Here is a 121918-nt window from a genome sequence, read left to right on the forward strand (position 1 = left end):
CTTATTTACACGAAATATAATAGATTTACTTAAATCCGCCTAGGCGCCCACCTAGCCCGCCTAGGAGTTAGGTCACAGTCCGCTGTATTTATTATTTTTTCCCTTAATGTATTTATTATTATTTTTTAATAATCGTGCATTTGTTGGGACGACGAAGGGAACAGTATTCAGGAGTTCATGAAGCACAATTAATAGTTCTTCCCTGAACAGTTGAGAATCTAACTTTTTATTAATTATTTTTATGTAATTGTAAAGTTATCGCTCTAACCTTTTCTAAAGTCAACTTGGCTTGTGAAATGTAAGGTGGAATTTATGTCGTTGGACTTGTTATTGAATCCTTTAACTGTTTATTGTTCCAGCCTGTAATGTAAGAAAAATAATGAGATGGAGAGTAATTGACATTCTTCTATGATTAATCCTTTGATTAAGGCGTGGGCTCAGCTGGTAAGAAAGTTAAATCCAAACCACTTGTCCCTTTTTTTTTTTTTTTTTTTTTTTTTTTGGGTTTTCACGGGTTTTAATTGAAGAAAGTTGAGGTTCCATCATAAAACCAATTGACAATATAGGAAGTAGCCCCACTTACTATCAATGTGAGACTCATTCTCAACACGTCATTTCACGTGTGATGAATTTTCAAGCCTAACACATGAACAACACAACGGGATGACGTGAAACATGTGTGGCCATTGGGTTTCACAAGTGGGATAACCTGATCTGATACTATGAAGAAAGTTGAGGTTCCACCATAAAACCAATTAGCAATATAGAAAGTAAACCAACTTACTTATAAGTCTATGCAAAGTTCATCCTCCCATCAATGTAAGGTTCATTCTCAACATTATTTGCGTTTTAAAACTATTTGTACACACTTTATTATATATGGGTGAGAATTTTGGATCCTCGCTAACGAAAATTGGGTGTTCACGACGTATTTCCCTAGGCTCTCACAAGAATGTATGTGATTCAGGTATGATAGGTCGTCTCACACGAAAGATGACATGCAAGACTCAATTGACGCTTTAAAACTACATTGTCCGGCTGTAGTTATACGTCATTGTTAAGTGTTGGAAATCCCTGATTTTGAAACTCCTAACATGTGAAACTACTTGTATTGATTAATTATGTTTCTAGAAGTTAAAATCAGTAGTACCTTAGCACAAACCCAAAACGAAGCAAGCATGTCAGGATGTTTTAGGTATAGAAATGTTTGGTGTGCTTTCGTATAATCCCCATCCTTATCTATGAAGTTAGCCACCTTACATGCTTCAATGCAATGTAATATCATTACGTGCATGCCTAATCCAACAACATGTCGCTCTTGTTGCAAGTAAAATTGGCTTTCGTTTTCTTTGTAACCTTTCTGTGGGTTCGATGGGGCACATCGACAGCCAGATGATGACATGTGACCTAATGACCCCCAAATTTGCCAAAAATAGATCTAGTGCTTCAGGGCTGGTGAGACAATATATTGAAGAGCTCAAGAACTAAGCAATATATCATCTGGGCTAACTGATTTACAAAAACTAATGATTGCTTATGGAGTTGGTGATAATAAATGGTAAATATTGTTGAGAGAAACCACAACTAATTGCTTTTTAATTAAAGAAACATTCGATTTCATTGAAAAAAAATTAGTTACAATCGGCAAACAGAGTATTCTCAAAGGCTCAAACCATCACTCGACATTACGACATGAGATTCAAATACAGTGTAAACTTGGCCAGATGGTAAAAATGTTAGAAAACGGGTTGAAGTGATAACTTAGTTTGAGACCTTTTTAATTTGAATTTAGGGGTGACAATTTCTAACACGACACGTTAATATGACTCCAAATTGTATAAGTATAGAAATTGATAGGTTCATGATTAACGCTAGTAACTTTCCTCCTTTATGTATGAATAGTATGAATTATCATATTATTATTTTTATATCGACTTGCATATATTGATTAATCCGTGAGTTGAGAATGTTCAACACAAATGTGAATTGGTAATCCGAACACGATCCATTACCACCCCTATGGACCGTGTTGCATGTGGTGGCAACAAGATGTTGATGGTTTTCTTTTTTGTCAACAAGGTAGCTAGGGTCGTTCATACCACCCCAATTCGTTCTTATCTCTTTGATTCTTATACTCATTTTCGTTCAAACTATGTAAACATGCCCTTAATGCTTACTGCTTGTTAGATGATAACATAAAATTCAGTGAAAATATATCATGCAGGACGCATCAAAAGATAATTGAACGCCAAGTGTCAAATCTTATGAATATTCATTTTCCTTCCTCCTCCTCTCACTTTCTCAGCAACCAAACATGCATGCATGCATGCAACTCCCACCTCCGGGGATTAAATGAGTGGTCTGAAGCCTGAATGGGGACCCATTCATGAACCACCTCCTTCTTCAAGACTCCAACCCTTTCCAGTGGGTCCGCAAATGTGGTCGGAGTGGGGACCAACGATGGGAGCCACCCATGAACCAACCGACTACAGCGGCACATGCGGTGCCCACTCACATGCCTAGCTACCATTTAGGAACTTTCTCATTTTTTTTCTCCCCTTTTCCCTTTTTCATTATTAATTATTTCCTTATTGGAAATTTGTTTTGCTTGCGGAGTGATTGGCGGGAGAGACTTCCTTTTTGACACGTCAGCAGAGAGTCCACGTGGATTGTACGTACGGTCAGAGGCAGCAGCTGGTTTGGTTGGTGGTGCAAATGCAAAAATTATGCAAGGCAACCATCCTAACTGAAAGCATCTTGTCTATCTAAAGCTCTATCTAAAGCTTCTTATCCACAGAGAAAAAGAGAGAGACAATGACTAACAGGGTAAAGAAGGTTTTGATCATTTTTATTTTTATTTTTAATTAGAGTGCATTTTTGCTTATCACCATAGTTATGGTGTATGCTCATCAGACGCCTAATTATTTGTCATGTGTTTTTTCACCTAACTCTAATTAACTTTCACATTTAATGTTACTTTTTCAATTTTAAAGAAAATTAACTGAAGTTAAGTGAAATGACACATGATAGATGATTAGGCACCAAAGTTTAGAGTGACAAGCAAAAATGCTTCCTTTTAATTTGGCCAGTTACAAAGGGTTTTGTACTCTCATATTTGAAAATTTAACCAAAATAATAAGCCGTCTACATTCAAGTTTGAATTTCTCTCTAAATATCAAATTAAAATAGAACATTACTCCTCTAAATAAATAAATAAAATTCAGTCACCACCATGTACTAAAATTTATATAAGCGTTAATTTTTCAACAAATTAAATTGAAACGGTGTAAGAAAAGTGTCAGAAGATACGCTGTTTTAAAACTTAACTAAACTCGGATAACATATATGCTAGATCAAATTGTTGAGATTGAAAGGCGCAAATCACTCTCCATGAGTTGTTAATCACTATATAATTTTAGAATAAGAGTCTCTTCATGACAAGAGTAACCTTCTAAACTATGATGTACGAACGCACATGTTAAAAGGACTATAGTCTTCAATCAATATATGGTATAGCTTTCCTTAGACTCCTAATTAAATGCTAATCATGGCTTTCTTACTGAATAAAAATAATGAATTCATATGCCCTATATTGTACATGGACTAGCCTTAGGCTCGCAATGTACTAACAATAATGTGGTTCAAATTTGTCTTTAGCGAGATTTGGACCTAAAATCTTTTACTTATAAGTAAAGAGGAATATCACTAGACTGTTTTAAATGGCAAAACTATAATTAGTTCTTTCTACATGCATTTCGAATAACAAGATTTTTTAATTAATCATGTGGAATTCAAATAACAATGAAATTATAGTCAGAGGGTATTAAAATGGGGCTGATTTTCAACTTGTTTTTTGTGGTGCTTTCATCGTATACAACTTATGTTTAAAATCTAAGTCATTTGTTGTTGGTTACGGCTTTCCTCTTCAACCTAGTGCTACGTCATCTTCCCTCCCCCTTAATATAGAAACACAAGTAGAGGAGCTTGTTGTATAAAAATTATTGATGAAAAACCCCAAACCCTAGCTACTGGAGCATGGAGTATTTAGGAAGGATTTAGCTTAAGATGTTTATAACAAGTCTTGCTGAAAGCGATACTCAAATCTCGAACCCGTCCACGTTTCGATATCATATTTTCTATTCTGTTTGGGATTCCGGATCAAGAAGTCATAAAATTCAACCTCCATCGCTAGGTTATCTTCCAACACTCCTAAACTTAATTGCCATGAAGCTGTAACGCAGACCTAGCTAGCTAGGTTACAATTGTAACTTAACATCAACTCCCTATATACTTGATGGTAGGGAAAAATCAGAAACTAAAACGTTCGAGAAAAAGTTTTACATATTGTTGCGCTTCATGCAGCTTGTTAATTTCCTGACATTTTTGTTTGCTTGCCTAACAAGATTAAAATGTAATCAAATTGGCTTAGGCAAGATGATGCATTATATATGTTAATTAACCCCACACTCACGTGGGTTAAATCATGCTTTGTACAATAATCAAGATTTAACCAGAAGACTAAAGGTAAATATTGGAAACATATTACTGGAAAATGTTAATTATGATCTGTAGAAACTCATTCTTTATGATATTTTGCAGCTGTAATGAGATTATGAGATTAAAAGCTTTACGTACAATATTAAAAGGTGGAATAAAAAAAAAAAGTCAACTTTATAAAGTCACCTTTTAATTAAAGATGCTTTCGCAAAGAAGTCAATATATCATCACTTTGTTCAAGCTACCTGAATATATAAAGCCTGACCTATATATCGTTTTCACCTTTCAATCTATAATTTGATTCCAGCTATTTAATTACGCGGCTAGAGCTTTATATGATTGGAAATCTTTGCTTATATTTTACTTCTTTGTTTTTATGTTTTGATTGATTGTTTAAGTTCAGTACCAGATATTGCATGCTCTTCCCAAAAGGAACGACTCGTCACATCCAATCCCCTTGAGTTATATGTCTCAACGTAAGAGATGTTTGACGTTCGAATCCTTCTCTATCGGTGTATTTGCTTAAATCAGAGTTTAAGCAAACGATAACATTTGAATCTAGAATCCGTCATTGTTCCATCCCACCTTAATGTTACGTACGTACTTGATCTAAAGTTTATGGATGGATTGAATGTGTGGCGTCCTTAGGGGGCCGGATGATCAAACCTGCATTTTTTTTTCCTCTATAAAAACAGATTAAGAACAATACGTTCTCTTTTGGTTGGAAGGTATAGTACTTCATGGACCCAACTTAACCTTTGAATTTGATAGCTATAAACAAGCATTGCTGCGTAGAATGAATGACTATCAGCTGCAGAGTGCTGTATCCCCAGCATATGCAAGATCTCAATGGGGATTTGAGTGGCATCTGTTTAATTAGTACATCTGAAATCCAGCTTCTTATTTAAGCATACCAAATTTGGAGGTGACCTCAATATTACGTATCATTCGATAATATGAGTGTTTTGACAATTAATTAATTTTCACAACTGTTTAGATTTACTATTTTCAATTCAGTCGTTTATTCTCATGTTATGTAGTGTTTAAGTAAACGTAGTAGACATGCACATTAACATCCTTTTGTATCTATGTGTCGGTGTATGAGTTAAATTGTCCTTTCTTTTTTTTTTTTATCGTTTCTAGTGTGGGGTGGTGCTAACTATTTTAGGACCCAAGGGCATTGGAAAACAAGAAAGTACTCTGGATTATGGACAACTACAATATCCATGGTCATGTATGCTCCACATGTACATAAAGTGTTGTTCACATAGGAAACATAAATTGTATATGTACCATTGAGATTAAAGCTATATGCATGTATATGCACGTATAGTTTCTATCTTGTTCCTTTCAATCCAGCTTATGCTTTATCAATAAATAACTTCTTGGTCAATTTCTAATAGTGTGTGTGGATAAGAGATTTTAAAGTTTCTTAGAATTGAGATTCAATTTGTAATAAAAATTATACACCCACTTGAAAAGTAATACGATTCAATACATTTGAGAGAACTTTTAAATGACTTTGAGAGCTTTCATGTAAAAATTCTTTGTATTTTCTTTGTAGTAGTGTATTTGTAGTGTTTTAATTAATAGTAACTCTGTAGTGTTTGAGTTTATTTGTAGTGGTATTTTCGTATAGTTTTAACAATTAAATATAAAATTCCTTAGTATTTTAAATTCTCTCCTCCAAACCTGGCATAAAAGTTGTTTAGCTAGAGACTTATTGCTCAAGAACTTAAATTGAGTTTCTTTTTTTTATTGTCAATTAATTCAAATTTGGATGTACATGCTCTGATATAGTATCTATATCAAAAAATCTCAACGTCCACACATGTTCGTCTACGTGTTGTAATAAGTGGATTTATTTTTCTAAGATGCATAAGGGTAGTGCTAGGGAGACTAAATTTTGTAAACTAAATGACATGAAAATTGATGATTTGATTATTACTTAATTATTGATTAACGTGTTTATTTTTCTTTGGTGTCATATCATTTAATTTGCAAATTTAGTCTACCTAACATTATACGATGTATAATCTGCATTCAATTAAGTTAGGGAATCGACCTAATCGAAATCCCTTGGCCTTCTTCTGATGCATGTTATAATCCCAAGTTTCTCAAAGTCTCCCAAGCCAAGGAATGAGTGCAAGTTTTTCATGTAAGGCGGCGTGCACGCATGTAGCCATTGTGGGGCTCACAAAGGGTCCGAGCCACATGATTTCACGTGCCCTCTCCCTACAATTAGGGAAAAAAAAACACCCCAATTCCATTTTCCTTTGATTGTTTTGGTTGACAATTGGTACGTGCAATATAAAAGGAAAGTGCTATTGACATATTTATTTTTAAATTCTAAACATTCTTATTAATATTTTGTTATAAATCTTTAATTCACTCGATTCAATGGTCAAATATGAAAAATGTGTGTAAGAAGTAAAAATAAGTGTGTGGATAACATTATCCTACCCTACCAAAAAGTGCCCTTCCTCCTTCTGCAAACTTCCACTTTACTACCTTAAGTTTTGTAGAACTTGTAATTACTTGTTCTCATGGAGTATGGGATAATTCATATGTTTTTCACTGATAGATCTTTATGCTCAAAAATATAGAAATTAATTAAAATCTAATGATTATAAAGTCTGAAGTATTCTATATTTCGAAGCACCACATAATTTTTATGCTATAATACCAAATCGGCATGCAATATATTTCATTCCATACGCATGCACTACAAAATTCAAGCTCTCAACATATATAATTTAGATTCCTGCCTAGCTCACTCATTCTCGCACCTCATCAATAATTTGTTCATCAATTCGGAGAAACCTTTCCTAATCTTCAACATATTCCTTCTCTCTCTCTCTCTCTCCCCCCTCACCCCCCCCCCAAAAAAACCCCACCCCACACTTTTTTTTGTTCATTTTCATAAAAACTAGAAACTTGTTCATTCTCATAATTTATGTGAATAGGATTTTTGTTGTGTTTTTAGAATTTTAAAACCTTTTTTTATTTGAGTAAGAAAAAAATTTCTTTTTGAAACAAATTATTATAAGATAAGTTTGATCTACTAGATTTTAAGGGTTTTGTGATATTAATTACTCTTTGAATTTATTGATAAATTAAATATAATGAAAAATCATAATTTTTAAAATAAACTACATATTAATAGAAATCTCTTTGTCAACAAAAAAAAAATGGTAAAAAGACTATTTAGTCTTCTATTTCAACAAAAAAGTTGAGGACAGTAACGTAATTTCACAAAACAAAATTTTGATGTTTTTTGTTTAAACCTTACTTACTGGTAATTTAACATCTCTAATTTTAAAAAACTAAAAGGTAAAAAAATAAAAATTAAAAAAAAAACCTCTCTCCCCCTCTTCCCTCTCTCCTTCGATTCTAAAAACAAAAATAAAATATTTCACACACACTTTGTGTTTGAACATAAACTAGTTAAAATTAATTAAAGAATATTTGATCAAAAATCTTAAGTTAATTTAAAAATTCTAAACTAAGGAATCTAGAAACGCCCCTTATAAAAACCCTATATTGGTCGGGCTTTAAATTTTAGTTTTTTATATTTAACTTGGTCAGGCTTTCAAATTCTACCAAGTTTCGCAACGCGAAATCAAATATTTGGGCTTTTCTGCACAAATAAGTTGTCAATCACCAATCATATTAGTATATAACAATATTGACAATAATCCACACACGTCTTTTACATCTCACACACGTTTATAAAATTTTGATCATTAATCTTCAACTAATACTATCCAACAGTCGAAAATTGAAAAAGATATATAAGAAGTAAAAATGAGTGTGTGGATAGGACCACCCTAATGCTTAAGAAAAACAAATATGGGATCATGTCCTTAAATTTTTCTATAGAGTTTTGAAACAAAGCAATATATAATTCATTTGTTTATGAACCAGCAACAGTCAGTATGATCAAATGACAAGTTATTTTCAAAAAAATTGTTGAATAATACACTTACGAATTCTTCAAGACTCTAACCCTTATGATTAAATGGGTGGTCTGAAGCCTGAATGGGGACCCATTCATGAACCACCTCCTTCTTCAAGACTCTAACCCTTTCCAGTGGGTCCGCAAATGTGGTCGGAGTGGGGACCAACGATGGGAGCCACCTATGAACCAACCCACTACAGCGGCACATGCGGTGCCCACTCACATGCCCACCATTCAGGAACTTTCTCATTTTTTTTCTCCCCTTTTCCCTTTTTCATTATTAATTATTTTCTATTTTTTTTAATTTAATTGAAATATTGGAAATTTGTTTTGATTGGCGGGAGAGACTTCCTTTTTGACACGTCAGCAGAGAGTCCACGTGGATTGCACGTACGGTCAGAGGCAGCAGCTGGTTTGGTGGTGGTGCAAATGCAAAAATTATGCAATGCAACCATCCTAACTGAAAGAATCTTGTCTATCTAAAGCTCTGTCTAAAGCTTCTTATCCACAGAGAAAAAGAGAGAGACAAGACAATGACTGACAAAGTAAAGAGGGTTTTGAGATTTTTATTTTTATTTTTAATTAGAGTGCATTTTTGCTTATCACCATAGTTATGGTGTATGCTTTCATCATACGCCTAATTATTTGTCATGTGTTTTTTCACCTAACTCTAGTTAACTTTCACATTAAATGTTACTTTTTCAATTTTGAAGAAAATTAACCAAAATTAAGTGAAATGACACATGACAGATAATTAGGCACCAAAGTTTAGAGTGGTGAGCAAAAATGCTTCCTTTTAATTTGGCCAGTTGCAAAGGGTTTTGTACTCTCATATTTGGAAATTTAACCAGAATAATAAGTCATCTGCATTCAAGTTTGAATTTCTCTCTAAATATCAAATTAAAATAGAACATTACTCCTCTAAATAAATAAATAAAATTCAGTCACCACCATGTACTAAAATTTATATAAGCGTTAATTTTTCAACAAATTAAATTGAAGCAGTGTAAGAAAAGTGCCAGAAGAGACGCTGTTTTAAAACTTAACTAAACTCGGATAACATATATGCTAGATCAAATTGTTGAGATTGAAAGGCGCAAATCACTCTCCATGAGTTGTTAATCACTATATAATTTTAGAATAAGAGTCTCTTCATGACAAGAGTAACCTTCTAAACTATGATGTACGAACGCACATGTTAAAAGGACTATAGTCTTCAATCAATATATGGTATAGCTTTCCTTAGACTCCTAATTAAATGCTAATCATGGCTTTCTTACTGAATAAAAATAATGAATTCATATGCCCTATATTGTACATGGACTAGCCTTAGGCTCGCAATGTACTAACAATAATGTGGTTCAAATTTGTTTTTGGCGAGATTTGGACCTAAAACCTTTCACTTACAAGTAAAGAGGAATATCACTAGACTGTTTTAAATGACAAAACTATAATTAGTTCTTTCTACATGCATTTCGAATAACAAGATTTTTTAATTAATCATGTGGAATTCAAATAACAATGAAATTATAGTCAGAGGGTATTAAAATGGGTCTGATTTTCAACTTGTTTTTTGTGGTGCTTTCATCGTATGCAACTTATGTTTAAAATCTAAGTCATTTTGTTGGTGGTTACGGCTTTCCTCTTCAACCTAGTGCTGCGTTATCTCCCCTCCCCCTTAGTATAGAAACATAAGTAGAGGAGCTTGTTGTATAAAAATTATTGATGGACCAGCCTAAATTTCAAAGAGCTGGTTAAAAATAAAATGAAAAACCCAAAACCCTAGCTACTGGAGCATGGAGTATTTAGGAAGGATTTAGCTTAAGATGTTTATAACAAGTCTTGCTGAAAGCGATACTCAAATCTCGAACCCGCCCACGTTTCGATATCATATTTTCTATTCTGTTTGGGATTCCGGATCAAGAAGTCATAAAATTCAACCTCCATCGCTAGGTTATCTTCCAACACTACTAAACTTAATTACTATGAAGTTGTAACGCAGACCTAGCTAGCTAGGTTACAATTGTAACTTAACATCAACTCCCTATATACTTGATGTGTAGGGAAAAGATCAGAAACTAAAACGTCCGAGAAAAAGTTTTACATATTGTTGCGCTTCATGCAGCTTGTTAATTTCCTGACATTTTTGTTTGCTTGCCTAACAAGATTAAAATGTAATCAAATTGGCTTAGGCAAGATGATGCATTATATATGTTAATTAACCCCACACTCACGTGGGTTAAATCATGCTTTATGATATTTTGCAGCTGTAATGAGATTATGAGATTAAAAGCTTTACGTACAATATTAAAAGGTGGAATAAAAAAAAAAAAGTCAACTTTATAGAGTCACCTTTTAATTAAAGATGCTTTCGCAAAGAAGTCAATATATCATCACTTTGTTCAAGCTACCTGAATATATAAAGCCTCACCTATATATCGTTTCACCTTTCAATCTATAATTTGATTCCAGCTATTTAATTACGCGGCAAGAGCTTTATATGATTGGAAATCTTTGCTTATATTTTACTTCTTTGTTTTTATGTTTTGATTGATTGTTTAAGTTCAGTACCAGATATTGCATGCTCTTCCCAAAAGGAACGACTTGTCACATCCAATCCCCTTGAGTTATATGTCTCAACGTAAGAGATGTTTGACGTTCGAATCCTTCTCTATCGGTGTATTTGCTTAAATCAGAGTTTAAAAATACGATAACATTTGAATCTAGAATCCGTCATTGTTCCATCCCACCTAATGTTATGTACGTACTTGATCTAAAGTTTATGGATGGATTGAATGTGTGCCGTCCTTAGGGGGCCGGATGATCAAACCTGCATTTTTTTCCTCTATAAAAACAGATTAAGAACAATACGTTCTCTTTTGGTTGGAAGGTATAGTACTTCATGGACCCAAATTAACCTTTGAATTTGATAGCTATAAACAAGCATTGCTGCGTAGAATGAATGACTATCAGCTGCAGAGTGCTGTATCCCCAGCATATGCAAGATCTCAATGGGGATTTGAGTGGCATCTATTTAATTGGTACATCTGAAATCCAGCTTCTTATTTAAGCATACCAAATTTGGAGGTGACCTCAATATTACGTATCATTCGATAATACGAGTGTTTTGACAATTAATTGATTTTCACAACTGTTTATATTTACTATTTTCAATTCAGTCGTTTATTCTCATGTTATGTGGTGTTTAAGTAAACGTAGTAGACATGCACATTAACATCCTTTTGTATCTTTGTGTCGGTGTATGAGTTAAATTGTCCTTTTTTTTTTCTTCTTTTTTTTTTTTATCGTTTCTAGTGTGGGGTGCTAACTATTTTAGGACCCAAGGGCATTGGAAAACAAGAAAATACTCTGGATTATGGACAACTACAATATCCATGGTCATGTATGCTCCACATGTACATAAAGTGTTGTTCGCATAGGAGACATAAATTGTATACGTACCATTGAGATTAAAGCTATATGCATGTACGTGCACATATAGTTTCTATCTTGTTCCTTTCAATCCAGCTTATGCTTTATCAATAAATAACTTCTTGTTCAATTTCTAATAGTGTGTGTGGATGAGAGATTTTAAAGTTTCTTAGAATTGAGATTCAATTTGTTATAAAAATTATACACCCACTTGAAAAGTAATACGATTTAGTACATTTGAGAGAACTTTTAAATGACTTTGAGAGCTTTCATTTAAATATTCTTTGTATTTTCTTTGTAGTAGTGTATTTGTAGTGTTTTAATTAATAGTAACTCTGTAGTGTTTGAGTTTATTTGTAGTGGTATTTTCGTATAGTTTTAACAATTAAATATAAAATTCCTTAGTATTTTAAATTCTCTCCTCCAAACCTGGCATAAAAGTTGTTTAGCTAGAGACTTATTGCTCAAGAACTTAAATTGAGTTTCTTTTTTTATTGTCAATTAATTCAAATTTGGATGTACATGCTCTGATATAGTATCTATATCAAAGCATCTCAACGTCCACACATGTTCGTCTACGTGTTGTAATAAGTGGATTTATTTTTCTAAGATGCATAAGGGTAGTGCTAGGAAGACTAAATTTTGTAAACTAAATGACATGAAAATTGATGATTTGATTATTACTTAATTATTGATTAACGTATTTATTTTTCTTTGGTGTTATATCATTTAGTTTGTAAATTTAGTTTACCTAACATTATTCGATGTATAATCTGCATTCAATTAAGTTAGGGAATCGACCTAATCGAAATCCCTTGGCCTTCTTCTGTTGCATGTCATAATCCCAAGTTTCTCAAAGTCTCTCAAGCCAAGGAATGAGTGCAAGTTTTTCATGTAAGGCGGCGTGCACGCATGTCGCCATTGGGGGGCTCACAAAGGGTCCGAGCCACATGATTTCACGTGCACTCTCCCTACAATTAGGAAAAAAAAACACCCCAATTCCATTTTCCTTTGATTGTTTTGGTTGACAATTGGTACGTGCAATATCAAAAGGAAAGTGCTATTGACATACTTATTTTTACATTCTAAACATCTTATTAATATTTTGTCATAAATCTTTAATTCACTCCATCCGATGGTTTTAAATGAAAAACGTGTATGACAAGTAAAAATAAGTGTGTGGATAACACTACCCTACCCTACCAAAAAGTGCCCTTCCTCCTACTTCCACTTTACTACCTTAAGTTTTGTAGAACTTGTAATTACTTGTTCTCATGGAGTATGGGATAATTCATATGTTTTTCACTGATAGATCTTTATGCTCAAAAATATAAAAATTAATTAAAATCTAATGATTATAAAGTCTAAAGTATTCTATATTTCGAAGCACCACATAATTTTTATGCTATTATACCAAATCGGCATGCAATATATTTCATTCCATACGCATGCACTACAAAATTCAAGCTCGCAACATATATAATTTAGATTCCTGCCTGGCTCACTCATTCTCGCACCTCATTAATAATTTGTTCATCAATTCGGAGAAACCTTTCCTAATCTTCAACATATTCCTTCTCTCTCTCTCTCTCTCTCTCTCTCTCTCTCTCTCTTCCCCCACCCCACAGTTTTTTTTGTTCATTTTCATAAAAACTAGAAACTTGTTCCCTAATTAGGACAAACATTTTTAAATTAAAATTCAAAACTTAAATCCTTCCAATTTCCGAGAAAAATTAGGTTGTACCGTACTATCACGTCATCCGCTAATACTCCCATTTAAAATGACATGTGGACCATTTATTTACAACTGGATTCATAATTTGTTTCTCATCCTGTTAAAGGATTATGTAACGTAACAAAAGTAGTATTTTATAACGTACTAAAATATAAATATGTATCCAAATTAAGATTAATAACGTACCAATGATGTACTAAATTATTGATACATTATATATATATATATGTGTGTGTGTCACATCTTAGCCCAGGACGGATCACTTCCCGGGCCTGCTTCACCACCGTAGCACGATATTGTCCGTTTTGGGCTTACCATTCCATCACAGTTTTGTTTTTGGGAACTCACGAGCAACTTCACAATGGGTCACCCATCATGAGATTGCTCTTGCGCGCTACTCGATTAACTTTGGAGTTCCAATGGAACCCGAAGCCAGTGAGTTCCCAAAAGGATTCATGCTAGGTAAGGATGAGAATATACATATAAGGCTTACAGGATCCACTCCCCTGGGCGATGTGGGATGTTACAATGTGTGTGTGATGACTATATCATTTCTCATAATTTATGTGAATAGGATTTTGTTTTGTTTTTAGAATTTTAAAAACCTTTTTTTATTTGAGTAAGAAAAAAATTTCTTTTTGAAACAAATTATTATAAGATAAGTTTGATGTTTTTTGTTTAAACCTCACCTACAGGTAATTTAACATCTCTAATTTTAAAAAACTGAAAGGTAAAAAAATAAAAAAATAATAATAAAAAGAAAAACCTCTCTCCTTCGATTCTAAAAACAAAAATAAAATATTTCACACACTTTATGTGTGAACATATACTAGTTAAAATTAATTAAAGAATATTCGATAAAAAATCTTAAGTTAATTTAAAAAATTCTAAACTAAGGCATCTAGAAACGCCCCTTATAAAAACCCTATATTGGTCGGGCTTTAAATTTTAGGTTTTTATATTTAACTTGGTAAGGCTTTCAAATTCTACCAGTTTTGCAACGGGAAATCAAATATTTGGGCCTAAAAAATATGACGACTTCAAAAAATAAATCATGCTTGAACTTTTTGGGTACTTGGTCCCAAGTCCAAAGTGTATGATTGGGCTTTTCTAGACAAATAAGTTGTCAATCCCCAATCATATTAGTATATAATTGATAATAATCCACACATGTCTTTTACATCTCACACACGCTTATAAAATTTTGATCAGTAATCTTCAACTAATACGATCCAACAGTCGAAAATTGAAAAAATGCATGAGAAGTAAAAATGAGTATGTGGATAGGACCACCCTAATGCTTAAGAAAAAGAAATATGGGATCATGTCCTTAAATTTTTCTATAGAGTTTTGAAACAAAGCAATATATAATTCATTTGTTTATGAACCAGAAACACTTAGTATGATCAAATGACAAGTTATTTTCAAAAAAATTGTTGAATAATACACTTACGAATTCTTCCTGTACTATACCTTTTCATATATATATATATATATATATATATATTTTTTTTTTTTTCTTTTAAATGAGGAATTTGCATAAATACCACCTAGATTTTTACGATGAGGTGAATGAATTTATTTTGGCAACTTACCACCTAAACTTCACATTTAGTTCTAATGTACCACCCCTGTCTAATTCTGTTAGTTTTATCGTTAAATCAGATTATATGCAGCACATACACTCTTTATCAAGGTTAATTGTCAAGTAACATTTATATTAACCAAAATATATTACAAATTCACATAATCTCCACTTCACCTTCCTCCTCCTGCCCCACTGAGGTCAAGGGTCCATTCCTCCACCGCAGTAACCCCAGTTCACCTCCATATCTTTTTCTCTATGTCCCACCAACTTAAGTCACAAAGGAGCATAGTGCAAAATGGATCATATTTTTGTGCTACAGACCGATCAGAGTTCCGGCGACATTCTTCTCAAAATTCCCAAGCTCTCATCATCGTTCGAGTCATCGCTGGGTTGGTAGACTAGGAACCATGGCGTCGTATATACCCAACGAGGAAGATATATGTTTAGAAGAAAAGAGATATGAAGGGGGTGTTGGAGGAGTTTCATTTTAACTTCTTGTTTTCTAATTTTTGGTGGTTAAGGAATGTTTGTTGAGGTTGCTTCCAAACCCTATCTCAACTTGCAAGTAGCGCTAGCAACAATGGAGTATGGCTGAAGGAAGGAGAAGGTAGAGAGAGATGTATTTTTGTAATATTGTATTTTGTTGATGTTATGACTATTGCCCAACAGGTCACCACATTGGCCTTTATACAACGCCACAAAAAAAACTACTTGGCAGGTGGCAATTCCAATCACTTAAAATAAAGGTAATAAAACTATTTAATTCCTTTAACCACTTGTGATTAATACAATCACCAAGTTCATACTAATTAATCAGTTCATAACATTTTCTTCCCCTTGAAGAAATAACTTTGTCCTCAAGGTTAAAAACTGAAATATGGAAATTATGCAATGAAATCCTCGTAATCTTCCCAAGTTGCATACTGTAAGCTACCTCCCTTCCATTGAACGAGCAATTGGTCACCTGTAGCATTGCCTTTTGTATACTCTCTTATGCAATAACTTTATGGGTTCCTGACGAAGCAACCCTTCATCTATGACCATTGGTAAAACAAGCATGAGGCTTACATTTGGTGCCAAGAATTTCTTCAAACAACTCACATGAAAATATGATGGATTTTTTGTAGTATCAGGCAATTTCAATTTATATTCCCAACTCTCTCCAAAACCTCAAATGGGCCATATAATTTTGGATGCAATTTATGATATTTATGTAAGGCTAGTGACTGCATTTGATAAGAATCAACTTCAAGTACACTAGGTCTCCTATTGCAAATTCTCTTTCACTTTTGTGTTCCTTAGCCCGTACTTTCATCGATTTTGTGCCACTGCTAAATTGGTTTTTAGCATAGAAAGTAACTCATCTCTGGCAATGCGACTTTGCTCCACCACTTCTAGCTTAGCTGTGGCAAGTTCATATGCCAATATATGTGGAGGGGGGGTAGCCATAAACAATTTCAAAGAGACTAAGCTAGACAAAGGTGTGATAAGATGTGTTGTAGCTTCATTCAGCCCATGCCAACCATTCAAGCCATTTTTTAGGTTCTCTCAAGTAAGTCTTTAAACACCTATTTACCACCTCAGTTTGGCCATCATTCTGGGGTAATATCTTAAGCTCACGCAAAGTTTACAACCTTGAATTTAAAAAATTTCTTCCAAAAGGCACTAAGGAATACATTGTCCGTATCACTCATAACGGTTGTTGGCATGCCATGTAACGTGAACATCTTATCAATAAACTCCTAAGCAACAAGCATAGCAGCATAAGGATGGCCTAGAGGAATGAAATGGCCATATTTGGATAACTTGTTAATCACCACTATGATTACAAAATGCCCATTTACACAAGGGTAATCGAATCACAAAATTCATGCTAATATCTGTCCACATCTTAGAAGGTATTGGAAATGGCTGCAGGAGGCTGGATGAAAAATGGTTTCATACTTGTTTTATTAACAAACTCCACACTCAGTGACCCAAGTTTTAATGGCTTTTTTCATACATACCCAATACAAACACATTTTTAACTATGTGATAAGTTTTTTAAGACCGCTTTATGGCTCCCTATAGAAGTGTAATGATGCTCTTCAAATATGGTTCTTCTCCAAGCTAAATAAGGGTTAACAACAATCCTTGATTTGTACTTGAGAAAACCATTGTCCAAGTGATACTTGGACATGGCAGCATTCACACTTGAATCTTGAGCTTACAAATCTTCTTGCATTTCACTTGCCTTCTATAAAATCCATGGATCTTTTTCATACCTACCCAATGAAAACTCCTTTTTAACTATGTGATAAGTTTTTTAAGACCGCTTCATGGCTCCCTATAGAAGTGTAATGATGCTCTTCAAATATGGTTCTTCTCCAAGCTAAATTAGGGCAAACAACAATCCTTGATTTGTACTTGAGAAAACCATTGTTCAAATGATACTTGGATATAGCAGCATTCACACTTGAATCTTGAACTTGCAAATCTTCTTTCATTTCACTTGCCTTCTGTAAAATTCATGGATCATTTTCTAGACTTCTCGTAAGCTCATCCAACCATTCAAAGTAGGGGTATGATATGGTTTTGCACTCTGTGCTTTGATTTTAATCTTTCAAAGGAGTTTCAGGTAATATAGAAGATCTTGGCACCCTAAACAATGTATCAACCACGGTATTATCAACTTCATGCTTATAATGGATCTCATAATCAAACCCTAGTAGCTTTGCTACCCATTTCTATTGGAAGGACATGTTTGTTCTCTGATTTAGGAAGTATTTCAAACTATTATGGTCATTTTTTATCACAAAATGGCGACTTTGGAGATAGTTTTGCCATTTCTTGATGGCATGGACTATGACAATTAATTCTCTTATATGTAGAGTGCTTGGTTTCTAAGACCCAGGATTTGACTTGTAAAAGCAATTGGTTTGCCCTTTTGTTGTACAACACCAATGCCAATTCCTGAAACATCACACTCAAGTTCAAAATGAGGGGAGAAATCAGGTAAGGTTAGGACCTGTGGAAAGGTTACGTAAGGCTAGGACCTGTGGAAAGGTCATGACATACTTGAGGTGTTGAAAAGCCTGCTGAGCTGCTTGGTTCCACTAAAACTCATCATTCTCTTATCAATGATAAAGGGGCTGACATATTGTACCATATTAGGCACAAACTTTTTGTAATAACCTGTGAGTCCTAAAAATCCCTTAAGCTCTTTTACATTTGTAGGCACTACCCAATCCACTACAACTTGTATTTTTGTAGGGTCAGTTGCCACACCATTCCTGGATACAATGTGTCCCAGATATTCCACCCTACTCTGCCCAAAAGAACATTTTTGTTTCTTAAAATACAAATGATGCTTTCTCAATAGCTTAAATGTCAACTACAAGTGAAACAAGTGTTCTTCCCAATTTTTGCTGTATACCAGGATAACATCAAAGAACACTAATACAAGTTGTCTAAGGAATGGCTTGAAAGGTCACTAAAGCATTCTACATATAAGAGAAATATTGTGCACCAAACAACTCATCTAGCAAGTCATCAATCAAAGGAATTGGGTACTTGTCCTTGATTGTGATTGCATTTAACTCAAGGTAGTCCATATATAATCTCCATGTACCTTATTTTTGCTTCACAAACAACACTGAAAAGAAGAAGGGGTTGTGGCTATGCCTAATAAACCTTGGGTGCAAGAGTTCTTATACTGCCATTTCAATCTTAGATTTCTAGAATGGACTATAATGATAAGGCTTGTACTAGGTAGTTTAGAACATAATATCAAAGGGATTTGTGACCATGGTCTCTAGGTGGTGGAAATGTTGAGGGAATGACAAATTGTTTCTCAAAATTCCCCAATGAATTTTTTAACTCAAATAGCTGTTGTGCTATAAGTTCCGAGGCCTCAAGTTTTCCAGCATCCATAGAATACAATAAAATTCCTAGATTGGAGTAGTAGAACTCTGTCTAGTTGTTGAAGAGAAATTTCCAGCATTGTGGGCTATGGAAGTGCACTTTCTCCAATTTGTACTTTTTCCTTCTCACTTCAAATTCCATAATAAGGAGTTGAAAGTCCCAAAGCACTAGACTTACTGAAAACAACCATTGTACCTCTAGTATTATGTCACACCCTCCTAGGGATCTAGAATAAAGGTCAGTACCACAATGGTAATCTCCCACTTCCATTGGCACCTACTTGTAATACCTCTGGCTTCTCATCTCACCTCCCATTAACATTCATTACTTCAAATGGTTTAGTACTTTGAATCTACCACCCCATTTTCTTAGCTAGCCTAGCATCCACAAAGTCATGGGTACTACCAGAATCTAGGAGAATCTTACTAATTGACCATTCACTACACCATTTACTTTCATTGTTTGTAAAGCTTAGGTGGATGAGGTGTCATAAAAAGAACACTCACTCAAGTCCATGTGCTACAGCTCAGGCTTTTCAATATGCAGTGCTTCCTTCATAATCTCGACTTCTATCTCATCATCCAATACATCCAGCATTAAGAGTTGCTTATGTGCACACTTGTGCCCCAACTAATTTTTCTTTACAGAACTAGCATTCTTCCTATCTGTGACATCCCACATCACCCAGGGGAGTGATCCTTATATGTATATTCTCATCCCTACCTAGCACGAGGCCTTTTGGGAGCTCACTGGCTTCGGGTTCCGTAGGAACTATGAAGTTAAGCGAGAAGGGGGCTAGAGCAATCCTATGATGGGTGACCCACTGGGAAGTTGCTCGTGAGTTCCCAAAAACAAAACCGTGAGGGAATAGTAAGCCCAAAGCGGACAATATCGTGCTACGGTGGTGGAGCGGGCCCGGGAAGTGATCCGCCCCGGGCCGGGATGTGACATTTGGTATCAGAGCCTAGCCCTGGCCGTGGTGTGCCGACGAGGATGTCGGGCCCCTAAAGGGGGTGGATTGTGACATCCCACATCACCCAGGGGAGTGATCCTTATATGTATATTCTCATCCCTACCTAGCACGAGGCATTTTGGGAGCTCACTGGCTTCGGGTTCCGTAGGAACTCCGAAGTTAAGCGAGAAGGGGGCTAGAGCAATCCCATGATGGGTGACCCACTGGGAAGTTGCTCGTGAGTTCCCAAAAACAAAACCGTGAGGGAATGGTAAGCCCAAAGCGGACAATATTGTGCTACGGTGGTGGAGCGGGCCCGGGAAGTGATCGGCCCCGGGCCGGGATGTGACACTATCCTTATTCATTTGTACTTATTTTGGGGTAAGTTTGATAAATGACAAGGCATAAGTAGTATGCATCAGTGTTTGGATAGGAAAAGACATAGGAGCTAGTGGTCTTAACGTAGTCAATTTGGCATCAACTTGTAAAGCAATAGCAATTGCATCGTGCATAATGGAGGGTTTTTAACAATTTAACATCCAATTTCAGCTCACGTTTCAACCCCCCCTAAAATACAATTTTTTTTTTCTACAAAACAGATCCTACATTAGTTGTACGATTAGCCAATCTACTCAGTGATATAATCCCTAAGATTACGTATTTGCCTGAGTTTAAACAAGCCTACATGCCGTCTACAAATTCTGATGACCCCATTCCTAACAAAGAGCCTTTGTGAATTCTCCCCAAGTCGGTGTGGTGTTCAAACAATCTTTCCAACGAAACCCTTGCAGTGCCTTATTCTCCAAATGAAAGGAGATAGTGATCACTTTATGAGCTTCAGGTACATTTTAGAAGGTGAAATACTGCTCGGTTTTATAGATCCAAGCTAAGAAATCATGACCATCGATGAACCAGGAAAAATCAATGCATTGATGTTACTAAGGCCTGGGAGTACAGCCTCTGCCATCAAAATGCTCTCGTGAGTTGTGATGCTGCAAAAATCAACGTCATCAGTCAGTATTGGTGGTGAAGCACCGAGATTTGGTGCTAGAGTCACTGGATCTAAAGAGGAAGCAGCACCGCCACCATGCTTATGGCGGAATTATTCAAATTCAACTGGGAGTGTAGTATGGACGTTGTGAGAGGGAGCAAACAGAGTGGCAGAAATGGAGTATGGCTGAACAAGTGTCTATGGCAGCATTGCGGGAGGTTTTGGATTGGCTGGGCGTATAAGTGGGACACCAGAAAATAGGCTTATACTAATGATAGGATCAACTTCTAGACCCTATCTCAACCTGCATGTAACACTAGCAACAATAGAGTATGGATGAAGGAACGAGAAGATAGAAAGAGATGTATTTTTGTAATATTGTGTTTTATTGGGATTATGACTGTTGCCCAACGGATCACCACATTAGTGTTTATAAAGTGGCAGTTGCAATTTTTTTATTGTATTTTTTATTTTTTTTTATTTTTTAATTTTGTCAAAAAGTGGCAGTTACAATCACTTAAAATAAAACTAATAAAACTATTTAATTCCTTTAACAACCTGTGGTTAAGACAATCGTCAAGTTCATACTAATTAATCAGTTGACAACAGATTGGGTGGGAGGTTGCGGTAGGGATGGGGATATGTTGCCTTTTTATTTTTTTTTTAACTTTTTATGAACAACGTAAGAAACAGCATATTCCCATGAGAATATGCGAATCGATTCGCAGCTCAAGTCACTCAACAAACGAACCCAACACGATATGATCAAACTTACTCACATTCCTCATCATCCCCAGCTAGAATTTTCAACCTCCATCTTCAATGCCATGCCGAACTGCATACCATGGATCACTCTGATCATTTTCTTGACTGTAACAGAAATGGCGGTGGCACTGACTCAGTTTCCCATTCCCACCACTCTAGAAGGCCCGTTCGTGCCTGCAACTCGGCGCTTCGATCCATCGCTTCGCAGAGGCAGTGATGACTTGCCAATGGACCATCCCAGGCTCAAGAAGAACGTGACATCAAATTTCCCAGAACAGATTGCCCTTGCTATTTCTTCACCCACTGCAATGTGGGTTTCTTGGGTTACTGGTACAAAATTCAAATTCTCAATCTTTGTGTTGTTTTGTTGATTTTTTTCAACTTTTTGGCATGAAAGTTGAATAGAATTGATGAACTGGGGTGGTTTTTGTTTGGTCAGGGGATGCCCAGATTGGTAAAACTGTGAGACCACTTGATCCTTCAACAGTTGGGAGTGAGGTGAGGTATGGGGAAGAAAGTGGCAAGTATACGAGTGTGAAGAAAGGGGTTTCAGTTGTTTATAGTCAATTGTACCCTTTTGCTGGCCTCTTGAATTACACCTCTGCCATCATTCATCATGTCAGGATTGATGGTATGGAAATCAATTTTGATTCTTTTAGTTGTAATGACTTGTTGATTGTTTGTTACTATAATGCACATAATGTTTTGCATCAGAAAATGGCAATCCGTTTCGGCGGAATTGCTAGTGTTATTCTTAATTTGATCCAATCGTTTGCTTGGAGGACAAGTTCCGATTTTAGTAAACGTAGCTTAATTGTTTGTACAATATCCATAATCGTTTGCTCTGTGCCAAATAGTACTCCGAACAGCCTCTTCCTTCAGTTCGAGCATATACCCGAAAGAGAAAAAAACCCTTAATTGAGTGAATTTGATATTGTCGAGCATAGAAAAATTCTGATATTGGTGGGTGAATCAAAATTTATTGTCAATTGATAATGGTGTTGACGGTTGCTCGATGTACCACATAATTCACTAACTACAGACATGGATTTGTAATCCCATTAATGAAACCTATAAGTCCTATATTTGATGTTTCAATTTGAGGAAGCTCTCATCCCTTGGGGGTTGGCATATTTAAACATTCTGTCAATTTACATCCTGAAAGAATTCTGATATATTTGATTAAACTACTGAACTTGTAGTAAGTTAAAATAAACTAAAACATAAAAGGCTAAGCTGTTAAATGGTAAATTTTGATATCAATGTCACAGGATGGTCGTTTAGTTACATAATTGAACACCTAGTAGACGACAAGCGAAGAAACTAGATCGAGTGTATCTTTTCTGCTAAGATCAAGAGTTCCCCTTTGCTGTAGGTCTTAAACCAGGTACGAAATATTATTACAAGTGTGGGGATAGTTCTATCCCTGCTATGAGTCAAGAGCAAGCCCTTGAAACTTTACCAGAGCCTGGCGAAAACACATATCCTCGTCGAATAGCTGTCGTTGGAGATTTGGGCCTCACTAGCAATACCAGTACAACCATTGATCATTTAATCCAGAATGATCCTTCAATGATTTTAATGGTTGGGGACTTATGTTATGCAAACCAGTACCGTACGACTGGTGGGAAAGGAGCTTCATGCTTTTCATGTGCATTCCCAGATGCACCTATCAGAGAAACATATCAGCCCCGCTGGGATGGGTGGGGAAGGTAAACTTTATGAATTAGTATCTGAATGCCTTTACATCCTACCTCACCGTATGAGTTAGCATTTGTTTCAGTTTATGTTGAACATTTGTCACAGAAATTACAATTTGTCAATGTCAATCCATAATGTTAGTTAGCTAATCTGTTGGAGCTAAGTAGAAGAAATATGTAATAAATGCTGATATCTTAATTCTGACCAGTTTGTGATGCTGCATTTTCCTGAATTAGTTGGTTTTGATTAACATGGTTGAAGTGGAAACTTAGGTTCATGGAACCTTTAACCTCGAGAGTTCCTATGATGGTTATTGAGGGCAACCATGAGATTGAGCCCCAAGTTTCTGGAATCACTTTCGAATCCTATTTGACAAGATTTGCAGTGCCATCAGATGAATCCGGCTCTAAAAGTAACTTCTACTATTCTTTTGATGCTGGAGGAGTACATTTTATCATGTTGGGAGCATATATTGACTACAATGCTACTGGTAATTGATGCCATAACGCTTCTTACTTATAAATTCGCTACTAATAATAACAAACGATAAATTTAAAACATTCTGATTTGGCTCTGCAATGCTGAATTATGAAAGCGTAAGCACTTTCGCAACCGGTGTACTTTTTTGCAACTGTTGGTTTTTAATTCTTTGTTATGTCCTATCTATGTTCATTCTAGGTGCTCAATATGCTTGGCTTAAAGATGATCTACATCGAGTAGACCGTACAGTGACTCCCTGGCTCGTGGCAGCATGGCACCCTCCTTGGTATAACAGCTATTCTTCTCACTATCAGGAATTTGAATGCATGAGACAAGAAATGGAAGCACTTCTTTATCAATACGGTGTTGATATTGTTTTTTCTGGTCATGTAAGTTTAAGATGATTCTGTCTATAGTCTCGTAAACATTTGTATGCATATTTATTTGGCAAAATTTGCCAGTTTCATGTTATGTCGCAATATGCTTCTGTAATAGCAATACATATAACAGAAGTTACATCTGATTGATAACTACAGAGGTTTTTCTATACATGACGTTATATTGGAGCTAGATACAAGAATCCATGGCAGACAATTCGAAGAGGCCATAAAAATAAAAGTGGAAAACACCTTGTGATCTCACCATTGAAACTAATTTCTTTGCAGATGTTGAAAGTGTAATATGCTGTCTGCTGTGCAGGTGCATGCCTACGAACGGATGAATAGAGTATATAACTATACGTTGGATCCGTGCGGGCCTCTTTACATAACAGTTGGAGATGGTGGAAATATTGAAGAAGTTGATGTTGATTTCGCTGATGACCCTGGAAAGTGTCCTTCAGCTGGAGACAACACACCGGAGTTTGGAGGGGTATGCCATTTGAACTTTTCTTCAGGGCCTGCTAAAGGCAACTTTTGTTGGAGCAAACAGCCGGAGTGGAGTGCTTTTAGAGAAAGCAGCTTTGGGCATGGAATTCTTGAGGTACAACTTAGTAACATTGTTTTTACTTCTCTAGTTAAACAAACTTATCTCACACAATGTTTGACTTTAATTATTAGTTTAACCATGATTAGCAAATGCAAATAGTACCTGTGCTTGAAACTTGCTTCTGAGGTGCAAATCATGCAAGTAGAAAAGATCTAAGCCCAATCTTTCGTGATGTCTTCAGTGTTTCCTAGTTACACATTCATAGCCGTCTTCCATGACCTTTATATATTGAAATGCAGGTTGTGAATTCTACTTATGCTCTATGGACTTGGCATCGGAATCAAGATACGTATAAGGAAGATAGCCATGGTGATCAAGTATACATTGTGCGACAACCTGAACTGTGCTCACGGTCTGCAAAGGTGATTTCTTAATTCAATACAATAAACGGATTTTAATTGACTTGTGCTTTCATTCTGTTGCTACGAAAATAGTTTTTCGATTCATTAATCCTACTATTTCACACTGGCACTCACTTTCATTGTCCTTGTCCAATTGCCAGCCCTTGGTTTCCCCCTCTGCGCCCTCCCTCTCTGCTGCATTGCACTCTCTGGTGCTCTCTCTATCCTTGCCACTCTTTGTAATGTTTTCTCTCCTCTCCTCTTCCTAGTAGTCTCTTTCGTGCTCCGGCTGTGCATGCGTTTTTTTTTGTTTCTCTTAAATTCTTCGGTAAGCTCAATCTTCAAAACTTACAATTCAGTGGTGTTTTCTTTTTAATTTTATTTTTTGTTGTTGTTGTTGTTGTTGTTCTTCTTCTTCTTCTTCTTCTTCTTTATTTCCCGAGATTAACTTGGCAATAGCTGCTTTATCATCTGCCAGAGTGCCACCTAACTTTTACGATTACAGTCGCATCACTTGACTAGGCTTAAATTCTTGTATCTAAATTCCTTGTCAGTAACTACAGGAAAAACTTGACATTTGAATATGTAAATATGTGTATCCATTTTCTTGTTATTAAAACCTAGATTACAGAAATTTCGATCTTAGCCTCTTCAACCTTGTCGGATAATTGATTTTGTTCGAGAATTTAAGAGCCAGATTGTTTCGAGGATTGGCACGTCCTCTCCATGCTTTAAAGATGGTTTCCGACTCTCCGGAACCCTCATGTATATTGCAGAAGCACGATATAAACCAAAACATTCATGCAACTCTTCCTGGAAAATGGTCATATGTACACCACCATCTTATCTTGGGGTGTAAAACATGTCACACACTGGACAAAGCATCACTTAGTGAATCCATTGTTGTAAACAAAAGCTACAAAAAGTTCTCTCTTGGAGATGATGTTAGTCTTAGCAGGGTAATTGTTCAATTAAATTTTAACTAGATTTGGAACTGCAAGCTCTTCCCCTGTCTACTCAAATGGGGGTTTAGTTGGGTTAGGTTTGGACTTGGTTTTTGGGACGATGCAATTGTTTGCTCCTTCAATTAAGTAGTTTGTCGTTTGAAGCCCAAACTCAAACTTTCTTCCTTTGTGCAAGTGATACTGCTGCTGGAGGAGGGAGGGGGTTGGTATTGAAGACAATTAAAAATTGGCTGCGGAAATCAAACACAAGACTAGACCTCAAATGCAAAGAAGAAGGCTCTTGAACTAATCGAGGTACAAGCCCCATGCCACTTTTTCTTTTCCTCAGACCATCTCCATCCAAAAAGACCAAATATAACCCTGTTTAAAATTATATCTCTGCAAAAAATTATTTTTAAATAAACAATGTCAGGTCATACTTATATATCATCTTCAACTAAAAGGGCTAAACATAGCCCTCAATAATTTATTAGTTTTAAGTTTATGGCCCTGCCTAGGCGCTAGGTGGCTAGCCACCGTCCCGATTAATACCTAGGCGTTTGAAAATTAAGGAAAGGCGCTTAAACCTACTGAGGCGCCTGCCTAGACTGCCTAGGTACCCACCTAACCCGTCCAAACCTGCATAGGCACTCGCCTAGGTTGTGACTCACTTAGACAGAAAATAGATAACTCTCATTTGCATTTTTATTTTTTCCAATAAATTGTAAGAGACTTGTTGAATACTTAAATGTACATACATTATATGCTTGTTCCCCATGTTTTTATTATGTTCCAATAGCTCATAATATACATATCATTCTATTTTGTAGTTTATGATGAAATTATACGTATTTTAAGTATAAACAGACATTTATTTACATGAAATATAGTAGATTTAATTAAATCCGTCTAGGCGTCTGCCTAGACCTCACCTAGCTGCCTAGGTGATAGGCCCCAACTCGTCGTCAGACTAGCGTCTAACGTCTTTTAGAACCTTGATTAAGCTACATTTGGATGTTTTCAAATCTAACCAGTGAATTTGGATCAATTATTGCAACTGAGGAGTTTAGCCGGAGAAAATGTCAAAGAGGGGGGGGGGCTACATTTTCCCAAATAATAGCTTAGTAGGCTCCATAGAATTATAATCTAGCCAATGAATTTTTGAACAAACCAGACCATTTTTTTTTGCTTTTAGACCTTTAGTCATCTCCATTGGAGACGACCTTAGGTTTTTTGGGTACAATGGGATAGGCTAAAGCCCAACAAGAAAGACCTTTTTCCTTTTGCCAAACAAATTTGGTAAAGCTCATTTTTAACCATTGTCCTCTTGCCCAATTGTACACAAAAAGAAAACTAGAAGAAAATAAAGTTTTTGTTGCGGCCTATTTTATCTGACAAAGGGAAGAGAGCCGGTGGCAATGAGAGAAAAGAGAGAGAGATGTATTTGTAGAATTGTAGGGGAATGTGTGTGTTATTCCTCCTTACGTAGTGCCTTTATTTATAATAATAAGAGGGAAAAGAAATCATTCATCCCCAAGGAATACAAGTCCATATAGAAAATAATAACTAGAATCAAATATAATCTAAGATTTACACAATCACACTTAAACTAGGAAAATTTACAACACTCCCCATTGAGTGTGTAAATACTCAAGGTAGATTCAGCATCATGTAGAAGTTAAGGAAGTTGACTCGTTGGCACTGATTCTGGGAACAACGCTATTCTCAATAAGGTAGGAACTTGCATAAAGAAGAAAGTTTCACTAAAAAACCCTAAGGTTATGGCAAAAATCCGAGTAGGGACAAAACCCATAGTCTAAGGAAAAATGCATGAGTAATGAAAAATCAAATGAAACGTTTATGGGACGTCATCAGGGATATGATCAACTAAAGGTGGGTGCCTCATTGAAACCTAGTTGGGTAGCAAAAACCTAGTGGAAAAAATGCTCCTAATCATAGGGAAAAAGAGTACATTAAGATCAAGCAAGTATATTTCAGGATACTCCACCTGATTTTGACATACATCTAAAGAGAACTAGCAATGTTACAACTTAGAAAGTTTACGTATACCAATTCCATGAACAAGCTTCTGAGACATCGCATTTGGTAGTGATTTGGTGAAGAGGTCGGCCAGATTGTCTTGTGAACGTATTTGCGTGACTTCAATCTTCTGATGCTCTTGTTGTTGATATGAGAAGAAGAACTTCGGCGCAATGTGCTCAATGTTCTCTCCTTTGATATAACCCTTGTGCGGATCAGATAAGTATCCTGCTTCGACATAACCAATAACGCGAGAATCGACTCGAGAAGCGAGGGGTGCAGCATCACTCGAGGATCCGTAGGGATAGAACAAGCCAAATTCGTAATACCCTTAAGGTAACAGGAGATGTCTTTAACACCACTCTAGTGTCTGCATGTTGGTGCATTACTCTTGCCAAAAGATTAACAGCGAATGATATGTCGAGTCTAGTGCATTGAGCTAAGTACAATAAAGCGCCTATCGCACTTAGATAACGAACTTCAGGCTCCAAAATCTCTTCATCATCCTCCTTCGGACGAAAGGGATCTCATTTTGTATCTAGCGTTCGAACGACCATAAGAGTACTCGAAGGCTTCGCTTTATCCTCGTTAAAGCAGTGCAACACTTTTTGGATGTACTTCGATTAATGTACTAAAATTCTATCCGAACAGTGCTTTATCTCAAGACCGTGACAATATCAAGTATTTCCTATATCTTTTATCTCAAATTCCGACTTCAGGTGTGCGGTAGTTATCGCGAGCTTTTCAAGAATTCCGATAAGGTTCATGTCATCGACATATGCTGCAACTATTGCAAAACCGGAATATGACTTCTTAATGAACACACAAGGGCATAGTTCATTGTTCACATACCCTTGACTGGTCAAATACTCACTCAGACAATTATACCACATTTTTCCAGATTGCTTCAAACCTTAAAGTGAACACATCAGCTGAATTGAGAGTGTGTTCGGGGTTTGGAATATTTGATCCAGTCAATGTAAGTCATTTGGGAACTTTCATATAAATTTCCATATCAAGAGCCCCATAAAGATACGCAGTTACTACGTTTATCAGCTGTATACTTAGTTTTTTAGAAACTACCAAACTGATAAGGTAGTGAAAAGTAATCACATCTATGATGGGTGAATAAGTTTTGTCATAGTCAATCCCTGGCGTTGTGAGAAGCCTTGCACAACAAGACAAGCTTTATAATGCACAATTTCGTTCTTCTCATTACGCTTTCGAACGAAAACCCACTTGTAGCTGACGAGCTTCACATGTGGAGGAGTAGGAGCTACAGGTCCAAACACCTTATGTTTCGCAAGCGAATCGATTTCAACTTGCTTGTTTTCGGTTTGACCAATTGGTTCTACGTCGATAATCATCAACGGAACAGGGTTCAATGTCATCGCTCAACATGATCTCATTAGTTATTGCATATGCTAATTCATTGTCGATGATCATCTCATTTCTACACCACACATCATCTAAGTTAGCATAATAAACCGAAATCTCATGATTCTCAGAAGGTGGATTTGTCTCTTCAAGTACACTTCTGTAATATAGAATTTCCTCATAAGTTGGATAGAATGAGTAAGCGACAGTTGGATTCACGGTAGGCTCTTCAGGTGTCTGTGCCGTGGGTTTCCTCTTCTGGGGGTGTGAATCCTTCGAACCAAGAGGTCTGCCATGCTTTTGTGTAAGGGCAGATGATTGGCTAGCCGCTAATGTACGTGGATCACCAAAGTTGGTGTCCTAGGCTTCTAGAGTGATCTTGTCACTCGCGCTAGATCGGTGAAAGCATCTGGCATACTCTGAGCTATGATCTGGAAATCTAATATGCACTGCACTTCAGTTTCAGACTAAGCAGTGCAGAGATCTAAATAAGAAAAAGTGGGAGTCGTCCACGATAATTCGTGTCGTTCTTCAGGAACGTTGACGTTCTTATCTCTCCTTAATGACGGGAAGACTGTCTTATAGAAGTGACAATCTACAAAACGAGCGGTAAGCAAATCGTCTGCCAAAAGGTTCTAAGTAACGAATAATCGAAGGAGATCATATCCGACATAGATTCCCATCCTTCGCTGTGGCCCCATTTTTGTACTTGAGGATGGCGAAATCGGCACATAGACCGCACACCAAAAATGCGCAGATGTGATATGTTGGGTTCATATTCGGTAACCAACTAAAGGGTGCTATATGGTTGGGTCGTCGCAGGCCTTATGCGAACTAGCATGGCTACGTGCAATATTGCATGGCCCCAAACAGCGATCGGGAGTTTGGTACGTATGACCAATGAGTGAGCAATCATTTTTAAGTGCTTAATGAATGCCTCTGCCAGGCCGTTTTGGGTGTGAACATGGGGTACTAGATGTTCATCTTCAACCCTAACCGACATGCAATAGTCAAAAAAAATTTTAGATGTGAATTCATTAGCATTATCCAATCGAATAGATTTGATCGGATAATCAGGATGGTGACCCTGAGCTTGATAACCTGAGCCAACAGTTTGGAGAATGCAGCATTCCTAGTGGACAACAAGCACATGTGTGACCAAAATGTGTAAGAGTCAACCAAAACCATAAAATATCTAAATGGTTCGCATGGAGTGTGAATCGGTCGACAAATGTCTCCTTGAATCCTTTGTAGAAAAATGGAAGGATTTGAGCAAACCCGTATGAAGATTTGAGGATACGGCGTATCGCTATTTGTTCAGGTTTTCCCAAATGATCATGCCAAAATGTAATTTTGTGCGTTGTCCCAGAGGTAGGGTTGGCCACATAGTGACTCTCTATGGGGCGTATGGTCGTAGTATACAGACCACTCGGGATACGCTCCATCTTGTCTAGAATACACTTCTGGCCATGATTGTAGGAAGTTATGCACAGAAATTCAACTCCGTTTTCTACTTAGGTTTCAGCGTGGTAATTATTATCTCTAATGTCCTTAAAACTCAACAACGTTCTTCCAGAACGTGGAGAATAAAGTGCCTCGTCAATGGTCAAGATTGTACCATTGGACAATATTATACGTGCCTTACCATGTCATTTGATGAGGTTGAATGGGCATGAGAAGGTTGTCAAAGGTGCATTCTTAGGTATGAAGTTAGTGAAATAAATATGTTCACACAAAACGGTGTATGTGATTGCACTATTTGCCTGACAACTAACTTTCCCACTAGTCATACCTAGAATGAAAAATTAATTTGAATCAGTCACATGCAAAAAAGTTCTTATAAACAAATATCCATTCAAAATAATTTTAAGTATTCAAGGACGAAAATTAATTAAAAACTTAATATCCAAAAACAAATCCCCAACAAATAATCCAAACATAAAGGAAAATTGTTCAAAATTAACCAAAAAACAAGGGGGGTTCGGCTACTAGGTGGAATTCGGCCCCATTGTCTTATTTCAACTAAAAAAAAAAAAAGTTTATGTTTAAGATTCTAATCTTCCATAGGTGTGGTATCCTCTTGAAAGTTAAAAACCTCCATTTTGGTACTCTCCGATTCGTCCACTTAAACAAAGTTTGATTAAAACTTTTTACGACGAGAATGATATTCAGCTACAACCTTTTGGGGAGCTCAGCAAACATGGGACCCATGGCCCTTTGAACCACAATGATAACACATATCCACATCAATGGTTTCAGGTGCTTTGCCCTTATTCTTGAAGTTTAGAGCCTTGAGACCGAGGTTAGGGCGCTTCTGGGCGTTGTTTCCTTATTTAGATGGGCCTTGGCTTTGTTGACCTTGACGGGGTGGCTTCTAGCTGCCCCTACCACACCTCTTTTGGCGTTTTGGGCATTGGTTTATGCTATAGTGTGCTTCAGGCACAACAGTCGCTCTAGTAGGTCAAGCTTGATAATTCTTCATCAACAGCTGATTCTGCTTTTCATCGAGAAGTAAAACAGAAATCAAATCTAAAAACTTAGTGAACTTCTTAGCTCTATATTGTTGCTACATGACAATATTAGTAGCAGAGAAGGTCAAATAGGTTTTTTCCAAGAGATCATTTTCGATCAAAGTTTCGTTACAAAACTTGATAAGTGATCAGATTCGACAAACTTCATAATTGAATTCATTCACAGAGTTAAAGTCTTGGAAGCGCAAATGTTGCCAGTCATGTCTTGTTTCAGGCAAGAAGATGTCATTTTGGTGATCAAAGCGATCAGCCAAAGCGATCCATAGTGCTCGTGGATCCTCCTCAGCAAGGTACTCAGTTTGCAGTGCATCATGAATATGTCTTCGAATGAAGATCATAACAGTGGCTTTCTCAGCTTTGCCAACTGGGTTGTCTGTCACATCTTCAATGACGGGATGCAAATTCTTTACAGTGAGGTGGAGCTTCACATCTTGAACCTACTTGAGGTAGTTCATTCCAGAGACCTCCAAAGCGATGAATTCGAGTTTGTTCAAATTCGACATGTTCCTATCACAAAATAAAGGACAAGATGTGATTAGTGTAATGGAGAAAGAAAAATCAATCCATTCACATAGGAGTAGAACATTCTGGTTCTAATAGATATGTATTGGTTAAAATTTGCATGAAAAAGCTTAGAGTTTTCATGGGTGATGTTTTTAAGGAAAACTTTAAGTTTTCAAACAAGGCATGTTTATAGAAACTTCAGGTTCATATGTTCCTACAAACAAATGCAAATATATACAGAAATATGCAACAAGAAAATCTGCAAATAGAACTTCAGGTCTATAATTATAATTGAATTAATTATTTGAAAATTGGGCCAAACTTAAAGTGTGGGTGAAAAAATATAAAACCCAAATTGTATAAAAATAATAAACAATTAAACTCGGGGCCCAAAATAAGGCCAAAGCCCACGGATGAGCTGAGCAAATTTGGACCAGGTGGCCCAGGCTTAAGCAATGGGCTGGAATGGTCTGATCAAGCCAATGGAACTTCAGGCCCAATGTACCAAAGGCCCAAGATGGGCATGGATTAGATGGGATGTGGTGCAGTGCATCGATTCTCCAGCTGCAGGCTAGGATTTGGTACGGTGTGGACACAGGGACATCAAAGCCATATGGGCTGGTGTCGTGAGTTAGACTAAGCCAAGGTAGTTTTTTTTTTCCTTCAGGTTAAGTCGAGTGTGGGGTTGGGTTGGGCTTGCAATAGCGAGCCCAAAAATAGGGTCGAGTTTAGACCAAGAAATCCTAGCAAAGCGAGGGGTGTTGCCAAGGAAGAAGACCGGCGCTGCCACTATGCGTGGCCAAATCTTGGACGGGGAGACTTGGAGGTACCATTTTTGGATGTTTTCGACCATGATTACGAACGGAGATTATGAAATCTCAACGATTCAACAAAAAAACCCTAGAAATTGAAATCGGGATTGCGAGAAATCCAATAAGATTCAAAGGAATCTCAGCCAAGTGACATCGGTGGACGATCTTCAGGTCGTCGGTGATGTAGCCAAGGTGGCTGGGCGATGCTTTCTGGGCGTCGGTTCTAGTTTTTGGGCCTAGAGCAGTAGCTCCAGGACGGGTTCTTGGTTTGGGGGCTCATCGACATGGATGGGTTTCGATGAAACCCTAAACAAATTTTTTGTTTGTTTTAATTCCAGATTAATTCAATGCATATTTATATAATTTAATGCATAAGCAGTTATTGATGCAATTCATAGCAATATCAAATTCACATAATTCAACAATTATAAATATAATGCTACACAATTTATGTATAATCTAAAATTCGAAAAATGTAAAGTTTGGTCATGCATTATGGTGAATGTTCATGTTATCGGGATTACAAAAATATCAAGATAAAAACAATTGTTTTGGAAGAAGCTGATTACGTGATGATATGGATAAACTGGTTTGATGCAGAAAGCTTTCACGTCAGATTCCTAAGCGCAGCGGTAGGAGTGTGCTGCCTATTTTATTTGACAAAAGGAAGGGGGCTGGGGCAAGGAGAGAAAAGAGAAAGAGATGTGTTTGTAGAATTGTAGGGGAGTGTGTGTGTTATTCCTCCTTACGTAGTGCCTTTATTTATAGTAATAAGAGGGAGAAGAAATCCTTCATCCCCATAGGAAAGAATAACTAGAATCAAATCTAATCTTGGATTTACACAATCACACTTAAACTAAAAAAGTTTACAACAGGTTTTTATTTTTCTTTTTCAATGTATTATTTTTCTTTTTATGGATATAATGGGGCAAGAAAATAACAAACCATGATCAAGGGTGAATATTTATACTCTTAACGCTTGCTTGCTAGATTGAAATGAATAACCTACTAAATTTGAAAGCGTAAAAATTATTTCTAAATAAATTCAACCTCAATTTTTATTAGCACCATTTGATTAAAAAAAAAAATCAACTTTAGCACTACAGAAATATCATATTTATCAGTTTGACTAAGAAAGGAAATAAAGCTGTCAAACTAGGCATAATTTGAAATAGGTTTTTATCACAATGGTCTTTGAAATAGACCAAACTCTTCATTTGGTCTCAGAACTTGAAAATTATATCATTTTTGAAATTTGACGCTGTAAATTAATGTAGTTTTTGTTAGAATTTTGTTAAAGCTTTTGTTAGTGTGCCCACATGGCACACATGTAGGATCTATTACTACTGACACGCTTGACCTTGATATTCTCCAAACATCAGGGTAGGCATGTGCTGGCCGACACTCGAAGGTGACGAAGCCATGTTAGAATGTATGAGAACTAAAAATAATTAACCGACATAAATAAAACTTGTAAATTTAATTATAATGAATATGCAATTGTGGATCATGTTCAGAGCATACAACTAATCCAAGGCACTAAAAATGAATAATATAAAATTGAATGAACGAAGGATGGGTCCTACATCGAGAGGACTCGAAGATGCCGATGTGGGAGTGCCTTGATGCCGGGATTGTATGCCTCGATTCTAAGTCCTAGGGGGTGCAAAACAAAACATGAGTGGACCAAGTTAATATATGTAATAGTAAAATAGTTATTCATCAATGTACCCCAAAGTTCATGAAAACTCATATAACATAATAAGTTATAGGTTTTCCGAAAACCCTAGCATGCCGTAAAACCTTTAATAAAACATAAAGGTTGGCGGGTTGCGTTACCCGAGAGCCTGGTTTTGGGTTCTAGGTTTATTAGGTTGGGCTGGCCAATTTGGCCGGATTCCATGGCCCAACAAGTTGGGCCGGCTCAGGTTTTGTGGATTGGGTTTGACCCATTTTCAGACTGGTATTCACATAGATGAAAGTCGAAGCTTCCTAAGCTCCGATCAACATCGATTCTCGACCCTAACATACGATCAACTCACCAAATTGAAGACAACTAAGTGTGGATTAGGATTATATATTTGGTTTCCCCATTAGGGCACGTTTGTTTAGCTTCACTAACCTGGACTAGACTGGACTGGACTGGACTAATTTTCAGTGTAATCCTCTGTTTGTTGGCTACTAGGACTAAGTTTAATGGTATTAAGTGGGACTTGCTTTCACTAACTCCTTCGTTAGGTGGTCCTAGTGAAACCCCCCAAATACGAGCGGACTAGCTAAGACCGTCTTCATCCTCCTGCTCGCTCGCCTCTTTGTGTTCATCATGTTCGTCCTACTTGTCATGCTCGTTTTGATCGTCCTGATCAATCTCATCCTGATTGCTGGACTAACAATATCGGCCACGCTCGCTCGCTTGAGCAGGCCAAGAAATCGTCAGTCTCTCTCTCACTCATCATTTACAGATTCCTTTTGTTGTTTTGATTATGTGAAATCTGGATTGCTTTGATTCTGTGAAATCTGGGTTGGTCTTATGCTACCAAATTGCTTGTTCTTCAATGATTTCTACTTCTGGGTATTTTATGATGTAGTTGTACATATTTGATTTCTGCTTCTGTGAAATTGCAAATTCCATTTGCTGCCATTGTAAGTTAATTCATCTGTCTCTCTTGATTCAGTCTTTGACTCCTGATACATTGTTTAGGTGGCTTTTAACCTCCTGCATGGAGCTATCTTGTATCTGTCAATCTATGCGAGGTCCAAAGTTTATCTTTCTATTTACTAATTTATCTTTTGGGGGAATTTTGTCATAATGAGTTAGATAAGGGCGTTCTTGGGCTTATTTAGCATTATAATCAATTAATAAATGGATCATATGGATCATTATTGTTGCATAAAGTAGTTAATTAGTTATCAATATCATATGTAAGAAGTGATGTCTGGATTAAGCTTGCAGCTCTATTCCTTTGTTTGGTAGTTTTGTATGGGTTGGATGTAAGCATGAATCTTGGATAGTAAGATTATGGTGCCCTTTAACTGAAGCTTGTCATGTATTTGATTGAAATAATATGAAATAAGCACAACTGGTTGCTGATGGTGATCCAATGTATTTTTTGGGACCTAATGAGACAATGCTCTGGATACCTGAAACATCAGTACTGAAAATGAAACATGATTGAGAAAGTCTTAGAAAAACATCCTACCTTTATATATCGGTACGTCAATTAGGCATACTCTTTCTTTTGCTTTATTCTTACAACCAATTCTATGTTTCTCTCTTATAGAATTGATGATATCGGAGCATTGATCTCCTTAACCTCCTTTCCTTCAATGATTGGCTATACTTTCTTATGATATCATAATATGTTTTGCAGAAGAAGTATGGATGGTGGGCGTGATTGATGAGATTAAAATGCCTATTACGGAAACCAACCGAAACCCAATATTAGTTGACACAAAGACTCGTGTAAAAGATACACTTCCTGCTGAACCGCAACGAAGAAATGGAAGGTATGCACCTTTATTAGCTTCTGTTTAGGCTGATGTTTTGTTGCCATTGATGAGGAAATGCACCAGAATGAAGTGCGGAGTCTGCGGACTATACTAATACACCAAGTTAGAGAAAAGCAGTAGCATTGGTGATGTTTCAATCAACATCGTCAGTAAGTGTACAAAGAAGCACAATTCTTGGAGTTACTTCTTTGGGGTAATTGCTGTGTTGGTTGTGCCATGAATGTATCGTTCATGTTGTATCATAGCCATTGTTTGAATCAATTGTTGTAAGTTATTCTTTAGACGAAATCGTTAAACAGGAGTTGTAAAATTCAATTGTTTTGTATGGAAAGCTACGCTCAAAGTGCAAAGGATGTCTCTCTATCAAATTTAGCAAAGTCATATTGTGATGTTACATATGTATGTTAAAATTGGGATGAATGAATATGGTATTATTCATGAATTTTGGGAGGCTGTGAAGAAGAAATCGAAATTTTCTTCCTCTAAATTTGTGGTCTGATGAGTTAGAATTTTTAACAATTTTGGGACATTTGGATTGCTGAATGTTTATAGATTTCTCAATTTTAGAGGCTTAGAGGGATTTTAGACCAAAAAGTGAGAAAGTTTGATGTACTGATTATGAATTCCTATGTTGTAGGAAAGCGCTGTTTGTTTTTGCAAATTGCAATGCTACAATGCACAAAACTCAATATTTTCTTTTGTTTCCAAGCAATTGTCGTTGAGTTTAATGTAATTATCATTTGATTTGACTGTGGGTATTTTGCAGTTGAGTTGGATGTAATTATATCGTTAAAATTTGTAATTTCACTATTTTTCATTATCCTAATTTTTAGTCCGACACTGCACCAAACGCTTCACTAAATCAGTTAAGCTTAGTTTATTCTATGCCAGTCCAGCTTAGTCCCTGAAGCTAGTCCAATCCGAGATAGTCCGGTGCAACAAACACACCCTTAGTGGCCAGAGTTGGCTGGAAATCGGCTCGAAGGCTGTTGGACCTCACCGTGAGAAGAGAAAGCGTGCGAGAGACGTTCAAGGGTTAGTTCCAGTTTAGGTTTCGTGGTGAGAGGCAGGACGAACTGGTGTGATGGTGGTGTGGCTTGCCGATGAGGTGGGCGGTGGTGGTGGTGCAATGGTGCACCAAGAAGGGTGAGAGCTAAGAGAGAGAGCTCGGGGGAGTTAAGAGAAAGAGAGAAAGTGAGGGAGAAAAGGAGAGAGAGAGATGAAGTGTTTGAGCCGGATGAACAAAACCAAGGGTGGGCCTCACTTGGGCACACCAAACAAGACCAAAAAACAACAATTTAAAATATCTATCAACCCCATCGAAATTACCAAACTACCCTTTTGTTCCAAAATCCGTAAATAAAAATTGGAACTGGTTGTTACAACTACAATAATATGGTGCTATGTGAAAAATACAAAAAATTAAATTCTTTTTCTTAAAAAGTGGTTTGAAATTTAAAAAATAATTAAAATCAATTAAAAAAAAATTAAATTAAATTAAATTAACAAAGAAAAGAATAATATTATCCTCCTCCTTCATCGTCATCATTGATTGAACCCAATACCAACTCACGCCGGCCACTCATCGTCATCATTGATTGAACCCAATACCAACTCACGCCGGCCACCCCTTATTCCATATTCGAGCGGCCACAGCGCCATTGGCCCGTCGATCCATCCGTCCCCGTCGAACAGTCAACTCCTATCGAAAAATCCGATTCAATGCATCACCCATTCTCGAAAAAGACACTCAAATACTAGCTCGCATGATAAATCCAGTCAGGTCCACAAGAACGTTACAATGCCTACATTCCCACGCTATATATATATATATTTCGAAATGGAAAACCAAATAAATCCACGTGTGCTTCAACCCCTTCCTTCCTTCCTTCCTTCCGTATAGATTCCCATCAGCTCAAACCTTTTGACTCCTCAGTCTCTCTCAGTCTCTCCAATGGCGTCGAACAATATGCAGTACAAGAACCTCGGCCGCTCGGGCCTCAAAGTAAGCCAGCTCTCCTATGGCGCATGGGTCAGCTTCGGCAACCAGCTCGACGTCAAGGAGGCCAAATCCATCCTCCAGACCTGCCGCGACCACGGCGTCAACTTCTTCGACAACGCTGAGGTCTACGCCTCCGGCCGCGCCGAGGAGATCATGGGCCAGGCCATCCGCGAGCTCGGCTGGAAGCGCTCCGACGTCGTCATTTCCACCAAGATCTTCTGGGGCGGGCCAGGCCCCAACGACAAGGGCCTGTCGCGCAAGCACATCGTCGAGGGCACCAAGGCGTCGCTGAAGCGCCTGGACATGGAGTACGTGGATCTCATCTACTGCCACCGCCCGGACGCCACGACGCCGATCGAGGAGACGGTGAGGGCGATGAACTACGTGATGGATAAAGGGTGGGCGTTTTATTGGGGGACGAGTGAGTGGTCGGCGCAGCAGATCACGGATGCGTGGGGGATCGCCGAGAGGTTGGATTTGGTGGGGCCCATTGTTGAGCAGCCTGAGTACAATTTGCTCTCCAGGCACAAGGTCTGTGTTTTCTTTGTTTTTGTTGTGCCCACATGGGGATTGTTTGATGTTTTCTTCGAGGAATTTTCAACTTGGGTTTTGTTGTTAAATACGTCAGTTAAAGAAGATTAGTGTTTATTAATTTTTGCCACTGCTATAAAGCGTTATGATACAATTGTTAATGGATGACTTGGTAGGGCCGGTTTAGATTGGTTGACTAGATGTTTACAAATGATGGAAGTCTCCTTCTATATCCTGATGAAAATAATGGGCAGTTGACCAAATTGATAATGACTAATGAGCATGAGCTTCGTCATGTAATATTCGGTTAAGAGTCGCGTATTTGGCTATTTAATATGTTTCTTTTATTAATTTGTGTACACACAACTTCATCTTTGCAGTATTTGTAACCTCGTTTTTGCCAGATTTCATTCGTTGCTGTTAATATTTTTTCCTGTTAATGTATATAGTACTACCATAATCTCAATACATATGTGTGTGTGTATATTGTTTACCTATATATAGAGTACTACTGTGCGTAGAAATATAAATGCACAGTATTACATATATTTTTTTTTTGTCGAAAGCGGTACTACATATATGATCAAACATATTATACTCCTATGTGAATTTATGATGAGCAAAAACATAGGTACATTAATATTGAATCAAATAACACTAGGTAGTTTATTTTCCATGCATTATTACGTATATTTGGCACATTTTATTATTATATGTACTAATATAGGTAACCTAGTATTGAAAAAAATATCATTTTTTTTATGTAGGTACATGATTTTGCATATATTATGGGTTTGCTTTATTATGTAGGTAAATTATTTTGCATGTATTTTACATATATTGGGGAAACTATTTTTCTTTTTTTCTATGCAGTCTAATATTTTAAAATTTAAATAGTAGGTGCATTGAATCAAATAATATTTTTTTGTATGTAAATTATTTTGCATGAATGTTTACGTATATCATGCATTTTTTTTGTTATATATGTGTGTGTGAAATAATTTAAATACAATTTTATTGACTTAACTAAGCATGAATTATCAAATATATTAGATATGTTTTATTGTTATTATAATATTAGGCCATGAATTTTTTATTTGTTTTTTTGGTAAAACCATTAATTCTCCCTTACTATTCGTATGGAATTAATTGTATACATCAAACATTCAAATAGGATATTTTAGGTATTAGAAAATTTTAATTGTGTAAAGTTAAATATAATTAATGAATTTGTTGATGTGGAATCTAGTCATGAGTTTTATTCAAGTAAAAAACTTATGTCGGGTTTTATGTGGAGAAAATTAAGTTTTAAGAGCTAAAGTCATATTTTCAGTAAAAAGAATTTAATTTCTATCAGTATGCTAGCTGAATGATTACCATAAATTGCCTGAACTTATCCCATCCACATCTACATTCGTAGTCTATGGATTAGTGTATTACAGTCTTTACGGGAAAGGGTCCAGTTTTGGACTTTGATATGGACATTAGTGTCTTCAAAGTTTAAAGGCTTTCCTCTGGAATATTCCGATATGAGAGCTTCTGTATCTTAGGGTTTTGATGTTTTTTTATTTGTCTTTCTGTTTTCTGTTTGTAATTTTTGTAATGGCTGTTATGCCTTTTACTCATTGTTTTGTAGGATAAAAAACATGTAAATTGGTCGACACGTTGTCCTCTGTTGTAATTTAATAGATGTTTTGTTTCTAACTAAAAAAGGTTACTAAATTGAAGTCCATGTGCATGACTATAATTCGGTCTTATATTGTATATACCTTGTGTATCCTGATATATGTCCCTGACGAGGGGAACAAGAATACTGCTGTTATAGCTTGTGAAGAAAGGATTACTCTCCCCATCTCATCCGTGATTTCCTTCAACTCGTCTGTGAGTGCAGGTCGAGACTGAGTTCCTCCCACTGTATACCAACTATGGCCTGGGTCTTACCACTTTTAGTCCACTTGCTTCTGGTGTTCTTACTGGAAAATATACCAAGGGAAATATACCTCCTGATAGCCGATTTGCGTTGGACAATTACAAAGTAAGGCTTGGATTTAATGACAAAGTTAACTCTATGCTTTTATGTACATGCAATTATTAATTTGTCTAGATTGATGACCCTAAACTGCCATAGTCTCTATATTGTGTCTCTTTAAACCAACTATTACCTTCATGTGTACTAAAAATTTAAACTCATTGGTTCGTCTCTTATCGACATGCCAACATATTCTAAGCAGCACCCGCCATATAATTTTCTTTTGTTGGGATGCAATGTAATGACATGCGTTGGTTGGTTTCTGGATTAGAATCATTGGTGTTTCCCCTTAATAGACATTGCAGCCGTTATCATATTTCTGGTGTCAAGGCTCCATACTGCTTTAAAATTTTTCCTCCCTTATAGGTAGGATGCTAACGTTTTGATTTATGCCTTGCAGAATCTTGCTAGTCGAAAACTGGTTGATGACGTGCTGCAAAAAGTTAATGGTCTTAAGCCAATTGCAGATGAATTAGGTGTACCATTAGCTCAACTAGCAATTGCATGGTGTGCTGCCAATCCGAATGTCTCGTCAGTTATTACTGGTGCTACAAAGGAGTCCCAGGTTAGTTTTAAGATATTCATCTTTGTGACATAATTGTAAGGTGGTCATTCTTGGCTTCTATGCATTGCTTGATCTACTACACTACTACTGTGAAGTTAATTCAAATTTGGGGAAAAGAATTCATCCCTGTCTATGTTATATTTCCGGCGGGTCTGAGCTTTACTTTTCAGTTCGGTGTTCAAGTATCACCATTTGAGACAGGATGGGCAGTATTGCTTTTTTATAGTTTCTTTTCGTGTCATATCCTGTTATCTGAATAGCTGCCAACCAAGGGAACAGCATAAGAGAAATGCTAGCAACCTTCTCACTTACCTTCTCATTTTAAGCTTTACACGTCTCCTCATGCCACTTGGTACTCCACTAGTACTCAAAACTAAAATTCTAATTATATTAAACTCCTGCTATTTTTCTTCCTTAGTTGTTAAAATTTTAATTTTTTAGTTTTGCGTGCTAGTGGAATACGTCATAAGTAGAAATGAGAAGGTTGAAATGAGAAGGTAAGTGAGAAGATTGCTAGCATTCCCCATATTATTATGTTATGGTAAACCATAATCTTGGTCATTACCATATGAAGGGTAATATTGTTACAATCGTCCAGTTTCATGTCATTAATTTGTAATTTTGTAGTGTAGCTCATCCTATGCTTATTGAAAAACTCCAAACTTGTTCTAATTTCTTAAAATAGTGGTCGTTTACTTAGAGTTTGGTCTTCAATGTCGGTTTCCCAGATTTTAAACCCAGGGGAGGGGAGAAGAAAATAACCCGTAAAATGTCTAACAACCCAGATAAGGAGAATGGAGGCTGTAAAGCTTTCAGTCAGCATGGTGACTGTTAGTTTATCCTAGATTGCATTCCTTCCAGTTTAAACTTGGGCCACATTTGGTGCCTAGGATTGTATTGATTGCATAACTCACTAGATCCAAGGTATGCTGAAGGAAGAAATGGAGGCTAACATTCAAAATTGTCCATGTTAAAGGTAGAAGATGGATTCATCATGAAGGAAACGCCTTCCCATCCCCACAAAATGGTAGGATATCAACACCTTATTGCTAATCCATCTAATTCCTTTCAAGTTGGACAAAACTTGGAAGTTGGCCTTCATTTCTTACTTCAACATACCTTGAATGTAGTGAGTTATCCAATCCAATCTCATCCTAGGCAGGCACCAAACGTGACCTTAAGGAACAAAAATGACTTTTTAGTGATATGTTAGCTTTTACATGCCTCACTTTGATGTCAAATTGTTTGCTAGTCTCCATTCCAATGGAGATGGTTTTACATGGAAACAATATGGCCAATTCAACCAATGACCAATTCCTTTGGGAGAAAGAGTATACGGAGAGGGAAGAGCCCTTAACAACTGTACAGTGACATGATTGTTGAATAGACGTGTAGTTATTCCATTGTGAAGGGAGAACTCTGGTTTGTTTTAAATGGTGATGATCTGGAAAAGCAAAGAGAGGTTTAATGTCCTCTAATTTCCACTAAAATAGAAATTGTTATGTCATGTTTCTACAGTTACGAAAAAGCTGTTTTCATCTGTGTGTAGATTCAAGAGAACATGAAAGCTGTAGATGTAATCCCTCTATTAACTCCCGCTGTCATGGAAAAGATTGAGGCTGTTGTTCAAAGCAAGCAAAAGCGTCCAGAATGCGTAAGGTAGACATGGTATATTTACAGGCTCCACATATTTCTACTCATTGCATAGCAGACTAGGTTGTTCCAACACAATGGAATAGAAACTTATGCCTTGTGGTGCTTTTGGTTAGCTTGTCGGATCTTTTTTCATTTTCACGCTCGGAGGTGGTTGTTCGCATTGATGTTTCCTTCCTTCCCCCTCCCCCTCGTTTGTAGTAAGAGGGGGAGTCGTGGATGTTCTCAGAACTATTTGATGACTTGTGGATTTACCGGTATTACTGTCCAAAAATAAAAAGATGTATTCTGGATTTGGTTTTAAAGAGATTTTAACATTGCTATAAGATGGTCTTTGTTGTGGTGGCTTTTCATATAAGCTGAAGTTTGATTTCATCTAGTCATTCGTACTTCTATGACCACCTTGGTTTGGTGTGCAAGAACCAAAAGGGTGATGTGAGTGTTTTAAGTAGGAAAGTCTATGGATGTGTCTCATTAAACTTTGGAAGGTGATTTCCATACGCGACTTTTCTCCCATGCATACCCTTTATCAAAGGAGAATATAGAGATGAAAATAAACGACAATGCAATAAAAATAATGTATGCGGAAATTATTTTTCTGACCCAAAGTATCATCGGGTTTTTACAAAACAATGGAAGGGGTGACCCACAACGAATATGTTAAGTTAATTTTATTTTTAAAATATTTATTAAAATATTTTTCTTTTTCTGATCCAAGTACCATGATTTTTACTTTTCCTCGAATCTTTTATTAAAATGTTTTATAAATTTTTTATTGATTTAACGTATTGGTATTTAAGTCATTCCACATGAGGGCATAATTGGGTACTAAAAAAAAAAAGAAAAGAAAATTTATTGGTTTGGGATAAATATTGGGTGTAAATCATTGTAGGCCTAATTTATTTTTAAAATGTTTTATAAATTTTTGATTGATTTAACGTATTGGTATTTAAGTCATTCCACATGAGGGCATAATTGGGTACTAAAAAAAAAAAAAAAAGAAAATTTATTGGTTTGAGATAAATATTGGGTGTAAATCATTATAGGCCTAATTTACTGAACTGGATTTAGGACTAGAAAAGGAGAGGGCTGGTGGCAAGAGAGAGATGAGAGAGATATGTATTTATGATATGTGTGTTGTATTACTCCATTGTGCTTTTATTTATAATAGTAGGATAGGTTAAATCCTTACCCTAATAGGATTACAGCTCTAATAAGATAATATCTAACTTAGGGAATATTCCAAGATATCTCTAGATACACCAGGATTTACACAATCACATTCCAATCTAAGAGGACTGCAACACTCCCCTTGAGTGTGTAAATATTCAAACAAAACATCCGCATCAGGTCTTCAGCAGTTGAGGTAGAACAGTTGATGAAGTCGTCGGCACAACGGGCGAATGCGAGTCTCAAATTAAAGAAAGTATGCATTGGTAGTAAAACTTACAAAACCTCGCTATGGTAAAACCTAAGGTAGGTAAAAACCCATAGACTATGGAGAAAAGTGAGAAGCATGCATAATATCTAAGACAAACGTCATACGGGACGAAATTAGTGAACCCAACGGAGTATGATCATCCCAGGATGGGTGCCTCATCAAAACCTCGTTACGTAACAAAAACTCAGTGGGAAAAATGCTCCTAATCATAGGAAAAGAGTACATTAAGATCAAGTAAGTATGCTTCAGGATACTCCCCTTGAGTTAGACATAACTTCCAAATAAGAGAACTACAAGCAATTCAACTCAAATAATTTACACATACCGATTCCTTGGATGAGATTCTAAAAAGTAGACTTGGGTAATGACTTAGTAAAGAGATCTGCCAGGTTGTCATGGGAACGGATTTGCTTGACTTTAATGTTCTGATGTTGTTGTTGTTGCTGGTGAGAATAAAAGAACATCGGTGTTATATGCTTGATGTTGTCTCCTTTGATGTATCCCTTATTTAACTGCTCGATACATACTGCATTGTCTTCAAAGATCGTTGTAGGAAGGTCAACGACAGTAGTAAGACCATTAGTGCTTCAATTATGTTCCATGACTGCTCTTAGCCAAAAGCACTCACGCGATGCTTCATGCAAGGCGAAAATCTCAGCATGGTTCGAAGAAGTCGCAACTAGCGTTTGCCTGGTAGACCTCCAAGATATTGCAGTGTCACCAACAATATGTGGGTTAGACAGATAACCAGCATCTGCATAACCAATGAGGCGAGAATCAACCCGAGGATCCAGGGGGCGGCAGCTCATCTTAATGATTCATGGTTGTAGAACAACCCCAAATCCATTGTACCTTTGAGGTAGCAGGAAATATCTTTAACACCATTCCAGTGTTTGCGTGTAGGCGCATTGCTATATCTAGCCAAAAGATTAACATCGAAGGAGATGTTAGGTTTAGTGTATTGAGCCAAGTACAATAAAGCACCAATTGCACTTAGGTATGGAACTTTAGGCTCCAAAATCTCTTCCTCATCTTCCTTGGGACAGAAGGGATCTCGTTTAGCATCTAGACTCCGAACGACTATAGGAGAACTCAAGGGCTTCGCTTTGTCCTTATTAAAACGTCGCAATACTTTTTGGGTGTAGGTCAATTGATGTACTAGGATTCCATCCGAACAATGCTCAATCTCCAGGTCGAAACAATATCGAGTTTTCCTAAGATCCTTCATCTCATATTTCGATTTCAAGTGAATGACAATTTCCTCAAGCTCTGTGGGAGTTCCGATAAGGTTTATGTCGACATAAACTGCACAAATGGGCATAGTTTGTTGTTCACATAATCCTAACTTGTCAAATATTCACTCAGACGGTTATACCCCATCATTCAAATTGTTTAAATCCGTATAGTGATCTCCTCAATCTAATTAAAGAGTATTCCATGGTCTATAACTATTTAAACCAGTTAATGAAAGTCTTTCTGAACTTTCACGTAGATTTCCATTATCTAGATCCCAATAAAGAGACGTGATTACCATGTCCATAAGCTGCATATTCAGTTTTTCAAAAGCTACCAAACTAATAAGACGTTATGACGTCCATTATAGGGGAATACGTCTCTTCGTAATCAATCCCAGGGCGTTGAGAAAAGCCTTGTGCTACAAGGCGTGCTTTGTATCGCACTATTTCATTATTCTTATTACGCTTCCTTATGAAAACGCATTTGTAGCCCATGGGTTTCACATGTGGTGGAGTAGAACTTACGGGCCCAAACACATTATGTTTCGCAATCGAATTGAGTTCGACCTGGATTGCTTGTTTCCAGTTTGACCAATCCATTCTATGTTGACATTCATTAACGGAATGTGGTTCAATGTCATCAATAAGTATGATGTCAGTAGCTATTATGTACGCAAATGCATCATTGACGATCATCTCATTCCGATTCTAAACCTCATCTAATACTACGTAGTTGATCGAAATCTCACGATTCTCGGGAGGCCGGTTTGTCTCATGTAATCTAGAATAACCTCATGCATTGGAACAGATGAGTAAACAATGGTCGGATTCAGACTAGGGTCACTAGTTTATGCCGTTTTCTTCTTCTAGGGTTATGAATCCTTTGAACCAAAGAGTCTGCCACACTTCAAAGTAGAAGCAAATGATTGGTTAGCCACCAGTGTACCGAACCGCGTGGAAGGTGCGGCCACCCCACCCTCATGGATGGTTCAGCTTTTCAAGGTGGTATTACGACATACGTTAAATACATCGATCCTTACATGTGCATTTGCAACGGGTATATGTGATCTCGTCATTTTTGCTAGATCAGTAAAAGCATTCGGCTTGCTTTGAGCAATGCTTTGAAGATCTAGAATACGTCACACTCTAGTTTTAGATTGAGGAGTGCAGGGATCTAAATGAGACATAGTGGGAGTACTCCATGACAATTCGTGGCATTTTATAGGAACATTAGTGATCTTATCTCCCTCTAACAAGGAGAAGACTGTCTCATTGAAACAATAATTTGCAAAGCGTGCGGTAAAGAGATCTTCTGTCAAGGGCTCTAAATAGCGAATAATTGATGGTGAATCATAACCGACATATATTCCCATCTTCTCTAGGGACCCATTTTGGTATGCAGTGGCAGCGCCATTAGCACATAAACTACACACCTAAGTACACATAAATGCGAGACATCAGGCTCGTATCCAGTAACCAAATGTAATTGTGCATGAGGTTGGGTAGCGATGGGCCTCAAGCGGACTAGCATAGCTACGTGCAATATTACATGGCCCTAGGTAGATACTGGCAATTTGGTTGGCATAACCAAAGTCCAAGCTATCATTTAAAGGCGCTTTATGAAAGCTTCTGCCAAGCCATTTTGGGTGTGAACATGGGGTACAGGATATTCAACTTTAATCCCAACTGACATGCAATAATAGTCAAAAGTCTGTGACGTAAACTCTCCAGCATAGTCAAGGTGGTGAGCCATAAGGTTAATGATTTGTGCTAGGAGTTTCACAAATGCAGCATTGTGTGTGGACAATAAGCAGATATGTGACCAATGAGTCGATGCATCAACCAACACGATGAAATATCTAAATGGCCTGCATATTGGTTGGATAGGTCCACAAATATCCCTTTGAATCCTCTGAAGAAACTTAGGGGGGTCGTGAATAATCTTTATAATTGAGGGTTGAATGTTCAAGTTCCTTAGTGAGCATGCTTTGCAAAGCAGATGGCCAGGATAAGACATAAGGTGATGCCCATGTAATACTTTGAGGTTCGGTTATGCCAAAGCGAGAGACTGCTCTAGAACCCAGGCATAGGGTTAGCCACATGGTGGTTTCCACGGATCGAATAGTTGTTATGTAGAACCCACTCGGGAGACGTTCCAGCTTCTCATGAATACGCTTCTGGCCATATTCGTAAGAAGTGATACAAAGAAATTTAGAACCATTCTCTTCAGTGGTTTCAACATGATATTGATTATCTCAAATATCTCTAAAACTTAGCAACATTCGACTTGATTGGATAATTAGGGTGGTGAGCCCTAAGCTTAATGATTTGTGCAAAAAGTTTCACAAATGCAGCATTGTGTGTGGACAATAAGTAAATATGTGACCAACGCGTTGATGCATTAACCAACACATGAAATATTTAGATGGTCCGAATGTTGGTTGGATAGGTCCACAAATATCCCTTTGAATCCTCTGAAGAAACTTAGAGGGGTCGTGAATAATCTTTGTAATTAAGGGTTGAATGTTCAAGTTCCCCAACGAGCATCCTTTGCAAAGCAGATGGCTGGGATAAGACGTAAGGTGAAGCCCATGTGATACTTTGAGGATACGACGTATCATATCTCGTTCAGGGTGTCCAATTTGGTCATACCAAAGCAAGAGAGTCTTTAGAACCCAGGCATAGGGTTGGCCACGTGGTGGGTCTCCATGGATTGAATAGTTGTTTTGTAGAACCTACTCGGGAGATGTTCTAGCTTCTCATGAATATGCTTTTGGTCATATTCGTAAAAAGTGATACAAAGAAATTCATAACCATTCTCTTCAGTGGTTTCAACATGATATTAATTATCTCGAATATCCATAAAAAGAATTATCCATAATTCAAAACAAACCAAACCAAACCAAACAAATAACTCCAAAAACTTAGAAAAATTGTCCAATAATTAAACCATAAACCTAGAAAATAAGGGGGGAAGAGGGGGTTCGGCCACTAGGGGTGTAAAACACCCTAACATGTTTTAGAAAAATAAAAACTTTATTCTTCCATGGGAGCAGGTACCTCTTGAAAATCTGAAACCTCTATAGTTGTAGTAGCATCTTCGGGATGTTCCACATGCACAAAGTTGGTCTCATGACGGGAATGATACTTAGCAATAGCCTCGGGGGTAGCTTGGCATACGCGTGACCAATGATCATTTAATCCATAATGGTAGCACATGTTCAATTTAGTGGAAGCCGATTGAGCGGTACAGTTTCCCTTGTTTTTGAAGTTTGTGGCCTTAGGGGCAAGGGGTTGGCACTTCTGGGTCAAATTTCCTTGGGTGGGCCTCTACTTTGTTGACCTTGGGCCAGTGGGTGGGCTTTTCGCCCATTTGCATGGCGATGACGGGGTTTCCGTCCGTTATGGCTGCTAAAATTAGTCGCATGCGCTTCAGGCTGAACGTTCGAGCTAGTAGGTCGAGCTTGATGATTCTTCATCAAAAGCTGGTTCTGCTTCTTAGCAAGAAGTAAAACAAAGATCAAATCTAAAAATTTGGTGAACTTCTCTACCCTATATTGTTATTGCAAGATAATATTGGTAGCATCCTCGTTGGTTAAGTCCACTTTACAGAACTTAAGCAGTGATCGGATTCTACAAACTTCAAAGTTGTATTCATTCACAGACTTAAAGTCTTGGAAGCATAAATGCTGCTAGTCATGTTTTGTTTTAGGTAAGTAAATATCTTTCTGGTGATCAAAAAGATTGGCCAAAGCAAGCCAAAGGGTGTGTGGGTACTCCCCAACGAGGCACTTAGTCTGTAGTGTATCATGGATGTGTCTTCAAATGAAGATCATTGCAGTATTTTTCTGAGCTTCATTGACGGGGTTGTTGTGAAACCCCACTCCAAAGTTAATTGTAAATTCACATTTTTAAATTTATGAAATTACCTTTTTGTCCCCTATCTTTTACACTATCTAGATTCCATCTTGGATTTTCTCCTAACACACTCTTTTTCTCTTTGATTGCCACGTGGCATCTCCCCCACCCCTCTTTCTTTCTCTTCTTCTCTCTTATCCCCCAAGTTACTTTCTTACTCTCGTAAACCTCTTTCCCTCAGATCTCGCTCTCTCTCTTTCCCCGAGGACACACTCACCACCACCCACACTCCATGCTCTTTTCCTCCTCTCCTCCGTGAAACACAAAGCACATCCATCGGAGCTCAGTGCACCTAACTCTCTCCGTGAGTCCGAAAACTCAAGCCCACTTCCCGGCCACGGCAAGGGACCACGAAGGTATTGAATCTTTCCCTCTCATCTCAACCTTCATTTTAATAAGTATATCGTAGGGTAAGGTGGTGAATTGGCATTGACCGAAGCTCAGGAGGCTCTTACCTTCTTCCTCAATGAAAAACGGGTCAGCTGACCCAAACCTGGAAGCCCAAGTTCCTTAGCCCAGAGTTTTGGATCGAGCTACCAAGCTCAACCCATTTATTAGCCCAAACCCAAATCCTATTTAACCCAGGCCCTTGGGTCGTCCAACTCAGGCCTTAGGCCCGTTAAACCCTCAGCCCAAAACCCAAATGAATCCCAGGCTTTTGGGCCGTGCAAGCTTGGGCCTACGACCCAAGGAACCCAAGCCCAAGCCCAAACCCAGTCCAACCTAAAACCCAGGTCGTGCGTGAGTTTGCGCGTGGGCGCGCATGAAGGGCTACCGGTGTCAGCGCGTGGGGCACACATGCTGCCGTGGACTGCTACGTTGGTGACTTTTCCAAATTTGTTTATGACGGTCATTTTTTGAAATTCAATCGTTATGGTAGAGTTTTATTAATTGGAACCTTTATGTGCTTAGGTGTGATTATTAGCGGCAATTCCGTTCTTCCTAATTCGCACAGCTTTTCGACGATGGAGTATCTGTGAGTGGACCCCTTCTGAAATGCATATTTTACTATTAGAAATGCATACATGAAAAGCATGATTTAATGGTTGCGTTTTATGAGTAAATTATATTTACACTTTATGATTATCATGCTTAACTGAGAATATTTTGGAATACCATACTTTATCAAATTTATGTTCTTGGTAGTATATATGATGGATGACTATATACTATTTATGAACATGTTTTTACATTCTTTGTAATATATATGATGGATGACTATATACTATGAAGATGTTTTTGAGATATATGTAATTATGTTGGAAAGATTATATTCAATGCTTTTGTATGTATCTAGTGGTCATTGTTCTGCCTACGGCCGATGATACTTATATTGGCTTTGGCCGGGCGTAGGTTGGTGGCTTCGGTTGTATGACACTGATACATAATACCACTATTTAGCATATTATATGATATATGTTTTATGAAAGGTTTTATGGCATGCTAGGGTTTTCGAAAAACCTATTACTTATTATGTTATATGAGTTTTCATAAACTTTGGAGGCTAGTAAGTTGATGAATAACTGTTTCAGTATTATATATATCAATTTGGTCCACTTATGTTTGTTTTTCCGCCCCCTCAGGACATAGGAATTAGGCATACAATCCGAGCTACGAGGCATTCCCCTACCAGTGATATTATGCCATCCTCTCTGCTTTGACTTCACTTTTAATAGCACCTTCCAGTTGTATTATGAATTAGATATATGCTTTGAACATGTTATGCATTATCATTATCATTTTATGGATGGCTGAATACTACTATAATATGTTGTTCGAGCAAAATTTATATGCATGTTTTCTCATGTTCTTGGCATATGCATTTATTAAATGGCTTCCGTTACCCTCGGGTGTCGGCCAGCACGAGGTCATCTCGTTGTCTTCCGGACATCAGAATTGGGGCGTGTCAGTTGTCATCGGTAGGTTCCTTGATGATGGCTTTAATACCCTTTTGCGGTAAGATAAAGCTTCACTTCTTAAACCCACTTCAGGTAGTTTCTTCCAGATACTTCTAGAGTGGTGAAATCGAGCTTGTTCAAGTTCGACATGTCCCTAAAACAGAGGGTACAACAAAACCGCGGTTAGTCATATGGAATGCCACAGACATCTATTGTAGAGCATTCGTGTTCTATAGACATGTATTGGTTTAATTTAGGCATGAAAGCTAAAGGTTCCATGTGGTATGTTTTGAATGAAAACTTCGAGTTTCAAAGGTGCTAAATTCGAAACTACAGGTTCGATTTAGTCAAGAACATTCGGTTCATATATGGGAGTACCTGCAAGAACACAGAATACAATATACAATAAAGTGTGGTGAATTTGTGGATTGCTTCAGGAACCCAAGTGTGAGTGCATCGGGACTACGAAAGATAATCAACGGTTTAAAGAAACGAAATAATTTATTAAATCGTTAATAAGTGAGCTTCAGGCTAATAATTTTGGATTAATTGTCAAATTAATGGACTGCTGGTCACTTTAATTAATTCAATAGATCATAACCATACATATTTGATCGTAGAAGCAAATAATAACATTCAGGTTAATATTAGCTTTATAAGTAACATCTTAAATTATAAGAGTATAGTTTAAGAAGCAAGAATGCTACAAAAATAGCATTGGGTTCCCAAAAAAAAAAATCGCAACCCAAGTTGGTTGGATGGGGGTGTCGTGTACTGGGCAAGGTCCTGAAGGCTTATTGGGCCACGGGGTAGGCTGCCAAGGAAGCGCAATCATGAATGCAGGCTATGGGCCAGTTCTGGGAAGAAAGCCTAGCAGCTAAGTTGCTGGTTTGGGCCAAAAAGGGCGCAGGGAATACAGGCCTAGCACGGGGGCTAGCCTGGGATGGGTGCTTCTGAAGCCCAGTGAGAACTGGCTTCATTGTGGGCCGTTTTTGGGCAAGCCCAGCCGTAAGGGCTAGCTTGTTATGGTCTCGGGCTGTGACAGACGACGAGCCTAACAAGCATAACTTGCTGCAGGCGGGCTGGGTCATACAGGTGAAGCCCAACAAGCCTAAGCTTGTTGAATGTGTAAAGGGCCAAGGCAAGGCAAAGCCTAGCAAGGCATGCGAGCTTTCTGCAGTTGACTCAGGGCTTCATGCCCGTTTGAAAACTAACCTAAGCCGAGGCCTGGTGCTGTGTAGGTTGTCAAAACGACGCCGTCCTAGCTATGGTTTGGCTTCGGTCCAACTAACTTGGCACTTGGCAGTGCTGCGTGGTGCCGCGGTTCAGCCACGAGAAATCCTAGATTTTTCCCTCTCATTTTTTCCCCCAAATTCTAGGGTTAAAAACCCTAATTGCTTCTAAATTAATTTTGATGCTTTGACTCACAAAATTCCACATAGCATAATTGTGTAATGCACGAACAAATATATATATATATATATATTGACAAAATATATGAACACATATGCAATATATATATATATATAATTGAAAAGAAAATATAAATATAGGGGGGTTTATGCATTATGGGGAATGTTTTCATGCTTCAAGGTTGTTTCAAATATCTTAATTTATTTTAAAAGAGCCTGATTGGCAAAAAATAATTGAGCCTTTGATATTGTAGAAGAAAGCCTCCTCCATGATCCTTCAATTCCTTAGCTTCTGGCATGAGCGTGCTGATAATGTGTTGTAGGCCTAATTTACTAAACTGTATTTAGGACCAGAGAGGGAGAAGGCCGGCGGCAAGAGAGAGGATAGAGAGAGATGTAATTTTGAGGTGTGTGTTGTATCACCCCATTGTGCCTTTATTTATAGTAGTAGGATAGGTTAAATCCTGACCCTAATAGGATTACAACTCTAATAGGATAATATCTAACTTAGATAATATTCCAAGATATCCCTAGATACACTAAGATTTACACAATCACACTCCTAATCTAATAGGATTGCAACATCAACATAATTTTTCTAAAATAAACTCCTACGGATATGAAGTGCTTAAACTTGATTTTTGTATGTTGATAAAACAAAGTAAAAATAAAATTTGAGTTAGGTACAACTTTGTCTCTCAAATTCTAGATTTTGTTAAACCGAAACTTGATTTAGGCACAGCTTGTCATTTTGTGTCTTTATAGTATCAGAGCAAGTAATATGAAGTACAACGGCCACACATGCTTCACGACACCTGAGTTGTGTTGTCACATGTTAGACTTAAAAATTCACCACACGTGAGGGGGCATATTGAGAATGAATCCCACATTGATGAGAAGAGAGACCTTGCATGTGCTTATAAGTAGTTGGGCTACTCCCCATATTGCCAATTGATTTTATGGTAAAACTTCAACTTTTTTCATAGCTCACTAAATCAAGAGAATTTAAAGTCCTTGATTAATTAAGGTGTAATTTGGTAAACCAGCCTCTCGCTTTGTGACGTGGTAGTAGAGGTGGTTTTGGTACCTTGAGTAATTAAGGCGAAATTTGGTTAGCTTGTTGGATCCTTGTTCTCTATCTCCACCGCGATCATCGATATGGCGGTGCTAGCAACAACAATGATGTCGATGATCGCGGTGGTAATAGTGGTAAGTGTGTAGCAGTGAAGGTAGCAATGGTGGCATACATGGTTTTTGTTTTGTTTTTTGTGACATCCCACATCGTCCAGGGGAGTGATCCTTAAATGTATATTCCCATTCCTACCTAGCACGAGGCCTTTTGGGAGCTCACTGGCTTCGGGTTCCGTGGGAACTCCGAAGTTAAGCGAGAAGAGGGCTAGAGCAATCCCATGATGGGTGACCCACTGGGAAGTTGCTCGTGAGTTCCCAAAAACAAAACCGTGAGGGAATGGTAAGCCCAAAGCGGACAATATCGTGCTACGGTGGTGGAGCAGGCCCGGGAAGTGGTCCTACCCGGGCTGGGATGTGACAATTTGGTATCAGAGCCTAACCCTGGTTGCGTGTGTGCCGACGAGGACGTCGGGCCCCTAAGGGGGGTGGATTGTGACATCTCACATCGCCCAGGGGAATGATCCTTAAATGTATATTCCCATTCCTACCTAGCACGAGGCCTTTTGGGAGCTCACTGGCTTCGGGTTCCGTGGGAACTCCGAAGTTAAGCGAGAAGAGGGCTAGAGCAATCCCATGATGGGTGACCCACTGGGAAGTTGCTCGTGAGTTCCTAAAAACAAAACTGTGAGGGAATGATAAGCCCAAAGCCGACAATATCGTGCTACGGTGGTGGAGCGGGGCCCGGGAAGTGGTCCTACCCGGGCCGGGATGTGACATTTTTAATACTTTCACTTGTGAAAATTTAGATACAACAACCATTGACATGAAAAAAAAAAAAAAAAAAACAAAAACACCAAAACAAAGTTGGTGTGAAATAATAGAATTGGACCCCTATAGAAAAGGACCATCTTCGGATCCCTTCCACTTAATCCTCCTCATCAAACAATCCAGGTCCTTGAAATTTGATTCAACGGCTAAAGTTATTATAACTTTTAGAGTGGGCCTATGTTTTTAGCCATTGGATCATATTTCAAGAGTCCGGATTGTTTGATGAAGAAGATTAGGTGGAAGTGATCCAGAGAGGATCATTTTCCAACCCCTATATTTAGCATCTCTAATCAAAGAGTCATTTCACCACGTAAACTAAGTAGTAGAACTTGAAGGCATGATGAAACTCGATACCTTAGTTTGACATGAATTGACGTTAGGACTACTTGTTGCCAAATTTGATAGAAAACAAAGTGTTCATTTTATTTTTTTAATTCTTTATTATTATGAATATTTCTTTTAATTCTTTTCTTTTTAAAATCAAGTCTTACATTTACTATTGTTGCAGCAAAAAACATATAAGTGAAGAAAAAAAAAATTGACATTCTCACATAAGACCATCTTTAAAGGAGATGTCAAATTTTAAATATATAATTTAAATTTGATAGCCCATTTGACATTTTGACATCTCTTAAAGTTTTTCTCTCCACCAATATGTCAAATTTTAACTTAAAGGAAACAAACTAAAATGTATAAAAATATTTGAACAATGCATTGGTAATGAAAGGAAATGAAAAGGAAATGCTTTAAACCAATAAAAAAAATCAATAAAAAGCATTTAATATTTAATTAAAATTTATCTGAAGTTGTTTTCAAATTTGATAGCCACCACCTTTGCTGCCATTCCACGTCATGCCACACAAGAATTGGCATTTCGGTTGGCAAGCACTAATGTTGTCTTTTTTATTTTTATTTTTTTTATTGTTATAGCTGATGTGGACTTTTTTTCCAGTGTTATTTCTGATACGTACAAATCAGCACTAACAGTAAAAAAACGCATCAACAATGTTTTCCAACAAAAAAACTAAATCTAATGTGGCATGACATGGATTGACTGCAACTTCAAATCTTCTTTTAATGGATCATTAAATGCATATTATTATTGTTTTTGTAAAATCAATTTTTATAATAGTTTAATATATTGTTAAAAAAAAAAGTTTCAAAAAAAAAAAGTTTAATATAATAAAAAATAGTTTAATTTGACATGTCGGTTGAAGAGAAAAAGCTTTTGATCTTTTGAGTACACATCCTTATGGTCCTAGTAACGCATTATATGTGTTTATTTGCTTAAGTTCCAAGGGGTGTCAAACGCACGCTCGGTTATTTCATGAATGCTGAAAACAGTCCAAATACACTCAAAATAGAAACACTGTGTACTTTTGACACCCAATTAGCTTTTGATCTTTTGAGTGCTCATTCTTATGGTCCTAATAACACATTATATGTGTTTATTTGCTTATGTTCCAAAGGGTGTCAATCGCATGCTTGTTTTATCCTATGAATGCCAAAAACAATCTAAAGACACTCAAAATAGAGAAAACTGTGTACTTTTGACACCTAATAATTTTTTGATCTTTTGAGTACACATTCTTATGGTCCTAGTAGCCATTATATGTGTTGATTTGCTTAAGTTCCAAAGGAGTGTCAAACGCACGCCCGTTTTATCCCATGAATTTCAAAAACAGTCCAAACACACTCCAAATAGACAAACTGTGTACTTTTGACACCCAATAAGCTTTTGATCTTTTTTGTACTTATTATTGTCGTCCTAGTAGGGCATTATATGTGTTTATTTGCTTATATGCCGTTAAAAGATGTCAAATTGTTACATAGGCTGTAAAATTCAAATTTATGTTTAAAATTTACATCTTCTTTGAAAGAGTAATGCTAGGAAGACTAAATTTGTAGACAAAATTATGGAAACTAAAGGACATGGGAGTTAATGATTGGTTTATTATTTAAGCGTCGATAAACGTGCTCATTGTAATTGGTGACACATAATTTAATTTGCAAATTTAGTTTCCAAAATTTGACTCCCTAGCATTATCCCCGGCAATTTCTGACACGACCCGTTAACCTAACACGAAGCAACATGAAATTAACAGGTTTTCAGGTCAACACCATAACGAATTGAATCATTATCGGGTAACCCGATAAGCACATGTTAACATGACGGGTCGGTCCAAGTATACATGTCGGTATCCCATGACACGATAAGAAAAATATTAATTTAATAATTTTATACCACCAAAAAAACTGTACTTAACAGTAGTAGGATTTAATCTAGAACTGAGTTGAAAGTTTACACACACACACACACACACACACACACACACACACACACATATATATATATATGTTTTTTTTTTAAATTATATTTTAAAAATTGATGATTGTTGGATCGGCTGAGATTTAATCTTGGCCGTCCAATGTTTGTCTCAGGCTTAAATCAGACTTTCTTTCTTAGCCAGTACCTCTATCTCTCTCGATCTGAACTCTTGAATCTCAGTCTCGAACCTCAACTCTGGCCATCCATGAATCCATGACCACCCTCTCCAGTCTCCCTTCACCACACCACTGTCACCACATACGACCTAGTAACCTACTGCCAATCGATCTACTATGTTTGTCTCTGATTCTTTCTCTCTAGATTGAGCAAATCTCAAGCCCTAATTGAGGTAATAGTTGATTCTTTCGAACTACTTTCAAAATATAGGGTTTTGCTTCAAATTAGTTTTCGATTTAAGATTGGTTTCGATTCTTCAATTTGGGGTTTTTCGTTTCGAATTAGTTTTCAAAGTAAGATTTATGTGGCAATGTCTTATGTGCAAATTTAGAAAATAAAATATTTTTCTTAACGGATCATAACGAGTCGGGTCATTTTACCCGTTGGGTAAAATGACCTAGCCTGTTAAGAACCTGTTAAGATAATGGGTGTGACACGACACGATCTGTTAAGATAACAGGTGTTACACGAAAACGACATGAACACAACAAACACGACCTGTTTGCCAGGCTTACTTAGCATTGCCCTATTTGAAGATGTTATAAGCCCTTAAATTAATATTTGTTATTCATCTTTTGACATCTCTCATTTGGGGATAATGTGCTTGGTGAAAAGAAAAAAAAATAGAGAAAAAAAATAGAAAAAAAAAACGAAAAAGGAGAAAATTCATTAATAAATTAGTTGAGAGCAGTTTCGTCTTTTCGTTTCCCTCCATCACTGTATTAATGCCGCGTAATCCTTAGTAATTATTGTCGCTTCAACTCCGACCCCTTATTCTCTCTCTCTCTCTCTCTCTCTCTCTCTCTCTCTCTCTCGGTCTCTCTTTCTCAACCAACCAACAAAACCCCAACTCCTAAATCCATTTTCCTCTTTCCGATTTAATCCGAAATGCTGAAATCCCACTGCACCAACCTTTGAGCTTCGATTTCAAACGTTGATCACCGCATTTTAACAACCGCAAGGGTACCCAGTTTGCCATATCTTTTCTTCTTTTGTATGTTAATGTTCATGTTCATTTTTCATTTTTCATATCCTTGTGAGATTTGGCTCTCATATTTTTATTTTCTTCAACGCTGTATGCCTAGTTGTTTGTCAAAAGTACACGGAATAACCATATTAATATGTGAAATTATTTGTTTAGGTGGCGATCGAGGAAACGGATATTTCGTTGATTTGATCATTGTAAATCGTTTCTCCATTGATAATCAGCTCTATGCAAATCATTGCACCATGTTGTCAGGCTATCTTTCATTATGAAAACCTGGTGATGGTTAATATTTGTGATGATACGCGATGGTGACTTTTACGAAGACAGAAATTATGGATACCACCCGTCAAGGAATTTGTACGCAGTTTAGCAATTTGGAATTTAATGTCAAGTTCACTCTGGCATTTGTTCTGAAAGAAGAATTAGAAGATATGTCATGGAGGCCCAGAGAGTGTTCGTAGGTGCATCATGGGATGAATTTTAAAGATAGATTTATGTATTTGTTTTGAGCATTGTTTGGTTAAAGACATTTTGGAATTGTTATTTTCATCAAGGATTTAAAGCTGAAAGGCGATAGGGTGTTCATAGATAAGCTTTAGATGAAGTGGAACTTCTTTTGAGACCATGACTGGTGAGGTTCCTGGTACTTCTGGTCGACAGTTTTGCAGAGATACAACCAATGATGTTCGAAGTGACAGAAAAGTTGTTAACGAAAATGTGACTAATATTTGTCTACAGACCGGTGAGGAATTTTCAACGGAGTTTCTGCAGGATCGTATTGCACAAAGAAGATTAGCCCCTGTACTGACTGGCATTGATCTGCGCCAGTCGGAAAGGTTGGGTTCTAATATAAACCAAAACCCTAAACTGCTTTACGATGATCTTGGTGGCGTTATGGGGATGAAGAGAATAGATTCCGATTGCAGTTCAGAATTCTCGGATTTTAGTCCAGTTGCTCCAAAAGGTTATCTAGCTGACACAGAGAAAAATGTTTCTCCTAGTAACATGAGCAGATACCACTTGGAATATGGTGCCATGCGAAAAGCATCGAGTAAGTTTGCTGATCGGGTTATTCCAAGACCAACTACTCCACCTTTTTATGTTGTGGACTCCCCTCAATCATACACTCCTTATGGTCAAGTATTTGCTGAAGGTTCTTTCTCTTTCAAAATGAAATTTCTCTGTAGCTTTGGGGGAAGAATATTACCTCGGCCAAATGATGGGAAACTCCGATATGTAGGTGGAGATACACGGATTTTATCTATTCGTGAAGGCACCAATTTTGAGGAACTAATGAAGAAGACATTTGCAATTTGCAACCAACATCACACTATCAAGTACCAGCTTCCCGGTGAGGATCTTGATGCACTCGTATCTGTTTGTTCCGATGAGGACCTTCTTCATATGATAGAGGAATATCATGAGCTAGAGAGAACAGAGGGTTCTCAAAGACTGAGGCTCTTCCTTGTACCTTTAACTGAAACAGAGAGCCCAAGTTCTGTCGAGGCAAGGATTACACATCCAATCGGTGCTGACTGCGAATTTGTTTTCGCTGTTAATGGTATGTTAGACCCAAGTCCTCAGAAAAGCTCTAGCGAGCAAACTTTGGCCAGCCAGACTGGAAATCCATCAGATTATAGTCCAACCTTTCATAGAGACTCTCCTACCGGTGCATATTTTGAGACCAAAGATTATAGCCCTAATTCCTCAAGTGCAGTGGGCACATTACCTAAACCTGCTCCTCAGTTCTTATCTACTCTTCAGATCCCAAAGAATTCTTTTAATCAATCCCCTCCCATATCCCCGGTTCCACTTCAACACAGAGATCCCAAGAGTTCCAACGTGCAGCTTTATTTGGACCGATCATATTGTGACGGTAATGCAGGCATTGCTCCTTATGGTATGGAGAAATATCCATGTGACAATACCTATTATCTTGATGCGGGAAGTTATAACAATAATCTTCATCACGGGCCTCCATTGTTAAATCATCATCATCATAACCAATATTTGGCTGAAACTTATAGGGCTAAAAAGTCTCACATTGTGCACTCCCATAATCGTAGTTTTAGCGAAACTTTTGTGCCTTCTGCACAGTATGGCAAAAGTAGTATGGAATTTGAGAGACTTGTGATTCTGGAAAAGGCCCTCCATTCGGAAAAGTCTCTCTCTCGTCCTGAAGATAGAGATGGACTATCTTCAGGGTCCGGGGAAAGAGATGCTTCTTACCACAAAATAATGCATGCAGTACTTTCTGACTCTCAGTTGCAGGAACATGTTCAGAGGTCCACCGAAGGAGAAGTTATCCCAGTGTCGTCGCTGAAATACAGACTAGAAAAATCACCTTCGTTGAAGATACAAAGGTCCTCGCAAGAACGGCATGTGCAACAGGAAGTGATTCTTGATGGGAAACATCAAATTGCTAAACACGGTAATGAATTCACAATCAGGATACCTGACCAATGTAAAGAAGAACTAGGTTTGGAGATGTTGAACCAGACGGACAGGAATGACACTTGTGCTGATAAAAAATGGAAACACTTTGAAGGAAATGTTGAAGTTACATCAAATGATATTTTCATGGAATTTAAGAAGGAACAAAATGCGAACTGCCTTCTCAGTGATTGCTTAGCTATGAAACATTCACAATTCCCTAAAAGTGGGATTTTTGGTTCATCAAACCCCGAAACTAAAGGTTCTGAAGATACTACAGGCCCCCAAGGCTATGGATTTGACACAACTTCTCAGTTTTCTCTTAGGAGCCAAAATTGTACTAGAGATCAGCGGTGTGCTACAGTTGAGACAGTAAGCAGTCAAACAGTTTCTCATCAGTCACGTGAACTATTACCTGTTGCATCTCAGGAGTTCTTAGTCTCAACATCATCTGTAAGTACTCATCCCTTTGAGTTTATTTATTTATTGCTTTGAATCTCTGCCTCAAGTCTCCTGATATTTCTATGTCAACTGTTGGAACCTGTTTAGAAATTGGCTACAACTGCTGCACCAGACAGAGAATTTTCTCTCCATGATAAGGAGTCAATAAATTATCCTGAGTATTTTGTTGAAAGCATATATCTCAGCAGACAGTCTTCTGAAGTAACCAACTGTGAAGGTGTTATCCCTGCCCAATCACAGCCACTGGATAATCGGTATGACAACAAGGTGACGGACTCAGTGATTATTGTAGAAGACTTGACTAATAATACACCACCCGGTGTCCCTACCTCCAAAGTGGTCTATAACGTCTCACATATAGAAGATGAGGCCAGTGATGATTGTTCATCAACTGGAGAAACAGAGACCGGAAGTTCAGCTACAACATCTCATAACAAGGTAAGCTCCCTATTCAAATTTGAGCAATGATTTTGTGGAACTTTTCGATGGTAAACTTGAGCTCCTATTATAGGCTGAGACAGCTGACAGAAGTCATAGGCATGACACTATTAGCGATGTTGCAATAGCCGAAATGGAAGCAGGCATCTATGGTTTGCAGGTTGAGAACTACTATCTTGATTGATATATTCATGATCGGATGTTAATTCTCTACTCTCTACATATCATGAATGCTTAGTTTGTTTCTCTACCATGCAATTTTGTTTTTCGCATGACTCTCTTATACTATCTTTAATGTAAAATCATCTACCCTATATACAGATCATAAAGAATGATGATCTCGAAGAACTGCAAGAGTTAGGATCTGGTACATATGGAACTGTCTATCATGGAAAGTGGAGAGGAACAGATGTTGCAATTAAGAGGATAAAAAAGAGTTGTTTCTCCGGCAGATCATCAGAGCAAGATCGACTGGTTGGTCCCCAAAGTCATTAGTTTTCAAATTTCGGAATTTCATATCTAATTACAGTACATATTGGGATCATTTGAACTGTAAATTATATCATAATGTGCAGGCTATTCACAACCAAAAACTTGAGAAAACAATTCAATTATATACTAAATTTATGTTACAGCTTCCCAATGCCTCGAGATATACATACAAAATATCTTGGGGTTAAATGTAGATCCAACATTTTGAATATTTTCGCAATGAAAACGCAGATCCCTTGTTTTGACAGACTAAGGACTTCTGGAGAGAGGCAAAGATTCTGTCAACCCTTCACCATCCCAATGTTGTAGCATTCTATGGCGTGGTGCCTGATGGGCCTGAGGGGACGTTAGCAACTGTAGCTGAATTCATGGTGAATGGGTCGTTGAGGCATGTCCTAATAAGGAAAGATAGGTTAGTTGATCCATCTTTGTTTTGATCAATATATCCTCTGACATGAAAAAGATTTATGCAGTCTTCAAATTCTTCATGCAGAGTGCTTGACCGTCAAAAGAGGCTCATAATCTTAATGGACACAGCTTTTGGCATGGAGTATTTGCATTTGAAAAATATTGTTCACTTTGATTTGAAGTGTGACAATTTACTAGTTAATTTGAGGGATCCCGAACGGCCCATATGCAAGGTAATTTGTTCAATACAAAATGTAGCATACCCTTCTTGTCTTCTGTATTTTTTTATTTTTTTATTTTTATTTTTATTTTTTTATTTTTTATTTTTTGACAATGGATTCAGACATAATTACTAGTTTCGCTATGTTTTTCAATTAAAAGATATTAAGAAGTAGTTCTTTTAAAAACATTCCTTTTATTCACCAGGCCTCTTTGTACATGGAAGTTACTATACAGTTCTCCTTGGTGGTTATATGATGCTTTGCAGGTTGGAGATTTTGGTTTGTCAAGAATTAAGCGCAACACACTAGTATCTGGTGGTGTTAGAGGAACCCTTCCGTGGATGGCACCAGAACTATTAAATGGTAGCAGTAACCGGGTCTCTGAGAAGGTTAGGAACTTGGAATATCATTTTTATGAACGGGGATGAGCAAATCATGCCTAAAAATTTTAACCTGATCATGTGGGTGTTCATTCTTTGACAGGTTGATGTCTTCTCATTTGGTATTGTAATGTGGGAGATCCTGACTGGGGAGGAACCGTACGCTAACATGCACTGTGGTGCTATCATAGGTAAGTTTTTCTAGCATATTTTGCTTAAAGAGTTGTTTTATCTAAATTTATTCTTAAACGCGTTGAGAAACTTCATTCTGCCTAAATGTAGCATGAAAAACGTATGATTTCAGCATCCCTACATAAACTGTTACCTTCCACTTTGAAACTTGATTTGTTATTGTTTTATCTGAATTACTGAATTTCTATTTTCATCAACTTCCACTGAAGGGGGAATTGTAAGTAACACACTGAGGCCTTCTATTCCAAAGCGTTGTGATTCTGAATGGAAAAAACTAATGGAACAGTGCTGGTCGGCGGATCCTGCTGATCGTCCATCATTCACAGAGATAACACATAGGCTGCGTGACATGTCAATGGCACTCCAGAAAAAGCGGCCCAGTCTTGCAAGTAGATGAAACGTAAAATCGCATGTAAATCAGACTCACTAACATAGAAATAGTTTCGGCATAATACAATCACTATACTTTATGGGAAATAAGTTCATTCGCGCTCAAAGAGCACTCTTACATTTAGGTACTTTTATGTTTAAATTTACTCACATTTTCCCACATCACTTTATGACTTCGTCACCTTCCAGGTGTCAGCAGCATAACTTGATTCGGAGTCCAAGTGGACATTCCGGGTCGGAGTGTGTCACATTCCTCTACACAATTCTACAAACACATCTCTCTTTTCTCTCTTGATCGCCAGCCCCCTTCCCCTTGTCAGATAAAATAGGCTACAACATATTGAAGCACTTTAATATTTTATTAATTTTACAAAAAATTATCCAAAATTTGAAGCCTCTCTCTACTTGGTTCCCTGTAAATGGATAAATCCGTAGCAAGGGTTTTCAAACCATTGAAAACTAGTGTGTGCTATTAGGTGACAAGTGAAGCTTAATCATTTGAATATTAGGACTAGTTAGTAATTTTCACACCATTTACCAAATAATATTGTTCACAAATATAAACTTAACAATTATTCATATTTTCAAATTCATTTACTTACACAAAAAAATTAAATAAATAAATAAAAAATAAATAAAAAGAAAGAGTAAATTACATTTTACCACCTCAGGTTGGGGGTCGATTTCAATTCCTTATAACATCTTTAAAACATTTCAATTTCATACATTTACTTATCATTTTATTTCAATTTCATATATCCATTAGAAAATCCATTAGGCAAACCGTTAAGTGATGACGTGGCAAATATGTGATCCACATTTGTGCTGATGTGACTGCCAAATTTATGTCACGTGGCAAAAATAATAATTTTTATGCATTTAAAATATTATAATAATTTACCCTATTAAAAAAAATAAAAAAATAAAAAATAAAACTCCATCTTTTTCCTCGAGCCCTTCCCTTTCCCTGCAACCCAAACACCCCATCCCCAGCCATCCACCTCCCCCGCAACCCACCACCCCCACTCCACCTCCCCCGCAACCTCCCCACCCCACCCCACCCAAAACCCCAAAAAACCCAATTGTTCAACCCGTAGCCATGGCCAGTGAAATCAAGTTGAAGATGAATAATCGAAGTTCAAACTGCTTTTGCCACCTCCATATGCTCCCGCAGCCTAACACCATCTTCAAACCCAGCAAAACGCAGTAGCAATCCCGGGCTCACGACAGTTGGCCAGTCTCTTGCACCGTTTGATTTGAAGGTTAAACAATTAGGGTTTAAAGGCTGGGCTTAGTCATGGATGAAGGCACGAAGACAGAGAGGATGGTCGTTGGTGGATGGAGCCGATGATGAAGATGAGAGAATGGAGAGTGGGTGCGAGTTATAGAGGAGAGCAGGGTGGGTGGGTTGCAGATGAAAGAAGGGAGAAAAAGGGTGGGGATGATGAGGTAGAAGATCGGTGGGTTTTGGGGTAGGGTGAGGGGGGGTTGCAGAGGAGGTGGGGGTGGGGTGGGATGAGGTGTTTGGGTTGTAGGGAAGGGAAAGTGTAACATCCCACATCGCCCAGGGGAGTGGATCCTCTAAGCCTTATATGTATATTCTCATCTCTACCTAGCATAAAGCCTCTTGGGAGCTCACTGGCTTTGGGTTCCATTGGAACTCTGAAGTTAAGCGAGTTCGCATGAGAGCAATCCTAGGATAAGTGACCCACTGGGAAGTTCTCTTGTGAGTTCCTAGAAACAAAATCGTGAGGGCGTGGTCGGGGCCTAAAGCGGACAATATCGTGCTACGGTGGAGTCGAGCCCGGAATATGGTAGGGGCCTGGGCCGGGATGTGACAATTTGGTATCAGAGCCAATCCCTGGCCCAAAGTATGTCGATGAGGACGTCGGGCCCTTAAGAAAGGGTGGATTATAACATCCCACATCGCCTAGGAGAGTGGATCTTCTAAACCTTATATGTATATTCTCATCTCTACCTAGCACGAGGCCTTTTGGGAGCTCACTGGCTTCGAGTTCCATCGGAACTCCGAAGTTAAGCGAGAAAAGGGCGAGAGCATTCCCAGGATGGGTGACCCACTAGGAAGTTCTCATGTGAGTTCCCAGAAACAAAACCGTAACCGTGAGGGCATGGTCAGTGCCCAAAGTGGACAATATCGTGCTATGGTGGAGTCGAGTTCGGGATGTGGTGGGGGCCCGGGCAGGGATGTGACAATTTGGTATCAGAGCCAATCCCTGGCCGGAAGTGTGCTAACGAAGATGTCGAGCCTCTAAGGGGGTTGGATTGTAACATCCCACATCGCCCAGGGGAGTGAATCCTCTAAGCCTTATATGTATATTCTCATCTCTACCTTGCACGAGGCATTTTGGGAGCTCACTGGCTTCGGGTTCCATTGGAACTCTGAAGTTAAGCGAGTTCGGGCGAGAGCAATCCTAGGATAAGTGACCCACTGGGAAGTTCTCTTGTGAGTTCCTAGAAACAAAACCATGAGGGCGTGGTCGGGGACCAAAGCTAACAATATCGTGCTACGGTGGAGTCGAACCTGGGATATGGTGGGGGCCCGGGCCAGGATGTGACAATTTGGTATCAAAGTCAATCCCTAGCTGGAAGTGTGCCGACAAGGACATTGGGCCCCTAAGGGGGTGGATTGTAACATCCCACATCGCCCAGGGAGTGGTTCCCCTAAGCCTTATATGTATATTGTCATCTCTACCTAGCACGAGGTTTTTTGGGAGCTCACTGGCTTCGGGTTCCATCGAAACTCTGAAGTTAAGTGAGAAAGGAGGGGCGAGAGCATTCCCAGGATGGGTGACCCACTAGGAAGTTCTCATGTGAGTTCCCAAAAACAAAATCGTGAGGGAATGGTCGAGGCCCAAAGCAGACAATATCGTGCTACGATGGAGTCGAGCCCAAGATGTGACAGGAAGGGCTCGGGGAAGAATATGAGTTTTCTTTTTTTTTAATTTTTTTTTAAATAGGGTAAATTATTATAATATTTTTAATGCATAAAAATTTATTTTTTTTACCACGTGGCACAAATTTGGCAACCACGTCAGTACAAATGTGGATCTCATATTTGCCACATCATCGCTTAACGGTTTAATTAACAAAATTTCTAACGGATGTATGAAATTGAAATAAAATGATAAGTAAATGTATGAAATTGAAATGTTTTAAAGATGTTGTAAGGAATTGAAATCGACCCCAAACCTGAGGGGTTAAAATGTAATTTAGCAAAAAAAAAAAAAAGAGGTAGAATGATGGAGAATCCATGATTCCATCCCTAGTGGCTATTTAGGAAAATATTTTTGCTCACCACCATCAAGTCATGACGAAGCTCTCCATTCTATTTATCCCCGTTAGATGAATTTAAATTTTAAAATTTGTGTAGTGAATAGACAAAAATCTCAAAATTTAAACTCATTCAACAGTAATAAATAAGGTAGGGGACATCACGATTTAGGATTTAGGGCACTAAGGCGCTAGTCGGCGACGGGTAAGAGCCTAGCGCCTAGATTGTGTGATCTTCCATTTACAAAAAAAAAAAAAAAAAAAAAAGGTATGTATGAAAAGACTAACGACCAGTTTGGGATTGTTGCGCATTTTAAAAAACATGTTTTTACTATGCTTTAAGAATAATCAGCTGTAAAGTAAAGTAGCATTGTAGAAGTATTTGGTAAATTTCAAGATTAAAGTGATATAATTGTAGATAATGGCAAAAATAAACAGGGTAGCGGGAATATAGGCGAATTCAATGGTGAGAGCAATGGTGGTGGTGATGGCAATGGTGGTGGCGGCAATGGTGATGGTAAGGACAAAGGTGAAGGTTGGTGTAAACGACAAACGTTTTTTGAGGTTTTCTTTTAATTCACTTTGTTGGTATATAACCAAACTGAATCGGCAAAATTTGTGATTACGGTACCACCAGGTGGCATTGCTGAGTGGTAGTACATCTCCACTCAAATTTTGCCATGTGTACATTAATACACATAAACTTCTGCGGTTAATTCTGAAGTTACAAACCCTAAACAAGGTGGTTAACCACAATATGGCCGACGCTACCCAAAAGTTTGTGATACGACCCAATTCTCAATTCCCTTAATCAACCTACAAGTAGCACAAGAAAGCTATGGAAGAAGAGGGAAGAAGAGATGGAAGGAGCAGAGCTCCAGATATATTTGTATTTAATTTATTTCTTGTCAATTCTGATCTGCCACAATTCAGAGAGCTGACTGACGAACTGACGATGGCGTGACTGGTAGGTGCTTTACGTTCGGATCTGCAATTTCTCTGCAATAATGTTTTCTATAAGTGTATAATTAAGGAAGACATCAAGAAGATGGGATAAATCTCAAATCCAGTTAATCGGAGTGGCCATAAAGATTAATTAACCCCAGAACAAAAGAAAACCCTTTAACGTAGTGTTAAACGGCAGAATTTTAAGTTTGTTGATGATTGGTATTACTGTATCGCTTAATAATTTCTCAAGATTCTAATGCTGTCGAATTAAATTGCTTGTAAATGAAGTTTCTTCTTATTCACAAGATTCTAATGCTACGGGCTCCACCTCTGGTACCACAATGAATGAAACAAGTAAAAGGGCAAACATATTTTTAACCTTGATTATTCATTTGTTATACTCATACATGCAGCCATTCCTTGTCCAAAATTATACACTCTTCCATGCTATTAATACAAAGCATGCAATAACGTGATGGGGAAACATGTGTAAAATCTCTGTTCTCTACAAAATCAGCAAGCTAACTGATCTCTAAGCGACGATATCTCTTCAAATATAGCTAGTCTCCTCGACCTTTGAGGAGTCCACTGCTTCACCAAGTGGTCAAGCCCCTCGAGAAAGGCATCTTCCATATTTAAACTTAACGAATTGGGAGGCAAAACTACACGTTGACATTGCTCTAGCTCCTGCACCAGTTCCTCGGCACGAACTTTTGACTTGGGCTCATCAGATCCCGGAAGCATGCCCTTCAACACATGGTCAACAACTGATTGCGCCTCCGCATACCTTCTTTGCTTGATCAGGCACAGGCATAAGTTGCAGGCCTTGTTTGCATCCGGGTCAATGATTTGGGCTTTACGATACACCACTTCTGCAGCCGCATGGTTCCCTTGTTGCATGTATGCCCAACCTAAGTTGCCCTGCTCACACATCTCTAAAGTAAGAACTCTGAGATATGGTGACATTAAAAAAGGCAAATGCTTGGTTGGAGGACATTTTTCAGAGGTTTAGAAGCAGCACTATCAATCTTCACAAATTTTTATTTGGAGAAACAGAGAAGAGAATGATGCTGAAAAGCTTTGAAGTCAGCTGCCTTTATGTATATTTTTAAGTGGGGCTGCTAAGGTAATCTTCTGAGAAAGCTTGTTTTCTGAAGAATATAACAGCCATTGATTAACTCAAAGGTGAATCTTATTGTTGGGAAAACATGCTAAACAACCCAAGGAGTTTTCGGTTAGCAACCAGAGTAATGTCGAAATCACAACTGTACTGGAAATATTACCGGCAATTAATTTTAGAATTTTCAGATTCTAAAGAAACCTAGAGAGAAACTGTGTTGTACTGAGACTCTTTTAACACTAGAGAAAGCTGAACGAGAAGTGCAATAAGATCCCAAAAGGACAACATTTTTAATAAGGTCACTCACAAGCACTCTGCAATCTAATATAGTAATGAAGAGAAAATAAATTCCCGCAACTTAGTACTGACCAGTATCCTGGAGGTTTCTTGCTTGATTGTGACTTGGAATTTCCTTCCATGAGAGCGCGCTGTCTTGGTGTGCTTGCCATTGAAGGCCTCTCCCTGGAAAATCATCCGAAGCTTCTGTTTTAATAGCTCTATTTGTTCCTCAACTCTTCCACATTTCTGCCAAATTTGTATATATCGTGAGAAACATATTTCAATATAGAGGCAAAAAAAGCAGGATTAAAATTCATATTATGGTCAGAAGGAGTGTTAGGTGATGCCACCTACTGTTTGGCCTCAAGTTTTGAGTAAATAAGAAAGCAAAAAGGAAAGAAAAGTGCGCCTGGTTTGGCAGCATGAGTGTTCTTCAAAAAGCTGGGGTGATCGATTTGAAGGCATCGCCAAGATTGACAATTAATCGAAAAAAAAAAAAAACATTCAACACTTGTTGGAATTTATGGTGCGTCGAGATTCATGATATCAAACAGACCCATTTTCTATGTACAAAAATAGACATTCATCAGATGCCAGATACGGTAACAAAACAGTCCGCCTCAAAGTTGCTGATATAACATCCATTTAGAGTAAGCTTGCATATTTACCTTATACAAGTCGATTAGTACATTGTCAAGGGATTCCTGTGCTTGCCTGGAGCACCGATCCCTGAAAGACTTTATTGCTTCAATTGCTTCTTTTGCTCTATCCTGTTGCTTCATGACCACTGCCATGTCTTTGAGGGAACTATCCACCCTATCACCGGCATTTATTGCCTTCCAGAACAGTACAATAGCCGCTTCGGGATCTTTCTGAACTAACTGCATTTGCACAAAGAAGACAATGAACAAAACAATATTAGCTAAATAGCAGATCGTCTAACAGCGGTTACCACTCTCAGATTAACCAACGGATTAAAATACCATACTCTGTAATCCACAATCAAAATTCAAACCAATACAATTTCATAATACCAAATTACCAATGGAAAAAGATAATTCAGAAAGGGAATTGTTATTAGCACTCCAAAAATCTCATTCTACACTCCAAATTTTCTATATTAAGCAAGAGAAATACACTTACGAGGGGTGTAGAATGAGATTTTTGGAGTTCCGATAACACCTCCCTTCAGAAAAGAAAATCAATATTCTTGATTCCCCCATAACTGTGGTAGATTGGAGCGTTTTCTTTTAAGATAATGCTTGGAAGACCAAATTTTTTAAAACCAAATGATGTGTCACTGCTAAGAAACAAGACTTACATTTCCCAGAATTCATTCCCTCAACTTAAGGGATTCGAACTTGGCTGTGGAGGTTGAGCACACTCACTAAAAGTTCAACGTTTTTCCATTTTAGTAATATAAAGATTTTAAGAAAGCCATAACTGAGGATTTCCGAGAATTTATTATCCAGAAAATTACCAAATATAATGTGAGATGTTCAATGAAACTGGAAATTTATTAATTCATCAAATCCCAAACAAAATTAAATTGAAATCAACTAACGAGTAATTAAATAAGCGTATGATTAATTCATCTATACATCCTAAAAATACAGAAGTAGGTATAATTGTATGAAGAGAGAAGACCTGGACGTGCTTGGCTCTGACGTAAGGGCTGTCACCAGGAGGCAGCTTGTGAAGAACATGGTAAGGAGGAGGCTGCTGCTGCTGCTGCACCTGATCAGTCCTCTCTCCATTCCTTGGGCTCGTCATCTTCTGCCGGCAGCTGGTGAGTTTTTGTTCATAAACTTGGACAACTTTTAGTCTTCCAGTTCTTTCATTCTCTACGAATGATATAATAATATCATATGGTTAGGAAAGGGAATGGGAAGGAAGGTGGCCTGGATTGCGTCCAGGTTCGTGGTGGATGGGTGGGGACATGTTCTCTTGCCAAGTAATCAGTTTGGAAGCGTGCACTTGGCCTCAAGCGAGCAATGGGGCGAATCTGACGACGTCCCATTCTCCCTGCCATCACGCATATCATAAATATATGCCTTTTGTTATTCATACAAGTCGTGAATGAGACCAACCCCATTTAAGAGGTGACAAATATCGTTCAAACAAAAAATTCAAAAGCTAATTGGTTATTTTTGCTATTTTAACGAGTTACTTTATTAATGTGTGAGGGAGTAATTTGGAGTTAAAGTGTACGAAGGCAAGCAATATTTCCAGCCGGTTCAATGGTAGTGGGCCAAATCCCTATGTTTTGTATTGGCGTTATTCATATAACTTGTTTAGTCCATGTAATTTGTGCGTCAAATTTAAAAGAATTTAGTGTACATGATCTTGCCATTTACCCAAAACAAAAACAACCAATTTTATTCTTTGTTCCTTTTGAGTCTTAACAATGACCAAATTTTGAATTGTCCACTAGAGTAATCTATCGCTTATGCAACAAAATTAATCATTAGGTTGTAAACCCTCGGAATATTTCGAAATATTTGTGGGCTTTATTTTTCTTTAGTTATGCTTTTCTAAGGTGTCTACAGTTGCCTAATCAACAAAGAAAAGATAAAATCTGACCAAATGGGAAACGAGTTGAAGAAAAAAAAAAAAAAAAAAAAAGAAAGGAGTTAAAAGAAAAGATAAGTCTATATATGTTCTTTAGGAGCAACTCCAGCGTGTGAAACCTCCTCCCAAGCAATACACTATGCTATCCACCTGGTGAATAATAACTGCCCTTAAGGAATAGTAATCGTCTTTTGCATTCCACCGTTACACTTCAATAGCCCTGGCAATAGGTAATAAAATATTAGTATTTTTTATTTATAAAATAATACAAAATAATTTTAATTGTAATTTCGGATAAGATTTTTAATCGTTCTCGTTGCGCCACGTGTCATTATCCAAAATATTATTAAATAATATAAAATAATTTTATTTATAATTTCGGATAAGATTTTTAATCTTTCTCGTTGCGCCACTTGTCATAAAATCCGAAAAGACAATTATTAGGGATGGATTTCCGATAAGATTTTTAATCGTACTCGTTGCGCCACGTGTCATTATCCGAAAATACAATTATTGGTGAAGGATTTATGATAAGATTATTAACCAATCACGTCGCGCCACGTGTCATAATCTGTTTACACTCTTTGAGGATAGATTTCCATTAGATTTTTAACGAATCACGGCATGTCACGTGTCATTATCCGAAAATACAATTATTGTTGATGGATTTCTAATAAGATTATTAACCAATCACGTCGTGCCATGTGTCATAATCTGTTTACAATCTTTAAGGATAGATTTCCATCAGATTTTTAACGAATGACGGCATGCCACGTGGCATTGTCTACAACCTAATCCTTTCTGAATCCTCCATATAATCCACCATCCATCCTCACAAATCTCACACCAATTTTCTCAAGATCTCTATCATTATTCATAGTTTCTGCTTCCTTTTTCACAAAAAATCTCTATCATTATTCATAGTTTCTGCTTCTTTCTTAGAATGTCTTCTTCTTCCTGAAGCATGATGTGGGAACTCGATCAGGAAGAAGAAGAATTGTTTAACCAATCAGAAGGAATGTTCAATCTCCAAGTGGCAAAAAATAAGAGGGAATAGGGAGGAGCGTAGAAGGAGAGATGACGAAGCAAGAATGGGCAGAGCCTTACATTCCCGTAGAGTCATCCAAGCTATGGTTCAGATCTGTAGGCCCAGCCGTTCCGGAAAACTTGATAGAAGCAGGCAACGACGAGGTACGAAACTCTTGGACGATTATTTTGTCCGTAATAGTGCATTCCCTGATACGTACTTTAGACGTCGTTTTAGAATGGAACAACATTTGTTCAACAAAATCATGATTGCTGTTTGCAACCATTATTCTTACTTTGTGCAAAAGAATGATGCTTTTAGTGCTATGGGTCTCCTTCCTTAGCAAAAAATTACTGCTACCTTACTGATGCTTGCATATAGAGCATTTGCAGACCAAGTGGATGAAATAACAAGGATGGGGAAATCAACCATTCTTGAGTCCCTGATGAGGTTTTGCGAAGCAATCGAATCTATCAACACCGCAAAGTACCTTCAGAAACCTACAAATATGGACTTGAAAAGGCTTCTGAAGAAGGCCGAGATGCATGGTTTTCCTAGGATGATTGGAAGTATATGCACTGGACGTGGAAAAATTGTCCAAGTGCATGGCAAGGCGCTTATGAGGACAGAAAATGGGCAAAAAGTATCATTTTGGAAGCAGCGGCATCTTTTGATACATGGATTTGGCATGCCTTTTTCGGGGTTCCGGGAGCTCAAAATGACCTTAACGTCCTTGCCCAATCCCCAGTGCTCAACGATGTCCTGCAAGGAAAGGCACCAAAAGTCACGTATGAGGTCAACGGACGTATGTAGGACGAGCCATACTACCAAGCTGACGGCATTTACCCAATGTGGTCAACATTTGTCAAAATAGTGCCACGTCCGCGAAGTGCAAAGGAAAAACACTTTGCAAGCTATCAAGAGGGATACAGGAAGGATGTGGAGCGTTGTTTCGATATCCTCCAAGCTCGCTGAGCGATCATCAGGGGTGCTGCCAGATTGTTTGATGTAGAGTTGCTTCGATCCATCATGATGACGTGCATCATTCTTCACAACATGATTATGGAAGATGAGTACAATTATGAAGCCGTTGATGAATATGAGCCAGACACGATGAACAATTCAAGAACACGTATATATTGTGCTCATAACGCCACTGATGAGCCCGTGCAACATGAGTCATTACAAAGGGATGGACGTTACAATGAAAGAGACATTCAACGATATATTGCATTTCAAATGCCAAACATGCACAATGCCTGGCAAAATGACTTGATAGAGCACCGGTGGGTATTGAAACAAGCTGAAGATAATTAAGTTCATTAAGTGTGTTTTTTATTATTTGGTATATTTATGTAATTTTATTTGGTGTGTTTTATTATTTGGTATGTTTATGTAATTTTTTTTAGTTCAGCTTTAGTGAGTTTTATATTATAACCCAAAGTGATTGGAAAATTATGGGCTCCAATTACAAAAACTACTATATTCATCATCACTTAACCAATTTGTGGTGCTAGGATGATCTTCTCTTGTGGTGCTAGGACCATTTTGGCTTGCTCTCGCTTCTCTTGCACGCCTCCTTCGCACCACGTCCACTTTCTCTGACTTCCAAAAAAAATTTAGAATTTGGAGACTTCCCTTCTAAAGGCATGTTCATAATCTCACAATCTCGTTGAGCCTGTCTTTCTTCTCTAACATGTTTCCTTTCTTGCCTAAGTAGCTCTCTTTCTCTCTCATTAGCCTGAAATTCTCTCTCAATAGCTGCAGCTTTTGCGTCCTCTCTAGCCTTATCAACCTCATATTTCGCCATTTCCCTCGCTAAAGTCAATTCACCTTGGCAAGCAAGTTCTTCCATGAACTTTGCATAATCATTCTTGGAAGCATTCCCTTTTCTCTTTGAAGTCTTCTTACCTTGAGGCTTAATTCGATAACGGGTCGAACCCAACGCTTGTTCAGGAAGAGGCGTTTCAGGCACTTCTTCTGCATCATCTTCATGAACATGCAAGCCATGATCGGGTGTAGAGTGTAGAGGGGTGCTGTTCATGAAAACTTCTAGACCGACAGGCACAACTCTAAATTTAGGACAATCGTTGACAATATTCCAACATTCCCACCGGTTGAATGATTTATTTTTGCTTTTGGTTTTTTGCACCGTACCAAGCTTGTGCTTGAAGTTCCGACACAATGCGGGAGAAGAAATAATTATAATGAAAATAGGTAACAAATAAATAATTATAATGTAAGTAGGTAACAAAATAAATAATACAAACAAATAATTATAATGTAAATTTGGATATAGTACAAACAAATAAATAATATATTGTTACCTGATCCGAGTAATTTTCCCCACTTGGAATATTAGTACTAGCTTGTGCCAAGGTGTCTCTCCACGTACTAATCGATTGGCTAAGTAATTTCCAACGACTAGACATCGATTCTTTGGTTTTCCCACTAATTTTCTCAAGATAATTGGTATGAATAAGACTCCACATTTCTCGCAACTGCATCTCATTACCCGTAAGCGAACTATGAGTAACTTCAACCCAGCTAGTACACAACGCAACATCTTCAAGAAGCGACCAATTCGTACCTGCATCAGTAGTCATTTTGTTGAAAAAAATGGACTGAAACTTTGAGCGAAAGAAAGGAATGTGATTGAAGGTAGTTAAGAAAATATGAAATTGTGGTGTAAGGTAGATGATAATGAGAAGGTATTTATAAAAAAGTATAAACAATTTTTTTTTTTAAATTTCAGATTTTTTTTCGAATTTTTTACAATTTTTTTTAAATTTTTATTCAACTATAATCTCTGCCATTAGATATAAAAAAATTTTGAATTCCAACACTCTAGATTGTGCCGCATGTCACAACGGTAACTTTTCTTAATTTTAAAACTATTTTTCCTTTTATTTTTTTATTTATAAAGCAGATTAATATCAACAGTCAATCTCAGATCGAATGGTTGATACTAAATAAATTTTTGTTTTTTTTTTACCGTTGAGATCGAACAAGTTAAAAAGTCATTGAGATCGAACAGACCGTGGGAAGCCACGTGGCTTCCAACGGTAACATTTTAGTTTGAAAAGTGGGCTGACTTTTCTGAAAATATGTCGGGCGACGCGCCCCCACAGACGAGTGGGGTGCACGCGCCTAACGAAAAAAAATAAAAAAAAGGCTTGACACCAGGCTGACGTCAGCCCTGGCGTCACATACACTCGGACTCTCGGGCTGGCAATTCTTCACAGGCCCTGAGCTCGAGCCTCCACCTCCACTCGGGCTCCTTCACGTTGGAGCTAATCCATAGGGCCTCGGGCCCTTTTCTCTGGCCTGTCCCCCGAGCAATCCACCACGGTGGAGTTACTCTAAGCAAAAGTTTTTGGATCTCTTTTAATGAGTGCGGCTGTAAATTAACAAACTTTAGTCTTCTATGTTTTTTTTTCTTCTTTTGACTTTTACTTCTTCGGCTCTTCCCTTTCTCTGCCTCTCGTTGGATCACTTTTTCTTCTTCCCTTTTATTTATTTTTCCCTTTCGATTTTTCTTTTCCGTTCTCTTTCATCGCGGAAGACACCTGTCATCCCATTCTTTTTGGGTTCACAATGTGCAGAAGAGACCTGTCATCCCAACATTAGTTGCTTACTAGTAACAGAGCCCGCGCGTTGCTGCGGGTTTTAAAAGTTTATAAAACAGTATAAAGTTTTATTACAATAGTAGAAAATGATAGTAGGCAACAAAAGCAAAGAGCTAGGTGTATAACAAAGTTCAATAATGCATATTTGAATGAGAAAAAAAGAGAGAGATGTTAAAAGAAATAAGATAAAAATGGGTAGAATGATAAATTAAAAGAGCAAGGTTGAAAAGTGTATATAAATTAAAAGAGCAAGGTTGAAAAGTGTATACAAATGATTTCATCAAATGAAAGGAAAGGACTGGTAACTGCTAAGACATGCACCTAACACAAAATAGTTACTTTTGAGCTTACAATTACGATTGTTGTTTGACTGAGATCATTCAGCTCAATTTCCTCCCTTCATCTGTTTCTTACGCTTTCTGTTGATCTCTTAAACCTGAAAGGAATAATAATATCAATACAAACACAATCAAACATAGCCACAGAAGCCAAACACCAACAACCACTCACATCCTCCACCCAAAAACACACAGAAAGAAAAAGGAAGAAGAATGTACGTATTTTCTCCTCTTCTATTTTCCTCCTAAAGATACTTACAATGGATATCATTGACAGTGATAATATATTATTGTTTCTTTGGTCAAATCTAATCAAATATTGTCAATTGGTAGTTAGTTCTATAACATTGTTTTTGCAAAAACGAAAAAAGAATGTTGTAGAAAGATGGATCAGATATATTTGGTTTGGTGTCTATATGTAATATAGAGATATAATTAAAAATTGGCAAATGATAAATACAGGCTTCTCTAAGCAAGGCCATGCAACCACAAACACAAAAATAGATCGATAATAACAATATAAATATGTCTACCATACCTTGAAAACAATGAATAAATTAAATTGTCTTGACAATTATAAAGAAAACCAACTACATGATTAACAAAAGTTAAGCCTAAAAAGAAACATAGGTGTTGAATCTAAAAATTACAAAACCTACGTGGCGCGCAGGCCGAGTAACTAATAAGCTAACTACGTCTTTTGGTTGAATGCGGGGTGTGCCAACTCGTCGGCCGAGCTCGGCCGAGGAGTAAAATTTGTTGATGTCGCGTTGAGCGCGTTGTTGACTTCTGTATCTTGCGATCACGACCGAGGAAGAAACATTCTCGGTCTCTGGGTTCTCTAGCCTGAAGACAAGGCTACTAATGCTACGGAGTTCACAAATCGTCGGAGCCTGATTCGGTCATTGTGATTATATTCGTAAGAGTATAAGCACGCCAAATCGAGACCAAACTATATGGGCACAGGTACTCAAATGTGATGTATGTCTTGATGGTAAACGTAGTTCGGCCGTCAGAATGCCAAACCCTGAAACTTACTTGCGAGTATCCAATCATAAAATCACTCGACGTCCAGTACGCCGAGCAATGTAATTCGTAACACCTGACTATGCCGAGAAGGCTAGTAAGATGACCTCTACCAACAAAGGTTCGAAAACCCTTCTCGGTCGAGACTTAGATAGGTAACCGGTCGACCTCGACGCAGTGCTGTTTATCCAAACTGAAGGTGCTCCTCGGTCGGCTGATTCTACGGCAGCAGTGCTGTTTATCCAAACTGAAGATGCTCGCCGGGTGCCTCCACAGTGCTGTTTATCCAAACTGAAGATGTATCGGCAAAAAAAGAAAAGGAAAAATCTCAAGGTGTTTGAGAAGTTTTGCGCAGGGCAATTGTATGCTGATTTTTTAAGGTCCTTTTTCTGTTGCATGATTTCTTGTATTTATAGCACCCCATTCCTTGAGACCAATTTGCATTCTGACTCGAATTGGGAGTCCTTGTCCCATTTCAACTTTAACTTGAACAAACCTACTCCTACTGGGATTCTGAATTTTCCTTCCTTTCGAGGCTTTATTCTTAGCCGGTCGGGAATCCTGGTCGCACCAGGACTTCCTCGACTTTTTCTGTTTATCCAGACTACTTAGGATAGGATTTGGCCGACCCTGCCAATTGGCCCAGGCTTTATTATTCGGCCCATAGTATTTGTCATCACCTTGGGCCGAGCACATCCCGCTGCTCGGCCCAACAATAATAGTTTGGGCCCAAACATTGCCCTCTCGCTTCTGAGGTCGTCGACTGTTAACTCTTGGTCGGGCCTAGGCCTTGAAGAAGCGTAAACGCCTATTGCTTTTTGGACTTTGCTTCCTTAATGACCATTACTCCTGCATATTTATAAGACATGATTGCACTCTCCTCGTTACCCTCAACGTACAGCCACGTGTCGATTCTCCGCCGCTCTTTAAAAGCTTTCAATCATGGCCCTCGAGATCGTGCACTTACTGAAGCGTCTTATCCTAATTAATGCATTAAAACCGTCGCCGCATGCAATCGTGCGTCCTGGATTTTCGACCCCTCGATCCTATCTTCGCAGGTTCCCAAAATATCCAAAATGATTGGGACCTTTTCCCGGTTAAATTTCCCCCCAATTCGAACCAGTGCTTTTCGAATACCAAACGTTTGATCTTCACTCTGAAAGGCCCATAAATACCCACACTTCTGTCATTCGCATCTCACGCCTTCAGAAATTCCAAAATCTTAATTTTATCATTCATGTTCGTTCAAACAAAACCTTCCAGTTCTTCCTTCTGCAAACCATCTCCTCTCCTCTCTACCAATGGCCTCCTTTATTTCGAAGCTTTCTGACGAGGTCAACAAGTGCAAGGATTTCATTGATCGGAGCGCCGTCAACACGCTGCGATTTGAAAATGACATGCAGTGCCATCGTCTATCACTAATCTGCTCAAGGAGCAGTGTTTAATACCCCTACTGCAGGGGTTCGATTGGTCGAAGTGGACTCTGGCGCGGCCTCAAGGAGCCTGGCCCTCGACCACCACGGCCTGGGCCGCCTGGGTTGACCGAATGAGCACATTCTTTGACAAGGACTGGAAGGCTCTCGGTATCTACGATGCCATTATTCTGTCGACCATAGAGATTGCCATGGATAAGGAGCTGCTCATGGCGGCCCTGAGTTTATGGTGTTCGGCCACCAACACCATGATCCTGCCTTTCGGCCCTCTCGGCCCCACAGTCCTCGACATTTCGGCCATCCTTGGGACTTCTCCATCCGGCCTTCCCATTGAAGCCACCCTTTCCGGATGCCCTTCTCCTCTCGACCTGGAGGCATTATTCGACGAAAGGGCCGTCGAGACGCTAAGCCGGGGCGATCGGGAGCCCTCAAGGGAAGAAGTTCAGAAGCTCCATAAGAACTTCTTCAACTACAACATTCTCATCCTTCACTTCGCCGGCCGAGGCGAGGAAGGCCTTAGGAAGGGAGAACACAAGGCCTTCCTCTTCTACTGGTACAACAAATTCATCTGTTGTACCAGGTCAAACAAATGCCTGGTCGAGAACATGTCGGTGGCCCAGGCACTGGCTAATGGGCGCTCAGCCCGGCTATACTCGCCAACCTCTACTGTTGCTTGGCCGAGGCGACTATTGGCAAGATTGACCTGCACCAGAATGGACCCCTCTGGGTGTTCCAACTCTGGTTGCAGGTTTACTTTTCCACCCTTCGGCTGGAGGTTCCCGCCTTCCAACGATCGGCCGCCCTCGACCTTCAACTGGCCTCTCGACCGGCGCCACCTCACCTAGCCGACGAGGTCTTTAAACACTTCCTCGGCCTCGACGTCATTTCGGATGACGAGTTCCTGGTATGCCGGTGCCAGGAATACCTTGCCTTGATCAGGCTCCCTACGGCAGCGTGGGCCGAGTCCGAGGATGCGGACATTCGCCAATGCTGGGGGTCTTTTGTTTTGGCTCGCGACCTTCCTCTTGGTTGCGACGCCCGCCGAGCCAGCTGGGAGGTTTACCACCCCCATTTTGTCGCCCGGCAGCTCGGCTACCTCCAAGGCTGCCCCGTTCCCTTGCTTGCCTCTCGGTCTCTCCTGAGTCGAGGGCGTCTTTCGGGTTCCTTTGAGAGGGAGTGCAAGACGTCGGAGCAGGAGTTTCAGGAGAAGTGCAAGAAATTCCGGCTCTGGCCGACAGTTCCTGAATCTTTGGGAATGACACCTTAGGGGACTGGTGGGAGGAGTATACCGGCGACTTCTTCGGCGCCCCGGCCGAAGATCCGGTGAGCAAAATCTTCAGCGACCGTCCCAGACCAACGCCTTCGGCCCAACCTAAGGAGTCGGCCCAAGGTAGTCTTTCCGCTCTTCTTTTTCATTTTTTTTCTTTTTTTTTTTCATCACTTGTCCTTGTTATTAATTACTTTGCTCTTCAGGGGTTCGTGTGTCGAGGAAGGTAGAAGCGATGGCGAGGGCGAAGAAGTTGGTGCCCACGAAGAGGACCATCGCCACCGAGCGGACAGTCCCTGCCAGACGTCCCCACCGAGAGGCCGAGCCGGAGGATGATGCTCCTCGCCCTACTAAACGCGTCAAGAAATTGGCGAAGAAGAGTGACCGGGAGATTCATGTCGTCGCCAGTGACACTAAAGGGACGCCTGCTCCTGCCGGCTCTCCTTCTGTACCGGCTGCCCCGGCTTCTCCGAACCCGATTCCTCCAGCAGTCTCCCCTCCTGAGACCACGGCCGATCCAATCGTCGCATCAGCTCCAGCTTCGGAGCCGGTCGTGGCGCCTGCCGTGGGGAAGTCGGCTGCACCTGTCAAGGCACCCTCTACTCAAACGGTCATTCTGGAAGAGGTATAATTCTACTTCCACTCCTGTTTCTTTAGGTTTCTAGTCGTAACGCAAAATGTTTTCTTTTTGTTCAGGATGTCGAGAGTAAGAGCGACGAAGTCCTGCTGGAACGCCGTCGTCGACCAATCAACTCTCCTCCCGTCCATCCTCCTCCGGTCGTCGAGGCGACCGCTCGACCGTGTCCTGCAGCGGATCGCGGCAAGAGACCTATGGCCGATCCTGAGGCCACGGCCGAAACGCCGATCCATCCGCAGGATGAAGACCTTCCCATTCCTCCGCAGGAAGTCTCCACGGCCTTTGTAAGTCTTGTTTCTTTTGCGTTGATTTTCTCATGACACATGTTCTTAAAAGACTATTAAATGTCAGGTGCCCGAATGTTCATTTCACCGACAATTTTATGCGCCGACGGGCGTTGTCTATATTTCCTGGCCACCGTCGTGGCCATCAAATGTAGATAACCTCCATCGGCCGCGTGAATTGCGAAGCGGTCTAAGGCACTGGGCTCGGCCATTAAGTTCCCTGGGTTCGAGCAATGACCCAGAGGGCATGGCCGAAGTCTCCTCTCGGCAGGTCTAAAACAATCCCTTTTTTTATGCACTATATCACGACGTCTTACTTTCCTTCACAAAGTTTTCCTTTTATGTGCAGCCACCTTGGGAAGTAGAGCTTGACGCTCTTCTTCAGAGCACGACCGGTGAGGCCGGCTCCTCTGCTGCTCCTGCCGAACCAGCGGGAGCCATGCCCGAGGCCGAAGCCTTCGTGAAGCTGCACGAAGTCCTGTCTCTCACTGCCTCCCAAGCTTTCCGATACAAGGGTTTGGACTCCATTGGGGAGTGTCTTAATGACCTCGCCAACGGCGGTTGCCTGAGCACGGAGAATATCTCCTTCCTCACCGACCTCTTGGAGCGGACTCGGTAACACTTCCACATTTTCGAACGAGCCCTACAAGCCGAGGACGACTTGAAGGCGGCCAAGGTCGCGCAAGAGGCTGGTCGAGCTGAGATGGAGGCAATCAAAGCCAAGAAAGCGAAGCTGACCGAGTTTGATCGCCAGATCTCTGACCTCCAGCGTCAAATTTCTGACCTTCAACGGCAAAGGTCTGCTGCCCTTCTAAGCTTGAGAAGGACTTCGAGGCCAACAAGGCTCGGCTGACGGCCTTCGCTGCCGGCGCACGGCACATCCAGCATTTGCAGGTCAATAAAAAGACAAGGCAGGCTGAGATAATTTTGGGCGAAGCGAAGTGGTTGGAGCTAGAGGCTGCCCTCGAGACTTTCCTCCCCTCGACCCCTTAGGAATTTATCATTGTATTTGTTCTCTTATTAGTAATACAATGATCTTTTGCTTATCAATACAATGGTTCTTATTTACACAATAGTCTTTCACTCTTGCATTTCCCATGTAATTGGATAATACTTTTTTAAAAACTTTCCATTAATCGGCAATTTATGAACTGAACCCGCCCGATCTCTGAGATGATATGCCCCATTGCCAAGGACTTTGTGAACAATGAATGGCCCTTCCTAATTCGGCGACCATTTACCGAACCGGAGGTCTTTAATCCCAACAGGCAACACAATTTGCCAAACCAATTCTTCTTCGCCGAACGTTTTTTGTCTTACACGCTGGTTATACGCTCGTTCGGTAATTTTCTTTTGTGCTATCAATAAGTTACTCGCGTCGATTCGACTTTCTTCTAAGTCTTCTAATTCTTGTCGCATCGCCTGACCATACTCGACACTGAATAAACTACTCTGCTCGACTACTCGTAATGAGCTTATACTCAATTCGACCGGTAACATAGCATCGTGTCCATAAGTTAACGCGTAAGGAGTAGTTCCAGTGGCCGACCGGGGTGAAGTTCGGTATACTCATAATGCTTCATTCAACTTCAAATGCCATAACCCAGGTTTTTCTCTTACCATTTTTTCGAGATGCCGATCAACACCTTATTGCTTGCCTCGGCCTGTCCGTTTGCCTGAGGGTAGTACGGTGTAGATTGCTCAAGTCGGATACTCAAACTTGCCGCGTATTCGTTAAACTTATCGGCCGTGAATATGGTTCCATTATCAGTTATGATCGTTTCTGGTACGCTGAATCTGGTCACAATATTCTCCTCTACGAAATTGCATACCTCTTTGGCCGTTAATTAAGCGTATGATCTTGCCTTGACCCATTTAGTGAAATAATCAGTTGCTACAATTATCCACGCGTGTTTCGTCGCTCCCGACGATGGCGTGATCTTGCCAATTACGTCCATTGCCCATCCCCTGAACAACCATGGTTTAGTAACCGAGTGAAGTAATTCCGTTGGGGCTCTCTGCACGGGTCCATGAATTTGGCATGGTACGCATCTTCGCGCATATTCGATGCAATCCTTCAATATATTGGGCCAAAAATAACCGTGTCGTCGAAGCAACCAGCGCATCTTGCGTCCAGACTGATGTGCCCCACAAATTCCTTCATGTACCTCGGCCATTACTTGGGCAGCCTCGTGTGGGCCGAGGCACAGTAGTAGTAACCCGTCCTCACCCTTGCGGTACAATTCATTTTGGTACGACACGTAATTCGTGGCGAGGACCTTCGTTTTCCGGTCGTGTTTCCCGTTGGGGTTACCGAGGTACCGTAACATCGTCTTTCTCCAATCATCTGGTTCTACCTCGACGGCACATACTTCTACGGGGTCTCCTCGTTCTAGTAGGGATGGGAACGACATTACCCTAGTACGTATTACGTGTGCGCGCTGGAGAGTTTGCCGATTGATCAAGGTCGGGTACGATTGCAGACCTGTAGCTGCAATTCAACCTAGCTTGCCCTCCATGAGTTGTGCTCCGGAGGCGATTTGGGCGAGTTCATCGGCATCTGTGTTGTGGATTCGTGAAATATGTTCAAATGTGATCCGTTCGAATGACTCAGCCAGGTAGGTGGCGACCATGTGATATGGCGCTAAAGTACAACTCATGCAACGAAAAATGTAGTTCAATTGGTTAATCACAAGTTCGGAATCACCGAGGATAAGAACACGGGAGGCCCGTAGATCTTGTAAAACGTGGAGGCCGATAATGAGGGCTTCATATTCGGCCTGATTATTTGTGCAGCTGAAATCCAACTTGAGAGAAAAATACCATCGGCAGTGGTCGGGCGACTGAATTGCAATACCAACACCCGCCGAAGTCGAAGTACTGGAACCATCAAAATGCATAGTCCAATGGTTATCGCGTGTGGTGACTAAACCGATGTCGACATCGCCCCCTTCAAAACCATATGGGGAAGGGTGTTGGGCCAAGAAGTCGGCGAGAGCTTGCCCCTTGACTACCTTTTGGGGTACGTACTGCAGGCTGAACTCGGATAAGGCGAGCGTCCATTTCCCGATTCGGCCTTTGACGATAGGCCGAGTGAGCATGTAACGAATTACGTCTGTTTGGGCAATGACCTGCGTAACTGATGGGATCATGTAATGCCGAAGCTTAGATGCGGCAAAAAACAAAGCTAAGCAAAGTTTTTCGATAGGTGAATAATTGAGCTCTGGTGAATTCAGATTTCGACTAAGATAAAAGATAACTTGCTCACGTCCTACATTGTTATCTTGCGCGAGGAGACAACCAATGGATTCGGCGGCTGCCGAAATGTACAATTTAAGGGGTTTGTTGCGACAGGGTAGGACCAGCACGGGTGGGGTGGAAAGGGCCACCTTGATTTGCGTAAATGCAGTTTGATGCTCTTCGCGCCATTCAAATTTGTCGGCATCCTTAAGTTTAAGGAGAGTAGAGAATGCCTTCATCTTACCGGCCGAATTGGCGATGAAGCGGCGGAGGAAGTTTATCTGCCCGAGTAACGACTGGAGCTGTTTCTTTGTTGTTAGAGGTGGGGCGCTAATGATGGCGCGGGCTTTATTTGCGTCGACTTCGATGCCGCGATGGTGCACCAAAAACCCTAGGAAATTACCGGCCGAAACACCGAAAGCACACTTGGCCGGGTTCATCTTGAGATTATTCTTGCGCATGCGAAGGAACGCTTGTCGCAGATCATCCAGGTGCGTTTGGCGGCATTTAGACTTTACCACCACATCATCAATATAAACTTCGACGATGGTACCGATTAAGTCATGGAAGATCATATTCATGGCTCGTTGGTATGTGGCGCTGGCATTCTTGAGGCCGAATGGCATGACTACCCATTCGTAAGTACCGAGTGCCCCTAGGCAACGGAAAGCCGTCTTGTGGACGTCGGCTTCAGCGATGAAAATCTGGTTGTAACCCACATGGCCCTCCATAAAAGATAGCAGTTCATGATTAGCTGTGGCATCAATTAGCAAATCTGAGATTGGCATTATATATTCGTCCTTGGGAGTAGCCAGATTTAGATTATGGAAATCGATGCAAATACGAAGGGCACCGTTTTTCTTCAACACTGGGACGATATTGGCCAACCATTCGACGTACCGAGCGGTCCTAATAAATCCATCTTTGAGAAGCCAAACTAATTCTTCTTTAATGCCGAGTTGTACCTCGGTCGAAAATCGACGAGGGGGTTGTCGAAAAGGCTTACACCCGTCTTTGATGCGTAGCTCATGCTCTACCAGGTTTCGATCGAGGCCTGGCATTTCATGGTAGCTCCACGCGAAGCAATCTTTAAATTCCTGGAGTAACTTACGGAGTTCGACCTTCGTGGACGGTGAGAGTAACGCGCTGATAAACAATGTTCGAGGATCATCGGCCGTGCCTACATTAACTTCTTCTAATGGGTCCTTGACCTGGGGCCGATGGTCTTCAAGTTCGGCCGGTGCGGCCTGGATTTTATCGAAAGATAGAACGGGGTTGTTATCCGCTTCGGCCAAAAATTCGATTAAATTGATGCCGGAATTTGGTTGCTTGGTAATGGCGTACCAATGGGCCAGCAGACGTTCCATTGTAGATGAAACCGCGGCCTGACGTCGTTCTTGCTTGGTGTCATCAATCATCGGCATTGGTGACTAAATCTGCCAAGCCAAGTCTCGCCGAATCCTGTTGGACAGTCTCGGCGCCGACCTCAATCACTTTCTGTACCGAAATTCTCGTCGGCCGCCCATCCTCATTAAGGCCTTGGAGGGTGATGTAACCGACGTGATCATCGTAATAACGAGCCTGAATCATGTTGGTTTCAAATGGTTGGTTATCGGCTGGGTGGACTACGACCGATTTGCCATCCCAAAAGATGAGGACTTGGTATAGTGATGATGGAATGCAACTGGTTTGGTGAATCCAATCGCGGCCAAGTAATACGTTATAGTCGGTCTTGGAATCAATTATAAAGAATGTCGTCATGTGTTGACGACCGGCAATGCTAACTTCCAAAGGAAGCACTCATTTGGTCTGAGACTTGTCACCAACGAAGCTGCTCAAAGTGATCCCTGACGGAATGAGTTCATTATCTTAACGGCGTAAAGCCTTCATGATGGACATCGGCATAATGTTGATTGTGGCTCCACAGTCGACAAACACTTTAGAAATGGGAAATCCTTCGATGTGGGCTGTGACGTACAACGGCTTTAGGTGTTGGAGATTAACCGAAGGGGAACGGGGAAATAGTTCGGCCAAAGCTACCTTAAGGTTGTCCACGCTTCGGGCCTCCTTGTCGTCGTCGTTTGCGACGAAATCTACTTGTGTTGCTTCCTCGGCAACCACGTCTCCGTCCAAGAAATTCGACTGGTGGGTACTTGGTTGGAATTCAGCTGGTAGGACATGGACCATACTGATCTCCATATGTTCGAGGACCGAGGGACCCATCGGATCGTGGTCGTCGTCTTCTGCTGAACTAACCGTAGTAACGGTAGGTGGAACATCCTCGATCAAACTTTTGAGCGTCTTGGGAAGAACCGGCATCTGAGATGTGTTGACCAAGTCGAGGTTGTTTTGGCTATTTTCTTCGACTATGTTTACTGCCAAAGATTTATGTTGGTCCGTTATACGAGCTCGTTCTTCATAGGCGATACGAGCGTTCCGCGTGTCTAGATATGTATCCAACCGTGCTATCCGTTTTTCCTCGTCGGCCGTGAGGCCGAAGAGAGATACAGCCGAGAAGACTTCGAAATGATATCGCAAATGCTGAAGGTCCTCGAGTGAAAAGGGTAATTCGGCGGCGTCAATATGTGTGTAAGGATCGACCTCAAAACCAATGACCCGAGCTTTCCGTATATGTTGGAACCTAGCTTTGATCGCTGGGTCGGAAGTTTTCTGAATAATTTGCTCGGCATCAGAGCAAGTTAGAGCTAGGTTGAGGGCTTCCTGACACGCCTTGGGTAGTCCGTACAAGTCATTGGCGGAATATTTCTTATGAAACTCTCGCATGTACTCCAAGGATTCACCGAGGAATAGGGGGTGTAAGTTGCGCCGTATTTTGATAATCGGCTCGCGCGGTGGTAACGGAGCAAGTTTTCTTTCGGCCTCTTGCCTAAAGTGCTCGAGACGAGCTCTCGTCTCCCTAGGCCGGAGAAGGATCTTGATAGACTCTTCAATAGTGGTTTCGAAGCCTGGAGCTGCTACTTTCTTCCCTTTGGCTAACTCGGTCATGATAGACGGGGTTGGCCGTTCACTAATGTTTTCCATGGCTTTTTTTGGTTGCCACTGGTTGGCAGGGCTGGCCTGCGCTTCTCATCGTCTAGCCATGCAATCTATCCGTTGGCGGCGACGTTTTTGAGATTTAGATAGCGCCGTATATAAGCCAGTCGGAGAATTGTAACTGTACCAGCGTTAATCCGATGTCCTGGGTGGTTTGAAAGTTTTACGATCGACTGGTGAGCCCGAACTGTTGGTATTGCGCGAGTAATAATCCTCATTATAGAAAGGTACGTCGAAGTCAAGACGCCGCCTGACCGGGGCCTGGTCTTTCGGCCGTACTTGTGGGCCGAGTCTATCAAACACTTGGCGTCGTGTACCTTTACCAGGTCACTTCGGTGATGTTGGAGAGGCCGTGGAGGGTGTTGAGGACGTCTTCTTCCCAGGTTCAACTGGTGTTTTACAATGGTCACATAACACTTTTGATTCATGAGTTTCGTCGGAACTCGACCCCGTCATAGGCTCATCGGTGGGTGGCCCCGATTGTTCCGTAGGTGGTGCGTTTGAAAATAAATCAAGCTTTAGTCTTGTTTGACCATTCCGTCTACGTATATGCTGCACCGGGACGTATTCGACCTTCCTTTTGTTTTTAGGGAGATGAGCGTCCACCATACCAATTGTTGTTGAAGGGAAGGGATTGACGTCGACCGCCATCTGCTTTTCCGGAAATTTCAACTTTCCTTTCTCGATCCAACTTTGGATCGTGTCCCGGAGTACAACACAATTGTTGGTTGCATGTCTATTAGAATTATGATACTTGCAGTATATTTTTCCCTTCAATTCATCGGCCTTAGGGATAGTATGTCCCGGCCGAAGCTTGATGATCTTTGCTGCCAATAGTTGATCGAAAATTGCATCGGCTTTGGTGATGTCGAAAGTGTATACTTTCGACGAATTACTCATCTCCTCGGTGGCCGAACGAATTTTGGTGTCTTTGGAACTCACTTGAGCCAAAGCCTTACAGACGTAGGGTTTATCTATTACTATCTCGGCCGCATCCACACTAACATACTAAGGGTCCTCGTTTTCGGCCGATGCATAGCTAACCGTGGGATTCTTATACAACGTCCCTCGGGATGGTGACTTCGATATCTTTTCCTCTCGCAGCAGATAATCATACTGTTCGACGTGTTGAGCAAGTTCGTACATATCTCGAATGTTTGCCCCCAGAAACTTCTTTTTGTATTCCATGTCTAATCCGTTAAGGGCTATCCTGACGAATTCCACTTCGGGGAGAGGTACTCGGCACCAATTCCTGGCTGACTTAAACCTTGTCAAATATTCCATTGGAGATTCGTCGGACGCTTGAGCCATCCTGGCCAACGATGATATGGACATTTCCATCCCTGGCCTATAAAATTGTTCATGAAACTTTTCGACTAACACTTCCCAACTCTGCACGGAGTTGGGCGGAAGATTAATGTACCAGGCGAAGGCTGAGCCTGTCAGTGAAAAGTTAAACAGCCGTAATTTATAGAAGTCGTTATTGACGTCTCCACACTGTGCTATGAACCGAGCCACATGTTCTAATGAGGACAAAGATGATTCCCCGGCGAAAAGACTGAAATCAGGTATCTTAAAACCTCGTGGGTATTCAAGCCTTTCTACATAAGCCGAGTATGGATGGATGAATTTTGGAAACTTCGACCCCTTCTTTAGGGCCGAGTCAATCATTCGCTGGACTTTGGTCATGTTTACGGAAGCAGCTTCGTCTCCCTGGCTTGGTCCCTCGGATCTATTTCCCGATCCACCTCTTTTGTCTAAGGTGATTGGCTGCGGCCGGGCGGACCCTCTCTTGGCTTGTATTGGAACATTCGTAGAAAGTTGCCGAGGTTGGCCAACCTGGCCATCTTCGAAGGCTTTACTAAACAACAGTTCAAGCATCCTGGTATGTGTATCGTTGTTACTTCGTATTGCCTCCAGCAAATCATTCATCTTCTGACCAATCGACTGCTCGACCTATCGATACTGTTCATCAAGTCGCCTTCGAAGAAACGACCTAGTTGGTGGATCAGAACCCTCCCCACCATCGTCGTCGCAATCTTCCACTAATCCTTCCACGAAAATGCCTGCTGGTTGGTTAGGGACCTCTGAGTTGTGAGGTTGTCCGCCGAGGTAGATTTCATTCTCTCGGCGTGTCGAGCTTGTGGCCTCGGGTGGCGCAACAATGATCGGATTTTTTGCAGGGTGCAAATCCTGCCCAAAGCTTTGTACTGGCAAGTCAGCTGTTGACTTTCCCATGATTGTTTTCTTCTTTACAGACCGTGTTTCAATGGTCATGAACTCTGAAGGTTTAGCACAAATGTCCCACTGGGCGTGCCAAAATGTTAACTCTAAAAATTACAAAACCTACGTGGCGCGCAGGCCGAGTAACTAATAAGCTAACTACGTCCTTCGGTTGAATGCGGGGCTTGCCAACTCGTCGGCCGAGCTCGGCCGAGGAGTAAAATTTGTTAATGTCGCGTTGAGCGCGTTGTTGACTTCTGTATCTTGCGATCGCGACCGAGGAAGGAACATTCTCGGTCTCTAGGTTCTCTAGCCTGAAGACAAGGCTACTAATGCTACGGAGTTCACAAATCGTCGGAGCCTGATTCGGTCACTGTGATTATATTCGTAAGAGTATAAGCACGCCGAATCGAGACCAAACTATATGGGCACAGGTACTCAAATGTGATGTATGTCTTGATGGTAAACGTAGTTCGGCTGTCAGAATGCCGAACCCTGAAACTTACTTGTGAGTATCCAATCATAAAATCACTCGGCGTCCAGTACCCTGAGCAATGTAATTTGTAACACCTGACTATGCCGAGAAGGCTAGTAAGATGACCTCTACCAACAAAGGTTCGAAAACCCTTCTCGGTCGAGACTTAGATAGGTAACCGGTCGACCTCGACGCAGTGCTGTTTATCCAAACTGAAAGTGCTCGCCGGGTGCCTCCACAGTGCTGTTTATCCAAACTGAAGATGTATCGGCAGAAAAAGAAAAGGAAAAATCTCAAGGTGTCTAAGAGGTTTTGCGCAGGGCAATTGTATACTGATTTTTTAAGGTCCTTTTTCTGTTGCATGATTTCTTGTATTTATAGCACCCCATTCCTTGAGACCAATTCGCATTCTGACTCAGATTGGGAGTCCTTGTCCCATTTCAACTTTAACTTGAACAAACCTACTCCTACTGGGATTCTGAATTTTCCTTCCTTTCGAGGCTTTATTCTTAGCCGATCGGGAATCCTGGTCGCACCAGGACTTCCTCGACCTTTTCTGTTTATCCAGACTACTTAGGATAGGATTTGGCCGACCCTGCCAACTGGCCTGGGCTTTATTATTCGACCCATAGTATTTGTCATCACCTTGGGCCAAGCACATCCCGCTGCTCGGCCCAACAATAATATTTTGGGCCCAAACAGTAGGACATAGCGATCTATTATAAATTGCCACTTACATCAGAAACAAATGTTAATTTATGCAAAATCAATCATGGAAAAAAAATATACATAAAAAAGAAAATGGACAATAAGCACAAATAATTTTTTTTGAGATTATTAATCCATATTGCAAATCACAGGTCACAAATTGAAACAAATGATATCATCCAAGAATACCTTTTGTATTCTGTCTTTATATTGATTGCCAACAAAATTGTCTTCTTTTTTTTTTTTTTCTTTCTCAACCCTGTGCAGTTCAAAAGTAGAACGACCAAACCCTGTAATAAACCAAAATATTGTTCATAGCAAATTCCAAAAATTTAATTAGACTTAGCCAATACAGTCTTAAACCCATTTAATCTGAAAAATGTAAAAAGAATTTTGTACATTACAAAATCAAATCATATAATCTCAAACAATTTATTCATACCTTTTTTATTTTGTCTTTATACCGATCACCAATAGCCTTTATATATTTTTAGTCTGTCTGTGAAGGTGAACTTTTTTCAAGATATTCCCCTCTTGATCTGGCGAAGTGAGTGATTAAGGTGTTGTAGTTGAAGAAGTTCTTATGTAGTTTCTGCGCGTCTTCTTTCAGTGGTTTTTGGTTCTCCTTTGTCAAGGCTTCGACGACACGATTCTCGAAAATGGTATTCAAGTCCAAATCAAATTGATACCCGGAAAGAGAATTGTCGACTAGGAGGCCAGTAGGAGAGGTGCCAAGTATGGTTGTGATGTCTATCACTGTTAGCCCAAGAGGGCCGAAAGGAAGAACCATCGTATTGGTGGTCGAGCACCAGAAGCTCAGAGCAGCCATCATGAGCTCTTAATCCAAGTTAATCTTGATGGTGGAAAGTATAATGGCATAAAAATGCCGAGAGCTTTCTATTCGTCGCAGAAATGTGGCTCCATTTGAGTGACCCAGGAATCCCAAGCCGCAGTGGTTGAAGGCCAAACGCCTTGAGGTTTGGTCGGTTCCCATTTCGATCAATCATACCCTTGGAATAAGGGTTTTAGGCAATGGTCTTTGAGTAGTTCGGTGATCACTTCTGGAACATCTTCTTTGAACAATGGGCCAAGGGTTTGGTGGGAAACATTTAGCTCATCCTCAAATCAGACGGTTTTGATAGTGTTTCGATCAGTGATACTTTGGCATTTAGTGCATTCCTCGACCAACTTGGCATTGAAGGTATTGGCAGCCATTGAAGAAGATGAAGGTTTTTTTGGGTTTTAGAAGAAGATGAAGGTTTCCTGGGAAGGTTGACTTTTCTGGGTTTGAAAGCAATTAGCAATGAGATTTGAGAATTTTGAAAGCATAAAAGTTTGAATGAAGGAAAACAGAGTATTTATAGGTGTTTTAGGAGGAAGATCACAAGTTTTTGGGGACTAAAATCAACCGGATGATTTTGTAATCATGATAGATATTCAAAGAATATAGGTGAAGAGACCGAAGAACTCGTGGGTTGAGGATGCACATTTGCATATGACGGCGAATTTAATGACGAAAAGACGTTTCGATGGTTGCACGTTTCGAATGTCATTATTAATGGCAGAACGAGTAGGCTGAGGAATCGCCACGTGGTAGAACATCTGACAAATTAAGATCATGCAATCGTGCTTCAGAAATGCACCTAAGTGGATGGAATATTTGGGACTTTTCATTGTCTTCCAAAGATACGTTAAGGGTTTGATTTCACTTCTTTAAGGTCGAAACTCAGCCAAAGAGTTATAAGCCAAAGACCTCAGAAGCGAAGGGGCAATGTTTAGGCCTAAAATGACAATTTGGGCTGAGACTCTTGGTCCAGCGGTCTTCCGAAGGTATCATGGGCCGACTAGGCACCAATAGTTGCCTTGTTGGTTTCAGTCGAGTCCTTTTGCGAAAAGGATTGTTTTGGATAAAGGCGAAGGTTAAATCCTGATACCATAAGGGGTCTTAAAGCTGAAGGCGCTGAGAGTCAGGGAATGAATCTGGTTCATTATAGAGTTTAGTTTAGAAACTCATTGGAACTAGGACTGGCCAAGTCATAATCAGATTGGGATAAGAACTTCTAGTCTGAGTACGTCTCTGGTTCGGCTAGGAGTAGGTTCACTGTTATAAATAGAGAAGGAAGTGCATCATTCAAGGCCTCTCCAATTCAACACACAAATTGCCCTACGCAAACTCTTGCTTTACACAAAACCTCTCAACAACCTTGAGATTTTTATTTTCTTTTTTTCCACCACCACATCTTCAGTTTGGATAAACATTACTATGAAGGCAACCGGTAAACATCTTCAGTTTGGATAAACAACACTGTTGCTGTAGAATCAGCCAACCGTAGAGCACCTTCAGTTTGGATAAACAGCACTGCGTCGAGGCCAACTGATTTCCTACCCAAGTCTTGGCCGACACTGCGCACCACGTAGACTTGATAGTTTTTAGGGACAACATAATCCAATAAAATACATTGTTTAACCAATAAAATAAAAAATAAAAAATAAAAAAAAACAATGAGCAGCGGCTATGGAGATTTTATATCCAAGATTTTGGTATGAAAAGTAAAAGCAAATTATTATTCAAATTTGCTAACAATCTGCGGTGGCTATGGAGATTTTGTTTTGTGAAATTATATTACTGTTTTGATTTTTTTTTTTTTTTTTTTTTTTTTTTTGGGTAATAGAATACTAAATAGTTTTTTTTACTTTATTTGATTGACAAAATTCAAACATAAACATTATCACTTATTGTAAAAAATATGTTAATGAGTAAAAAACATTGTCCAATGGTAAAGGCGTAGACCACGATTCTCCAATAAACAAAAAAATGAAATGTGGGATGTCCTGGATTCGATGCTTAGAGCTGGTAAGTTTGTTTGACTGTGACTATGGGCGAAGTAAAATTCCTCATAGCCTCTCTAGGTGCGAAAAAAGTGAATAACCATGCTTATCAACAATTGATTTTTTTAAAAAATAAAATAAAATTTCCGTTTCTAGTTTACTTTTTCTTTAAACCTACCTTTTCAACAATTGATTTTTTTTTTTTTTAAATCCACCCAGCCAATGGACACGATTTTGAAAAATTCTCCGAAGGCAAGAACCGGGCATTATGTACGGCCGATGGGTCAAAGTTGAACTTTTCTTAAATAAACATCAAATTGCTCTCAAAACTTATCGTTTTTGCTTCTCATTACTAAACTGACAAAATCAGTTAAACAGTATTTGGCGGATTTTGTTTATTCAACTATTGTTGGCAAGAAACAATAATTTAGATTACAACGTAGGCAATTTAAATTCAATCGAAACGAAATTTTTACACTCGAAAACAATCGCTGCACTTCGTGTACATATATCAACTATCCACATAGAAGAGAGATTACATCAGGAAATACAAGCTACCTTAGTGATATCCAAGGGGAGCTGGTGCTTCTCTCAATTGCTTTCCCTGAAAATGAATATCCTGCCAACAGAAAAACAGTCAGATTTCGGAAACGCTAAGTTAACAAAACAAGGCCCAAGACAGAGCGAAATTTTGAATTCGAATAAAGCGGATTGAAATGGAAATGTCGTTTAATTTACTACTCACAGATGCAAAATGGTTGACATCGCGATGGTGAGCTTCATCAGCGCGAATCACAGTAATAACATCGTGGAGTGTCGCGTCTTTAGGCAGCCTCCAGTAATCGATTGCAATTTCAGGAGCCTTTACATTTTCAATTTTGCCATTTTCGATATCCTTCAAGTACTCCGTATAGGAGAACACAGCCTCCTCCTCCAGATAACCGACAAACCTATGAGCCAGTTTGGGGGAAGCCAGATAAAGCCCGAAGAAGGCATTGAAGAAGACACCCTGCACGGCAAGAACCAGAAGCCTCTCGTGCCAGGCGGGCTTCACAAGTTCCACCACCGTCATCAGGTGCATCCTCTCGTTCTCTGCCTCTTCAAGTAAAGCTTTGATCCAACCGCCGCTGTGCTCAAACTTGCGGAGAGACTTCAAATGCAGCAACATTCCTCCTACCATACCGGGGACTGCTGCCACGGTTTCCAGCATCATTGCATGGCATCCGTGCCGTTGCTGCAACATGTATTGAACTACTTTAGATCAAATTGGAAGCGGAATATTACGCATCAAATTGTTTAACTAGTGTGATCAAAATATGATTCGAGGGTTCATTTGACGTTGCGCTACCAACACTTTTGACAAACGTCTACAAAGAAGTACTTTTACAGGAAGCACTTGATTCTTTATTAATAAAGAAAAAAAATGGTTGTACTTCTAACATAAGCGCTTAAGCAGAAGTGCTTCCTACAAAAGCATTCCAAACAGACTAACTCCAACCATGTCTTCGTCAAATTTTCACCCGACTAATGAAAAGAAGAATTAATAAAATCAGAGGTAAAAGTCACAGACCTGGAAGTAAAGATCCGATAGAACTCGAAGAGACTTGACCGTCCTCAACGCAACTCTGTCCAGAAATGTCTTCGGCACATGATGCTTGCTCAGATCAATCGATAAGTCCGCCTCATAAGTCTCCCACGGCTACATTAATCAAAATTAAAGATTAATTATATTAACAATACAGACTAATTAACTTAATAATTCGGATTAGTATTAGCCCTGACCTTGAAGCAATTCCACGGCCACTCAGTCCCGTCCTCTCTCCTAATCTTGGGCCCCTGAATCCCCCAGTAGCTCGAAACGTCAACGCTATTGTTGCCGTTTGTGCTCTCTTTCTCCTCCTGCTCCTTCTCCGCCAACGACGTCGCTTGCCCTGACGACGACGACGTGCTCATCAGCATCCTACTCCTCCACTGAACCGCTCCCAAAACCCCGCCGTTCTGGCGACTCAGAAACTCCGAGCTCTCCAACGGCCTCGCCACCGCGACCGCCGTAGACATGTAGCGATTGCAGCTCCGGCCATTGACGAGACCTCCGACCACCGACCTCAACACGACTCGGTTCATCTTCTTCCTCTTTCACAATTCAAATTTGGGTTTTGTTTTTGGATTTGTTTGTGGAAAGCGTTTGGGTTCCTGGGCATTTTATATGATGATTTGGTCTGTTTGGTTCCAGGTTTAAAATTCAAAGTAAAATTTCTGGCAGTTGACGATCTTGACTTAGACCTGGAGCACTCTTCGTCCAAAAGACCTGGAACTTTCTTCCTCCAAATTCCAATCTTTGGGTGGTTGTATTTGGTGCGTGGACCGATTAAAATTCTTGCGCCTCAAGGCGGAGTTTGGGTTGGTGACGCGTGTCCAGATGGGTCCGTTTCCAGGAAGCAGCTGACTGCCGTGGCGGCTATGAGGTGGAGTACTACGTTTGTATGCACGTTCTCTTTGACTAAAATCAAAGTTTGCATTTGTTTTGAATTTTCTGTCTGCAAATTGTTTGCAAGGGAGGAGCTATCACACGCATATTTTATATGGTACACACTTTTACAAGTATTTATTTTTTGGATTTTTTTAGGGGAGTTAAAATGAAAATGACTTAGGACAAGTTGGTTTTAACAAAAAAATCATTCAAAAACTTTATTTAATGTAATAAGCTTGACATTTAATGAAAATGACGAAAGACAATATAATAAGGACAAAACTAAAGCCTCATAAGTGGGAAATAAACCCATGTGTAAAACTAAATTTTTTTTACCAACTAATACCCCTAACGGAAAACCCCGTTCCGTCAATCCAATTCCATTAGAAAGTTGAATTTTCCCACTATGCTTTGAACTGCATGAAAAGTTTGTCGGGGCCATACTCCCATTGTATATTTGTTTGGTTCTGTCTATGCCTACATGTAAATGTGAGAAGAATAGAATTTAAATCAGAACCATCGATCAAAAATTGCGTGATCAAATTTGACATGTCCCAAATTGGCAGCACCGCCCCACCACCTTCTCCCTAATCTACAAAACTGGGACCTTCATTCTGTTGTAAAATCGATGATGTGTGCAGTGGAATAAAAAAAATAAAGACACAAAATTTACGAGGTTCTTCTACAGTCAGTATGACTGGAGTACGTCCTCGAAGCAGCAGTGCTTCTTTCATTATAGTTTAGAATAATAAGAGTACAAAATAACACTCTCTCTCTATTATCCCCTCTCCTCTTCCTCTCTTTATGTTGTGTAGGGTGTTAAATTTATATAGAAAGCATGAGTCGTATGAAGCAAGCTTCGGTAGATAGTGGAATGACAACTTGCCCATTATTTAATAATTTGAGTGGACATCCACGGTTATACAACACATTCCCAATTATTAGTCCATTATTGTTATTATTATTATTAGCACTGTAATTAGGGCTATAATGAGAAGTACGTCCACTTCAAAATACATATCAAAATTAGTTTGCTACTTTCATTGGCAATGAATTAGTCTATTTCGAGGATCTTCCTAATTTCATTCAAAGACCTTCTCGTCCAAGATATGATGTAACTACTATGAGTTTCAATAATATATTGATGTTTCTTGAAAAAAGAATTGTGATGAAATGCATATTGAAATATTTATAGAATCAAAATAGATTAATATAATTTTCATATAAGGTATTTATAGAGTTAGTTTGAGATTGTTGCGGGTTTATAAAAGTTGCTACCATTATTTTTAGAACTGAAGACGAGTACTATAATTATTTTTTAAATTAGACACTGACTATTTTTAAAACTGAACACATGTACTATACTATTTATTAAACTGAACACTAGTACTATCACTATTTCTTAAACCGAACATTGACTATTTCTGAAACTGAACACGAATACTACACTATTTATGAAATTGAACATGGAGACTACACTATTTATGAAACTAAACACAGATACTGCACTATTTATGAAACTGAACACTGGTAATATCATTATTTCGTAAATTGAACGTTGACTATTTCTGAAACTAAACATGGATACTACACTTTCTGAAACTGAACACGAGTGCTACACTATTTTGAAAATAAACTCTAGTACCATCACTATTTCTTATACTAAACAATGATTATTTCTGAAACTGAATATAGGTACTACACTATTTTAAAAACTGACAAAGACATGAATAGACACCTAGCTAGCAATTCGGATACAAGTTTCCGCATACTTCCAAGATTGCTTGGGTAGACTCAATATATAATTAATTACTAATAGCATCATCAAAACCTTGTTTTTAAGTTGACATAGCACTCACCAAATAAACTCATACTTTTGAACTTGTTTTTTCTCAAATGACTAAATGATAATTAGTTTCAAGTGTGGACCATCTCCAGATGGGTTTTGGTTAAAATATGTGCTTTATAATATTAAAAAGAGGATGAACTGTCAATTTTGTTCATGAATTACCACCTCAGTGAAAATTTGGTCCCTAAACTATTTTAAAAAAAAAATCAATCCTTGAATTATAAAAATATGCCAATTACCTCTCTTATATTATATTCAAAGCTACTATATTCAATTTTTTGTCAATTTAAGTCACGTTATTTGCCTGTGATACACATTTGAGGGTAGATTGGTAGTTTTTCATAAAGTAACAGTGTATGGAGTTAATTTTGGAGGGTAAATTGATAGTTTTTCATAAGAAATAGTTTAAGTTAACCTTGGAGGGTAAATTAGACGTTAGATTCGCAACTATATGAAATGGTAAGGGCTTATAGGCGAGAAAATGATAGTATTAAGCTCTAAAGTGTGTCAAGTGACTTAAGTTAACTAAAAATTGGATAAAATAGCTTTGAATATAATAGTAGGGATGAAATTAGCAATTTTTGATGAATTTAGGGAGTTATTTTACCTAAAAAATAATTCAATGATCTAATTTTCACTAAGATTATCGTTCAGGGGCTAAATCGGTACTTCACTCTTGAAAAGAAGTGCTTTATGATAAGTAGAAAGCCAGCTTTCTTTCTTGCAGCCTCTTTACAATATCATATTTGTATTTTATAATTTTAAAAAAGATGTGCTTTCCCTCATGATAATTGGGCTCATCTTTAACTACAAGTTCAACCAAGTCTGCTTCCGTATCGTGCTACGCACCCGAAGGCCCTGACCGCACAGTGCCACCCTCATGTCTACCCCTGGGTATCTCCAAATTGCAATTGGACTCATCTTTAACTAAACATTCAACTAATTGATGAGAAGGGTTTTCCTCATTTCTCGACTTTTTCGAGCCCTTCCTCCTATTTATCTCCGCCCCCTCCGAAACCCCATTACCGCCTTTGATCCGAGCCCTTCTCTCTCGGGGTATAAACAATCACACCATTCACAACCGCATCCTTAAACCTCTTATGATTAATTCTCTCATAAACACCACACGGACTAGTTTTCAGATCTTTCGGTTACTATTCGAAAATTCCTTGTTACTCTCGTCGTACAAGTCCTCTCCACCTTGTGGCATATGTGCTCTGCATTTCTTCTTCGCAGCAACAAGACTTGGCAAAAACCTTGAGAGTGGATTGCCATTTGGCTTGAACCTAGTAGTCCCACCAATGCTACAAATGCTGATGCTATGGATGCCTAGAAACCAATAGCCCAAATTCCTTCATCCTCAAAGGTTCCTAATATGGTGATTCGAAAAAATGGTGGAATTCAAATGGAATTGAGAATGAAAACAGCGATGTGGAGAGATCGAGAGAAAGGTAGAGAGATCAATCCGATTACAAAAGTGGAGGAATTGTTTCTGTGCAGAGGAGAGATCAAGATTAGGCAGAGAGATTGAGAATGGAGATCGAGAAATTGGGATTGGGTGGAAAGATTGAGAAACAGAGAGAGGATCAAACGGGAAAGGGTTTGCCGTTAGGGGTAAAACTGAAAACTCATTTTTTGGGTTAGTTTGATGTTGGGCTTGGTCTTAACTATTAAATAAAGAGAGCTTTAATGAAAATGGCTTATGCCAACAAATATTTAATAAAAAACCATCCAAAAATGTTATTTAATCAAAAGGGCTCAAAGTTTAATAAAAAATCATCCAAAATTATTGTCCACAGGCTAAACTTACAAGCCTAACCCGCTACAAATCTACACTTCCGTAAATACCCCTAAATGATTCAATATTGTCCTGACTCTTCAGCAACCTCAACCCAGCACGAAACCACCATAACAACTCCCAGTCTTCCTATCAAATCGAATTCCTCCATTTCAAAAAAAACTAAATCAAAGTTCAAATCAAAGTTGAAAAAGGAAGCATTTATCGGAACAAAGCCGCCGAAACAAGTTCAAAGAAGTTTAATGGCAGAAACTGGCGAAAAAGTGTATGGAATGAAAAAATAAAAATAAAAATAAAAAAAACCAAAACATAAAACTGTTTCTGGATAACCCAAAACATAACACTGTTTCTGGAAAAAAATTAGATACAGTGTCTGTTTTGTCTGTACACAAACAAACACTGTATCTGGAAAGAAAAGAACCAAAATCCAGAAACAGTGACTTAAATTCAAAAAACAGTGACTTAGATTTCAGAAATAGTAACTTAGATTCCAGAAACAGTCTATGTTTTAACCTTTGATTGTTTCTTTTCTTTCATATATTAGTTGATTATATTTAAGAAATATGATGCTTATTTTACTTTAAATCCAAATACAGTGAATTTCACTATTTCTTTTCTAGCTTACATTCCAGAAACAGTGACTTAGATTCCAGAAATAGTAACTTAGTTTCCAGAAATAGTGACTTCAATTCCAAAAACAGTGACTTAGATTCCAGAAACAATGTTACTTAAAATCCAAAAACAGTTTATTTTTACAGTTCAGAAATAGTGACCCATCATTATTATTAAATAGCATGCAGATCTCAAATTTATTTTCTGGAGAAACAAACGATGAACTCCACCGACAAAGACAAATTGAAAAATAGTAACTTGAATACATTATGAATAATAACGACGATCACATTTCAACAAAATAATACAAAATATAAATTAAATAGCATGAGGATCTATATTTTTGTTTCAAAGAAAAAGAAGAAGGTCTGCAAAACAATGATGAACTTCATTAACGACGAAAATCTGGAACTCAACCTAAAAAATAGGGGTAAAATCGACAAATCATAATTTATTATAGTTTGGCCATTTTTAGTTGGATTGCTTTAATATGGGCCTGTTTGGACCCGATTTTATATTTTCAACCCAAGTAATCGAAGCGATTGGATGATTATGAAAATTAAGAGATTTTTTCTTGGTATTACTATTGATTTTAATCATAGTAATTATCTTGAAAATATCTTTAAGGCTTATGGAGATACGCATGGGATTCTTTTGTAGATGACCAAGAGTTTGATCGAATGGTAGAGAAATTAAAGAAGATTGCACAACTGGCGGCTTGCCAACCCTTTACAATTAATGCGGTAGTAAAGAGAGCTATAGGAGGGCTTGCCGTGCAAATTGGTATCTAGTCAGTTGCAACTATTCTATATTTGAATGGGTTTGCATGCAAAGCCACATGGAAAAATGGGATAAAGGTGAATTTGTGAGATAGTGATGTGATGTGATTATATCTATGCAAAAGAGGTAGGCTAGGTTATGATGATGACACAAGAAACCTAGGTGGGCTAGGTCTTTGGTTGGATAGACTTTTATTTTGATTAAAAGTCATGGATAGTCATTTGGAAGATAGGCTTTAGCCTATGCCACGGATCAGTATTTCAGTTCTGCAAGTAAGAGTTGCAGTTGGACTCTACAGAATTATCAGGCCGCGTCAAGCAAAAGACAACCACTATAAATACAGAGTCGCATGCAACATTGAAGCCCCTCTCTAATTCAACACACAAACTGCCCTGCGCAAACTTTCTTTTTCCTGCCTCCATATCTTCAGTTTGGATAAAAAGTACTGTGAAGGTAACCGAAGAACATTGTCAGTTTGGATAAACAGTATTATTGCCGTAGAATCGGCTGACCACGGAACACCTTCAATTTGAATAAACAGCACTGCGTCGAGGCCGATTGGTTATCTATCCAAGTCTCGGTCGAGAAGGATTTTCGAATCCTTATTGGCAGAGGTCATCTCATTAGCCTTCTCGGCGAAGTGAGGTATTACAGGTTACTACATTCAGCACATTGAAAGCCGATTTTGATATTGAACTTCGCAGAACTGGTAGCCTTGTCTTTAGGCTCTAGAACCCGAAGACCGAGACGTGTTCCTTCCTCGGCCACAGTCGCAGGATTAAGAAGTCAACAGCGCGCCCAACACGAGATCAACTCATTTTACTCCTCGGTTGAGCTCGACTGATGAGTTAGCACGCCCCGCATACGACCGAATGATGTAGTTAGCTTATTGGTTATTCGGCCTACACGCCACGTAGGCTTGGTAGTTTTTAGGGTCAATAGGGCCTAGTACTAATCATTAAACAAAATTTATAACATGGTTTTTTACTAAAACTAAAATTTTTCAAGCCCTTTTCATTAGTTTTCCTTTAAATAAACTTATTACCTGATTTTTTTTTTTATTATTATTAAGATTCAAAGTTTTGAAGTCATTTTCATTAGTTTATTTTTTTATTTTTTTATTTCAATCAATCTAGTAGTTAAATTTTGAAAGAGGTATGTGAAAGGTAAAATGAGCTAATTAATAGAAGAAATAAATTGAGCTTTGTTAGTTCCGGAGGCAACACATTGTCGAACAAAATGATAATCGAGTGTAATATGTTTGGTACCTGCATGGAATATAGGATTGAAAGCCATGTAAGTTGCCAAAATATTATCACAATTAAGATGCATTGGGATGTCGGAAAATGAAGAGCATGTATGAGTCCTTAAGTCGAGATAGTATCCGCACAAGCATAAGCAAATGCACGATCTTCTGCTTCTGCACTTGAATGAGAAATCCGCTCGTTGCTTTTTCCAAGAGATGAGATTAAGACCCAAAAATACACAATAACCAATTGTAGACAGGCGAGTATTAAGACAACCTGCCTAATCCGCATCTGAATAGGCTACAAGAAGAGTAGAAGCTGGGAAGCGACGAAGTGGTAGACCATGGCCAAGTGCTTTTCAAATAACGAAGTATGTGCTTGACTACCTCAAAATAAACATTAGTTAGAGCACTCATGAACTGGGATACATGTTGTATTGCGTAGGCAATATTAGGTCGAGTGAGTGTTAGGTATTGTAAAGCACCAACAAGTTGACGATAGGATGTAGGATCGGGAAGAAGAAAACCATAAGTACGGGAGGGAGAACCTTTGAAACCATCAGTGTCGAGACAAGTTTGTATTCCAAGAGATTACTACATTTGAGAAGGTCGAGAGTATATTGTTTTGAGTGAGATGTACCATGTAAGAGACTTCAACTCCTAGAAGTAATGCAATTTACCAAAATTGGGGTTTCAAACTCAACACCCAAACTTCGTATAAAAGAAAGTAAATAACAAGGATTGCTTCTTGTAAGCACTATATCGTCCACATAGAGGAATAAAATCATCATATGAGAGGTGTCCTTATAAATAAACATTGATTTATTTGCTTGAGTTTGACCAAATCCAACCCAAAGTAAAAAAGAGCTAAAACATTGAAACCACACTCGAGGTGTCTGCTTCAGGCCATAGATGGCCTTGTAAAGTTTGCATACATGGTGGGGTCGACTAGGATCAATGAAACTAGGGAGTTGTTTTATGTAAACTTCTTTAGATAGTGTGCCATAGAGGAAAGCGTTTTTGACATTTAGTTGCCGAAGAGCCTAACTTGAAGAAATGGCAATACTAAGGACCGTTCAAATGGTGGTGGGTTTTACAATAGGACTAAAGGTATCGAAATAGTAATTTCGGGTTGTTGGTGAAGCCTTTTTACAACCAAGTAGGCTTTATGACTCTCAATAGAGCCATCGAAGCGGCGTTTTACCTTAAATATGAATTTCCATCCAACTGTATTAAAATTAGGGGAATCGGGAACCAAAAACCAAATACCATGTCTAAGAAGAGCATTAAATTCATCAATCATAGCTTACTTCCATTCGAGAGAACGAGAAGCTTTCATATAACATGTAGGTTCAACATCACTTTGAGCAATGCAGCAAAACCAGAAAGGAAATGGATACCGTACTGAAACATTGGGCTAAATTTTTGGCTTGAAAATGCCTGATTTAGATCGTGTAGATTAGACTGGTATTTACATGTGCTGGATTAACGGGGGGGTAATGAATCTGGGCCAGGTGGAGAAGGCCCACTATCGGACGAAGATAGAGGAGCCGGTGCATGGGAGACTGCTAGAATGGAAGAGGACACGGGTCATGGAGACAATATATTTGGATTAGTTGTCGACCCATCGATATTTGGGAGAGCAACGACTGTTGGTGGCCCAGGGATATATGCAGCGCTGTCAGTATTAGAATGAACAGTCCCAGCAGAGAGAGCTAGCGTGTTGGAGTAGGTTGCACATATGACATCTGTGGGGGGCTAAAAAAAGAGCAGGTTCAGCAGAGAGAGGTCTATGAAAGGGAAGAAAAACTGGTTGGTGCCTGGGTTTGCGAATGTAGATGAATTGGCAATTGATCCGAATGAAAAATAACATAACGGGTGAAGGTGCCGATATGCAGGGCATTGTTCACTGCAACCAATAAAAACACAAGCAAGAGAGCGAGGTTCTAATTTATATGAAACATAATCACCAATAAAAGGATAACAAGTACAACTAGAGGTCCGAATAATAGATGATCGGGATGTCTCGCAAACAATGCATGATAAGGAGAATTCCCTGGTAGAACCGGAGTCGGAAGTTAATTAAATAAGTAAACGGCCGCACAAAATGCTTTAACCCATAAGTTGTGAGGTAAATGAGTCGTGAGAACAAGGGTGCATCCCATGTTAGCTATGTGTCCCCATTTGTTGGGGTGTATGAGGACACAAACCGATGGATGATTCCTTGGCTAGTACAAAATTGTTTAAATGCCAAGTTGTTATATCATTGCCCCCATCACTTGAAGTTGTTTAATAGAAGTGGAAAAGTGATTTTCAACATATGCCACAAAGTTAGTAAATGAGTACAAACTTGGGATTTATGAACACATGGGATAAATCCATGATTATTGAGTAGTCATTCGTAAACACGACGTAGTAACGAAAACTAGAGACCGAAGAAATAGAAAACATCTAAAAGATTTGCAATGCTTATGGTTCTTGTTTGGAAGTTTTGTCAAACTCAAGGAAAGTATCCATAAGTATACTCACTGAATCTTTATGTTCTATTTGTGAGAGCTCAGCTACTTTTTTAAAAGATGGTTACCTTAATTCTCAATAAAAATGCCTACCTATAAAGCCCTAAGTTGAAGAGGGAACATGTCCCCAGATGATAATTGGGGAAAAAGTAAAATTTTAATCTCTTTAAAGCTAAGCTTTTCGGTTCACTCCCCTTATGTGGTCAACTTTCTTACAAGTCTACCGCCTTTCTTTTACTCTTTTTTTCCTATGATTAGGAGTAATTTTCTCATTGGGTTTTTGCTACCTAACTAGATTTTAATGAGACACCCACCTTGGGCTGGTCATATCCTTGTGAGCTTTCTAATTGCGTCCAGAAGAGTGTAGTTTTGACTTATTGTAATTACTTGTCTCCTTAGACTATGAGCTATCTCCCATATTAGGTTTTACCATAGCGAGGTTTTGTGAGTATTACTACCAATGCATTCTTCCATTAATTTGAGACTCGCATTTGCTCATTGTGCCAACAACTCCATTGATTGAACTTACTTCACCACAGAAGACATGATGCGACGTTTTGCTTCAATATTTGCACACTCAAGGGGGAGTGTTACAGTCCTAATTTAGTAGGGATGTATTTGTGTAAATCCTACTGAGATTCTTTAGTATATTTTAGATAGTGTCCTATTTCAGTTATAATACCTATAGGGTAAGGAATTTACCTTCCCTATTACTATAAATAAAGACACAATGAGGTGAGAAAACACAACCACATAATTCACCTATTTCTCTTTTCTCTCTGTTTGCCGTCCATTTTCCTCTCTCTGTACAATTCTTCAGTTAAATAGGCCTACAAGTTTGGCATTGTAATGAGAAAGATAGTTTGGCATTGTTCACTAAAGTAACAAAATTTATAGACTTTCAGAGATGTTCTTATGAGGTTTGGTTGCTTATAGTAGTGCTTCCAAAGATTTTTAGTAATTATAAAGTCCTTTTGAATTTGACTATTTATATTTTGTCGATTTTTTATATTTTGTATAGATGATTTTAACCCATAACGTAGTGAGTTAATGTCCATTCTCAGAATTTCTTCTTAAAATAACTTGTCTAAACGGCATGGTATCAACCATGTACAGGAAGAACAATTGTTCCCATAGCCATATGTTACTTTAGCTATTAATGGATTAATGGTACCTTCAAAGCATTTTTAGATAATCCAGCCCTGTATTTCCTTTTATACATAAATTTTTAGGCATCCCTCAAACTCAATGCTTCTCTCGCACATCCAAAATACACAGATATGAAGACACTGACAATTTTGTTGATTTTCGCATTCCCCACAATCTGTGAGGGTGCTACTTTCTGGGTTCCAACGGATGTTAAAATAATCAACGGTTTGGGTCCGCGGACAGATCTTAACATTCGTTGTAGATCCAAGAACGATGATCTAGGCTTGCACTCTCTTCGCCCCGGAGGCAGCTTCGAGTTTCGTTTCAGGCCTAACTATTGGAGGACAACACGATTCTATTGCAGCTTTCGATGGAGTGACCAATTTCGCCGGTTCGACATTTTCGTACACAAAAGGGATGATTGCAGGCATTGTACATGGATGATCAGAACTTTAGGCCCGTGCAGGTGCAACCAAGACAACAAAAACTACGATAAATGTTATCCGTGGGACAAGGATTAAATTTGGAGGGCGCATAACATGAAACTAAGATAAATGTTCGTCTTTCTGTTTTTCCTTGGAAGTTCGATCTCGACTATGAACAAGTTTTGGCAGAGAATTTTCAATTCCGACTTTTTGCACCACGGGACCGTCGACCTTCATTTATATACGAGCAAAAATGTGCTCCAATTTCACATGCGATGCTCGATCATAGGAGGCTGACTGCTATCAGGTAGATAATCAGCGTACATGGCAGGCAACACACTTTCAAAATTTGTTAACTTGCTCATGTAAATAGAAAGAACTTGCATAAGTTGCTTCATCTATCAAATGTCGCCTATCATCCATGACGATATATGAAAACGCTACGTTTATGTAATGAAAAGGAGGCAAGTTGAGAGGAAAACAAATAAATACTACAAATTTCTTGTTTTGTTCCGAATGGAAAACAGAATAACTGCAGAAAAGTTTCACGAATTTAAAAGTTACATTACAGTCATGGACATTATCTGGCGAGCAAGACCGGGATCTTGGTTCAATAGCTCCCTCAAGTTGCTCTCCACTTCTGCAACCTGTTTCTCGATATATTCCTTTGAAGTCTGTCCAGAGCAGGAAAGAAACAATTTAATTCCAAAAAAAGTCCAGAAGATGAGTAACAACAAGAAAAGAGTATGCAAACTTCTAATCTGCACAAATAGAAAGATAGAAATCCTGAAATACAAAAGAAATTGAAGCCTATGACAATCCCAGTAACACACTTATCCCCACAAACCCTGCGCTTCCTCTCCCCTATAACTTTCAATAATCATTTGTTTTTTTCTTTCTGTGCCTCCCATTCAATAGCTTCCATGTTCTTGCTCTTTTGCGCCTTCCAAAAGAAAATGTTTTCGGCAAACAAAGAAATGCACAAGTTGGGATCATCCATACCGTAATTCATGAACGTGATAAGAAAAATTTGTACACTCGTTTATACTATTACTCCAGCAGGGTTGTTGTTCGCTAGCTAAATGTCAACCAACAAGTCACTACATCTTCTTCAGGAAAACTTGCTTAATTTTTCACCTTCTAAAAACAACAAAGGCTCATTGCTTAATCTTCACCTTCTGAAAACAACAAAGCCTCCCAGGAGATGACCCACGTCTTAGCCATTGACAAATTTTCGTAAAATGACACACTAATTAGAATAACATTCTCATTCTTTCCTAGTTATTGCCTCCGTGTTCTATTAGCTGTCATGAGTAATAATAAAGCGCCCTATAAAGATGGTCAGAGCTTCATACCAAATATTTTAAAGCATTTTACTTACTCATGTTTCAACTTTTTAGACAGACTGAACTGAATCTGAAACTAAGTAACAGCATAAAACGAAAGTTACGAGAAATTAGACATTCAGGATTATGGGATATTATCAACTTGGCATGCATAAAATCATAAACTACTGTATCTTTCAATCTTAACAGAACTGAAATAGCACAATCAGAACTGCACCACATTTACTCGTGGCCATTTGAGCAAAAGAAAAATTAACAATACGATGAACCTTTGCACAAAATGGATGTCGTTATCTGCCTTTACATAAGGAGGACAAATTGTATGTGGGGTAAGGGTAATGCATAAAGAAGTTTTCAAGAAAGACGTGCACAATGTAGAAAACTCTGCAAGGTAAAATAAGTTCGTAAATTGGGACTACCAATGAGGTGACGCAAGTCCTTCAAGTTCATATACATATGATGGCAAATTTCATATTTTATAATGAAAACAAATTTGATCAAGTACTGATTCTATTGCGTTAGGATGCCAAATGGCATCTCTGTATTGGATATTGATTTGTACAACAGTCCAGCTCTGATTATTGGTCAATGGATAACTAAAAGTTTGTTTTAGGTTGAGCTTTTGGATTTAGCTTATATACTAGCAATTGTTACCAAAGGTTTCGAGTTGAATATTGTGATTTGTATCTGGAACTTTGTAATATAATTCTTGTGTACTCTGGGTTAATGTTTGAACGGGGTCTAATTTATTGATACCTAAACACTGGCATTCTCTAAAAGGTTAATTGAACTTTTCTCTCTCACCAAACGAAAAAAAACAAAAGGCGCAAACACACCATAAAGGAAGAAAAGGGGCCATCATTATTCAAATGAAAGCAAAGATATACCTGGAGCGAGGCTATTGCACTCTCACTATCCTTGAGCTTTTGTTCGTGTTCATTCACTAACACCGACTTTGGCTCTAAAACAAACCTGCCCACCATAAAGTAACAGAATGTATCATCAGAGAGTATATCAGAGAGCACCCATCAACAACAAGACCTGAACTACTCCATCTAATTTTATGTTTAAAACCGGCAACGAAACTCACGTTCTCCCTGCAAAACAGATTAAACCCAACAAAATTCATCAAATTTAAACCCTAAAAGCACTATCAAATTTAAATATCAGAACCCAAAAGAACTGGATCAACTTTTTTTCCCCAAAGTAAGACTGAGAACTGAGAAAATGGGTTAATTGAAATGAAGTACCTATAGATTTGTAAGTATTTGAATCATCAGATAAAGGCCGCAGCTCCTCCAGGGTCAGAAAAGCACGCTTCTTTTCTCCTTCCTTGTTCCGCATCTGCGTCTGCACCTGAAACCCACCTCAATTCTCAACCAATAAGTTCAATTTTCACCATCTGTTTATGATTTATTAATTAAAAAATAATATGGATAAAAAAAAACCTGCTTCAATTTCGCAGTAAGCTCAATCATGCGGCCTTGAATCTCCATGAACGCCTGTAAAAATTTGATTGTTCTGGTAAGTAGAAGCGAGCAAGATACAGTTGAAAATCGAAAGAGATCGAGAGAAAGAGGGGACTTACGGCTCGGTTGGCTTCGTCGGCCATTTTTGCAAGATGGAAGCTTTCTGAGTGGGAGGACGAGGGAGGCTGAAAAATCAGAATTCTCAACTCGCTACCCGTCTTCACTCGTCAGTGATGATTTGGTAAATGGGTTTTGGGTATATGGGTCGGGTTTGGCCCTTCCATAAATTCATTGGCCCATAAATTCATTGGTGGGGTGTCAAAATCTTCATAGGGTGCCTTTGTTGCGTGCTAAACGCGTTATTTTTTGCTGGTCAAAAATCAATGATTCAATATTTATGGCAAGGATCTGTCGCACTCGCGACCTGACTGCTTATGCATTATGCATTAATTAGTAAATTTTGTTAAAACTTGGTAGAAAATATAGTTTCTTCTTTTATAAGTGACTAGTGTAATAAATAGTAGGTAGATTGTTTGAGCAATTAGAGAATTTCAAGCTCGTATTCCACATAGAACAACTTGGGGTTCGACTTGGCGTTAGTGAATCGCATGGTGGCAAAAAAAAAAAAACTAAAATATTTATACGAGTCTTTCTGACCTTCGAAATGATGGACTATCGTAACAAAAGTACTAACTATTTATTTAAGAAAAAAGATTAGTAGCATAAATGTTAGAATATTACACTTTCTTTTATTTATGTTAGTAGTTGAGGATTTTCTTCAAATGTCCTTTAATCATTAATCATATGATTGATTTTACAACCCATAAAAACAAGGACACGTCATACCTAAGTGGACTAAAGCAAACAGGCAAGAGGAATATGCGAAACAAATACTTGACGCCAAAAGAACAAGAAAGTGACATAGTACCTTGTCGGATTCTTTCCGGGAAAACTTTTGGTAATCTGGTTTAGGCTTTAGACTCGAAGCCTTCAATGAGAGAAACATTCTTTCTTGCAGATTTTTGTAGGCTCATCCTAAGTGGGTGTGGGTGCGGGTGTGGGTGCGTCTTGCAGTTCCATTTTCTTAGTCATTTGGTGGTTAACGATTCAAAATCTTATATTGTTGGATTTGTTAATCAATGTTTAAGATTAAAATATTAATCAATTTACGCTTCACATTTTATACCAAATCAAAAGGTGAATTGTCATGACATTTTCATTATCTGGTGATTAATATAATGATTAAGATACCGCCTCTATCGTATCATAAAAACAAAGATTAGTACATTTTCTCCGCACCAAAAATAGATGTTTAGTGCTTTTCAATTTAGTTTTTTTGGGTCAATTCAACGAGACTGGTTAGCTGTTGTCTAAGAAGACTTGGCAAAACACAAAACAAAGGTGACAGAACATTGCAGTGGTTCAATGAATTGGGCTCAAACAAATAAGTGAATAACCCAAAAGAAAAAAACACACAATCCATCTTTGAATTTCGATTGATCAAAAAACCCAACTCGGATTTAAGATTTGGAGAGAAAGAGAGAGAGAGAGAGAGCCAGAGAAGGAGAGAATTCTGAGAAAGGAAAGGAGACAGACCGACCAGAAAAGCCATTGTTTTTGGAGATTGAACCAATTCGGAGTACGTCTGGTTTGGCGCTTTCTTCGCCCCAATGCCCTCCAAGCTTGACAAGTAAGGACCAAATCTTTCTCTCTCTTCAAAAAATAACTTACCACCCCCCCTCTCTCTCTCCCCTTTTTCACCGCTTTCTCTCTCCTGCCTATATTTATCTTCTCCTTTCTTCAACCTTTGAGCGGCTTTCTGGTGGCCCAAGAACAAACCAAAACACTACAAAAAAAGAAGGGCACAAAATTTATCTTCGTTTCCCGGCGAACCCACATCGGAAAGTTCATACTTTTGCTCCGACCCAGATCCAATCCCGACCCGAATTCCAACCCCACATTGACAATTGATAGATGAACCCGCATTAGATATGTATGTGGGTCATTGAAGCTTTTCAGTTGTCGATGGTAATAGTTGGAGGAAGGGAACGGGTTGACATGTAAAACTGGGTTCGGGTGCGGACACGGGCTTGGTTTTCAGATTCATGGGGATTTGTTTCAGTTCTGAAAAGGACCAGCATTCCAGTTATACACACGCCAGTCCTCAAGGTATTATTTATTGCAGCATACAATTTAATTTCACATTTAATTCTGTAAGAAAAGCATGGAAAATGGATCCTCATTAAATTTTGCATATAATGTTGCTTGCTGCCTTTAGATGCATTTTGCAGTTTTTGAACTTTTTTATTTTAATTACCATATTAATTTTTTTGGGGATCATTTGGATCTCCTGGAAATGAATGACACAATGGCAGGGAAAATTTTGGGCTTTCTTGCATTTTTTAAAAAATTTTTTTTTTTAAGAAACGAAGTTTTTGTCATTTGTCGCATTTTCTAACGAGGTGAATGGACTTGACGCATTTGGTGAAGTTTGTGAATGGGGAGAATGTATGTATAAAGGTGGATACTTTTTTGATAAAACATCATAGGATTTTCATGTTAGAGTTGATTGTGGATTCCTTTTTCGTGTGTGCTTTAGAAGTCGTAAGTATTCTGTCTCATGAAAGTAAGTGTACTTCTTGAATACGGTTCTGATATCCGTGAAGTGTATTTAAGGTTCATTCTCTGCTTTTTCTGCGGCCAAAACGATTTGTTCTTCACTTTCCATGTTTCAAAATTTTCGATCGTTTCTATTGGTGATGTGTTGTTGTTGTTGTTCTAAGATTCATACAGCCGGCCCCACTTAGTGGGATAAGGCTCTGTTGTTGTTGTTGTTGTTGTTGTTGTTGTTGTTGTTGTTTCTATTGGTGGATATACAAAACAATTGTTGGAGATGAATTTGCTGAGAAGAAACCAGAAATATCATTCTTTCTATGTTAGTATAATGTTCAACAAAATTAGTGATGTGGATTTTTTGGAAATATTGGGTAACTGAAAGAATCACTTTTTTCTTCTTGCGAAAAAAATTCAAATCAAGTAGGAGATGACTCTGTTGTATCTCAAACTCCGAGTAGAACATCATCAAACACCACTCCTTTGGCTTCCAAGAATGTCAAAGACCTTCGCCAAAGCCCCGGATATATCAATGTCAGCATCTTTACTTATGATGAGATGAGTTTGGCCACAAAACGTTTCAGGCCAGATCTAATTCTTGGTGAGGGTGGGTTTGGAGTTGTATACAAAGGAGTTATTGATGACACCGTGAGGGCTGGATACAAGACCACGCAAGTTGCCATCAAGGAGCTTAATCGAGAAGGGTACCAAGGTGATAGGGAATGGCTGGTATTTGACTTCTCTTACCCTTTTATCTTATTTAATTTCTGAGAAATGAGTCTTTACTGTAGTCAATTTTTGAAGTGGTGCAAGTCAAAGGTTTTATACGTGGTTTCCATATCATTCATACAAGTTGCAGTGCACATTAACATTCTCCCAAGCAGTCCCCATTTCCTTTCCACTTCTCATTTTGTGGTCATGGTAGGATAGTACACACTTTTCCTATCGGAATGAATTTAGTCTAGCATGTTTTAGAATTGGTTATTCCCAAAAGTTATTTTTGGAGCAAAAAAATGAAACATGTATGGCGTGTTGCGTGTTTTTCTTAATAGTGAATTGGCTATTTGGGGAAAAGTTAAAGATAGATATAAGCGAGAGAAGTTGATTTTAAATTTGTATTGCAAGGATCTTCTCAAGGAAAGAAAAATATGAAAAGTCATGGCCTGTGAATTGGCTTTAGAAATTAATACAATAGATGATATTTCTCACTTAAACAGGTATCATTCTCTCAACAATTCCTAGTTCAGTGGACTGGAAAGTTGGAAACCACTGAGAGACTTTATCATCTGATTTCTATTAACATTTTTTATATGCATAAAAAAAATTAAAAAAAAAAAATTTGGTCCTTTTTCATAGATTGTTGGTCTTGCAGGCAGAAGTTAACTATCTGGGACAGCTGAGTAACCCTAATCTTGTGAAGCTGATTGGGTACTGCTGTGAGGATGACCACCGGCTACTGGTCTATGAATACATGGCAAGTGGCAGCCTGGAAAAACATCTATTTCGCAGTAAGTGTCTTATGCCATCAAAATTTCGTGGGATGTTGAGGAAATGATGTCTTATGCCATCTATTTCTCAGTTGTCATCCCTAATCCCTATGCTTCAACATATCATGTACCACCTTTTAGTATTTCTTGAATTCTTGTCTTTCCTTTTTGGGTAGTCTTTATTCTATCTTTCATTGGCTTTCCCACTCTTTTAGGTGGGCTTCTAGAATCAAATGTCTTTCATGCTCTTAATAATGTTAAAAGTCAATTGTTGAGTTTGACTCGTATCATTTTCTTCTTATCTTTATGCTAAGGAGGTAATTGGAGCAATGGTCCTTGAACTTTAGTCCAACTTTGGAGCTTTTGTCCCTAAACTAAAAGTTTGTGAGTCTTGCTCCCTTCGTAATAATGTGGAGCAATGATCCTTTTAACTAACTTCGTTAGAACATCTACATTTTTTGTCCTTTCAAAACCCTTTCTTATGGAGTTAGCCAAAAGGACCATTGCTTCACATTGTAACAAGTTCAGGGACCAATAGTCATGGATTTTTAGTTCAGGGACCAAAGCTCCAATCTTCTTTTATGCTAATACTTATTTTCTTCTTATATTCTTCATTTTACATATTTGTTTCACTTCAAAATACTTGGAAACTTAAAACCTGTGAATAGAGATTGACACTTTTTTTTATGTTAGCATTGAAATGACATTTATCAGATGTGAACAAGTGTTTTGTGACCGGAAACGTTTCCAGTTGTTCAACATCTGGAATGTTATGGAGCATTGCTTATACCAAGTATGCTGCAGGAAGTGTATTGAAAATATTGATCTTCTCCAAACTGCACATTGATCCACCAACTGCTAAGATATCTCGAAATTACTGTATTATAAATATTCAATTGGGTGTTCTATTTGATACTGTTGACACATGAAGAACTTACAGGATATTGTGTTCAATTTTGAATACCATTGATAGAACATTGTGCCTCATTTGCTTAATGCCGTAATCATTTCTTTTGTTTTGGGTCGTAGGAGTGGGCTGTACGCTTACATGGTCAAGAAGAATGAAGATTGCTTTAGATGCCGCAAAAGGGCTTGCTTTTCTTCATGGTGCAGAGAGACCAATCATTTACCGCGACTTCAAGACATCAAATATCTTGTTGGATGGGGTTAGTTGTCTTCTCATTGTTATCTTTTACATTGTGTTCATAACTGTTGAGCATCTTACTTGAGGTGCATTTGGAAAAATTTAAAAGAAAATACTTCTCCAATGAAACCCAAACCAGAAGATAAACTCCACATGGACACTAATTGTCATGATTCTTTATCAATTTCTGGCAAGCAAAGAGTGGTATTTTATGATCAAATACAATTATGCATGACTAGGAAAATGGGTGATTTCTTGTGATTAAATTATGCTGGTTGTTTTTACTGAAATTAAATGATAATATGCAGGATTTTAATGCAAAGTTGTCAGACTTTGGCCTTGCAAAGGAAGGGCCAATGGGAGACCAAACCCATGTTTCAACACGAGTGATGGGCACGTATGGATATGCTGCTCCGGAGTATGTTATGACTGGTGAGTGGTTTCATGCCACCGATTTATATGATAAAACATTATTCTTTTCTTGATGGAAACAGACAATTATTGCAGTGGTTTCTCAGGGCATCTTTGTAGTCCTTCCTTGTTACACATGGTTAACTAAAATCGCATCATATGCAGTGGTTTTCATCATGGTTTGAAGGAAAAACTTAAAAGGAAGTCATATTTGAATATTGATAAGAAGAATCCCGTTCTCTCTTCCTCACTCTTGTGTTCTCTCTCCATATACATCAAATTGATGAGTCAGTGATATTGTATGAATGCTTTTGTAGATGAAACAATATCTGTTTCAAGCCTATCTCAACTTGGTTTTCAAAGCAGTATACCTTTTAACAAGAAATATGACATAATTCCTTATTGTTGGTAATATTTACATCATTGTATGTCATGACTAAGTATTAATTTGATCCAAACAGGGCATTTAACCGCTCGAAGTGATGTTTATGGATTTGGAGTGGTACTACTTGAGCTGCTCCTTGGAAGGAGAGCAATGGACAAGAGCAGACCCGGGCAAGAACACAACCTGGTTGAGTGGGCTCGCCCACTCTTAAACCATAATAAGAAACTTCTGAGGATCGTAGACCCTAGACTGGAAGGGCAGTACTCACTCAAAACAGCAATGAAGGTGGCCCATCTGGCATATCAATGCCTTAGCCAAAACCCGAAAGGGAGGCCCCTTATGAGCCAGGTGGTTGAATTGCTCGAGTCTCTTCAGACAACAGGAAACCATGAACTTCAAAGTGGAGAAGGTGGAGTGACTCTTTATGAGGCTCCCAAGGGAACCTTTGGAACCGCCCCCATGAAGAGAGACCCGAACAGAAGAGACGGTGAAAGGGGAGGAGAGGCACATAGGAGGAGCAAACCGGGAAATGGAGGGAGCAAGAGTGAGCCTATGAATGATTTCGATCGTAGTAACTTGTCTCCAAATTTTTGTGTCACTTGAAATGTAGCTCCTACGTACGTTAAACTTGTAACCAGATAGTGGATGGAGGGTTGAAACTGTACAAGATCATATCAACTGGTCTATCCATTTGGTGGTTTTGAGTTAAATCCATTTGCCGGGGCGGGGCGAAAATTGAAAATTGTGATTAACAATTTAACGCTTTGTAATTCATTTTCTTACGTTTTATTCTAATCACTATCTTGTAATTTAACAGAAGGTATCATTTGACATTATTGCCCTCGCCAAATATGCCTTAATCAGTTGAGACTTTGAGTATCAGCATAACCATCTCATGTATTTATGATCATGTTTAACTCTTGATACGTCTGTAGCCTGCATTAATGATGTTCAAATTTACATGGGTTCAGATAGGAGAAATTAAGCCGACGAACAAGTGGAATTTGTAGTTGAGTAAGTTTTTGAAACGGGGAACAATCTAACGTTACTGCTCGTGGGATCTGAACGACTCTTGAGGTTTGCCAACTAACAAAACAACACACAACAAATGAAACCATCTTTTTGCCCTTGAACAAACACTTGCCGCAATTGTTTACGTTGTTAACCACGTTGGTGCATTTTCCACGGTAGATACGCTCTCCAAGCTTGCACTTATACCCACATTGCCCGCAGTGCTTCCTTTCTCCGACAACATAAACACCTACTGTCTTGCAGCAATAGACATTAGACAAGACTCTTCCACTGTTAGCTTTTGGTTTTATTTGCTCACTGGTGAGGATTTTAGCTTACGATCTCTACTTCTGCAACACTCCTCTATGGGGCTAAAATGTAATCCAAATTTGTATTTGGCACTTGTTTAATGCATACTAGTTTACACGCGCGCGCACACAAAGTGCGTGAATTTTTTTTTTTTTTTTTTTTTTTAATATTAAAACAGAGAGGATGAGAGAGAATGTGGGAATGAGGAGAAAGAGGTTTTTTTATTTTTTATTTTTTTTAATTAAAGATGTTAAAATCGCCTATAAGTGATGCTTAAACAAACAAAAATAAATAAAATTTAGGTTTGTGAAATTACATTACTGCCCTTAACTTTTTTATTGTGATAGAAGACTAAATAGTATTTTTCACCCTCTTTTGATTGACAAAGAGAGTTCTATTAATATGTAGTTTAGATAATAAAGACCTCAATCATCACCGTAACTAGCTTTATACACACAATAATTGTGTTTAAATGTCTAGCTGCAAATAACTCTAGATAAATAATAAATTTGTTTTTGATATTTTGTAGATGTCTTTGATGTATCGTTAAAGTTACATGATGAATCTTATTTTGTATATATATAAATAAAAGTGTAGCTGCAATGTGATAAACCTCAGTATATATTCAATTTTTTCAAGGTTCAACTCGAAAACTTTGGATTATAGTAGCTTGTACAAAATTTTATATGGGGCATTTGGTTTTTTCATAATCAAAATCGCTTTGGGGGCAAGTTTGCTTCATTGGACCATACCAAGTGTTGCCTAGCAATTCAGTTTCGTGACTCGGTACTAGTGTGTTGCCTATTTTCTCTTTATTTGGTATCTCGCCGCTTTCTATTGTGGCTCCATCCTTTATTCCAGTCCATTATAAGTTGTCGACGGTTGGATGGCTTAAGGTTAATATTGATGGGTCTTGCGCCAACTTACGTGCTGAATTTAAAAGAATCTTTCGCTCTTTAGAGGGTAGAGTGCTTGGTGCTTTTCAATCAAATACGAAATTTGTAAATTCAATTGCTGCAGAAATTCTTGTCTTTATTGAAGATGTGTCTATAGCTCGGGTGAGAGATTGGAAGCATATATTGATTGAAACAAATTCCATGTTGGTTATTCATTATCATTTTTTACAGGCTCCCAATTTGGTTCCTTGGTTTCTTATGGTGGATTGAAAGAATTGTCTTTGACGACTTTGTCAAATGCGGTTTATATGTACATATATTTATCGAGAAGGAAATTAGGTTGAAGATTGTTTAGCTTCATTTCAGACAAATAGTTATGCTTACCATTGGTGGTCTATAGTTCCAGACTTTGTTGCGTCTGCCTATGCTCGTAACATGTCATTTTGTCCTTATTATAATTTTCGTTGATCATTTGGTTATTGCAAGTTTTGGTAGTCTCCTCGCTTGTAATTTTTTTCATTTACTTTCCTTTTTTATTTATTAATAAAAATGGTGGAGAAGGGATGGCCAGGGAGTTCCTGGGTGTAATGATTTTCTCCCCTTTGGGAGTGGGTATGTGCCTCGCATGCAACCATTGCCGATGAGCTAATCTCGCTTAATTTTTCTTCATTAAACTTAGAAGAAAAGAAGAAGAGACAAACGAAACGTTGAAGCATGTCCAGCCCATGCCCAAAAGTCGAGAACTAGGCAATTATTGCCCAAAAACTCAAGAAAACTACTCCAGCCCATAACCTAAAGTAGGGCAATTGGGTGGGCCCAAGCTTGCTAGACAGACCCATTAGGCAATTCATGCTCGATCCCTTGTCCGAGTTCTATCTGACGTCAGCATGAAGTTAACTACACCTTTTTTTTTATGTGCCAGGCCCGTGCCATACACGCGTGCGGGGTGGTATGTCAAGAGACAAAAAAGCGTCGTGGAGACTGTGATGTAGGCTATCAACACATGGCGGAATCCATGCTTGTGGATTTCCAATGGCCATATACTCCAACAGTCCTTATTAATTAGGCCTTTTTCAGGTAAAAAAATTTGAAAATTTTCAAAAAACGAAAGAAAAGGAAAGTGACCAGTGTGCCCACGTGGCACCATTTGGTACACTTAGGGGGCGTTTGTTTGCCCTCACTAGGTTGGACTGGACTGGACTGGACTAGCTATTAGTCCAATACTGTGTTTTTTCCATGCTGAGACTAACATTAATGAGACTAAAGGGGACTAGCATGGACAAAACCCTTCACTAAGAGGTCTTAGCGAGACCCCCCAATAACCATGGGACTAGCTAAGACTATCCTCTCTTTCTCATCCTCGTCATGCTCAACGACCATTCCCGACAAACTCCTCGTCATCTCCGGTCACCTAGATCAATCATTAACTTTCCGACTCTCTTTCAGATCCATTTCACAACCAACTTTCATATAAAATATACCAAATTGAAGCTGGGAGTGACAAGATTACGATTTTACCTGAATCGAGGCCAAAATGTGGTCGAATGTGGCCAGAAAATGACCTGGAAGTCTCGGCCTGTTTGGGCTTCTTCAAATCCATGACAGATTCGAGCATTCAAAGCTAAGATCTCGGTCTAGGGATGGTGATGAATTTTTTGGCGGTGCTAACTTCATCCAATTTAATAAGGGTTGGCCGGAAAACACATCGGGAAACCTGCAACTCGTCGGGAAAATTGGAGCCGTGAGGTTCCATTCGAACAACGCATAGCTAGAGAGGGAGGGAGGACAGAGAATTAGAGACTGGAATCAATAAGGAGTTTGACCAGGAATGAGAAAGAGACATGAATTGAGAGGTCTAAGAGGAAAAAAAGAGGGAGAGGGTGGGACGATGAGAGAAGAGGAAAAGAGTGGGACGGAAATGGTAGGAAAAGATGAAGAAAAAGATAAGATCATAATAAAATATTAATAATTTATATATTAAATAATATAATATTAGAATTTGTTATTATCCAGCTTCTTATTCCAATACTGCACCAAACGCTTCACTAAGTTAGTCCAGTTTAATCTAGTCTAAGCCAATCCAGCTTAGTCCTTGAAGCTAATCCAATCCGAGATAGTCCGGCGCAACAAACGCCCCCTTAATTGAAATAATCTAACAGTCAAATTAATTTGGTTCAAAAACAATTCTACACACAAAAGCAATAAACCCTTACTCCACTAAGTGAGGTCAGCTGTACGATTCCTTACTCAATTTTGTGCCAAGTCTTCCGTTAGATCCAAGTACTCAGTCTTTTTCTTAGAGTCTTTCCAAGTCTTCCTAGGTCTTTCTCTACCCATTTAGCCCTAAGCACTCTGTCTCGCAATAACATTTTTAACTGGAGCACACGTAGGTCTTCGTTTCACATGTCCAAATCACCTTAATCTATTTTCTCTCATCTTATCTCAATTTTAGCTACTTCTACTTTACCTCGGATATCCTCGTTCTTAATCATGTCCTTTCTTGTATGCCCACACTTCTAACGAAGCATTCTCATCTCCTCTACACTCATTGTGTGTACCTATTGATGTTTGATCGTTCAACATTCCGTGCCATAAAGCATTGCTGGCCTTATTGTCGTCCTATAAAAATTTCCCTTAAACTTTAGTGGCATACGACGGTCGCACAACATACCCGATGCATCCACTCAACATGTAATCTATGGTTAAGGTCTCCATCTAATTCTCTATTATTTTGCAAGATAGATCCAAAATAGTAAAAGCGTTCATTCTTTAAAAAATAAAAAATAAAAAAAATAGAGAAAATTTTTTAAATGTAATTTCAGATAATGACATTGTGGTGACAGGATTGGTTAAAAATTAATTTGGCTAGAAAATAATGTTAAAAATTATAAAAATACAAAAAAATGTAAATGTTTTTTTCCTATAAATACCCAACCATACTCTTTCACAAAAATTGTAATTTCGAGTAATGACACGTGACGTATATAGAAAGTTAAAAATCCTATCCATAATTAATCAT

At 38.8% G+C, this 121918-nt stretch overlaps 6 protein-coding genes across 23 annotated transcripts; 3 read left to right on the plus strand and 3 right to left on the minus strand.

Annotated features, from left to right (window-relative positions):
* Positions 1-21699: 21699 nt before the first annotated feature.
* LOC103952212 (probable voltage-gated potassium channel subunit beta) lies at positions 21700-44189 on the plus strand. Of its 18 annotated transcripts, none has more exons than XM_048567824.1 (11): positions 21700-22154; positions 22264-22455; positions 23200-23536; positions 23798-24015; positions 24204-24394; positions 24705-24986; positions 25232-25354; positions 25495-25545; positions 41476-41619; positions 42014-42178; positions 43728-44189. In XM_048567824.1, the coding sequence occupies exons 1-11, from the start codon at positions 21770-21772 to the stop codon at positions 43839-43841; spliced, it is 2202 nt and encodes a 733-aa protein (XP_048423781.1). In that variant the 5' UTR covers positions 21700-21769; the 3' UTR covers positions 43842-44189. The 18 variants fall into 18 exon arrangements, 8 of the variants coding, with proteins under 8 accessions (XP_048423781.1, XP_048423782.1, XP_048423783.1 ...); XR_007252122.1 differs by lacking the exons at positions 41476-41619; positions 42014-42178; positions 43728-44189 and adding exons at positions 26474-26592; positions 36243-36302; positions 36913-37493 and having other exon boundaries at positions 21709-22154; positions 25495-25572; XM_048567825.1 differs by lacking the exons at positions 41476-41619; positions 42014-42178; positions 43728-44189 and adding exons at positions 36243-36302; positions 36913-37493 and having other exon boundaries at positions 21706-22154.
* A 15623-nt stretch (positions 44190-59812) lies between these two features.
* Positions 59813-64611, plus strand: LOC103952248. The gene is made up of 9 exons (XM_009363804.3): positions 59813-62074; positions 62171-62521; positions 62595-62681; positions 62843-62995; positions 63262-63425; positions 63507-63654; positions 63909-64031; positions 64126-64213; positions 64424-64611. Exons 1-9 carry the CDS (start codon positions 59813-59815, stop codon positions 64609-64611), a joined length of 3564 nt encoding a protein of 1187 aa, XP_009362079.2.
* Positions 64612-69198: 4587 nt separating this feature from the next.
* On the minus strand, positions 69199-72088 carry LOC103952210 (protein SULFUR DEFICIENCY-INDUCED 2). Its single transcript, XM_009363762.3, has 4 exons — positions 71890-72088; positions 70911-71123; positions 70333-70488; positions 69199-69764 (listed from the first exon to the last, which is right to left on the minus strand). The coding sequence occupies exons 1-4, from the start codon at positions 72013-72015 to the stop codon at positions 69357-69359; spliced, it is 903 nt and encodes a 300-aa protein (XP_009362037.2). The 5' UTR covers positions 72016-72088; the 3' UTR covers positions 69199-69356.
* Positions 72089-95300: 23212 nt separating this feature from the next.
* On the minus strand, positions 95301-97276 carry LOC103952209 (ubiquinol oxidase, mitochondrial). The gene is made up of 4 exons (XM_048567750.1): positions 96766-97276; positions 96554-96682; positions 95729-96217; positions 95301-95602 (listed from the first exon to the last, which is right to left on the minus strand). Exons 1-4 carry the CDS (start codon positions 97105-97107, stop codon positions 95543-95545), a joined length of 1020 nt encoding a protein of 339 aa, XP_048423707.1. The 5' UTR covers positions 97108-97276; the 3' UTR covers positions 95301-95542.
* An 11021-nt stretch (positions 97277-108297) lies between these two features.
* Positions 108298-110921, minus strand: LOC103952208 (prefoldin subunit 1-like). Its single transcript, XM_009363760.3, has 6 exons — positions 110763-110921; positions 110623-110676; positions 110425-110530; positions 110265-110271; positions 110062-110146; positions 108298-108502 (listed from the first exon to the last, which is right to left on the minus strand). The coding sequence occupies exons 1-6, from the start codon at positions 110784-110786 to the stop codon at positions 108389-108391; spliced, it is 390 nt and encodes a 129-aa protein (XP_009362035.1). The 5' UTR covers positions 110787-110921; the 3' UTR covers positions 108298-108388.
* Positions 110922-112063: 1142 nt separating this feature from the next.
* Positions 112064-117565, plus strand: LOC103952207 (probable serine/threonine-protein kinase PBL17). The gene is made up of 6 exons (XM_009363759.3): positions 112064-112812; positions 113684-113985; positions 114629-114764; positions 115773-115909; positions 116196-116319; positions 116760-117565. The coding sequence occupies exons 1-6, from the start codon at positions 112749-112751 to the stop codon at positions 117284-117286; spliced, it is 1290 nt and encodes a 429-aa protein (XP_009362034.1). The 5' UTR covers positions 112064-112748; the 3' UTR covers positions 117287-117565.
* The last annotated feature ends 4353 nt before the right edge of the window (positions 117566-121918 follow it).

The sequence above is a fragment of a genome, unplaced genomic scaffold, assembly GCF_019419815.1.
Source record: "Pyrus x bretschneideri cultivar Hongxiangsu unplaced genomic scaffold, Pyrus_bretschneideri_v1 Contig46, whole genome shotgun sequence".
Lineage (NCBI taxonomy): Eukaryota > Viridiplantae > Streptophyta > Magnoliopsida > Rosales > Rosaceae > Pyrus > Pyrus x bretschneideri.

Bases quoted from the DNA above. Each gene is read 5' to 3' on its own strand.
- LOC103952208 (XM_009363760.3), bottom strand. From the start codon at position 110,786: ATGGCCGACGAAGCCAACCGAGCC. The intron at 110,677-110,762 runs GTAAGTCCCCTC...AAATTTTTACAG, and splicing joins CCGACGAAGCCAACCGAGCC to GCGTTCATGGAGATTCAAGG. The intron at 110,531-110,622 runs GTTTTTTTTTAT...GGTGGGTTTCAG, and splicing joins TTACTGCGAAATTGAAGCAG to GTGCAGACGCAGATGCGGAA.
- LOC103952248 (XM_009363804.3), top strand. From the start codon at position 59,813: ATGACTGGTGAGGTTCCTGGTACTTCTGGTCGACAGTTTTGCAGAGAT. The intron at 63,426-63,506 runs GTTAGTTGATCC...TTCTTCATGCAG, and splicing joins GTCCTAATAAGGAAAGATAG to AGTGCTTGACCGTCAAAAGA. The intron at 64,214-64,423 runs GTAAGTTTTTCT...CTTCCACTGAAG, and splicing joins GCACTGTGGTGCTATCATAG to GGGGAATTGTAAGTAACACA.
- LOC103952212 (XM_048567824.1), top strand. From the start codon at position 21,770: ATGCGAATCGATTCGCAGCTCAAGTCACTCAACAAACGAACCCAACAC. The intron at 41,620-42,013 runs GTAAGGCTTGGA...TATGCCTTGCAG, and splicing joins TTGCGTTGGACAATTACAAA to AATCTTGCTAGTCGAAAACT. The intron at 42,179-43,727 runs GTTAGTTTTAAG...ATCTGTGTGTAG, and splicing joins GTGCTACAAAGGAGTCCCAG to ATTCAAGAGAACATGAAAGC.
- LOC103952207 (XM_009363759.3), top strand. From the start codon at position 112,749: ATGGGGATTTGTTTCAGTTCTGAAAAGGACCAGCATTCCAGTTATACA. The intron at 112,813-113,683 runs GTATTATTTATT...CAAATCAAGTAG, and splicing joins TACACACGCCAGTCCTCAAG to GAGATGACTCTGTTGTATCT. The intron at 115,910-116,195 runs GTTAGTTGTCTT...GATAATATGCAG, and splicing joins CAAATATCTTGTTGGATGGG to GATTTTAATGCAAAGTTGTC.
- LOC103952210 (XM_009363762.3), bottom strand. From the start codon at position 72,015: ATGACGAGCCCAAGGAATGGAGAGAGGACTGATCAGGTGCAGCAGCAG. The intron at 70,489-70,910 runs GTAAATATGCAA...CAAATTTGGCAG, and splicing joins TACTAATCGACTTGTATAAG to AAATGTGGAAGAGTTGAGGA. The intron at 69,765-70,332 runs GTCAGTACTAAG...ATGTGTGAGCAG, and splicing joins AAGAAACCTCCAGGATACTG to GGCAACTTAGGTTGGGCATA.
- LOC103952209 (XM_048567750.1), bottom strand. From the start codon at position 97,107: ATGAACCGAGTCGTGTTGAGGTCGGTGGTCGGAGGTCTCGTCAATGGC. The intron at 96,218-96,553 runs GTCTGTGACTTT...TACATGTTGCAG, and splicing joins TATCGGATCTTTACTTCCAG to CAACGGCACGGATGCCATGC. The intron at 95,603-95,728 runs GTGAGTAGTAAA...TTCTGTTGGCAG, and splicing joins ATGTCAACCATTTTGCATCT to GATATTCATTTTCAGGGAAA.